At 42.5% G+C, this 144179-nt stretch overlaps 1 protein-coding gene and 1 long non-coding RNA gene across 5 annotated transcripts; both read left to right on the forward strand.

Annotated features, from left to right (window-relative positions):
• The first annotated feature begins 2883 nt into the window (after positions 1-2883).
• LRIG2 (leucine rich repeats and immunoglobulin like domains 2) lies at positions 2884-67228 on the forward strand. Of its 4 annotated transcripts, none has more exons than XM_015066128.3 (18): positions 2885-3696; positions 35399-35464; positions 37035-37109; positions 37274-37408; positions 37908-38051; positions 38169-38312; positions 39052-39195; positions 39401-39544; positions 41875-41955; positions 43099-43170; positions 43308-43376; positions 47852-48015; positions 53185-53505; positions 54802-55083; positions 56567-57016; positions 57845-57994; positions 59638-59928; positions 62130-67228. In XM_015066128.3, the coding sequence occupies exons 1-18, from the start codon at positions 3458-3460 to the stop codon at positions 62354-62356; spliced, it is 3198 nt and encodes a 1065-aa protein (XP_014921614.2). In that variant the 5' UTR covers positions 2885-3457; the 3' UTR covers positions 62357-67228. The 4 variants fall into 4 exon arrangements, with proteins under 4 accessions (XP_026914118.1, XP_014921614.2, XP_026914121.1 ...); XM_027058320.2 differs by having other exon boundaries at positions 3554-7031; XM_053214625.1 differs by having other exon boundaries at positions 3554-6981.
• Positions 67229-68818: 1590 nt separating this feature from the next.
• LOC113599066 (uncharacterized) lies at positions 68819-106785 on the forward strand. Its single transcript, XR_003419789.2, has 8 exons — positions 68819-70819; positions 73693-73773; positions 79277-84423; positions 84552-84672; positions 84831-85002; positions 86231-86323; positions 90863-91003; positions 105046-106785. It is a non-coding gene; the product is annotated as an uncharacterized LOC113599066 (long non-coding RNA).
• Positions 106786-144179: the final 37394 nt, after the last annotated feature.

The raw sequence follows: 144179 nt of genomic DNA on the forward strand, positions 1-144179 counted from the left end.
GTGGAAACCACTAAATGTCTAGAATAGTCAGAGAAATCTTTAAAGAGGGAGAACATAGAAGGAGAGTAAGAAATGTCTAGCCAGAGAAAGTGGGAAAGGACAACCTGTAGAAGGAACAGCATGTACAAGTAAGTATAGATATGCGTGGCCCAATTTATGAAAGGAAAATAATTTCCTGTGGCTGGAATATGGAGAAGATGGTGAGGAGGTAATGGGAAATGTGGGAGGTAGCTAGTCTGGGCCCTAACTGTGGAATCTTCAATGGTAGAAACAAGAATTTGGAATTCGATATTACAGTCAATGGGAAGTCATTAATTAAAAAAATATTTTTTCCTGTTTTCTGAAATAATCCATTTTCATTATAAAACATTGGGGGAAAATATCAAAAACAAAATAAAAACCACTGGGGACATAAAAAAATTTTTTTTAAGATTTTATTTTTAAGTAATCTCTATACCCAATGTGAACTCACAACCCCAAGATCAGGAGTCACATGCTTTACTAACTGAGCCAGCCAGGATCAAATGTTTCTATGTAGGGAGAAGCTAACAACATACCTATATCAGTATTCTTTGGAAAAAATAGTTCTGACAGAGGGGAGAAATGGAGGACAGGAGATGAGTTCAGAAGTGATTGCATTAATACCCATAGAGAGAGGAAAGTCTGAATAGAGACAAGAGTAGTGTGGATGGAGAGGTGGGGAAAGATCTCAGACACTCCTTAGGAGAAATCAATAGAGCCCAGTGACTGACTGGATGTGGGAGGAAAGAAAGAGGGGAAAGTGTGAGTAACTTTGGGATCTCTAGTTTAGGAGAACAGAATTGGCCAGATTAGTTAGCTATGACTTAGCAAAGAGCAAAGTCCTGAGATAAGGGGAGATGGGGCAGCTAAATTTTAAGGGATGCTGTTTATACAAAAGTCTGGTGTTTATAGAAACATCTGCAACAAGGGATCCAAAGTGAGCCATTTTCTTTAGGAGTCTGGAGTTGGGGTATTCTTAGCTTATGGGCACACTGAATTCTAAAAACTCTGCTCAGGTACTTGGCACCCAAGGATTAATTAGACAGTTTTAGGACAATAAATATAAAAACTCTTTACTCCATTGTTAATGGGAAACAGGTCACTAAACTTTATTAAAAACACATATTTAGTAAAGTTGGGCATATGGGCTTATTCTATGATTCTTTTTATTGTTGTAAAGTAAAAATTCATACTAAAAGCTTTTTTTAAGTTTATTTATTTTGAAAGAGAGAGAGAGAGAGAGTGGGGAAGGGGCAGAGAGAGAGGGGGAGAAGGAGAATCCCAAGCAGGCTCCACACCATCAGCACAGAGCCCGATGTGGGACTCAAACTCACCAACCATGAGATCATGACCTGAGCTGAAGTCAAGAGTTGGACGCTCACCCAACTGAGCCACCCTGGCGCCTCCATACTAAAAGTTTAAAACGAAAAAAATTTAGGTCATTTTATCAAATAGGGAGTAAAATAATGTCATCATCTATTCACATATCATACATTTATTGAGTGTCTATTATATGCCAGGTACTGTGCTAGCCTGTATGGGGAATACAGAGGTATATAAGATGCACATATGTGCTATATAAGATTGGTAAAAAATAATGTGCAGGAGGAATTAAGGGCTGGGAGGGACTCCTGGATGGTGTAACCTGTACAATTTATTGGAGAGGACACAGGATAGAGAGCATGATTTTCTATCATGCCCAAAGAGAAGCTCTGAAACTATAATCCAGAGAGGTACTAAGATACTCCTGCCTATGCCCAATTTCTTAGTGGAGGTTGTGAAGCATGTTCAACAGACAGGGAAGGGAAGGGAGACTAAGAGTGAGTTTCACCCTGCAGTCTTGGTTTTAAAAGTTTAGTTTAGATTGGAGCATTGGATATGTCTTTGATTCCAAGAAATATTTCAATTTTAAAAATGGAAAAAGGGTTTTAAAAGCATAGTTGTGACTCCAAACCTGCCATGGGAAGATTGATTTCAGTTACTTTCTAGGGCAACAGTATGACCTAGGCATTCTGACTTTTTTTTTTTAACCTGCTCAGTCTTTTAATTCGTAAAAGTCAGAAAACCTATAATAATGCCAGCCTGCCTCTGTCTCCAGGTAACTGGTGTTGAAATAGAAATAACAAATCCAAAATGGAGTCACTTGTGCTAAGCCCCATATCAGCAAACTAAGATTAAATACCTAGCCTAATTTCAGTTTCAACCTCTCCCAGGACTGTGACTTTTAATCAGTCAGTCTGGAATTACCTAGTCAGCACTAGTGAGGTAATGTGCCTGTTAGATCCCACTTTCCCCCCAAAGGAGGGTGACCTTTTGCTAGAAACTTCTTTTTTCTGCTAACTTCTGCCTACAAAGCCTTCCATTTTGTACAGCTTCTCAGAGCTCTTTTTAACTTGCTAGGTGGGATGCATCCTCGTTCATGAATGTTGTATAAAGCCAACTAGACCTTCAAATTTACTCAGTTGAATTTTTCTTTTTTTTTTAACATTTATTTATTTTTGAGAGAGAAAGAGAGCAAGCACGAGTGGGGGAGAGGCAGGGAGAGAGAGACACACATAGACACACAGACTTGCTTTTCTGAATGTGAGGATATAGGACAGCTTCGCTGAAACAGAAGAGTATCTTCCTTAGAGACATGCCTTGCAGGTGCAGTCCCATCAACATTTCTTAAACTCCAAGCTAAACAGAAGCTGGAGGTACACAGATGAATAAACAGGGCCTCTGCCTTCGGGAGCTTAGGGGTCCAGCAACCAGTAGTGATAACACGCTTCGAGTTAAAAGGAGTTGCCGCCCACTTGCAGGACTGCAGGAGCTGCAGACAAGCAGGAGCGGGCAGCGGTGGCCCCAGCTGGGCTCTGGAGGCCAATGCCAGGTGGAAGTTCCAGGGCCCTTTCAGTGCTCGCAAGTTGGAAGGTAGCCCTTCTATCATTCCCCTTGGAGTCCAGAAAAAAGATCCTTTTCTATTACCATAGTAGATATCCCTCAAATCAGGACTTGGGACTCGCAGAGCTTTAGCCGCTGTTCCTCTTAAGGAGCCACTACGCCCTCCAGTGGAGGACCAGCGGCGGAACCCCAGTGAGGCGCTGCAAAGTGACGGACACCTTAAAGTCCTCCTTAAGAAACTCCCTGTCACTGGCTCCACCTCCTCGTGGAGTCCCGCCCCCGACGCGACCTCTTTGTGTGGCACCGATTGGTTGGCTCTTGTGCGTGAAGACGTTGCGTCGCGGGGCGGGGCGGAGGAGCGTTGTCCGTAGGGTTTCAGCCGTGTGTCCTCGGCCGCCGCCCCCACTGCTGCGCCGTATCCGCCCCTCTTTTCCCTTTAGAGGGTACAGGCGACAGCCGGGCCCTGGGGTGGCAGCGTAGCCACCAAACGTCTCCGCCAAGCTGTCTATTCTAGCTGGCGGTTCTTCTCGGCTGGGTCCAGGTCGGGGGGAAAATGGCGCCGGCGCCCCAAGGCGTCCGGGAGGAGCCGCTGCTGGATTGTCGGTCCGGACCACTTTCCCGGCTCCTCTTCCTTGCCCAGGCTGTCTTCCTCTTGCTGCCGGCCGCTCGGGCAGGTCTCTGCCCCGCGCCCTGCTCCTGCCGCATCCCTCTGCTGGACTGCAGTCGCAGGAAACTACCAGCGCCGAGCTGGAGGGCGCTGTCGAGCCCGCTGCCCCCCGACACTGCCAGCCTGTGAGTAGAGTTGCCGGGCGGGGATCCAAAGGAAAGGGAGCTCCCTCTCCAAGGGGACAGGAGGGAGACACAGTTGAAGGTCGCGGTTGCGAATTGAAGTACTGAAGAAAAATGCCATTATACTGTTGTGAACTTTTTTGAGGTGGAGTGGGAGCCTAAAAACCCTGGAGTTAAGGTTATGAAAATTAGCACGAAAACCAGGGTTAATTAAGATTCTTGGGGCCAGGGAGTTTGTGATTCCTGCAGTGGGGAGGAGTTGGAAAGGGGATATTGTTAAGGGCTCACTGGACCTGGGCACCGACCTTGACTCTGGATGGTTGGGGATCCTCGCCCACTTTGGGCTGCATCATCCAGTGTGTAACTCAACTTGAATGCTCCCCAGGTACGTGATTTGATAACCACGATCGCCAATGACATAAGAACGGTCCTTTTGTCCCTAGTTCGCATTTGCACATTTGGTGCCATAGTTTTGATGCTTAACAGGGTTAAAACATCATGGCTTAGGAGATCCAACACTTTGAGCAAATACCTTTATAAGTAGCGTTTTAAAAATCTAATTCAGGACTCACTGTAAAGAAGGGAAGGAGTATTCTTTCCCAAATCATGTGTTACTTTAATTGTTTTCAGTGCATTTCTTTGTGGCAAAGAACCTAAAAATCAGTTCTCTTTGTTTATGCGTGACAAACAAGTACAGTGATTGGATTAATTCTTCTGGAGACTCCACTGCTGTGTGCTCATCTTGACAGGCCTGTGTTAGACAGTGGCACCTGGAGAGCTCATTAGTCTGAGTCAGCCTGGTGGCATTAGGAGCAACAGTAGGTATTAAATGCTGCAATTATGGGGTTTTTTAACCACTAACATACAGTTATTTCTCTGCTGCTAACTGAGCACCGAATTTATCAATTGACAGACTTCTAATAGAGTCTTCTCTAAAAGAAGTGTCACAAAAAAGTATAGTTTGAGGTGCAATTAAAATATGAGGGACTATTTGGATTTTCCTTGGAAGTAGAATACAAATAGATCTCTCCGCTGTTGTTTAAAGTAATTAGACATTTACAAATAGGTTAAGATAGATAGGAAGGAAAGCTATTTCAGGAATTCTTTGAGAAAACTAAGGTAACTTAAGTAACCAACTGTCGTAGTAGCATAGATCTGTCATAAAATAAGATGTTTCTGTTGTTTTTATGATAGTGGCATCTGTAGCTAATTCTGGTTCTGTTGACCCAGATTAAATTTAAAAATTGATACGGTGAGCAGCATAATCTGAATTGAACCTAGCACAGCATTTTTGTAATGTGGCAAGTGCCTCTTTCTAAGAAATTCTTGGAACAGCTACCTGATTATCTGGTGCAGCTTTAAAACCAACACAAGTTTATTTAGCTGTAATTGAAAAAAATGTGGCTTACTTTTAAGATCCTCCATTGGTAGGTAAACAATAATTGGGAATAGTTTTATGTAAGGTACAATTAGTTTGTGTTTGGGTTTGATTTCTGTGTAATCTAGACAAATTTCCTAAAGCCAAATGACATCCCCAAATTTTAAATGTCCTATAATGAAATTGACATTTTCAGTTGAAGTAAAATGCCTTGGAGAGCAATTCTGTTGTAGAAGTGTAATTGGATGGAAGTCTTACATTAGCAGAACAACTCTTGGAATATTAAAAGATGGCATTGTGCTGTTTTAAACCGAGAAATGTAACATCTTCAGTAATTGCTTTCAGCTATAAAACCACCAGGTACACATGGGGTTTTTTTTAATGTAATTTTGAGTGTTCAAAGTAGACATAATGCTGTAAATACATAAGTGATTCAGACTCAAATGCTGAAACTTGTGGCCATCATCAAAAAGATTATAGATGAAATCCATTAATCTTGGTTTTTGAAATATGCATGTATCTGTCCCTGGTTCCTAGTACAGAGTTCCTGAAACTTGTAATTTCCTAAATGACAAGAGCTCTACAAGCATCTTCTGTTCTAACCCTTAGGTCTTTGACTAATTCCTGACACAGGGCTCCTAAATCCCTTGGTATTTCCTGGGTGATAGGAGTGTCTTTTGGCTTAATGAGGTGATTCTTGGTAAGTTCCTGGATAGATGGGGTCAGTCCCCAGAAAGACCAAGCCATGATTAGAAGCTTGGAACTTTCAGCCCTGTCCCCATTCTCCTGGAAGGGGAGAGGGGCTTAATAATTGCTTGTGTCTGTATGATTAAGCCTTCGTAAAATCCCCAAAGTGTGGACTTTGAAGAGCCAAGGATGGTGAACATGTCTACATGCTGAGAGAGTGGCACACCCCAACTTTACAGGGACAGAAACTCCTGTGCCAGACCCTTCCAGATCTCACCTTATGTATCTCTTCGTCTGGCTGTTCATCTGTGTTCTTTACCATATCCTGTCTTATGTAATAAACCAGTAAACGTAAGTAAGTGTTTTCCGAAGTTCTGTGAACTGTTCTAGCAAGTGATTCAATCAGTGAGGGGGTCTTGGGAACCTCCCAATTGTAACCAAGTCAGACAAGTTGTAGGTAACATGGAGACCCACTTCTTGTGATTGGTTTCTGAAGTGGGGGACAGTCTTATGAGACTGAGCTCTTAGGTCATGAGGTCTGTAACTCCGGTTAGTGTCAGAATTCGATTGAATTGCAGCTGGTGTCTAGAATTGGTTGGTGTGGGAGAAAAAACCCCCACATGTCTGGTGTCAGGAGTATTATGTGTGGAATAAAAGGAAGAAACAGGTGACAAAAGCTCTTCACTTGAGGCTTTAATCAGGCTTCTGAACCTTTCCTAGGCCATATGTACATATCCTTGTAAAGTGCGGTTTTAGCAAGAACCTTGCTAAGTCAGTTTAGCAAGAAGCACTCCCCCTTGATACCTAATTGGGTTCCTCCTTCTACACCATCGTAAAGGTGATGTCTGATTGCCCTGGCCTCTCTTCAGCAAGAATCCTGTTGGAGCCCCCCAGTCCCTCATGTTTCCTCTTAATAGTTTTCCATTCATTGACTCCACCCTTCACCTTAGCTATAAGATCCCTCTTGCCCATGCAGTGTTCAGGGTTGAGTCCAATCTCCTTCCCCTACTACAAAATTTCATAGCCTCACCATCCCCCAAAGTCTTCCTTACCATGCTTCAACAAGTATCATTGAATATTTTTTTCCTTTTAACAGTTTTGGTGCCACAAACTGGATAGGATCAGATTCATCATTGGACCCCCAGACCTCTCACCCAGGACCCTAAGTGTGTACCTTTGAAAGCTTTATCTTCACTCCTGACTGATTGTTCGGGGATCCATTGGTGAGTCCGACTCCTGAACCATTGCTCCGGACAAATGTCCGTGGAAGCTGGTAAGGACAGATTTTGATTGTTAACAGTCTGAGTATACCCTAGAAAATGGGATGGAGTCCCAGATAAACACAGGCTGGAGACTGGGTTAGAGTCCCATGTTTGTCCCCTGTAAGAGGCTCAGTTAGAGTACCAGGCAATCAGCTGTTTGTAAGAAGCTAGGTTAGAGTCCTAGGCTTCTTCGTTTGAAAGCTGCCTATCAGTCTGTAAATCTCTTATTCCTGGCTCTTTTTTCCCTGAATGAGGATTATTCTCTGATTCTCTAGACTGGAAATCTCTTCTTTTTTTTTTCTTTTCCTTAACTCCTTGCACTGGAAGTCTGTCTTCCTGGCTCTCTATAACACCTCATAATTTTCTTTGTTGGATCCTGCCTCTTCTGTGGGAACTTCTCAGTTGACTCAAATACTCTTCTTGAACCCCTACTAACTATGTTTTCTGCCAGTGCTGTCTACTTCCATTCCTGTTGGCATGCTTTTGCTGAGAATAATACAGAACTTCATTGGCCTCTTTTGGGCCCCAGAATGGCTTTTCAAAGAGCTCTCCCTTCCCATTGTTGCTCCTCCTTCTTCCTTTTACCACCTTCAGTCTTCCCTCCAGTTCCGTTGAATCCTTTCTTAGATCTCTTTCCAAATTCCTTCCTCCTCTCTACCCCCGTCAGAACTTTTTCCACTTCAGTCTTTATAGTCACTTGAATTTTGGGCCCCTTGCCCTCCACTGGGGACTCTCAGGGGACTTAGGGGCCCCCAAAAGCAACTACTTGAGCTGAAAAGGAAAAAGACTAATTGGAAATAGACTGGAAATTGGCCAGTTGGATGGGTTTTGGAGATATCCAGACAGCTGCTAGACGTCTTCCTTGGTCACCCACTTGAAATTTGGTCCACAGCCTCCATAAAATTACATATCAGTGCAAGGGAAGGTCTTTTTTTTTTTTTTCTTTTAAAATGTTTATTTATTTATTTTTGAGAGAGAGCATGCACTTGCAGGGGTATGGCATAGAGAGAGAGAGAGAGACAGAAAGTCCAAAGCAGGCTCCGAGCTTCAGCGCAGAGCCTGATGAGGGGCTTAAACTCACAAACATGAGGTCATGACCTGAGCCAAAGTTGGATGTTTAACTCACTGAGCCACCCAGGTGCCTGCAAGGGAATGTTAAAGGTGGTCTTTACACAATTGGTAAACAAGTAACATTAATATGGCCTGACATTTTCCAGAAATACAATTTGTATAAAAATAGAAAGTGGTGGGCACCTGAGTTGCTCAGTTGGTTAAGCATCTGAGCATGGCTTAGGTCATGATCTCACGGTTTATGAGTTCGAGCCCTGCGTCAGGCTCTGTGCTGACAGCTCAGAGCCTAGAGCCTGCTTCGGATCCTGTGTCTCCCTCTCTCTCTGCCCCTCACTCCCGCATGAGTGCACTCTCTCTCCCTCTCTCTCTCAAAAATAAACAAAAAAATTAAAAAAAAATAGTGGAGAAAAGGCAAGAACTAATTATTTTATATAAACCAGTGAATTTGTATTACTATGTTTTACTAATGCATGGCTAAAATTTTAGATTGAAAACAATAGCTCTCTATTTGTGTCTGTATGTATGTGTGTTTACATGTATATATGTATGTATCTTGTAGATGTGTTGTATTTTTTACACCTTTGGATGGTATTACCAAATTACTTTATAAAATCCCTTAAAAAGGAGCTCTATTCAAGCTGCCTTAGAGATAAATAGGCACTTATATAAATTAAGTATTCCTGAATTAAGTTCACATGATTTGGGATAATTTTTTTTTATAAATAAAGCTATTTTGAAAATCGTTGGTAAAATAAAAACAGGCATGTCTTCAGAGTTGTCAGCATTAAATATAATACAGAAAATAATTTGTCTTCTACCTAAGCTTACTAGTCAAGCTTATGTAATCTCTACTAGGTATTTAAGATTATAAAATTATAATCCAAACTAAGAATAAAACATACAATAAAAATGAAGTGCTTGATATATGTTAAGCACTGCAGTTAAAAAAAAAAAAAGGTGGGGGGACAGACTGTATATTTAATCTTTCTCGGTTTTTTACTTTTGTGATGCTTGCCTTCCATGCATATGTTATAAAAATAGTTAATAGGGAAATAGCTTGAGATGATGGCTAGTTTAGTTTGGTGTTACTATCTGCCTAAAATAAATGTAGGTCATTTCTAAGTAAGATAAACTGTTGAGACATTTATTACTGAACCTAAGTTTGGGTTTGTATTTTTGGTATCTTGTTTCTATGTGGTGTAGAAACTAAGATAGTTGGATCTCTTAGTAAACCTGTTGCTTGCCACATTGAAAAATTATATTGTGAGGAATCATGCTTCTAGCAATTGTGAAATTGTATATTCATAAATTTTCTAATCTACAGAATACTGATACATGACCGTACTTGTCTACTTCATAGTTTTCTCTGTAAAAGAAAGATTATTAATAGTTAAAACTTGTGATCAGTACATGTAGGTAGAACTACTAGAAACTGTAAGAATAAAGCAAAACAACTTTGTATGCAGAGTATGCAAGGTATGAAGAATGTGTTTTTGTTTAGGGAAAAAAAGTAATTTTATTCTAAGGCAGACTGGTTGTTCCACAGTAAGAAAGAAGCAAAAATATAGGACAAAAGCTGAATGGATATTAGAAAAATGGTTATAGATTTGCAGAACAGGAATTTTATGTGTGCTCAAGTTGCTAAGGTTAAATAAAATAGATTTATTACTGATGTAAAACTAGAATGTCAAAGTTTTCTTGGATTATTGATCTACTCTTATTAATAAACTATAAAAAGATTTTCCTTCACCTATTATGTAATTTGCCTAGGAAACAAAGATTTTAATTAAAAATCCAATTAAAGTCCAATTAAAATTATTTTCTGTGCTTCTTGTGCTTATCAGGTTTTTGATTACTTTAAAAAATTGAGACTTATCAGTATTACAAAAACTAAAAATTTTTTTCCAACTATGTAGCTTCCTATATTTGCCTTTGAAATCTTTTAATTACCACTTTAAGTGAATAAGTATTATTCACAGTGACCTGTTATCTAAAGTGTTCAAAACATTTGACATTTTTGACAACTTCCCCAAATCAAATTCTAAGTGGAATTTAAAAAAATATTTGTTTATTTTTGAGAGAGAGAGAGAGAGAGAGAGAGAGACAGGGAGAGACAGGGGAGGGGCGGAGAGAAAGGGAGAAAGAGGATCTGAAGCATGGTCCATGCCAACAGCAGAGAGCCTGATGTGGGTCTCGAACTCATGAAACTGTGAGATCATGACCTGAGCCGAAGTCGGACTCTCAACCGACTGAGCCATTCACGAGCCCCCCAAATGGACTTTTCTTTGATCTCAAACTAACTTTGAGATATTCCAGAGGTCTCTGAAAATTTTCAAGGGATTTGTTGCTCACCCTGTAAAAGAGAGATTTAAACTAATTAGGTTTATTTGCAATGTTAGATGATTACATGGGAAGCATTGTCAAATAAGAAATGATGACAAACCTTCTTAGGTTATTTGTGTATGGATCCATGTTACTAATATTGGCATTCCAGGAATGTTTGAAGTTCACAGTTGGTGTCCAATTAGTATGTTAAAATACTGTGTGACAAGTTGTTGTTTTACTCTCCTTCCTCTCTGAGAGCACTTCCAATAGGCGACAGGCAGGAATGCTCCATAATGGTATCGGTTGAATAATTTTAAGATCATGTATTGCACTGAGAGTTTCCAGAACCAGTGAAGAAGCTGATGGAGTCATAAAACTGCTAACCCAAGATCAAGCAGAATAAGAATTACGTGGGACTGAATGACCTGATGAAGATGGATTATTATGACTCTTTGAAACAGTACTACTTCTGTAATGTTTTTCAGATTTAAAGAACTTTTTTTCCTCTTAAGCTGTCTGCAGCTTACAACAATCTGATTATACCTTTGTGAACAAAGATGAAACAATTACTTTTTCTCCTTATTCCTCTGGAATTTGGAAACTTGTAGTGAATACTCTTACTTTCACGATACTGTAGTTACTTGTGTAAGGTGAGTAAGAATTTGTTCTTGTAACAGGATATAATTGGAAACATTGGTTTTATTACCAAGGTTTTGACTGGAATATTATATTTGAGAGTTACATGGATAGAATCTGGTTTAAGGGACTAAGGTTGTCTTCATGGAGCCAGTGTTCTTGGGAAGACTGGCCTGGTACCTGGCTTACAGGGTGCCCAGTCTTACAGGTGAGTAAGAACGGTCACTTCCTTGCAGGCCGAAGAGTCTCAGGATATCTTGGGGACCTCGAGGAAAGAGGAATTTACTCCTGTCTATAGGTATGAGAAGATAAAGTCTGGTGGCTACTTCCTGGATTGGCTTCCTAACCTCGAGAGGCTTTTAAATGTTTAATCTGAGATTTCCTTATGAAAAGTTCCAGCGAAGCAAACTCAGAAAGAGGCTGTGTGGTCAGTCACTATTCTTGGTGCACCTATGTAAAATAATCAGGACAAATCTAATGAGACCAGAATTCTTAGGTAAGGAAGAATTAAAAGGTTGACCATAGAAATTTTTTTTTTCTTTGATTCAGTGCAAAACCCCTTGTTGGTTCTGTCTTGCACATTTTGCAAGTCCTTACCAAATACTCAACTCTGGTTTCCTGCAGTATCTGGCTATAATTTTCCAAACTAATGTTTCCAGTTTTTCTCCCACCCTCCTGACTTGGTATCACTGAGAACTAAAACTGCCCTTTTCCTGAAATCCTGCAAGCTGAAGCTGGGTCCTTGAAATAAACTTAAAAAAAAAAAAAAAGAATTACTACTGCATATCATACGTGGGCAGCTTCTGTGCCTCCTGCTGTATGGACCATTCAAAGGTTCACCAGAACACCAAATGCCATCATCAGAGACATTTAGGCTGCAAACTAGGAAAATTCTTCAGATGGTTATTGCCACCTTCACTCTTCCATTTAAAATTGCTTCGAGCTCAAGTGGGAAAATCTCAACTCGCTAACCTCTGGACTCAGAAACTAGGTTTCTAATCTATTATTTTTTTGTTTTTCTGTGTTTTCGTAGAAAACTCCCCTCATTAAATGCCTGACTACTAGCATCATTGAGCAGATAGATACCCTCTAATTCCAGGTCCCAACAGAAACTTCACTTGTTCCTTAATGAACAAAAGGCTACTGGATAAAAAAATAGACTTCTGTTGTTCAGAGGAAAGAGAGAATGCCTCTTTCCTTGAACAAGAAAGGGGACAGAGATTCTTTGGCCAAATTTTAGACTCCTGAACCACCTTCTGGGCTCATTTGTTTATGTCCTTGTAAAATGCAGTTTTAGCAAGAGCCCTGCTACGTCATTTTAGCAAGAAGCCCTCACCCTTGATACCTGATTATCCTTGATACGTGATAAGGTTCCTTATCTTCTGACATCCTCCAGGTGATGTCTCATCTCCCTGGCTTATCTTCAGCAATAAGCAGTTAGGTCTATTTATCCAGCACCTACCTTATCCCTGTTTTTCCTCTTAGTGACTTTCCATCCACTGATTATGGCCGACTACCCTGCTCCTTAGCTATAAATTCCCACTTGCCCATGCAGTATTTGGAGTTGAGCCCAGTCTCCTGTCACTGTAAAATGTCATTGCAGTAGTCCCTCTACCTGAAGAGATAACCTGCACCACCTTGAATAAAGTCTTCCTCACGAGGTGTTAACAAGTGTCGTTGAATATTTTTGCCTTTTAACACAGTGAGTTCTTCTTAGACATTGGTGTCACAGAAGTGAGATTTACTAGAATGGCCCTGGCTTATGGAAATCTGGTTTGGGAAGAGAAAGGGCAAAAGGATGGGGAATGTAGAACCGTTGATTCCCAGGTGGCTTTGTGTCCACCTGTGGTATGGAGCAGAGGTTGTGCTGCTCCCAGATACTCAAAGTAAAAGTTACAAATGGAATTTAGAGATAGATCCATTTCCCAGCACTTTGGTTCACTGGATGTGTAAGGAAATAGATGCTAATAAGGAAAAAGTGAAATGTTTAGTCCTTTGGTTATGGTTATTTGTAATAGCTAAAATGAAATTAGAATTCTGGGTCAGACCTTGATGCTAAACCGAGGTCAGATTTCAGCGAGTATGAGTTTTGGTTACTAGCCTCAAAGCTGTCCCCCAGGGGAAAAATTATGCAAAGACAACAAAAAGTGCCTCTAAGACCTCTGGTCATCAAGAAGGCTGTTGGTGTAGGGGGAGGGCAAAGCCAGGAAACTATTGAAACCAGGGAATATTGTATGAGGAGTTGTTTTTATTTTGTGGATCAGTAACACTCGCTTCCTGAAGAACCTTTATTAAACTGGATTGTGAGTGTAATTAACTCAGGTGTAGTTTCTGGTTTTAAATGCTGCAGTGTGGAAGACCATGTTTGGGTTCAGGACAGGATCTATAGCTCACTATGGAACAATCACAGATAGGTATTTGTGATCCAGACACAAAGGAGGTTATTCCTGAGGGAACAGCCAGCTTGGTGGACTGGATAAAAGCCAGTGTAATGTCTTATTTATCCTGAGAATGGGGACTGCCCACCTTGCCTTGTAAATGCCAAGTGGAACATCCCCTATGAAGCAGATGGTATGTTTCATATACAAGCTATGTGGGATTATCTTTATAGTAATTGGGATAATTCATCTGCTGAATATGTCTGTCACTCAGTTGATAGTGAATGTTGTGGCTAAGGGAAAGTCTCTCTCTCTCTCTCTCTCTCTCTCTCTCTTTTTTTTTTTGAGAGAGCAAGCACGTGAGTGGGTGAGAGGGGCAGAGGGAGAGAGAATCTTAAGCAGGCTTCATGCTCAGTGTGGAGCCCAGTGCGGGCCTATATCCTACAATCCTGGCATCATGACCTGAGCTGAAGTCAGCAGTCAGAAACTCAACTGATAATCACCTAGGTGCCCTGGAGAACTCTTACATGAACACCCCATATCACCTTAACTGCTGCAAAACCTAGGGACACTTGAGGAAGCCTTGTGTATTTGCTCTTTCAGCTTCCCCTCTCAGGTTTTATAGATGTTAAAAAAGCATTAGGTTAATTAACAAAAGAACGAGGAAAGGCAAAGGAGAGAGCTGAGGGACTGACTGGTCTTAGCAAGGTGGAAAATTTTATCTTATTGTTAAGTAGACCCCACGGTCCTCATGGAGCTCAGTGCAGGGCTTGAACTCATGACCCTGAGATTGAAACCTGAACTGAGATTGAGAGTTGGACGTTTAACTGGCTGAGCCATCCACACACCCCCAAGGTGGAAAATTTTAAATAGTTTTTAAGAAAGAAGGTGAATAAAGCAAATACCATTTGGAGCAAAACAAAGGAAAAAGAAAGGGAAGAATCACAGACTCAATCCATCAGAATGGAAAGCTTTAGATGGTTATTAAGAAATAGGATGGGGGTGCCTGGCTGGCTCAGTAGAAAGAGTGTGCAATTCTTGATCTCAGGATTGTGAGTTTGAGTCCCATGTTGGGTGTAGAAATTAGTTAAATAAATCTTTAAAAAAGTGGGATTAATAAAACAGACAATTGATGGGGTTAAAACAAAGTTTTTGGTACAACACTAGCTAAAGGCACATCTTTCTGGTCCTCCCAACGTTAAAGGGCCCCAAACAAGTCTATTCTGTTTTCCGCAGTTTGGAGAAATTTAAAAATCTGAATGCAGAGATTACAGTGAGTAATGTGACCAGCAATTGCTTGGGGCATTGGTTAGATAGATTAAATTGACAAAGGGTCAGGGTCTTTTGGCTTAACCCCTGGGCAAGACCAACGCCTTTTGCACAAGAGTGAGTAAAATGATCAGGAGGTGGAGAAGAAAAGTTCCCAGGATACCTTGATACGGGAACTTCTTGTACTGTGGTACCAAATACCAAAACCCATTGATAAAGCCTTGATGCTGTTGAGAGAACAAAACCATGCAAGGGTTGATAGGATTATGGAAGTTGGGAAGTTTAAACAAGGCTTTTTGTAAAGAAGTTGTGTCTCCTTTACCTGAATGTTTTATGGGAATGAGTTATGTCTGGCTTGGGAAACACTTTTCCTAGTATTGTAAAACCAAAACCCATTAATAAGGTCTGAATGGAGACTATAGGTAGGAATGTCAGGTAAAAGTTTGTGAGAGAATTGATTGGTGTGTTTGAACAGGCTTTTTCCTGATTGTATTAGGGAGATATGCCTGGCAGATGTTTCTTCTATCTATTACTGTAAAACAAGTCGTGTAAATCCACCCTTCAATATTAATTTGGATATGTTAAATGGGAGCCAGTAAGATTGCCCAAGGCCACACAATGTAGAATAGAAGTTGAAGTGCTGGTATGGGCAAATTCTCTGTGTATAGTGTTTTGTAGTATACCATAGACTGGGGCTTATGGCAAAAGCCTGTGAGTGCCTCCCAGCAGTGGCTTACTGGACTTTGGACTAGAAAATTCCCACTTTAAGGGCAATTATTGGCTTACCATTGGACAGTAATTGAAACAGCCACTGTGAAGGGGCGCCTGGGTGGCGCAGTCGGTTAAGCGTCCGACTTCAGCCAGGTCACGATCTCACTGTCCGTGAGTTCGAGTCCCGCGTCAGGCTCTGGGCTGATGGCTCAGAGCCTGGAGCCTGTTTCCGATTCTGTGTCTCCCTCTCTCTCTGCCCGTCCCCCGTTCATGCTCTGTCTCTCTCTGTCCCAAAAATAAATAAAGGTTGAAAAAAAAATTAAAAAAAAAAAAAAGAAACAGCCACTGTGACTAGAAGTCATAAAAATAATCTTGAAAACTGAAATACTCATGATGTCTTGCATAATGTTGGGTAAACACTTCAGTAGGTAGGGCAGTGCCCAGAAGAGTTCTGTAACAAAATGGAAATGCAAGGAGGAGATACTCAAGAGTAGGGAGCCTCTTTCCCCCTAGGACTGATTGTGGAACTGTGTGAGGAGCTGCTGGATTTTATTGTCACTTGGGCAAGTGTCCTATAAGCTTATAACTGACCAACAAAGAGCTGCTTGGTTTGTGGGTGGCATTTCCAAGGTGAACAGACACCATCCTGTTTGGAAGGCCACCACTCTGATGGAAAAGGTAAAGACAAATTAGCTTGGTGGGCTGAATTGCATCCTGTTTTCTTAGCAGTAATGGAAAAATTGACCAGTGGCAAAAGCCCCTATGTTTAGGTTTTTACTGACAGGCAGTAGCCAAAGGCTTGGTCATATGGCTAGGCAGAAGAACAATAGAAACCTGGCCTCTTAAAGGACTGCCCATATGGGGCACAGCCTTCTGGAAATCGCTGTGGGAATTTGAAGCGTGCATTAAAGTAGGACATGTTGATGCTCATCAGAAGAACCCTCTTTCAGGTTTGTAAGGCGACTGGAATCAACAAGCAAATATCCCTGTGCGCTAGCTTGAGGTGACCACCTGGGGCCATGACATAAGTGGATATGGGGTATGCAGTAATGCAAAGACAAATGAATCTAGACCTAATCCCCTTGTACCTTCTGAGGCACAAAATGCCGGTAAGAACTTTATACCTGCAAGCACAATAGAGACTGTTAGATGGCTAGGTGGCAGATTCCCTGTTGGGAAGGCCTTGAATATAGCCAGAAAATGAGACTGATGCTGTAACCCAGGAGTAGAACAGACTCTGGACTGGGCTTGGCTTCTCTGACAGTAGATGCAAATGCTCACGATACTATAAAAGAACAGGAACAGAAGATAATTGTAACAGTTTGGATGGCTAACCATGATTTCTTCAGACCGAGGAATACACAACCCATAATGTTCAACATATGGGCAGAGAGAGATCCTTTTCAGAGTACTACTTTAATAGAGAATTGAATGGTCAGTTAAAACATTGGTTGTTTAAAATGGGAGATAAAGACCTGAACGTATGGCTTACATAAGTTCCTGAGATTGTGCTTTTGCTCAACATGAGGTAGGGCTGATGGAGCGGCACCACTGGATCGAGTCCTCTTTTTCTGGTAGATCTGAAGGGATGAGAGGGTGGTGAAGGATGCCAGGATGAGTATGCAGTTCTTACCGACAGAGGAGTGTCCTTGTGTAATGTCTCTACTTTTCCTTTCTTCCTCACATCACCTCAGCTTTTTTCTTTTGTGCATGATACACTGGTCATAGGACCAGTGTTAGAAATACAAAGTTCTGAAAATAAGTGATGATTCCTAAGCAAGAAACTGTATTCTTAAACTTGGGTTAGAATTCCTAAGGGCCTGGTAGGGTGGGTTGTGCCTTTGCCTCATCTGGCGAAATTGAGGTTAACGGTGAATGCCACTATATTGCTTGGTGGTAAAAATAGCCCAGTGGTTCTACATCTGTGTAACCTTTCATAACTGAATGCGTGGACTGAGGGGGAGGTACCTGCTAGAATATTATTGCTCTTGGCAATCTAGATCAGCACAGTAGCTGAACCTCGTGTCCCTTCCAAAGGTAGAAGAGTTTGAGTATAAATGGAGAGAAGGGGCAGTAGTATCTGAGGGTAAAGGAATGAATCAGTGGATTGTATAATGAGGAAAATCCAATGTTAACACCTCAGAAGGGGCTCAGAGTGAGAGACAATATCATCTCTTAGCTCAGTTATACCAGATGCCTGAAAGGGTGAAACTAACACCACTGCTGCTTTTGTTACCTGACAAGATTGGAAGCTTGCAAGCCAGAGTGGCCTTGCCTGGAAAGCATTTTCATATGATAATGATATTGGACTAGTGCAATTATTAATGACTAAATGGGATTCTAATGTGTCTCAATCTTTTGAGTTGTATATCTTTTTGCTTGTAAGGTGGTCTGTGGCCAGAGACCAAGGTGGGCTGTGAAATAATAGAAAATATATATATTGGTCTCTCACTCTGGTTGGTGGCACAGAGCTCCTGAAAACCTTTCCTAAGGGATGAGAGCACTGGGAGCATCTTGTGTTCTAATACGTGGTCTTTGACCCTGATTCTGGACACAGAGCTCGTTAATCCCTTGGAATTTCCTGGGTGATATGAGTATCTTTTGATCGAGAGGCAACTCTTGGTGGGCTCTTGGATAACTTCAGTATGGGGGCCAGTCATCAGAAAGACCAAGAAGCCATGATTAGAAGCTTGGAACTTTCAGCCCCACTCCCATTCTCCTAGAAAGGAAGAAGGGCTAGAGGTTGAGTTAATAATTGGTGATACCCATGCGATGAATATGCCATAAAAATTCTAAAAGTATGAGCTTGAAGAGCTTCTAGGGTGGTGAACATATATATCTATGTGCCGGGAGGGTGCCAGACCTCAGCTCCACAGGGACAGAAGCTCCTGCACCAGACCGACCCTTCCGGATCTCACCCTATGGATCTCTTTATCTGGCTGTTAATCTGTGTTCTTTACTACATTCTGTATTGTATAATAAATCAGTAAACCTGCTTCCTTGAGTTCTGTAAGCTGTTCTAGCAGATGGTTGTATCCAAAGATGGGATCATGGGAGCCTTGGATTTGTAGTCAAACTGGATAGAAGTTATGGGGATCTACTACTTGTACTTAGAGTTTGTATCTGTGATATTTTCACCACACTTCTTACAGAGAAGTAAGATTGGCTGTGGGGTTGAAGTGGGGGGCAGTCTTGTGGGACTGAACTTTTGTAGGTTCTTCTCTAACTCCCATGAATGTCAGAACTGAATTGTGGGACATTCAGTTGGTGTTGGAAAATTGGTTGGTGTGGGGAAAAAAAATCCTACATCTGGTGTCAGGAGTATTGTCTGTGTGACAAAGAAAGGAATGGAGTTTTTCTGAGACAGAAACCTATTTAGATACTGTCTTTATGCTTCTCTATATCAGAAACTCTTAAAAAAAAAAAACTCTTTCAAATTTTATTGGTTAATATAAAATTTGACTGGATTGTCCATGGGTGCTCAGCTCTGTATTACATTGTTCCGATTTTACACACACACACACACACACACACACACACACACACACACACTGGAGGACCAGATGTATTACTCAACTTCTGTTTTGCCAAGTGACACCATTAGAACCCCTTTCCTGTGGGTGCCTGGGTGGCTCAGTCAGCTGAGCATCTGACTCTTGATTTCGGCTCAGGTCATGATCTCACAGTTGTGAGATCAAGCTCCACACTGGGCTCTGTACTGGGCGTGAAGCCTGCTTAAAGATTCCCTCTCCCTCTCCCTTGCTCCTCACCCTTCGCCCTTGACCTCCCCCTCTGCCCTTCCCCTGCTTGTGGGTGCACAGTCTCAAAACAAAACAAAACAAAAAAACAACAAAGTACACACAAAAAAATCCTCCTCTCCTCCAGTTATTTGTTGTCATGGTCATTTCATGACAGCCCCCCAAAATTAGGGATCACATAATTTTAGAAATAAGGACAAGTCTGTACATTAAATATATTTAGCTTTATGGAAAACTTGTAACCTTGTCCTTACAGTTTTCATTTCACTGTGGACTGGTAAAAACTTTTATCATGTATTAGGGAATTAGGGAATCACTGCTGTATTAGATTAATGAGTTTTCATACGTATTTAGTTAATTATAGTTTCTTTCTTTTCTGTTCTCATTATAGCAACTTTAAGATTTGTGTGGGGGGTGCCTGGGTGGCTCAGTTGGTTGAGCATCCGACTTCAGCTCAGGTCATGATCTCAGTTCGCGAGTCGAGCTCACTGCTGTCAGTGCAGAGCCAGCTTCGAATCCTCTGTTCCCACCCCACCCCCGACACCCCCCCCCCACCACCAGTTGCACTGGTGTCAGTGCTCTCTCTCTCTCTCTCTCTCTCTCTCTCTCTCTCTCAAAAATAAACATTAAAAAAAAAAAGATTTATTTGCATTTGTTCTTTGAGAATAGTTGTGAGTTGATGAGTTCTTTAGCATACAAAGAGGACATTAACTTATGTAGAATAATTCTAGGAAGTCTAAATTTACACAAAGGTCAGTGTCTTGCTGTTAAGTGACATTGGCAAAATGTTTTCACTGTTAGTTAACAGGTGGAGCCATCCTTTATCCCTTCAAAGGTCCTGAGCTCACTATCAGTAACTTGTGTGATGTCAAGGAAAAACTGCATAGCTTTGTCTGTACTTCATACTTCCTTTCTAAAGGGGCAGGTAATCTGTAATATCCTTCTGTTCTGCATTTATAGTGATACTGGTAAGGATTAAGATACTCTTTGGAAAATATTTTTAGGTTTTAGAAAGTGATATGTTAGGGGAGTTGATTTGAGGGCCTCCTAAGCTCATTTCAGATGTACATATGTTTTCTGAAAATGAACTACCAGCCTTCCATTGTATGTTATGAAGAAAACTATGAGAGGCAGGACCATAACTTTGACATAACTTGATACTCTTTGGTTGTATAATCTAGCTGGAATGTGAAAAGAACTTTAACTGCTTTAAACCACAAGGTGGTGAACTGAAAATGAGTCCTTTTAAAAAGTACAGATGTGATTTCCTTTCTTCTGAGGTCCTTCATTTACCTCATTTATTACAATAAACTGTTATTTTCCACTTCCTCCATCCATTTTGTTGTGTCCATGATACTTTTCACCATACTATTTTTTTTTTTAATTTTTTATGTTTATTTCTGAGAGAGCGAGAGAGAGAGAGAGAGAGAGAGAGAGAGAGAGAGAGAGAGCGAGTGAGCAGGGGAGGGGCAGAGATAGGGAGACACAGAATCTGAAGCAGGCTCCAGGCTCTGAGCTGTCAGCACAGAGACTGATGCGGGGCTCCAACCCCGTACTGTGAGATCATGACCTGAGCCAAAGTTAGATGCTCAACTGACTGAGCCACCCAGGCGCCCCTCACTGTACTTCTTACACAGAGGGCTGAGCCTGAGCCTGCTTACACAGAGGTCATGAAACTGAGCCTGCCGTGGTTTAATTTTTTTTTTTAATGTTTATTTATTTTTGGGAGAGAGACAGAATGTAAATGGGGGAGAATCCAAAGTAGGCTCCAGGCTCTGAGCTGTCAGCACAGAGCCTGACATGGGGCTTGAGATCACAACCTGAGCCGAAATGGGATGCCTGACCGAGGCACCCAGGCGCCCCGCCTGCAGTGGTTTAAGAAGCCTGGTTTACTCTGATCAAACCCAGATAGAACTTCCTTCTCTTGGCCTCTAGGCTTCCATAGGTCAGAAATCAGAGGAAACTCTTTGTGCTGTGGATAATATCACTCTGTTCCAAGTCTACACTTCGGAGTAAAGAACTGGAAAGATTCCCTACCCCATCATTCCCCTTACCTGTCACATTCTCACCACCAACTAGTGTCTGCCAGGAGACCATCACCACCAGTCTCATTATGCCCTTGATTCTTGTTTACACCAGTCTCCACAATCTCAGGACCTTCAGGTCATCTCTCCTCTCCCAGACACAGCCCCAACTCCCTTGGCCCTCTTTTTGCCTTTAGCAGGCATCATCTTCTGACATGCTACATATTTTACTTTGTCTTCTTTTCAGTAGGTTGTAAATATTATGAGGGTGTGGATTTTTGTTCGTTGCTGTAGATGAACAGTGATCAGCAGTAGTAGGTACTCAAAAACATTTGTTGAATGAATGTAGTAAGTAATTGAATTAAAGTGTGTGATTTTGCCTTCTGAGAAGGTAGATCAGTATAAATTCAAAGCAGTCTACTCATTTGCTTCTCTAGTCTTTTATATATCTTATTAGATGATTTCTTTTTAAGGCATCTCATTTTCCATAGGAAACATTGTGAATGAATCAGGGTATTAGCTAATTATTTGTATTTTAACATCATCTTTTTTTTTCTTTTTTCTTTTTTCTTTTTTTTTTTTACCAAAAGAGAAAAATTCTAAATATAGGCACATTAAGTTACTACTAACTGTAGCTCTCATCCTACTCTGTCTGAGGTGTTTTGTGTAAGTGTACTAAAATTCAGAAAAACTTTTTTCCATGCACAAATAATTTTTGTTTTTATAGGACTTTGTAGCATCTATTAGATATTTACTAAATATTAATGAATAATCAGTAGCACATAGAGTGTCATGGTTTACAGCTGTGGTTTGAGGAGTTTTTAATAGCCTGTACAACCTCATTCCTACCTGGGGGTACTTCAAAAGGCATTTTGTCTTTCACATGCCCTGTCTTTCTAGGCGCTAGGAGAAACACCAGTTTTATTCTTCAAAAGAAATAGACGTGCTGGAAAATTCCTAAAGTACGTTTTGGGGGGATGGGAATATACTACTATAGTCTTTCCAGAATCAAATATATATTGTCCTTGGCTTGCATACTACTGTTATAATGAATTGTTTGACTTCCAGAAATCATTTCAAAGCTTATACAATATGCTTTTCTTTCATCGTACTAAAGATTTAACATATTTCATTTTTATCTTGGTCTGTCTGGGGAAGTGGCAAACAGATGTGATCCCATGAAATCTTTTGCGATCTTCAAGGCATTTTTATTAGTTCAGAAGATACCAAGTGAGAAAGCCTACAATGAGAGAACCTTATATCTGAACTAATATATATCTGATACAGATCATTTAGGACTGGTTGTTAACACAGGTCTACCCTGAATTATCTTGATATTTTACATTGAGCCCAGCATAATTTAAACTTGTTTTGGCACTATGAAAGTGCCTGTCTTTTTTTTTTTTTTTTTTTTTTAACATTTATTATTTAGAGACAGACACAGAGCATGAGCATGGGAGGGGCAGAGAGAGGGGGAGACACAGAATCCAAAGCAGGCTCCAGGCTCTGTGCTGACAGCACAGATGCAGGGCTCAAACTCACAAACCACGAGATCATGACCTGAGCCGAAGTCGGACACTTAACCGACTGAGCCACCCAGGTCCCCCTGAAAGTGCTTGTCTTAACACACTTTATCTAGCATTGATTATTAATAAAAGTTTTGTTTTTGATAACTTGGTAGGGGGAAAGTGGTATTGCTTTAATTACTTTTCTTTGTGCAGTCTGTTTCTCTTAATTAACTTTGCTTCCAATGCTTGCCTTGCCCTGAGTGGCACTTAATTTTCGATGTCAGAACCACTTGGAAAGAAGAGTGATAGCGTGCTTAGTAAACCCCTAAGGATTTTTACCTTCAACCTTTGCCCTTTCAGATAAGATCTTGCTGAGCATGGAAACAATAGTTAAGGGATTTACTTCTTTACTGCAAAAAGGAAAGAAACCTAGGGTCATTAGCTTTGCTATGGGCTCTCATACCCAAGCCCAAATCCCAGTCCTCCCCAGTGAAATTATGTAGCCAAGGATTATCCAAGAATTAACTAATATTTCTTGCTGCATGTAACTACAAATTGATCTTGAAAATCCTGGTTTGGGTGGGGGTGGGGCACCTGGATGGCTTAGTCTGTTGAACATCTGGCTCTTGGTTTTGGCTCAGGACATCATCTCATGGTTCATAAGTTTGAGCCCAGCATCGAGTTTGGGCTCTGCCCTGATGGTGCAAAACCTGCTTGGGATTCTCTCTCTTTCTCTCTCTCTCTGTCTCTCCTGCTTGCGCTCATGCGTGTGCGCTCTCTCCAAATAAGTGAATAAATTTAATATCTTATTTGGGGTACCTGGCTGGCTCAGTTGGTGGAGCTTGTGACTCTTGATCTTAGGGTTGTAAATTTGAGCCCCATGTTGGGTGTAGAGATTACCTAAAAGTAAAATCTTGAAAAAAAAAATCTTATTTTAAAAAGCTTACATAGGGGCGTCTGGGTCACTCATTCAGTTGAGTGTCTGACTCTTGATTTCAGCTCAGGTCATGATCTCAGTTCAGGATCATGGGATTGAGCCCCGCATCAGGCTCAGTGCTGAGCATGGAGCTTCTCTTCCTCTGCCCCCTCCCCCTGGCCCTTCTCCCCTGCTCACACACGTTCTCGCTTTCTTTCTCGCTCTCTCAAAATAAAAATGTTTTTAAAAGCATACATAAATTATAAAAGGGCATATATACTCATTTTTTAAAAAGCAAAACAAATGTGCAGTCCCTATCAAAATAATACCAGCATTCTTCACAGAGCTAGAACAAACAATTATAAAATTTGTATGGGACCAGAAAAGACCCTGAATAGCCAAAGCAATCCTGAAAAAGAAAACCTGGAGGCATTACAATTCCAGACTTCAGGCTGTATTACAAAGCTGTAATCATCAAAACAGTGTGGTACTGGCACAAAAACAGACACTTATGTCAATGGAACAGAATAGAGAACCCAGAAATAAACCCACAAATGTATAGCCAACTAATCTTTGACAAAGCAGGAAAGAATATCCAGGAAAAAAAGTCTCTTCAGCAAATGGTGCTGAGAAAACTGGACAGCGACATGCAGAAGAATGAACCTGGACCACTCTCTTACACTATACACAAAAGTAAACTCAATGGATGAAAGACCTAAACGTAAGACAGGAAGCCATCAAAATCCTTAAGGAGAAAGCAGGCAACAACCTCTTTGACCTCAGCTGCAGCAATTTCTTACTTGACATGTCTCTGGAGGCAAGAGAAACAAAAGCAAAAATGAACTATTGGGATTGAGGTAAAATCTTCTGCACAGAGAGGGAAACAGTCAGCAAAACTAAAACGCAACCAATGGGAAAGGAGAAGTTATTTGCAAGTGACATATCAAGAAAAGGGCTAGTAGCCAAAATCTATAAAGACCTTATCAACCTAAACACTCAAAAAACAAATAATCCAGTGAGGAAATGGGTGAAAGACATGAATAGACACTTTTCCAAAGAAGACATCCAGATGGCTAACACACACATGAAAAGAAGCTCCACATCACTCATCATCAGGGAAAAACAAATCAAAACCACAATGAGATACCACCTCACACTTGTCAGAATGGCTAACATTAACAACTCAGGCAACAACAGATAATGGTAAGGATGCAGAGAAAGAGGATCTCTTTTGCACTGCTGATGGGGATGTAAACAGGAAAACACTGCAGCCACTCTGAAGTGGAACTGCAGCCACTTTGGAAAACAGTATGGAGGTTCCTCAAAAAATTAAAAATAGAACTACCCTACAACCCAGCAATTGCACTACTGGGTATTTGTCCAAAGGATACAAAAATGCTGATTTGAAGGGACATATGCACCCCAATGTTTAGAGCAGTGCTGTCGACAATAGCCAAAGTATAAAAAGAGCCCAAATGTCCATCGACTGATGACTGGATGAAGATGATGTGATATGTGTGTGTGTGTGTGTGTGTGTGTGTGTGTGCGCGCGCGCGCACGTGTCTACACACACACATTGGAATATTACTTGGCGATCAAAAAGAATGAATACTTGCGATTTGCAACAATGTGGATGGAACTAGAGGGTATTATGCCAAGCAAAATAAGTCAGAGAAAGACTAATATGACTTCACTCATATGTGGAATTTAAGAAACAAAATAGATGACCATAGGGAAGGGAAGCAAAAATAAGATAAAGACAAGAGGGAGACAAACCATAAGAGACTCTTAAATATGGAGAACAACCTGAGGGTTGCTGGTGGCGTGTTGGGTGGGGGGGATGGGTTAAATGGGCTAGGGGCATTAAGGAGTACACTTGTTGGGATTAGCTCTGGGTGATGTGTTAAGTGATGAATCACTAAGTTCTATTCCTGAAATTGTTATTACACTATATGTTAACTAACTTGGATGTCAAAAAAAAAAAAAAGCAAAACAAATGTATTAAATAGAAATAAAAGCATCCATAACTTCCTTTACCCCTTTTATCCTTCCTTCCTGTGTTACAAATAGGAATTTATTTTATAGGAATTTCATCTTGATAGTAAATATAATTTAGTGGCATCTGGGTGTCAGTGAGACTTCAAGGAGATCCTGTAAACTCCAAGAGGGATCATATAAACTCCCAAAATGTCTGTTTTGTTCATGTTTGCTTAGCGTGTTGCCTGGCAAATGGTAGGTGTCAAATCTTTGTTGACAGGTTTATTATAGGCCCAAGAAAAGGGAAAGAATTGAAAGAATCTCAACAGAGCATCCTCTGGCCACAGACTTTGGTGTATTAGATTTCTGGATGAGTGCAATCGTTCTCAGGGCTGACTGTCACTTGGAGAGCTTTTACAAAATACTGTTACTTGAGCCCCACACCCCAGTGATTCTGATTTGATTGGTCTGGGGTGAGACCCTAGCATCAGTATGTTAGGGTCTTCTCTGATGATGCTGCAGCAGTGGTAGAGAAGTACTGAACCATGGGCAGTTGTTGCTTATTGAATGTTAATTGAGATCTGTGCTTAATTCTTTAGAAGTCCTTTATGCTTTGGAGGACACTTACATTTTTATAGGGAATATTGTCCTTATGTTTTAATATATTAACAATATTTTGCTTTTCTTAATATACAACATATATAGTCTGCACATGGATATTCAAAGAATCCTGATGCTAGAAAATACATTTCCCTCATCTTTGGTCCATGACATTTTATATGGTACATTTTATGTTTTAAAGGTCCTTAAATACTAATGGAAAACTGGCATTTAGCAGAGAAAACACATCCTATTAAAAGTGTAACAAAAATATTTTTTAAAAAATCTGGAATCTTATGCAGCATTCTTATGCACTATTTTCTTTTCCATGCCAAAGTAAGTGACTTACCTGGTTTATTCTGTAATATTCCAGTCATCAAAAATGTTAAGATGTTCAGCTCATGCAAATAAAAAATCAATTTAAGTAACTAGATCCCATCTAAATTTTTAATTTTATGTTTGGGACAAAAACCAGAGGAGCAGAATAGTTAATACAAGTTTTACCTTGCTATAAGCCTTTTTTTTTTTTTTTAAGTGCATGCTTTTTTTTTTTTTTTTACCTTTCTCCTTCCCTTGTCCTTCCCCAGTTTTTCCCCCAGAAAGAAGTTATGTCATTTGTAACAAACCTAACTGTAGGAATAACTATCAGAATAACTAATGGTGATTAGCAGTTTTAAAGTTAAACCATAAATAGTGCAACATCAGTGAAGTGTGGCATAAATAAATGTGTAACAATACTTCTTAGCTTTGGGTTTCTCTTACATTTTTATTTTTCACATATCTGTTTGCAAAATCACTATTATGTCTTGCTTATATAATCAAAATCTTGGCAGGTTGCTGCAAGAAAAGCATAACCAACCCAGAGTGTCGATATGCTTATTTGAGGAGATACTAGACTTTGTGCCAGGTTAAGTTAGGTGGATGTTAAGGAATGATGGATTACATTAATAATGAAAAACCCAGCCAATGCTTGGCTTTGGTTAGACCTTCCTTTTCTATCAATGATGTAAATGATAAGATAACTTGTTTTAATATCCATTCACTCCTAAAAATCTTTTTTTTTTTAATTTTTTTTTTAACGTTTATTTTTGAGACAGAGAGAGACAGAGCATGAATGGGGGAGGGTCAGAGAGAGGGAGACACAGAATCTGAAACAGGCTCCAGGCTCTGAGCTGTCAGCACAGAGCCTGACGCGGGGCTCGAATTCACGGACTGCGAGATCATGACCTGAGCCGAAGTCGGCCGCCTAACCGACTGAGCCACCCAGGCGCCCCCTAAAAATCTTTATAACACCAATAATACATAAATAATCTGATATAAAGGTGTGAACCCAGTTGATATCCAGAAAATGCTTACTAATGATGATGGAAAATGCATAGCTTTCTGTATATTTTCATGTCTAAGCAACAGCATTTGTTCTTCAATTGCTGAATTATTATTTTATTAGTATGCAATGGTTTTGTGCTGCTTGCTTAAATTTTACCTGCTCACTGGGTTCTACAGTGGAGTTTAGTGTTTCATAAATCAGTCCAAAAACTAAGTCTAGTATGTTTGCATTTTCTACTATCTTTCTGAGGTATATTACTGATTAGGAACACAAGAAAACATCTAGTTTTTGTTTTTTTTTTTCCTTTTGTCCAGTTTGTAATTAGCCTAATTTGGTCAATTTAGGGTGTTATTCTGAAAAACATTCTGTGGGAAGAATTCTAATTTCTTAGAAGAGTAACAGAATTAAAATCTTTCCTAGTTACATTCTTGGTTGAAGATAGATTTTCTAAAAAAAAATTATTAATGTTTTTATTTTATTTTTGGGAGAGAGAGAGAACACGTGGGAGAGGGGCAGAGAGAGAGGGAGACACAGAATAAGTGGGCTTAAGGCTCCACACTGTTAGCACAGAGCTTAACTTGGGGCTCAAACTCAACTGTGAGATCATGACCTGAGCCAAAGTCGTACACTTAACTGACTGAGCCACCCAGGCACCCTGGTTGAAGATAGATTTTGTGAGTTTAATTTTAGACAATATTTTCCCATAGTAAACTGTTAAAGCATATAAAGTGGAAAAATAACAGGTCTTTTGTCCCACCTAAGGAAAACCCACTGTCAACTGTTTCTTGGGTATACTTCTCAAAGTTCTACACATATATATATCTTTTTTCTTTTTTCTTTTTAAATGTGTGCACACATGTATGCACACACATGAAGGAAGCCATATAGTGTACCATGCATAAATAAATGTGTTATTGCTGCAGAGATATCTGTTGTATGGAACTTTCATAAGTTATTTTAGTGATCCCATTTTGATAAATTTTTAGGTTTCTTTTTATTTTATGATTTTCCTCTTCTAATAAGTTCCTGGTAGATATCTCTTCATAATTATGTGTCTATATATAGAATAGATCCAAAGATCACTGGGTTATTCTAAAACATCAAATCTTGTGATACAGGTATGTATTTCAATAAGTTGACCAAACCTTTGGTGGACTGCCTTGTTATTGGAATCTTTCTCATCAAATTTGAGTTAGGTGCCTGGGTGGTTCAGTGTCCGACTTTGGTTCAGGTCATGATCTCACTGTTCCTGAGTTCAAGCCTCACGTCAAGCTCTATGCTGACAGCTCAGATCCTGGAGCCTGCTTTGGAATCTGTGTCTCCCTCTCTCTCTGCCCCTCCCCTGCTCATGCTCTCTCTCTCTCTCTCTCTCTCTCTCAAAAATAAACACTTAAAAAAAAGTTTAAAATTGGAGCTCATAAGCAATATTTAGTTTACTACTTTTAAGTTAATGTAGGGGGGTAGTTCCAATTAATTAATTGGCTTGGGAAGTGGATTATATCTGTGTATAAAATAGATAAATACTCAGAAAAAGTGATAATGCTGGGCCATCCAGTAGTAACTTACTATATACATGCTCATTTGTCTTCTAAGCATTTTATATATAGAATTATTTTTTTAAATCTGAGCAGTTGGGTGAGTTTGGTACAGTTAAATGTAGAAGAGACTGAAGATTAGACAGGTTGAATGCCTCGCCCAGGGGCCCAGAACTGGGCACATGGAAACTCTGTTCCTAAGTGTAACTGTAGATTTCATATTTCCTGGTTTTTTGTTGTATTCCTTCCAATGGGTGCTTGCTTCGGTAGCACATATACTAAAATTGTATTCCTTCCAGTGAAGCGACATTTTCAGTCATTAAGAATCCAGCAAAAGATAATGGAAGAAAACAAAACATGCCTCTGATTCTTGAAATGAATGCTGCCATCTTCTTAACCACCTCCAACTTTTTGGATTCATATACATTATATTACGAATAAGTGATGTAAGTGAAGGATAGACTATTTAATTTGGAATTGCATTATGCTTCATGCTATAATAAAATCTCACTTATGCTAGAGATAATTTACCCAACATCTCTAGCCATCTCTGGTTCAACCAAAAAACAAAAATGCTTCCAGGAAGCATTTCTTCATAAACGGAGCTGCTCAGACTCTCACTCAGATCTCATTTACTCCCATTTCAGATATTTCTAACATGCACTGGGGTTTCCTACCTATGACAGTTGATTAGAAAAAATGAATTAGAAAAACCACAGGTAGCACCGTTACAGACAAGAAAGCCGACAGTTCCAAGAAGGAATAGCTTTTGGTGTAATGCTGGTAGTAGTAGAAGAAAAACCTACAAGCAGACAGAATTTTAAGTGTTGTTTTGGAATCCTTGTCTTTCGTATACTCCAGGAGTACTCAAGGCCATCAACTTGTTTAAAACCAGTATGGTGATTGATTGTAATGTTAATCCTGAGTATTATTTTTAAAAATAAATTATGCTAGATACACTTTAATTAACAAGACAGGGATTTCCATTCACAAAAGGGCAAATTTTGCTGGATAAAATCCGTGTAGCATTATCATACCCAAACTAGTGGATATGATGTATCCTTTTAACTTCAGTGAAGGGCCCTTTTCACTTTTAAAGCATTGTTGTTGCTGAAGTTCACAGCATAGCCTATTAGTGCTGCAGATTCTCAAAAACAAAAAAGATTGATGATGACTCAGAAGTGTACACATGTGACCGGGCAGAAGAGAACCTGTGCATCTCTGATGCTGCAGGAATTTTTTGCAATTGCCTTGCAGACCTTAATTTCCTCCTCAGAGCATTGTGATTGCTCTGTACATTCTATAAATTATTTACACCCTGATGGTACTAAACGACTACATTAATGGCACCTCTGGCTCCACATGATATCAAGAACTTTAATAATTCATCACTTATTATAGCTTACATCCCTGTAAATTGGCATGAGTGGGAGCTGAGTTGACAACATTGAGATAAGGCCTTCTGTGAGACCTTTACTCTCCAAACATCGTATCCATAAATATTCAGATATTAGTGGTGTTTAAAAATAAAGGAAAGATAATTGGCTATTACAAAGCTAGACTCTTTAGGTTATATTTATCAAGCATTAGATTACTTCAGGTTCTTAAGTACATCTTAGGGATATTCAAAGTGAAAATTTTTGAAAGATACTTCTTCATTTCAGGACTACCACTTTAAAAAAAAAAAAAAAAGCCTAACACTAGCATTAGCTTATTATCCACACTAAATGGAATTAATGATTGGCCACTGGGAATGATGATGAGAGACTTTAAAAAATCATTCAAATTCTTAATCTAGGAGTTTTATATCTGATAATAGAAGTCTTCCAATTTTAGTCTTCTTCAGCTGTTTTGGAGTACTTTATTATTTTTTTTAATTTTTAAAAAGCATTTATTTTTGAGACAGAGACAGAGCTTGAGTGGGGGAGGGCACAGAGAGAGGGAGACACAGAATTTGAAGCAGGGTCCAGGCTCTGAGCTGTCAGCACAGAGCCCGACCTGGGGCTCGAACCCATGAACCGTGAGATCATGACCTGAGCTGAAGTTGGACACGTAACCAGCTGAACCACCCGAGCGCCCCTGGAGTACTTTACAAAAAGAAATAGGAAAGTCATGGTTATGGAAAGCATATGTCTATGCACTCCCATATTCACATGTCATGATTAAATTCCAGAGTGAAATTTAGGTATAAAAGAATTTGCCCATTTCCAGGGAAGAGGGGGAAGGGTTAAGTTGATGTTGAATCTATCTTTAGTTCTCCAGTGACTGCACCTGAGTACTATCAATGTTGCTTTCGAAAAAGACAAAAAGGTTACTAAAGTTGACAGCTTGTAACCCTAGCATTTAGCACAGTGCCTGGCATATGGTACCTGATGAGCAGATCAATCCATATAATTCTAGTCAGACAGCTGGTATTTTGATAACTTAAAGTTATACTGATTCATACTATAGTAGTCCCCCTCCCCCCTTATTCACAGGAGATACATTCCAAGACCCCCAGTGGTTGCCTGAAACCATGGATAGCACTGAACCCTATATATATTACCATGTTTTTTCTGACACATACACACCTATGGTAAAATTTATAAATTAGGCACAGTAAGGCATTAACAGCAATAATAACAAAACAGTTATAACAATATACTATAATAAGAGTCAAATGAATGCAGTGTCTCTCAAAACACTGTGCTGTACTCACCCTTCTTATGATGCTGTGGGATGGTAAAATGCCTGCATGATGAAATGAAGTGAGATGAACGATGCAGGCATTTGCAGCATAGTGTTAGGATCATCTGCTTCCAGATCCTGGGTGACTGTGAACACTTGAAGTCACAGAAAGCCACACCGTGATAAGGGGGTTGGGGGAACTACTGTAGTTGTTTTCAATGCTAGCACTATTTTAGGAGTGTATTGTAGTTCACTGTTAGTGTTTTTAAACTTCCACCTAATGTGGATTTGTCACAGAAGGGGTCCACAGAGCCTCATTATGGGGTTCTGACCTCTGAGGCATATATTCTTTTTTTTTATCCATAATCAAAACTTTATTGAAAAACTGACACCAAAATAGGATATCACTAGTGTATATCTCACAGAATTAAAACACTGTTTTGGTAGATTAACTGGAAATACTGAACTGATCAGGCTTTTGGCGATATAACACAAGTTCAGGAGGTTTTGTGGATCATTAGTGTTGCTTTCTTCTAAATGAACACCCTTCTGTGAGTCTGGCCTTTCCTCCTGTTGGCTGGCACAACACAGTTGAACAGCCTACACAAAGAACCACGGTCTGAACATGGCTCAGACATCCATAAAATAGGAGTTTGGGTTTTGAATTAGTTGTTTCTTTCTTTTTTCTTTTCCTCCATTGAGGGCCAGTGTTGTAAATCTCTAGCCAAAGAAAGGCATATTAATCCTTTTGCGGGCCCAGGCAATCTGTTCTGTAAGGCGACACCCCTAGTGAGCGCCATGCCAGTGCACTTGCGGCATCTGAGGTATATATTCTTAAGATAGCATTGTCCTCTAGGGAGGCTCCAGAGTATTTCAGGTATCCTTTGGATTCTATCAAAAAGCCTTTAGAGGTTGGGGCACCTGGGTGGCCCAGTTGGTTGACTGATCGACTTTGGCTCAGGTCATGATCTCACGGTTGGTGGGTTTGAGCCCCGCATCAGGCTCTGTGCTGGCAGCTCGGAGCCTAAAGACTGCTTTCAATTCTGTGTCTCCCTTTCTCTCTGCCCCTCCCTGTCTCGTGCTTGCTCGCTCTCTCTCTCAAAAACAAATAAAACATTAAAAAAATTTTTTTAAAGCCTTTAGAAGTTCTTCAAAGAGATAGAGAAAATTAATCTTTCCCCCATTAGAGACACTGGACAGTTTTCACTGATACTTAATACAAAATAGTTTATGCCATGTGTAAGTTGGGTTAACTCGGTTGCTTTAGATTTTTTAAATTATGGTTTCCTTTAAAAGCGATTATCTGCTTGTCATTGACTTCCATGAGAGAACTGCAGGAGATGAATACAGTCAAGAGTTACATTGCCAGAGAGATTAGGGTTTGGGAAGGCCTTGGAAGCACTGGTATGGTTAAAATGAAAGCTCTTGGGGCACTTGGGTGGCTCAGTCGGTTGAGCATCCGACCTCAGCTCAGGTCGTGATCTCGTGGTCTGTGAGTTCAAGCCTCATGTCAGGCTCTGTGCTGACAGCTTGGAGTCTGGAGCCTGCTTTGGATTCTGTGTCTCCCTCTCTCTCTGCCTCTCCCCTGCTCATTCTCTGCCTCTCTCTGTGTCAGAAATGAATAAACATTAAAAAAAAAAATAAAATGAAAGCTCTTAATCTATGAAAGGGAAAAAATTAAATTTCAGCAAGCATGAGATATGGAATTAAATCACACTGTGCTAGCCTGCTACACAGATGGTACTCGCTCTCTACTTGCCAGACCAACCATGTTGAAGCAGAAAGTGGACTATCTAACTTAAATTAGAAGAGCTGAATTTCTTCTTTAGTTGAAATGCCACAGTAAATATCTTTTGTGTAAAATTCAGCGTTTGTTGTTCAGTCGCAAGTGTGAATTGGATGAAAGTATCCAAATACAAGATTTTTATGTGGAGCAAATTTCTATTTTTCTCTCCCACGTTTCCCAGCACACACCTCTAGTCATGAGTGTCCTTGAGCTGATATCTGATGCCAGCCAGATACCTTGGAGTAAAGGTTTTAGAACTGTTGTGGAAAAGTGATGGCTTCATCTAGGCTTAGTTATGTTATGTGTGAATTAAGCTCCTAAGTGGAAGTGGCTGAAATTTTACATATGGACAGACACGGATCTAGCTGTGAACCAATTGTTCTGCTGTGATAGAGACATCATTCAAACCTGCATGCATCTGTCAACTCCCTGTGGTGGCACAGTGAGATAAAGTGATCTGTAATGTTTCTCTAGTGTGTCCCTATTGCTAGCCATATTGTAATGTATAATACATCTCTTGGGCAGACAGCTTGAGTGGGCTGGATTCCACTTCAGCCCTGTAAAGATGCCAGGAAGCATCAAGGTGAATTTTTAAAGCCTATTTAAATATTTAGACTCCTGACTAATTTCAGTGAAATCTCCGCTATATCTAACAAACCACGTGCTAGAAGTGAGATGGAATCTCAAGTTTATGGCTTCCTCACTGATTAGTTGTATGACCTTGGATTGACAAATTATTTATCTGCCTGTTTCTGTCTAGGGCAAGTGAGAATTGTAAAAGGATTTGCCTCATAAGGTTGTTGTGTGGATTTTTAGGCAGTTAACGTGTATAAAATACGTAGGAGAGTGCCTACCACTTAATAAATGTTAGCCACTGCCACCACTAACAGTCATCGTCATCAACATAATTTAGAGATGAATTTTTATTCCCTGAAGTTAGATTGCTTTTTTTAGGAAGACCGTATCTCTATCAAGGATATGACCAACCTCAATTCTCATATAGAGGCTCACTATCTTGTTTGTAAAGTCAATCTTCTTTTATTTACACCTAAAGTATAATGTAGTATATTATTACGTATTATAATATTTATTATGCAAATTATATATTCATATTATGTTACTTTAAAGAAAGTATATTTTTTCTTTCAAAAATATATAAAGTATAGTCCATTATAAGAAAGTAGAAGATAATCACTAAAAGGGATGAAGGGACTCTATAATACTGCTGTGGAATGATCTATCTACAAGATACATTGTTATGAGAAAAAAGTAAGGGCACATTACTGTGTAAATTATTCCACCAGTTTTATAAAATTTTGCTAGTATGTGCATAGAATATTTGACAGGCTGCACAAGAAATGGTATATTTTCATTTGTTGCTGTTGGGGAGGAAAATCGTATGGCTGATGACAGGGTGGGAGACTTACTATATTTCCTTTTATACTTTTTGATTATTGAACCATGTGAATGTATTCCCTAGTTACTTATTAAAAAACTCATAAAAATGACAGTTGGGCATCCAACTTTGGCTCAGGTCATGATCTCACGGTTCATGAGTTCGAGCCCCATGTCAGGCTCTGTGCTGACAGCTCAGAGGCTGGAGCCTGCTTCAGATTCTCTGTGTGTGTGTGTGTGTGTCTCTCTTTCTGCCCCTCTCCCATTCATGCTCTGTCTCTCTAAATAAACTTTAAAAAATAAAATAAATAAAAAGCTCATAAAAATGAAGTGTAAAATAGCTGTTTTGAAATCTAGATATTTATTCATCCCTTAGAAACATTTTTTTTCGTATTAAAATTCACATTTGATAGGGCTTTTAGATTGTTTTAGTCCCCGCCCCTTGAAGTCTGTTTTCCAACACTAAACTAAGAATGATCTTTTGTCCTCCATTAGGGATTTGAGTCATAATCGGTTGTCTAACTGGAACATCAGCTTGGAGTCTCAAACATTACAAGAAGTGTAAGTTATTTTTATTTGTTTAAATATTTATTAAACTCTTAGATTTGATGGTGAATTATGCATTTGAGGATGTTCAATCCAGAAATGCTATCAAAAAATTGAGGGAAAAAATTTAAAAGACATTGTTTAAAAGCCTAAACTGTTGTCTTTGGCTTTGCTACTATTTCTGACTCTGGACTTCGTGCCAGAGGTTGGTGATTAGTTGCAAACTGTAGAAATATTATTCTATCTACTTTCTTGGGACCAAAAATAAGATTTTTTTCCCCTCTTTAGAGTAAATATGTTTTGCTTGTTTTTTTGCCAATTTGAGCCAGTGAATCGCTCTATTGTGTAAACTTTTTTATGTCTTGACTTGTCCAAGATGGAGGCATCATGTCTAAAGTAGATTTACGTGAAATACAGTATTTTTTTTGTTGTCTGTAATGTGGTGGTTAATATAGTTTCATTTTCTTTTTTTAAAATATAATTTATTGACAGATTGGTTTCCATACAATATCCATTGCTCATCCCAACAGGTGCCCTCCTCAATGCCCATCACCCACTTTCCCCTCTCTCCCACCCACATCCACCCTCAGTTTGTTCCTCAGTATCCAAGAGTCTCTTAATGATAGTTTCATTTTCTACTTCATTGAAGTTTTTCCTTTAATATTGAAATGTATTATTATGTATTTTTTGGAGGGAATTTTCTAAAATGATATTAATTATCAGTTTAATTTGTTTCTGACTGGGATAACTTGTTCATGCTGTCATTGTCCTTGCATTCTCTGCTTCCCCGCCCCAGTTGACTGGTTCTGATCTGCTGTGCACTGAATAAACAGTTGACAAGCTTATGAGCTGAAAGAATAGGCCCTGAAGAAAGTCCTGAAAACGCGTCAATGGGAAATGCATGAGCTTTATTACATGGACTTTGTAACTTCACCTTGTTTCTTGGAGGCCTTTTACTTCTGGTTTCTTTGTATTCTAGATTATTGAGGTTGTTCAGTGACTGAAAACCAGATTAATGTAATGTGATTATATTAGATATGTACTAAAACATGGGAGACCATATGTTTAAAGAGCTGCTAGGATCAGATCGTGACCTGTCACGTCATCTGTAAAATTAATGAATGATAGGGTCCATATCTCAGTGGGCAGATTCATCCATGGTCCCAAGCAACCCTCTCTAACTGTGAGTAATATCAAAAAACGTGTGTGTGTATTTAAAAAATTTACTTAATTAAAACTTTTATCTTATAAATAGATGTATAAAAAGATATAGATGGTTTAGTTATTTCTTCTTTAAGGAAGACTGAAATTAGCTGTCAGAAATGTAATTCAAGGACGTTGCTGGGATTAAAAATACTTCATGTGCAAAATATTGGTATCAATCATAGAGCTACACCATGAAAAAGCATTTCTTATTAAAATCTTTAGTTTCTCAGCATAATGCATTTAGTCTATCTCATTCTGAGTCATAGGCCTTTTTAAATTTGGCACCTATCCTAAAGAATAATTATTAGCCAGAAACCAGAACTCAAGAGGCAACATTTCCCTCTCTAAACTTTTAAATCTGTTTTTCCCCCTTGCCTAGGAAAATGAATTATAATGAGCTAACAGAAATCCCATATTTTGGAGAACCAACCTCTAATATTACTCAACTCTCATTGTAAGTAAGATTTCAGATCTTTTAAATTATGAATAGTACAGTTTTAGAATGTTTGTTTTAGGTAGGCTTTTTGTCGATCCTCATTATTTAACATCCTTGTGGTCTGGGGTAGGTCTCTGTCAGTCGCTTCATTACAGTCTTTTTTTTTTTTTTTTTTTTAATAGAATCCATAATTTAATCCCAGAAATAAATGCAGAGGCGTTTCAGTTTTACCCTGCTCTCGAGAATTTAGATCTCAGTTCAAATATAATATCAGAAGTCAAGACATCTTCATTTCCTCGAATGCAGCTTAAATACCTGTAAGTAGATTTATTTTAAAGTGCATGTTTATGTATTGATAGTTATCTTCCCAGAGATGTCTGTTATTTATTGTGATTTTGATATGCTTATGTGAAACAAACCTAGGGGCAGTTTTTTGAGGTTGTTGTTATTTCTCTTATCAGGAAATATTAAGTATGCAGGTTAATTTTTGAGATTTAATTCTGGATTGTGTTTTACTAAACAGTTTTACAAAAGGTAAATAGTGGTTTGTTAAATAGTGGTTTATCCTATACAATGATAATTAACGTGTGCGATAGTGTTTTACACTTTACAAAGCGTATTCATACATACCATTTGAACCTAAATGAAGTTGGTATTCTTATTTTGCACTTGCATAAACAAAGCAGTTAAATGATTTGTAAAGTTGTGTATAGTTGCTAAGTGGTAGAGCTGGTTGTCAGTCATAGACTTCAGGTAGCTGTCAGGTGGTAGAATGTTCCATTGCACTAAATTTTTTTGTTCTCTTGTTTATTTTAGGAATTTGAGTAATAATAGGATAACCATCTTGGAGGCTGGTTGCTTTGATAATTTATCTAGCTCCTTACTATTGGTAAAGTTAAACAGGAACAGAATCAGCATGATTCCACCCAAGATCTTCAAGCTACCTCACCTCCAGTTCTTGTGAGTAACTAAATAGATGGGTTTTAAGAAGGTTGTCTTTTCTTTTAAATTATTTTAACTATTATTAGAGCAAATCAGCAAACCAAAGGTCTGACTTTTACACAATTTTTATTAAAGGGAACTTAAAAGAAACAAGATTAAGGTGATAGAAGGTCTGACATTCCAAGGGCTTGACTCCTTAAGGTCTTTGAAGATGCAGCGGAATGGTATTAGCAAACTTAAGGATGGAGCTTTTTTTGGCTTGGATAACATGGAAGAATTGTAAGTACTGTGAACTGGAATAGAATCTTGTTAGGAAAGGAGTCTGACTGGGACTTGTCAGTGCCCAATGGCTAAGATCGTTGCTTTAATTACACCCAGGTACATTAGTTCTTTCTCGCTTCTCTGATGTGAAGTAAGTATACACAGAGCTCTTTAAGCTTCGTTGTTGTTGTTTTTAGTCTTTATTTATTTTTGGGAGACAGAGAGAGTCCAAGCAGGGGAGGGACAGAGAGAGAGGGAGACACAGAATCTGAAGCAGGCTCCAGGCTCCGAGCTGTCAGCACAGAGCCCGGCGCAGGGCTCGAACCCACGAAGGGTGGGATCATGACCTGAGCCAAAGTCAGATACTTAACTGACTGAGCCACTCAGGCGCCCCCTTTAAGCTTTGTTATATAGAACTGGTATTTTTTTCGTCATTCTTACAAGCATTTTGTCTAACAAGTTTTTATTTTCTTAATGTTGGGGCCAGTGAAAATTACCAGAATTTACCTCAAACAGGTATATCAAACCCCTTAGTGGGTTGATTTTATAAATTTGGTATTTTAGACAGTCTTACTACCTCCTAGTGATAAATCTTAAGTAAAATCTAAATATTTATCAAGTAGAATTGGTTGGCTTACTTGGGTTTAGCAAAGATAGAGGCCTCACGGAGCAGGACCTCTTGAAGAGTTTTGGAATCTTCTCATTGCAGTGTCTTGTTCTGAACCATATTTTCTCCTTTCTTTCTCTAATTCTGCAGAGAACTAGAGCATAATAACCTTACAGAAGTGAACAAGGGGTGGTTGTATGGCTTGCGAATGTTACAACAGCTCTATGTGAGCCAGAATGCTGTTGAAAGAATCAGCCCTGACGCATGGGAGTTCTGCCAAAGACTGTCTGAACTGTGAGTGCTGGATGGCATTTGGCTGGAGGCTGTGAGACTAGAGTAGGTTGGGATAAGTCATTCCCATGGCCAATAATGAGATGGAACATCCTGCTTTATATGAAGTTTGTTGAAAGCTCTAAATTTATCATGTAAATAGAATGAGAATAGGAAAATTGAATTAAAATACAATAAATTCCTTACCTTCCATGTTTCCGGTTTTTAGTGATTTGTCCTATAACCAGTTGACCCGCCTGGATGAATCTGCCTTTGTGGGTCTGAGCTTACTGGAGAAACTGAATTTAGGGGACAACAGAGTCACTCACATTGCTGATGGTGTATTTAGGTTTCTTTCCAATCTTCAGACACTGTAAGTACATCTGTCTTTTCTTTTTTGCTAATTTTTATAAAACAGTAAAGCAAATTAAAATAACTAATCATAAGCTGCACATTTATGTTTATGTTAACATTTTGCAGTTCTTCTATCTTAGACTTAGGGACAAGACAGTCTTATTTGTCTCTGTCCTCACACATAAATCTTACTTGTCTCTAGCCAGTTCAGTTTGTACTTTAATTTCGAATTTAATCAACTGAAAACGGAGCATCTCTTGTTTCAGTTACCATGGAATAAAACACGGTTGCTAGTCAAGAATGCACATTTTCTTGTTCCTCCGACCTTGAACTACTTTCAAAACTGCTACTCGTTCAGAAGGATGCAGGCTGTGTAGTGGGAACAGCTATGGCAGGAGCCCTGTTCAGTGCTGCTAATTTCCTGCATGACTTTGGACAAAAAACCTTAAATTTATCAATGAGCTCATGTGTGCTAGGTGCTTTCAGAATAACAGGATATTATTGGATATTATTGCTCTTTTCCATATTAGGAGGCTGAGGTTCAGAGAGGTTAAAATGATTTGCTTAAAGTTATACAACTTGTATTCCCAAGTGGTCTTTCATCCAAGTACTAAGCAGGCCTGACCCTACTTAGTTTCAGAGACCAGACAGAATCAGGTGCGTTCAGGGGAAAGTCACACAGCTTGTCAATGAGCCAGGTCTGTTTGACACTGGCTTTTTACCATACTGCCTGAAAAACAAAATCACTAAACTTTCTGTGAGTGTCATTTTCTTTTTGTCTTCCTCCAGTGGAGGAGGGGCATAGGAGTAAATGGTTGCTATAGGCAATTTCCACTCTAAAATTCTGGGTTTCTGTAAGTTGGATGTTTTACTCTGTCATGAAATGTAATTGAAAGAAGAGGTATTTTAACGAAATACAGTGATTTCAAACAGAGCAGAATAAGAGAAAAAGGCTAATTAGTAGAATTTGTAGATTGTAACGTTCCTGAATAGGGGACTTTTTGGTCATCTTATTCAGGGTTGATAAATGATCTCAGAAAAGAGGCAGGCTCCCAAATAGGAGACCTAGCCATTAGCGAGAAAGTTAGTGTGATAGTTTTGTGAAGGTGTGTATATACCTGCACAAGTTTATTGGAATTTTTTTTTTTTTTTTTTAGCTTAATGAGGTATTTTTTCCTTCAGATTTGGCCCTGGAAAGTTAAAAGTGATTTTTTTGTTGTTGTTCTTTTTTCTACATTATTAGAGGTGAACCTAGACCAGCTTAAACCCAGGAACTTAGATGCAGCTGCAGCCTTTTGGCATTTCAAAGACTGGCAGTCAGGTTCTTTCAGTACCACAGATTATTACTTTTAATATTAAAGTTGAGGAAAATAATCACAGAAGTAAATGATTGTCTAATGCCACAGAGACGGTTAAGGCAGAATTAGAATAAGATCTGAGAAATTTTGGCTTTAGATCAATACTCCTGCCGGAGTACTTACTCATTTTGTCCAGTGAGTTGTATTTATGCTGTGCTATGGAGGAAAGTCTTGAAGAGTTGAGTCGTCAGTTGTTTCAGTGTTTATCGCTTAGTAAAATAAAATGAACCCGTTAGCTTTTACTTCAAGTAAAGATATAGCTTAATAGGAAGCGTGATGTCCTATCTCCTGTTACTCATACAACTTTAAATGTCTCATTAAGAAAAGAGCTTTGTGTTTATTATGAGATGACTTAAGGAAGCAAAAGCGATTATCTATAACTGGTACTTCTTCCAGCGGGGCATTGTGTAGTACAATTGCATTTCCTCTGAGGACGCAACAGTGGATTTTAAAAGATCCATACTTTTCCTTTTAAAAATAACAGTGATCGCTCTAGCGCATGGGTGTATCAGTGTCACTTCCCAGGGGGCATGTTTAATTGCTGTCAAGCTATGAAGCTCTACTGACATAATTCTTTGTCAGCCATTTTAGGTTTAAGGGCCCGCGGGAAGGATTGGGTCACCCAGAAATCCCATTAGTCTAAAATCACATTTGTAAGGCATATCCCCTGCATCTTGAAATCCTCCTGCTTTTTGCAGGACCCTGACTATAATTTTAAATATGCTAACACAATCAGGGGCTGTTAGCTGGGAAGATTAATACTCTTACCACGTTGCTTAATTTATTTATCAAGGCCAGCTTAATTCTTTGCTTATGAGAATCAGTTCTTGCTTGCTTATTGCAGACATTCTTTAAAAACCGTAGTCAAGTCTTTGTCGTAAATAACTGTTAAAATAAGGATGAAAATTAGCATCGCCATGCCAGGATGATGCCCAGTGCTATAATGGTCATGTTAACTAACCTAATCTGTCTTTCCCTAACATTTTTGTAGAAACTTAAGAAACAATGAAATTTCATGGGCCATAGAAGATGCTAGTGAAGCGTTTGCAGGACTCACAAGTCTCACTAAATTGTATGTATTTATACTATTTATGTATGTTTACAAAGGTGTGTTTTTAAGAAGCAGTTGTATATGTGATTGGATTGTCTTTTTGCTGTGTCTGGAAAGTCAGCCTCTTGACTCATCCACTAAAGGAAGAAACTGTTGTTTATCAAGTTTTTTGTTTATCAGTGGTTTTAAATTTTATTTATTTATTTAGTGGCAAGACACTTTTTTTTTAAGTTTATTTATTTTAGCGAGAGCATGCATGTGCATGCATGAGCTGGAGGAGGGGGCAGAGAGAGAGAGGGAGAGAGGATCCCAGGCAGGCTCCCACACTGTCAGCACAGAGCCCAGTGCAGGGCTCAAACCCATGAACTGTGAGATCTTGACCTGGGCCAAAATCAAGAGTCGAACACTCAACCGATTGAGCCACCCACGTGCTCCTTGGTGGGACACTTTCTACTGAAAGAGCTTTCTTATGGGCACTCAAAGAGAAGTTATTCATGGAACTAGAATTGCTCTTCCAGAGTTGAACCAGTATTTTCTTCTTCCTCTTTTATTTTTTTTTAATATTTATTTATTTTTGAGAGAGGGAGAGAGAGAGAGGAGGAAAAGGCAGAGAGGGGGGAGACAGAGGATCTGAAGTAGGCTCTGCACTGACAGCCGTGAGCCTGATGTGGGGCTTGAACTCCTGAACCGTAAGATCATGACCTGAGCACAAGTCGGATGCTTAACCAACTGAGCCACCCAGGCACCCCTATATTCTTAATCGTAAGAGATTTATGGGTAATTTATCTAGCGAGGGAGGAATTCTCTCAAGTAAGATTTTAGATCTTCTCTCCTGAGAATTTCTCCAAGGCTTTACACTTGTCTGAATTTCTTTGACCTGATCTTTTGCTAAGAAGGGAGAAACTGGGACTATAATCCAGTTTATTACATGAAAACTAGCAGCCCATCAGTGGTCCAGATGGCTGTTCACAGGCACCTCGTTGAGCTTCAACCTATTAATAGACGCCTTCATTCTGTGTTTTGCATTGGTTGGTAATAAAGGTTCACAACTTTCTTAAAAATGTATGTTAAACTTATTTTCACTTTTTATAGGTAAATGTTTGCTTTAATGAATTAAATTTTGCTTAGTGGAGGCTTTATTAGAAAGGTCTGTTTGTATTTCAGGATCTTACAAGGAAATCAAATTAAGTCAATTACAAAGAAAGCATTCATTGGTCTTGAATCCCTTGAGCATCTGTAAGTATTTTGCATCTATTTTGCTCCGTATATAAATAATCTTTGCTATTAGCAGAGGTTCTCATGACCATTTAAAGTGTTTATATAACTTAATTGTAGAAATGTGACCAGTAATGTTTCATTTCTCTTCATTTCAGAGATTTGAACAACAATGCTATAATGTCTATCCAAGAAAATGCTTTCTCTCAGACTCGCTTGAAAGAACTGTACGTAACTTCAGTCTTTTTGTCACCAATCATTAGATCATTATCCATGCTTGTTTCTAAACATGATGAATGTGACCTATATGTTTCCAAAAGCACACGATTCAGGCAGGAAAAAAAAGAGAAAGTGTTAATATTCAGTTACTGTAGTGGCTGGATATAATTTTTAAATAACCCAAGATTGAAAAGCCCAGAGTTTGTGCCACCAAGACCTTCTGTTTTGCCTGTGCTGCTAATGCTTATAGTTGAAGAGACCTTAGCACTGCTCCTTGTGCTTGTTGTATATCTTCCTGTTCCTTATTCCCCCTGACCTCCCATTTATTTTTGGATTATTGGAAAAATGTGTTCCCAGTCCCCTTAGGGTGGATCACAGTTCAGGTATTAGGTAATTTGTTGCATATAATCTAGCACTTTCAGTATAATGATCAGAGGGGATGTTTCTGATATGGGTGTTCAAGCTACTAAAATGGTCAAACACTGTTAAATAGTTGTAGTGGAAAAACACACTTTATACCCTTTTTCATTCATGGTTTTTAAAAAAATTATGTTTAGGGTTTTCCCAGGGGGAGGGGTGGTTAGTTGGGCATTGGTATTCATTTTAACCTTTGGTGATTTGAATATTCAGCCAGTGTTAAGAATCAGTAGACTAAAGCAATTTATCTTCCCTTGCCTGAAAGCTACTCAGAGGAAGGACTGTGGTCCCAAACTGGTACATCATGAGATAAGGCTAGAAGTTCATAGGAAGCATTCAGAAGCTTTTAGAGCAGTTTGACATTACTGTGATACTTTTGTTGAATTTTATGGAAGTATTAATCTACAACAGATTGGAAATTTTAAAAAGTGGTTCTTCATCACAGGTAGTTTGAGATGCACTGGAAGTGTGTGAGTTCAAACTGCCTAGATTTCAAATTCTGCCCCATTCTTTACAGCTATGGGACATTGGGAACATTTAGCCTAAAACTCAATTTCCCTTTTGAGAATGGGCATTGTACCTCTCTTAGAGTTATGTGAGGATAAAATGAGGTAATTTGTTCATTCAAGAAATATGTATTGTCATCTGCTATGTAAGGTACTGTTTTAGGTGGTAAAAACACAGTGGTGAACAAGACAAAGTCTCTGTTCTCATAGCATAGTACGATAAATTCTGGTAAGGAAGTCAAAGAATAAATCAGTAGATACATAATATCTCTCATCAAGTAATAAGAGTTCTGAAGGAAAATAAAGGCGGGTCAGAGGTATGGAGAGTCATGGGGATTGCTATTTTAGTTTTTATTTTTTTTTAAATGTTTGTTTATTTTTGAGAGAGAGTACAAGCGGGGGATGGGCAGAGAGAGCCGGAGACAGAATCCAAAATGGTCTCTGTGCTGACAACAGCAAGCCCAGTGTGGGGCTCAAATTTATGAACCACAAGATTATGACCTGAGCCGAGGTCAGACGCTCAACCAACTGAGCCACCCAGGTGCCCCTGGGATTGTTATTTAGATAAAGTAGTGATGGAAGGCCTTTTTGAAGATAACAGAATTTGAGTTAGTGAGTGGCAAAGCATTGAATACTAGTTGAAGAGCATTCTGCACAGAGAACAGCAAGTGCAAAGGCCCTGAGGTAGAATCTTGTTTCTTATGCTTGAAGAACAGCAGAGACACTAGTGTGGTTGGAAGAGAGCGAGAGGAAGAGTGCTTAGGAGATGAGGTCAGAGAGTTAAGCAGGAACCAGACCAAGTAGGGCTCAATGAGTTATGAGAAGTTGGGATTTTTTTTTCCTCTAAATGTCTCAGGAAACTTTGGAGGGTTTTGAGAAGATGCTCAGTACAGAGCCTGGCATGGCACACAGTAAAAGTTGAATAATATTAATAATAAAAATAAAAATGTTATGGAAATAATCATTAGTTATTTTCTGCCAGACTTTCAGGTAGCTCTTTTTTTTGAGGGGTGGAGTCTGTTGAGATATTTGAGATATTTCTCCTAGGCTTAATTTTTAAGGGTACAACCTAGTGCATATATTAGTATTACCTTTTTTTTTGCCCTTGAGAATCTGAGGGCCACCAATGAAGTTTTAACTCTTGTCATGAGAACTCAGTATAAAATGTAATTTAGACAGTAGGCGAGAGCAAATAGTGTAGTTTCATTCTTTAGTCATTTGGTAGTTTGAGAATTGGTTTGAACAAAATGCTAGTGGAGGAGACGCTAATGTACTTTTTTACTGAGACATTTTGGTTGCTTTTGGTTGATTTAAATCTAAGTCATATTTACAATACTGTTACATCAACATTTATTAAAATATACCTGTATGCTTCTTGGTATCCTTCAGTGCTTTGCATAAATATTAGGTGGAGATGGGAGAGTTGTATGTAAATTAAAAATATTTTGCATTAAACTTCTGTAGTCATGGTAGAAACATTAGAAAGTACAATGGCTCTCCAAGGAGAGCCAAGTCCCCAGATGCCCACTACTTAAAGACAACCACTATTAATATTTTGGTGTGTTATCTTTTTGAGAGGTTTTAACAGGGTACTCTGTTAGGTACTTGGGGGCAGGTTGGTTAGTGTGTGAGGGGGGAAAGATGCAAAAGAAACAGAAGTAAAGGGAAGTAATGTGAATTCAGTGGTATCTGTGTCCAGGCGCTATGCTAAATGCTATATTTAAATTTTTTTTTGAGGTAGGCATTCTCAAACCCATTTTCCAGAAATAGAAATTGAGATTTTGGAGACATTAAGTATTTTGCCTAAGGTAAGTAGCAGAATTAGGATTGAGTCCAGGTGTCATGAGCCCAGCTTATACCTAAGAAAGCATAGATCAGACCATGTGACTTCTCTATTCTTAACCTTCCATTGGCTTCCCATCACATATAGGGAGAAAACACCTTAAGTTCTTTTCTCAGTTTGCAAAGCACTTGCATGGCTTGGTCCTCCTTGCCCTGCTCTCTGACCTTGTTCCTGTCGCTGTCCCCTCCCTCACTGTGCTCTAGGCTCAGTGTCCTTGCTTTGCCTTGAGCACCCTAGGCATGTCTGCCCCAAAGCCTTTGCACACAATTTCCTGTATCTCCGACACTCTTAACCTCAGGTCTTCGTGTGATTTGCGGTCTCGCTCCTTTCAGGTCTTTGCCCAAATGCCCTCTCTTCAAAGAATCTTACCCTGACAACTTTATCTAAACCAGTAGCTACCGTGTCTGTATCTTTGCCTTAGCTTTGTTTTTCTTGCTGGCACTTACTTTCTGACACTGTACCTTGCCTTTATTTGTTTATTGCTTGGCGCTAATGAATAATGTAAGTTCTGTGAGGCCTGTATCCCCACAGCGCAGAACAGTGCCTCACATATAGTAGACTCAAGTATTTCTGTGTCAGTGAATGAATATAACCTAAGAATCCTATTACATTTGAAAGGTAACTTTTGGCCTGATTAAGTAAAATTACCCTTAGTTAAATAAGGCTTTTGAGATACCATTGAAGACTGATTGAAACTTCTTTGGAATCAAATCTTAGATACTTTAAAACTAGATGAGGATCTTGGTGATGCACACAAAGCAAGTTACAGTGTTCTCAAAATCATTTGCTCTCACTGCTGCCAAGTGGATGGGACATTCATGGGTCAGTAAGAGAAAAGCTATCTGATTTTTCAGATGTGTTTTATAGGCCTATTATATACAGACAACAAACAAAATTTCACTGCCTCTTAGTTTGAGTTTGCAGTACACATTGTCACAGGGTGAAGTGTTTTCAGTCTTGATGAATTAATTTGAAAAGAGTTCTGTCCTCTCCACAACAGACATGCTCTGTGCTCCAGTGTATATGGTAAACTTTTCTCCAAACTTTCCTGGGAAAAAGTTTAAACCTCAAAAATTGAAAAGAAGGTACAGTTAACAGCCATATTCCCTTTTTACCACTTGTTAACTTTTTGCTAAATTTGTGATCTGTTTCTCTCTTTCCCTGCTCCCTTCCCTCTCTCCCTCTCCATCTCTTTCTATCTTTGTCTCTCTCTCCTCTTGACACACACTGTTGTTTTACTTAGCCATTTGATAGTAAGTTGCAGATATCGTAATTTACCCCTAAATATCTCAGTATGTATTTCCCAAGAACAAGGGTGTTTTCCTATATATAGCCACAGCACTGTTAGTGAAATTAACATTGATAAAGTAATATTAATTGACCTGCAGTCCATACTCAGATTTCCCCAATGTCAAAAAGTGTTCTTATAGATATTTTTTCCAATCAAGAATCATGTACCATATTTGGTTGTAATGACTTGTTAGTCTCCTTTAATCTAACATAGGTCCTTTACCCTTGTTTTACCTTTTTCTTAATGTCTTTCATGACACCGACGTATTTGAGGAATCGAGGCTGACACTTTGAGTTTTTCTTGTGGTTCAATTCAGGTTAAACATTTTTTGGTGAGAAAAATGCATAGGTGCACAGTAAGCTCTCAGTAGTCAAGAAACTGAGAATGAAAAGTAAAGAGTACTTGTTTTCCGCTTTGTTTCTGCAGGATTCTGAACACAAGCAGCTTACTCTGTGACTGTCATTTGAAGTGGTTGCTTCAGTGGCTGGTTGATAATAACTTCCAACATTCTGTGAATGTAAGCTGTGCACACCCTGAATGGCTAGCAGGGCAGAGCATCCTGAATGTGGATCTGAAAGATTTTGTTTGCGGTTTGTATTTTTGTTTTAAAATTTTGTATACTATACATCTACTGTCTTTTTTATTATTTTATTTTATTATTGTTATATTTTCATCATGATAGGTATACTCTTTAATCCCCATCTGCTATTTCCCCTCTCTCCCCTACCTCTCGAGCCCCACCTCTGGTAACCATCAGTTTGTTCTCTATAGCTAAGAATCTGTTTCTTGGTTTCTCTCTCTCTCTCTCTCTCTCTCTCTCTCTCTCTCTCTTTTATTCTTTAAACTTTGCTCGCTTGTTGTGTTTCTTAAATTCCACATATGAGTGAAATCATATGGTAATCGTCTTTCTCTGACTGACTTATTTCACTTAGCATTATACTCTCTAGCTCCATCCATGTCATTGCAGATGGCAAGATTTCATTGTTTTTCATGGTTGAATAATATCCCATTGTGTATATGTATCACATCTTCTTTATTCATTCATTATAAATGGACACTTGTGCTACTTCCATAATTTGGCTGTGGTAAATAATGCTGCAGTAAACATAGGGGTGCATGTATCCCTTTCAGTTCGTGTTTTTGTATTCTTTGGGTAGATACCTAGTAGTGTGGTTTCTGGATTGTAGAGTAGTTCTGTTTTTAATATTTTGAGGAACCTCCATACTGTCTTCTTCCACAATGGCTGCACCAGTTTGCACTTCCTCAACAGTGTAACAGTGCAATTCCCACATCCTCACCAACATTTGTTATGTCTTGTGTTTTTTGATTTTGGCCATTCTGACATGTGTAGGGGTGATATCTCATTGTGGTTTTGGTTTGCATTTACCTGATGATGACTGCTGTTGAGCATCTTTTCATGTGTCTGTTGGCCATCTGTGTGTCTTTGGAGAAATGTCTTTTCATGTCTTCTGCCCATTTTTTAATTGGATTATTTGTTTTGGGAGTATGCCCTTGTATCAATTCTTCATATATTTTGGATATTAACCCTTTGTCAGATATGTCATTTGCAAATATCTTCTCCCGTTCAGTAGGTTGCCTTTTAGTTTTGTTGATGGTTTCCTTTGCTCTGCAAAAATTTTTTATTTTGATGTAGTTCCAATAGTTTATTTTTGGTTTTGTTTCCCTTGCCTCAGGAGACATATCTAGAAAAAATGTTGCTGTGGCCAATGTCAAAGAGGTTACTCCCTGTGCTCTATTCAAGGATTTTTATGGTTTCAGGTCTCACGTTTTAGGTCTTTAATCCATTTTGAGTTTATGTTTGTGTATGGTATCAGAAAGTGATTCGATTTTCAATTTCATTCTTTTGTATGTAGCTGTCCAGTTTTTCCAACACCATTGGTTGAAGAGACTGTTTCCCATGGTGTATTCATTCCTCCTTTGTCAAAGATTAATTGACCATATAGTTGTGGGGTTGTTTCTAGGTTTTCTGTTCTATTCCATTGATTTATAGGTCTGTTTTTATGTCAGTACCGTATTCATTACTACCACTTTGTAATATAACTTGAAATCTGCAGTGTGATACTCCAGTTTTGTTTCTCTTTGTTAAGATTGCTTTGGCTACTTGAGGTCTTTTGCAGTCCCATTCAAACTTCAGGATTGTTTGTTCTAGTTCTGTGAAAAGTGCTCTTGGTATTTTCATAGGGATTGCATTAAATGTGTAGATTGCTTTGGGTAGTATAGATATTTTAACAATATTTTTCTAACACATGAGCATGGAATGTCTTTCCATTTCTTTGAATATCTTTCACCAGTGTTTTACACTTTTCAAAGTACGGGTCTTTCACCTCTTTGGTTAAGTTTATTCCTAGATGTTTTATTATTTTTGGTACTATAGTAAATGAGATTGTTTTCTTAATTTCACTTTCTGCTGCTTCATTATTAGTGTATAGGAATGGAACAGATATCTGTACATTGGTTTTGTATCCTGCAAACTTACTGTATTCATTTATCAGTTCTAGTAGTTTTTTGGTTGAGTCCTTAGGGTTTTCTATATGTAGTATCATGTCATCCACAAATAGTGAAAGTTTTACTTCTTCCTTACCAATTTGGATGCCTTTTACTTCTCTATATTGTCTGGTTACTGTGGCTAGGACTTCCAGTAGTCTGTTGAATAAAAGTGGTGAGAGTGGACGTCCGTGTCTTGTTTCTGACCTTGGGGGAAAAGCTTCCAGTTTTTCACCATTGAGTATGATGCTGAGTGGGGTTTTTCATATAAGGTTTTTATTATGTTGAGATATATTCCCTCTAAACCTACTTTACAGAGGGTTTTTATCATGAATGGATGTTGTACTTTGTCAAATGGTTTTTCTGCATCTATTGAAATGATCATATGATTGCTTTCCTTTCTCTTATTGATGTGATGCATCACATTGATTGTTTTGTGAATATTTAACCATGCTTGCATCCCAGGAATAAATCCCTCTTGGTTGTGGTATATGATTTTTTAAAATATATTTTTGGATTTGGTTTGCTAATATTTTGTTGAGGATTTCTACGTCTATATTCATGAGAGATAGTGGTCTGTAGTTCTCTTTTTTTATAGTGTCTTTACTTGGTATCAGGGTGATACTGGCCTTGTAGAATGAATTTGGAAGTTTTCCTTCCTCTTGTATTTTTTGGAATAGTTTGAGAAAGATAGGTATTAACCCCTCTTTAAATGTTTGCTGCAATTCATCTCTGAGGCTGTCTAGTCTTGTACTTTTGTTTTTGGGGAGGTTTTTGATTATTGATTCAATTTCACTGCTGACAAATTTTGTATTTCTTCCTGCTTTGGTTTTGGTAGATTATATATTTCTGGAAATTTATCTATTTCTTCTAACTTGTCTAATTTGTTGGCATACAGATTTTCATAATATTCTTTTATAGTTATTTGTATTTCTGTGGTGTTGATTGTTATTTCTATTTAATTAGTAATTTTGTTTATTTGGGTCTTCTTTTTTTTAATGAGTCTTGCCTAGAGGTTTATCAATTTATTGGTTTTCAAAGAACCAGTTCCTGGTTTCATTGATCTGTTCTATTGTTTTTTTAGTTTGTATGTCATTTATTTCTGCTCTAATTGGCACTATTTCCTTCCTTCCTTTTGCTAGGTTTTGGTTTTCTTTTTCTAGTTCCTTTAGATGTAAGGTTAGGTTGTTTATTTGAAATTTTTCTTGCTTCTTGAGGTAGGCTTGTATTGCTATAAACTTCCCTCTTAGAACCACTTTTGCTGCATCCCAAAGATTTTGGACGCTTATGTGTTCATTTTAATTTGTTTTCATGTAATTTTTTATTTCTTCGTTAACTCATTCATTCATTCATTCATTTGCATAAAGATTTTATTTTTAAGTAATCTCTACACCCAGGGTGGGGCTAAAACTTAACGACCCTGAGGACAAGAGTTGCATGCTCTACAACTGAGCCAGCCATGTGGCCTGACACATTCATTGTTTTTGTTTTGTTTTGTTTTGTCTTTGTTTCTTTTAATTTTAGAGAGAGAAAGCACAAGTAGGGGACAGGGGGAGAGGGACAGAGAGAAGGTGGGGAGACAGAGAGAGATTGAGAGAGAGAGAGAGAGAGAGAGAGAGAGAGAGAGATTGATTCCTAAGCAGGCTCCATGCTCAGCGTGGAGCCTGACACGGGGCTCAATCCCATGACCCTGGGATCATGACCTGAGCTGAAATCTGGAGTTGGATGCTCAACCGACTGAGCCACCCAGGTGCCCCCCATTCGTTGTTTTAATGGCATGTTATTTAACCCCCGTGTATTGTGCTCTTTCCAGATTTTTTCTTGTGGTTGATTTCTAATTTCATAGCGTTGTGGTCAGAAAAGATGCATAGTACACACTGTCTTAATAACAAGTAAAAAAAAAGAAATTAAACCAGAATGCTTTCTCACTAGCATATCTATTTCCATTTCTCTGTGTTCTTCTCTGAAATTTTTATCTTGTTGTTAATCGTAGGTTAAATTTTGTGTTCTTTGACTTAGTATATCATAAGTAGTTTTTTTCCTCTGTGTGTTCTTCAGTGATCATTTTTAATGTCAGTATAATAGCATCTTTATGAATGTAGGCCTTTCACTTTTAGGGAGTTGTTAACCTTAAAATAAATTTCCAGTAGTAAGATTCCTGAAACAAAAAAGTAATGATTTTTTTTAAAGTAGATCTTAAAAAGTGCTACCAGGTATTTTACAGAAAGATAGCACTTGTTTATGTTGTCACCAGCAATGTATGAATATACCAGGTTCATGTTGTTTCTGTTTTTCATGCAGTTTCTTAAGACTAAGGTGTTGGAATTTTTGGGAGGGGAATGGCGGACAGTCATGGAAAAGTTGTCATGATTCTGACACTCATAATTTCAAGTATATATCTATATTGTTCTTTTCTCAAGCTTGGGCATTTTTCCTTTACACTTACATTTCGTTTAAAGTGGAATAACTGGTTCTTAGCCTTGGCAGCAGAACTTTTAGATCAGTGTGTTTGTGTTGCATGTCTCTAGTATCTGATCATTTAGATACCCATGTATGGCCAGATCTGTTTTTATAATCTCCTTAAAAATACTGAGGACACTTGGAAGTTCAGGCCCACAAAATGCTTATTTTTTTTTACATATTAATGACATATTATTTATGAATCGTAGTATATTAGCCAGTCCTAAGCCTGTCTTCAGTTGGACATTTAACATGTTTGATATTTCTCACTATTTTAGGTGAGAGTTACCCACATACAAAGTATATTATGTTTGTTACTCCCCATAAAATATAATAGAATCATAATCCCTATTTTCTATATTGGCACGGAAAAGAATGAGTGTTGTTATATACATATTTTCATATGTAAGCTCTGTGTATACACAAGAGCTAATAGGATTAGAACTTGTCTTGAAATTTGAATCTGGGTTTTTCTTTTTTCCCTGTAACTGGTAATACTTAAGGAAGGACATTCTAAGCATACGTGACTGTAAGGGATAGTAAAAAATGGTGCTAAGCCCTAAAGTCTGAAAACCTGGGTTCCGGTTCAGCACATGTCTCTGAATAAGTTGTTTGACCCTCTCTGGGCCTCATTTTCCTCATCCTCAAACCAAAGAATTGGATGCTAGTTCTGTAGTCTCTGTCTTAATATGCCATTTTGTAAACAATGCACAATTTTACATTATTTGTTTCAAAAGCTGTGGAAGCAAAAATAAGTAAGTGACTTGGCTCCTGCCCCATTTTTTTTCTCTTAGATGATTTTCTCAAGCCACAGATAAGAATGCATCCTGAAACTACAGTTGCTCTAAGAGGCACGAACACGACTCTGACATGCACCGCAGTGAGCAGCAGCGATTCACCCACGTCTACTGTGTGGCGCAAAGACAGTGAAATCTTGTATGATGTCGATGTTGAGAATTTTGTTCGTTACCAGCAGCAAGCTGGAGAAGCTCTGGAGTATACGAGTGTCCTACATCTTTTCAATGTGAATTTCACAGATGAAGGAAAATATCAGTGCATTGTTACTAACCACTTTGGTTCTAATTATTCTCTTAAAGCCAAACTGACTGTGAATGGTAAGGAATTCTGCTCCCTGGTAGTTTTATAGTTAGAAGTGTTTTTCATGTTCAGTTTTTGAACCACCTAACCAAGAAAATGAGGCTAAACCTGACATTTAAGGGGGCATTTTACTGTTTTGTCTTTAGGGTTGTGATAATATATAGACTGGATTACCATTTTGCCTACTTACTGTCCCTAACTGCTCTTTGGTTGAGGATAAGGGGCAATTCCATGGCCCCAGGAAATAGGCTACATTTATTGTTATTTATGCTTTTGAAAAAATTCTTTGGAAATTCTCTATTCTTTCTAGAACCATAATTTGGCTCTGAAAACTATGAAATTTATTCCTGACACTGTTCACAGGGCTTTCTAATAATTGGGAGTATTTAGGGCATTTCTAGGTACAGTATCATTATCATTGTCTGAGTGTAGTCACACAGAATCATTTTTTAAATTAATGCCCTTTTTCACTGTGGTTTTAAAAATAAATAAATTAATAAATTAATTAAAGAAAATAAAACTTCTCCAAAATAGTTTAATCTATCCCCTATCAGATTGAATAATTAAAATATTTTGGGTTTTGTACAACCAAAAGATGTATTTGTGTCTTTCTCTTTTTTTTTTTCTAAAGATTTAAAAAAAAATTTTTTTTAAAGTTTGTTTTTGAGAGAAAGAGACAGAATGCGAGCCGGGGAGGTGCAGAGAGAGAGGGAGACACAGAATCCATCTGAAGCAGGTTCCAGGCTCTGAGCTGTTAGCACAGAGCTTGACGTGAGGCTCGAACTCACAAACTGTGAGATCTTGACCTGAGCCAAAGTTGAACACTTAACCACCTGAGGTGCCCCAGGATGTATTTGTGTGTTACTTCTGTGTTGTGTTATGAGATTTTTGAAAGCATAAATTTTTTCTTATCATGCATTTGCCATGCCAGCTTTGTAGATGTTAGTTTGGAAAGCACCATTTAGTATCTTAAGTAAACATAGCAAATAGTGAGTTCTAAAATACGGAGCCCAGAAAGGTTTGTGGCCTTCTGCCTTCCTTGTCCCCATCAGAGACATCAGGTGGATGTGGCATGCATTCTGGAAGAATTTAGTCATCACTGTACTGCAAGTATTCTGAGGTTTTGGGAGAAGAGATGCCCTCTGAACTTGTATTTACTGTTCATCCAGAGAGCATGTCTTCTCAAAGAAATAGAGTATTTACAACAGTTGGTATTGTGCCTAACAGATTGTCTCATTTATGTGTGTATGTAAATATGTGTATGTGTATTTCCCCACCCACCCACTTTTTTCGGTAATCTTTTCTTGGAACAGAGATGCCATCTTTCCTGAAAACTCCAATGGATCTAACCATTCGCACTGGTGCCATGGCCAGATTAGAGTGTGCTGCAGAGGGGCACCCTGCACCTCAGATTTCCTGGCAGAAAGATGGTGGTACTGACTTTCCTGCGGCTCGAGAAAGGCGCATGCATGTCATGCCTGAAGATGACGTCTTCTTCATTGCCAACGTGAAAATAGAAGACATGGGAATCTATAGCTGCATGGCACAAAACAGAGCAGGAGGCCTCTCAGCAAATGCCTCACTCACAGTATTGGGTATGTGTGCTGCCCTGTGGGTCCCTGCTTTGCTTGGAACCTTTTTATAGGGGGCCTGCTCTGATCTTCATGGTGAAAAAAAAGTCTAAGTTTCGGATTTTAATTGTGATCCTTGTATCTCTGTCACTGTATTTTGCCAATACACATGGGGTTATGTCAGCCTAGGATATCTGTGGATCAGATAACTGAAATCTGCGAAAGTAATGAAGGCAGAATTAGAGATCTTCATCACATGAATTGAAAATTCGGATCCCTTTATCCTGTCCCTCTGGAAGGTTTCTACTTCATATATATGTTTTTTTTACCTGTTCAGCAGTGAGTTGGCAGTTGTTTTATACTGCTTCATAGTGAACTCAGGGCAATGTAATTGTTTTTCCCATATTTTATTATTTTTTAATATAATGTCAAGTTAGCTAACATACAGTGCATCCCTTAGTTCATTTTTTTTTTTTTTAATTAAATGCACCAAAAATGACCTGTCTTTTGGTTAGATGTCCTGTTTTCCTTCCATTGTGTCCCTCTTCTTCCTGTGTTCTGGTAAATTGTCTTTTCCCTAAAGAGTTCCCTTGACAAGCCTGTTTTTTTTTTTTTTCCTTATGAGAATACTTTTCTTCATGGGACTCAAATCACGGGCAGAGTCTGCTTTCTAGTTCTCTATTCCCCTAGATGTTAGGTTTTTTTAAGTTTGTTGCTTTGTGTTATTTATTTACTCGCATAATCAGAAAAATAAGTTTGTTGTTTTAAAAATTCAGAATATACAGAAGATTAGAAAAAGGGAAAGTCACCAAAACACTGTTAAAGATTTTGGTGTGTTCTGGACCTTTTTTTTTTTTTTTTTTTAAATACATTTGCACGTAGTTATGTATACCTACTTCTTTCCTCTTAAATATTGTGTCAAAAGGGTTACTCTGTCATTAAGTCTTGAAAGAATACCATGTGGCTGTACTATACTCACTCATTTTCCCGCTAGATTTAAAGATCTTTTTCTTTTGGGGCGCCTGGGTGGCTCAGTCGGTTGAGCGTCCGACCTCGGCTTGGGTCATGATCTCACAGTTTGTGAGTTCAAGCCCCACATCAGGCTCTGCGCTGACAGCTCAGAGCCTGCATGTAGCCTGCTTCAGATTCTGTGTCTCCCTGTTTCTCTGCCCCTCCCCAGCTCACACTCTGTCTCTCTCTCTCTCAAAAATAAACATTAAAAAAAAATTTTTTTTTAAAAAGATCTCTTTCTTTTATGTTTAAAAATTGCACCAATTTCATAATAAACATCTTTGTGTATAAATCTTTGACTTCCTTGCTTAGGATAGCTTGCCCAAGGTAGAATTAGTGATTTTTGAGGCTTTTGCTTTTCTGGAACATGAACTTCAATCCTCCTACGGGCATATGAAAGTGCTTACTTACTTCATTAACACCTCATTTGTCTAATTCAGTAGAAATCAATAAATAAAATTGTTTAACATGATTCTTTTGTACATTTTTCTGTAAGAGACACCCTCATTTATCAGACCCCTGGAGGACAAGACAGTAACCCGAGGTGAAACTGCGGTATTACAGTGCATAGCGGGAGGAAGTCCTGCTCCTCGCCTCAACTGGACCAAAGATGATGGGCCACTGCTGGTGACAGAACGGCACTTCTTTGCTGCAGCCAACCAGCTTCTCATCATTGTAGATGCTGGCCTGGAAGATGCTGGAAAATATACCTGCATCATGTCTAACACCCTTGGAACAGAACGTGGTCACATTTACCTCAATGTCATTTCATCCCCCAATTGTGACTCTTCCCAGAGTAGCATTGGGCATGAAGACGATGGCTGGACCACAGTTGGCATTGTCATCATTGTTGTGGTCTGCTGTGTTGTGGGCACCTCTTTGATCTGGGTCATTGTTATTTACCACATGAGAAGGAAGAATGAAGACTATAGTATCACAAACACAGGTGAGTGGTACCAGTTAACACCAATGGCTTGTACTTGAGTCAGGAACATAATGTAGGATTTGTCGTAAAATATAAAAAGCTATGGAGCTTTGATACTTTACATGTGGTGGAAGGAAGAGTTTCTTTCTTAAAGTATCCACTTCCTCCATATAATAGAACCTTTCTGATTAATAATTTTAAGAATTTGTAGATACTCCCCCAAGACTTTGCTCTCATAAACACATTACGGGTACACCTTCTTTCTTTAATGCCAAGGGCTCATTTCCATCATAGCTTCCCTTTGGGAAAGAGTGGAGCTCTTATGACTGGGATCAGCCTTTCATACCCCTCCCCCGGAAATCCTGAAAGAGAAGAGGCTCAGTCAGATAGATCGTGAAAGTTTGCCTATGGATAAGATTTCAGACTTCAGGTTCTGCTTCTTTTAGTAATACTTTTTTTTTTTTTAATGTTTATTTATTTTGAGAGAGAGAGCGTGTGCACACATGAGCGGGGAAGGGGCAGAGAGAGAGAATCCATGCAGGCTCTGCACTCTCAGTGCATAGCCCAATGTAGGGCTCGATCCCACGAACTGTGATCTCATGACTTGAGCTGAAATCAGGAGTAGGATGCTTAATTGACTGAGCCCCCAAGGCGCCCCTTAAAATGAAGCTTTGAAAAGAACTTTAGTGAGAAATAGTTTAGGGGAAAATTCTAAGAGCTGTCAAGTTCCTAGGTACATAGCATTTTCCTGGCCAAGAGTATCAAAGTGAACACATTTGCACAGTGTCTTCTGAGTGTTGGCTTCAGTCACCTAACTTTATTTGAGAGTTATAGATGTCTCTTTTACAGAGGAGCTTAATCTGCCTGCAGACATTCCCAGCTACTTGTCTTCCCAAGGAACACTGTCGGAGCCACAGGAAGGCTACAGTAACTCTGAGGCAGGCAGTCATCAGCAACTTATGCCTCCCACCAGTGGATATTTACACAAAGGCACTGATGGTAATGACTCTTTGTTGTATATGCTTACAATTTCAGCTTATTCTGTTGAGTTTAGTTTTCAGTGTACCGTTTTCCCCATTAACCTGAGGCAACATTTTAAAAGTAAGATACTCACGGAAAACATTTGGCTGCATGCAAAATAGGATGGAAATTGACTGGAAATTGATTGGATGGAAATCTTAACAGAGAAGAAAACCATCTGACAGAAAGGAGAAACACATCCCAAATCAAGGGATTGGTGTACACAGCAAAGGCTCCCAAACCAAAGTAGGAGATGCTCTAGAAACTTTTCTCGGGTGTCTGATCCTTTAAGGCATGAGCACTCTTCAGACCATATCCAGGGAGGTTTGGGTCTCCTGCTGGCAGGTTGATACTAAAGTTTGAAGGGCAGTGATGATTATCAGCATATGTTGGAGAACAGCAGAGAGATACAACATGTTCCCTAGTTAAATGAATCCCACTTCTCAGTACTACTTCTCTCCCTCGCTCCACCCTTCCTGCAGGGAGTGACAGAGCTCAGGGAGATGAATTAAGGGATAGAGGAATTGGGTTTGATTCCTAGTTTCTCTTTCCAGCTCTGGGACCACGAACAAGTTACTTAAATCTGAGCTTTGTAACTTTCTCATTTTTAAAATAAATAAGCAATATCTTATAAAGCACTTCTCTCAAGATTTTCATAGATCCTTTCAACAAATCTGTGTAGTTCTTCAAGTATTGTTCAAATGAAAGGCCTATTCTATTTGTACAGAGATTGTTTAGGCCGAGGGTTAACAGAATTTCTCGGTTTAATCGATAAATTGGATTTTGTTTTGGCTTTCTATGGAAAGGGGGCTACTGCTAGCATTTAAAAGCATCTTTAAATGTCTCTACTCTTTGAAATTGGTGGGCAATAACACTGCTTTCTGGGCTAAACTAAATTACTTCTAGGTCTCTTCCAGTTCTAACACTGTTGCCTGGTCAAGAACAATTACTTGTTCTTTATTTCTCACTCTCTTTCCTGTCTTTCATCAGTTTTCAAAACACGTAACTGGCCAGGGAGCTCATTATTAAACTTTACTTCTACCAAACACGTGTGTATCAGGCAGGACTCTTGACCATCAGAGGCCTTCTCGAGGGGTACTTTTAGTAATGAGTGTTGCTTAACTCCCTGATGGCACGAAAGGGATGCGGGTTTTTGTGAAGTCATCATAACTCCTTGTTCTCTGCTTTAGTTTGCTTAACTCAGACATGTGACTTATAGCACAGTGCAGCCTTATCTTGGCCCTTGATTTGGGCCTGACCTGTACAGGCTGGACAGAGATGGTTTAACCTAGCATTCAAGAGCATGGGCTCTGGAGCCAGAGTGCCTGAGTTCAGATTTCACCTCCTTACTATAACAAGGTGGAGGCATCTATGAGCAAGTTACTTCATTTCTCTGTGTTACAGTTACCCCATCTGTTAAATGGGGATAACCATAGTACCTACCTCATAGGGAGGTTGTGAGGATTAAATTAGTTAATTCACAGAAAGACCATGAAACGGTGTATTGAATAAGTGCTGAATCAGTGCCAACTATGATGATAATGATGGCGGCTGGTGAAGGAAACTGGTTATTGGCAAAGCTGATTCCTTAACTGAAGGATTCTTTCCTTTGTTGTCGTCAGGTGGCACTGGCACCCGGGTTATTTGCTCCGATTGTTACGACAATGCCAACATCTACTCCAGGACCCGAGAATACTGTCCGTACACCTATATTGCCGAGGAGGATGTTCTAGATCACACGCTGTCCGGCCTCATGGTCCAGATGCCCAAAGAAACATATTTGGCACATGCTCCCCAAGATGCCCCTATCTTGGAGAGCCTGGTGTCATCAGCAGACAGAGAGTTGGCTGCCTTTCCCGCCAACCATGAGAGGATAAATGAGAAGAAACTTCCCTCCACACAGATGAACAGTGGTAAAGGGCACAGCGTTTTTTGTTTATTTTGCTTTGTTTTTACCCTCCCCTACTTGATTTTTCCTTCTGATTTGACAGGAAGCAAGCCAATTGGTATAATGTAGTAATGAGCTACTATTAGCTGGTGTAAACTGGAGCCAGAGATTTTTAGGGATAAGGGTTACAAAGAAGTCTGTATCTGTAGGGTGGAAACAGCTTTTGTGGGAGTATCAAGGTCACACTCCTAAAGCTTCAGAAGCCGTACAGAGAAAGCTTCTAAAAGGGGTCATATGGGTGTTAATTGTTTCTTCCATCTTTATGTAAATAATGGAGATTGGAAATGCTAAGGATATAATCTGGGCATAATTTGGTGGAGGTTTTTATGGAGAAGATTTAAAAATGTTTTGGTCACTGTTCTCTCAGGTAAACATCGAATGCCAGGATCACTTAGCTGGTGCTGTGTGGGGTGTTACGATCCAGGGCCATAAGTGAGGAGGCAGTTTTGGGATAGTGTCTGCTGGCCCACATGGCCTGGGAAAAGAAGTATATGTTACATTGTGCAGATGAGGCATTTGCTGACAACTCTTTCTAGACCATGAAGGGCCCTCCTTAGCATGTCTTCCTGTCCCTCCAGGCTTTTCATCAACTGTCACCCTCTTGTCAACCTGAAATGGAAGAGCACAGGAAATTGGGGAGGGGGAGGGCTATAGGTGCATCCTGGGGTGGGCCTGGTGGGAGTAAATGATCTGACATGGGACTTTTAAGATACATGCTCTGTTCTTTTTTTTTTTTTTTTAATTTAAGTTCTTATTTTTAGCAGTACATTTTTTCTTAAGTGTGTTTATTTATTTTGAGAGGGAAGGGCGTGGCAGAGAGAGGGAGAGAAAGAATCTCAAGCAGGCTCTGCATTGTCAGCACAGAGCCTGAAGCAAGTCTCGATCTCACGAACCAGGAGATCATGACCTGAGCCAAAGTCAAGAGTAGGACGCTTAACCGACTGAGCCACCCAGGAGCCCCTGAATTTTGAATAAATATATGATAATTAATCAAGAAAGCCTCTCCAAAGATTTCTAAAGAGAATACAAGTCAGAGAAGAGTATATTGTCACTGAAGTTCAGTGCCCATGTTAGAAGTGTGCCAACGGTAAATCCATGTTCCTGTGTCTTGAAAGAGGTACACACATACGAAAAAATTTTAGTAAAAGCAAAAATGCAGTGCATCTTTTTCCTAACTTTGGGGACATCTTATTGTTAAGCTGGTCTGTAAGTGAGGAAGTGTGCAAATGAATGCTCTGGTGCCCTGCTCATTCCTAAGTGGGGTGTTCTAGCTCCTTCCCACTCAAAGTGTGGTGTCAGCTTCGGCATCACCTAGGAGCTTTTAGAAATGCAGACCGAGGTTCCCACCCCAGACCCAGTGAACCAGAGTCTTTATTTTAACAAGATCCCCAGGTTATTTGTATGCATATTAAAGCTTAAAAAGCCCTGTGCTGGTCTACTTTTCCCTTGGGTTTTGTTTTTGTTTCTGAGTGTTTGTTTCCAGAATGTTTTGTTAACTTTTTCCAAAATGCATCCCCATGAAGTTAATATAACTTTCAGCAACTGATATTTGGGGAAAGTGTTCACCACTGCAGTAGATAAGGTGAATGAGAAATGCATATTTTTGAAACCACAAAGTACAGATAATCTGATTTAAAATTGCTGCTTTGGGTTATTATTTTGTTGTTAGAATTATTGGCATGCTAGAAGCTGGAGGGAAGTGGTTGTTTATTTTTAAAAGAATTTTTTTTAACATGGGCATTTGTTATTTAAAGATGTAATGGCTGCGTTGAATGAGCGATTTTTGTCTGTGTGTCATGCAACTTTTATGACAATATGGATGCTATTTTAGTCTGTTTCCATGTGTCTAAAGCATTTTATTTTTAAATTTTTGTAGCGGCAGAACCACTAATAATAGATGAAAGGAGAGGACATAGCTCCTGGTTTCAGTAAATAATTGGTGAAGTTTGTTGGGTAGAAGGGCTTGAAAGACCATGGTTCCCGTTTCTATTTTGTTTTCTTTTGTTAATTGTTGCTAAGAAGATGGCAAGTATACATTTGCTCTCAGTGTCCTTATTCAGGAATATTGAGCATCTTTTTTTGGAGGATTTGGGTAGAAGAAAATTAAGTTTTAGACCATTCGTTTTGAACTTCCGTTTGCCACTAATTATTGTCTTTCATTGTCAGAAACATTGCAGCGGCCTCTGTGGAGCGCAAGCAAAGAACGAGGCCTGCCTCATCCTCCCTTTTCCCAGCAGCCGGTAATTGAGTCACTGCAACTCCATCAGAGTGAGGGTCTGGCGGAGAGTGGTCCAGACTGTTCCACATCCTCCATGCCCTGTCACAGGTTGCACAACCACGCTTTTGACTTTAGTAGGACTCGGAACATTCAAGACGGTTGTGAGGGCACATGAAACCCACTCCAGGATGAAATCTGGGCAAAGACTCAAGGTAATTAATTTTGTATTTACTACCTCAGAGTTCAGAAGAAACCCCGAAGTCAGCATTTGCTTTCCCTATCTGCAGTTACATCTGACCACACCAAGGTGGGCCGGGCATTTGTTTGGGCTTATACCTGATGAAGAAGGGGTAATGGCTGACAGAAATGGGTACATCTAATAAAACACATGCAGCACGGGCAGAGGAAAATACAGGACAAATGTGCCTCCTGATGGTTCCACGGGGATGTGCCCAGTTGTGCATTGCCTATTAGGAAGAGTCTCATTGCTGCTTAACATGCTGGATTGTCTCAACCTGCGGAATGATTCTAAGAAAACATCACTGTTCTGTTTTGTCTTCCAAGGAATACAAATAACTTTAGAGCCCTCTGGGAAGTGTGTCTGGGATTCTTCAGTGGTTTTAAGCATATAGTTGAGACTGGGCTTTGATATTCAAGGTCTTTGATAAGAATCCCAGGCATGACCAACTGTTACCATGTCAGTGGGTGTTGTATTCTTGTGAATCTTTTTTTTTTTTTTTTTTTTTTGGTCCCTATCGCCCAGGGATCTTATTGTAAATACATGTGCATTTATAAATAATTTTTGTATTCATTGACTATATGTGTTGGCTGTATTGTAAATATTTTTGATATGCCAAAATTATATATAATATCCAGTTATAATATTGACAGCAGCTTCTCAGACCACAGATTTTGTATAACTCGGTTTAGCGAACCTAAAGACTTTGCTTAAAGTTTTAAAAATGTATTTGTTAAGAAGTATATGTACAGAGGCAGGGTACCTAGTGATTGCGTACACACAAACACGATCTTGGTGTAATTAACCACTTTCTTCATACCTAAAAGTTCATACATCTAGTCATTTGCCATCTGTTTACGAGTGCCGGGTAATACTACCTTTCTAAGCATAAAAAGACTCAAAAGACTAGCAGTCTTGTTATAGCCATGTGCACATAGACAAAGGAAATTTTCTTTTGGGAATATCTTCTTTCAGCAAAGTACGTTGTTGACGAGGAAACCAAAGATTGCTTCTTTTCTATTTGTTTGTTTTTTTAAAATAATATCTCTTCTACCAATGCACAGTATATCTTAAGAAGAGAAGAGTGCTTTTGGGAGTCATTGAATGTGCACAGATTCTTACACTATAAAGCTTTAGAGTGGTCCTTGTTTTGTACAAGTGATTATTTAAGCCAAAAAGTTCTCTTGAATTTCTGTGATAGCAAAAAACTTTCTGTGAACAAAGGTCTTCACACTCTAATGGAATGTAACGGACCAAAGTTCTTTTTTTTGTCTGTGCTTTCAGATTTTCTTACCTAGGCTGTCAGATCCTGTCCTCTAAACCTAGTGAGCACTAGTTACATCCTGGATAACTTCCATCACTGAAATGCAAATCTCTGTTTCTAAGTTACTGTGCATTTCAAGGGTTCTAAACTCACATAATATCTTCGCTTTTTGCCAGAAAGTTGAATTGCACACTGGTTTTCAATCCTCAGGTTTTTTCTCCCATAGACAGCAGCACCTCTTTAGCTGTTTCTCCTGCCAAGCCTTTCTCTCTTTCCTTTTTAAACTGTCAACCTCTGTTCATTTTTACTTTGAACTTCTTAAATATCACCATTTTTCTCTCCTTCCAGTTTGTGACTCCTCTTCTTCCTTACCAGCGTGCACTGTGATCTGTACGGGACTGACTTTGAGTCAGGACCTGGATTTTGTTCCCAGCTCTGCTCCTTACTGGCTGTGCAGTCGGGGGCGAGTCTCTTCACTTCCAGCCTGATTTTCTCGCTTATGAAATGAGGGCATTCTGCTAGCTAGTCCAAAGCCCTTTCCAGCTGTAACGTCCTGTGAATTTGTGATCCCTCCAGGAGCCAAGGAGGATTAGGCTACTCCAATAAAAAGCTGCTTTCATGGGACGTTTGTTAGAGTAACAGGGGTGGTGCTGCTTCCTCTGACTTGAGCCAGACTCCCTTCCTCCATAGCAGGGGTGACAGCGTAAGAAATACTCACAACTAGAAGAAACACTCTGCTTTGAACCAGTCTCAGCAAACAAAGAGTCTTGACTCGATGGAAGCCACCAACTGCTCTCTCGAGCAGCAGCTCTGAAGGCTAGTGCCCCAGCACACCACAGCATCAGAGTCTGTTGAGGCCGCACTGTGGCTGATGTGTGGCTAGTTCGTGACTCCCTCACCTTTCCAGTGTATTCAAGGTTACCCTGTCACTACCCTGAACTCCCACTCAGGATCTGGCAGACTTTCTTGAGTGTAAAGGTGTAGTTATAGCAAGACTGTTAAGGGTGACAGGGCCAACAAACAGGCTGGGAACCAGTGTTCTAGAAAACTTCGAAGGCAAGAGCGCTGCCTCTGCCCTGGCAGTGGTCCTACTACTTCTAGGACTGGTCTGGTCTCCTGAACAGCCAGGTTCACCCTTACATCACCTCAAACAGCTGAGATGTCCTCCTAGATACTCCTAGCTTGCCTAAATAACCAAAAAAAAAAACGAGTCAAGAATTTGTTTAAATGTCAAGAGCCTTTCCCATGGTCTTAAAAAATAATAATTTAATAAATTCTAATCTTAGGAAAAGAAATCCTGAAATTTTTCATTATTGCATATGCTTTTGACCAAGAAGTGATTTAACCCTTACCCGTAGACAGAGTTAGTGGCTCATCAGTGTTTCCTCCCAGCATGTAAGGTCTGCCTAATGCCTCTTGAATCAGGGATGTTGCAAAGCCAAGCAAGTCAAAATGCGGAGAGAAATACTCTCTTGCCCTTCACCCAGTTATCACCCTGTATCGGTAGGGATGCCTAAGTCCTCTTAATTTGTGCCCCTCTTAGACTGATTCTTTAAGTCTATCTGGAAGAAGAAATAGCATCTTTCTTTAACTCCATGCCTTCCTGGCACATGGTCTACACCTAAGCCACTGGCTTTCTGTCATTCAGCAGCTTCTAAAGTGCTTTCCCTAGTGTGCAAGTTACTCTATGGGATACAAAGTATCAGAAACCCTCTAATGTGCCATCTCAGAGTGTTTTATGTGTATTTTTCTGAAAGGTAACTTTAATATTTAAAAAGAGTTGCCTTCACACTGCCTGTTGGTGGGTTGTAAAAGGAACATTAAGATATTGAGCAACTTAGACTCTTACCCATTTTCCTAAGAGATGGGAGATGCGATAAGTCTTTAATTACTTAAAGTTTTGCCATGAAATAGGATTAAATTCACTCTTTTTATTCCTGAGGACCGGGGTCGTGTCTGCCCCCATTCTGTGGGGCAGAAGTGACAGGGAAGTGCAGTATACACTTGCCAGTAATTCTGTATTAACTAATTCTCTAACAAATTCGTCCAGTAATTGGAATAATCAGCGTTTTGTGAGAAAAGTACACTCAGAAGCCAAATAATCATCGGTTCGTAGCATTGAAGAAATTTCTACATTGAGAATGGGAATATGGGCGAGATGACTGTTAGATCTCTCTCAGTTTTATCATTGGAAATTTCCAGAAGCAATCTGACAGTCTTAAAACTTTTTCCTTCAAAGTCTTTTATATACAGTAAGTATAGAGCACTAAAGACATTTTTTTCAACTAAAGAGTTTTGGTTTTGGGTTGACATAAGGAGCCTGTTCTGTGCTAATGGCTGAAACCATGAAACTCTGGGCTTATTCTGCAGAAATCTATAACTAGTTACTAACACAAATGGCATTACCATAATAAAAACTTTAAAAGTCTATATAATATTATAACCGTCCTTTTTACTCTTTAATTTTATTCCTGTTTCTTCTTACCAGCAGGACTCTGATTGGAATGGGGTTGGAATTGTGGTGTTCACACCCAGTATTTTACCCAAGTGTGTTACAGCCTTTTCCAAAATAATTTTAATATCCACAGAAATGCTGGAAGGTAATGGAGCCACAGAGGTAAATTTACTGCCATTTCATGCTACGTGCTCCATTTCTGAGTTTGCTCCTCAGTGCAGATTACAGGGGTAATTGTGAAGCAGTTGGGCCTTACGAGGTTGTGCTGAGATTTTTGGCAACCTGTAGGGAATGTCTCATTCTTCTGTGACATGGCCTCTTTCCAGTCTGGCAGATGTTTTTCCCTCCTGCTTCTAACTTAGAACTTTTTTGTATAGAGTGCAGTCTAAACCACCATCAGTTAGCCTTAATTTTTTTTTTCTTTTTTGGACAACTGCCTGGTTTGTTGACAAAAATAACAGGTTCTGAATTAAGAGATGTATTACAAGCTGCTCTTCACAAAACAACACCCTTGAGCCCATGAATCATCTGGAGATTCTGTGAGTGATAAGAGGTCAGGGTGTGTGTGTGTGTGTGTGTGTGTGTGTGTGTCTGTGTGTGTGTGTAGTAATCTTTGGACCTGCTCCCTCAAGGTTGTGTGTTGAGTGTGTTTTAGCAATCCTAATAATCTCCACCAATGAGTGGGGTGAAGGTGAAAAATCATCTTGATTTGAGCCTTGTTTTTAGATACAAAGAGTAAAGTGATCTTTTATCAACTGTAACTGTCTTGAAAGAGAAATTGATCATCAGGTGGTCAAGTGCTCTTGGAGTATCTCTTGGCTGCTTAAAGTGGCCTCTTGATCCATAGTAAGACTATTTCTACCCTCTCCTTTTCCCCTTTATCCCACCGGAGGACATCAGTCCAAGTAGCCCTGGTACTAGATGTACCTAAAGAGAGTTAAAAGCCAAGTTGGTGTTCAGTGTGATCCTTTCCTAGTATCTATTTATATTTTCTCACACATGAGAATGTATATTTTATAAAGCATGTGTTTGTTTGTCTACCTGTTTGTCTACTGTAATATGTCTTCAATAAAGCTAAAATACATTATCATTTTCTGGTCTTCTCTTGCCTGAAGTATAGGGGGGAAATGGTGCATTTTTCAGTTTGTGGTCCTTTGAGAGGGTCTCCAAATAGTTGTGCAAGTTATTGCCAATCTCTAATTTCTGCTGTGTTTGAGTCACAGACTTTCTTGAGCCTGCCTCTGGAACACTCTGCACCCATGAGCTGCCCAAGGGCCGGGGCTCTCTGCCTCCTTCCTATTGTCCACCCTGGCATCTAGCGATGCCTGGCAGAATGGAAACACACACACTTCATAGTTCATTAAAAAATAAGAATGCTTCCTACACAAGGAAGGATTTGAAGGCAGCATTTTCGAATTCAAAATTAGCAAAATACTTGAAGAAGGTCTGTTTTCTGGTCAGCTTCCTCACTGTACTGTGTTAGGGGCTATTTCTTTTGAGACTGTCAGAAGCCCCTCTTTTATTCCTTGAGGGCTGGACCCATCATGCACTTCTGCTGCACTTTATGGGGCACGCTCCACAGACATCATCTATTCGAATCTCACAAAGCTTCTCTAAAATGTAGATTGGATAGATCATTTTAATCTCCATTTTTTTGTAGTTAAGGAAATTGGCTTGAGATGATCATTTACACACGTCAAAATGCCTTGGGGCAGTAAAGCCAGGACTTGAATCCAGATTTTCTGATACACAACAGCATTTGCCCCACTGATACCTTCTAGCTCGGGACAGATACTGTGTCTGTAGTCTTCACAACTATTTGAATACAAAGCCCTCTGGACATCGATAATTTCCAATATGGTGAAGTTTGGACTGGGATGTATACTGGAAGCTGATTTTTACAATATTCCTGATTAAGAAAACACTCAATTTCTTCTCTGACAAGGTGGAATGAAGGAAAATGCTATAGTTTCTTCAGTATTTTTTGTTTTGGAAGGGGATGTACTGGAGCCCAAGTAGCTGCATCCTGCTGAGTTATGCGAGAGACTTGTTCACACTCGGCTGTTTAGAAGCTTCTAACCCAGTGCTTAAGCTGCCTGTGCTGCTGGGCTAGTGGCCATGGACCAACACTTGTGTAAAGTACAGGAAGAATGAATTTCTAGAAAAACGAAACAAGACAGACAACCATAACATTTTTATTACATTGTTTTATTAATTTTATTAATTTTATTAATAATTTTATTAAATTACAGATTTAACGGACATAAAATCACTCTGTCAAACTGCTGTTAAGGTTTCTAAATGTTACTCGATTTCTGTGCTTTGTCATGGACCAGTAGCAAATAGTTTATGGATAGGCACTGATCTGCAGACCACTTTTACAGGAACAGTGCTGTAACCATGTAATGACATGGTTATGAGTCATGATGGGGATTGGTCTCCCTCATTTCTGGAGATTCCTTTTATTCTTACTAGTTTGAAACTGAGGACTGGGCTTCTGTCCCTTGAGGCCTTCCTGACTGGAAGCAGCTATTTAAAACACCTTTTCAGCTCAGCCAGCAACCCCTGCCCTAAAGCTGCTTGCTTGCATGATGGAGTGTTTTGTTTGTTTTGCTTTTTAATTTTTTTTTTTTTAATGCTTATTTTTGAGAGGCAGCACAAGCAAGGGAGGGGCAGAGAGAGAGAGGGAGACAATGGAATCTGAAGCAGGCTCCAGGCTCTGAGCTGTTAGCACAAAGCCCGACGTGGGGCTCGAACTCAATGAACGGTGAGATCATGACCTGAGCCAAAGTCAGGATGCTTAACCAACTGAGCCACCCAGGCACCCTGCATGGTGGAGTTTTTGGTAGCATCCTGCTTGTTTTCCAGTTCTGCTGTCTTTCTGGCCAACGCACTCCGGCTGGGCTGCTTGTGACTTTTGTTATAAGGGAAACTGTCACAAGATAGGTTAAGGGGAAAAGGAAGTGCATGGGTCATCATAAGGCTAAGGGAAGAGGAAGTGCATCATGCTGGGAGGGACATGGTCCGACACAGGGGATCTGATGTGGACTTGGGTAATCGCGATAGTAAGGCTCCACTGGGGAAGTTTCAGCTGCTATTGGAGGTGTTCAGCCAACCAAGAAATATTTCTTGAAATCCCCAGGACAGAAGGTTCTCACTTTATTTAGTTCACCGACCATCACCAAGACTAGTTGCACTTTGACAAAAAGAGGCAAATAGGAAGCATTGATCACAACTATTGCCAGCAGGAAATAATGCAATAATAGCAAATACATTCTGTCTGCTACCCTTTCCAGATACTGTTAAGTGCTTTGGCCCTTGATCTTCACAACTGTCCCTTTGAGGGAGATATTCTTACTCCCATTTTACAACTTGTCCAACAAGCAGCTTGTCCAAATTTATCTAATTAGCAAGCAACAGAACCAGGAGCTGAAATTAACACTGCATGATTCCAAAGCACACATTTTTTCCTTATGCCAAAGACAGGGAAAATGTGAGCTTTTATCACCTTTGTCATTTAGTCTTTGTTAGAGGCTGAACTGTGTGTCCCCCAAATTCATATGTTGCAGCCCTCAATCTCTAGTACCTCAGAATGTGACTGGACAATCTCTTAAAGAGGTAATGAGGTTAAGATGAGACCTTGAGACCTTTAGGGTCGGTGCCGGTGCTAATCCAGTATGACTGGTGTCCTTCTAAGAAGAAATGTAGGGGCACCTGAGTTGGTTAAGTGTCCGGCTATTGATTTTGGCTCAGATCATGATCTCATGGTTTGTGCTGACAGCATGGAGCCTGCTTGGGATTCTCTCCCTCTCTCTCTGCATCCCCCCATCAAAAATAAGTAAACATTAAAGGAAAATAAAAGGGAAAAAATGTGATCACCAGACATGCATGTTCACCGAGGAAAGACCGTGTGAGGACGTAGCAAGAAGGCAGCCATCCGCAGGCCAACAAGAGAGAACTCAGAAGAAATCAAAGCTGCTGACACACTGATCTTGAACTTCTAGCCCCTAGAACTGTGAAAAAAATCAACTTGTTTCAACCACCAAGTGTGGGGTACCTTGTTATGACAGCCCGAGCAAACTAATAGTCTTCAGTAACCCAAGCAGGTCAGCAGAATTTTGTTGTAACTCAGGCTATGTGATTTGCCTGTGGTCACGTACTCCAGAGCCCAGATTTTTTTTTTTTTTTTTTTTAATGTTTAATTTTGAGAGAGTGAGAGAGAGCAGGCGAGGGGCAGAGAGAGAGGGAGACACAGGATCCGAAGTAGGCTCCAGGCTCTGAGCTGTCAGCACAGAACTCGACGCGGGGCTCAAATCTATGAACTGTGACATCATGACCTGAGCCAAAGTTGGACACTTAACCAAGTGAGCCACTCAGGCTTCCCAAGAGCCCATGTTCTTTATACTGGACCACATTGTCCTCTGACCCCAGTTGGTGCTTTATATACTGAAAAGCCCTGTAGAGAAACTGGAAATGAAACCGAGGAACACTGGTTGGCGTGCTTGTAGTTCTGACGCAATGCAACGTGCACACATCACTAGCCTCACCGAAATTCAAACAAAAGGCGACTGCAGCTCCGAACAGTGCTTGCCAGAATGCTGGAAACGGACGTGTGTTTACAGCGTAAGTGCAAGTAGAGTGCATCTGGGAACAAAGAGGCAGGTATTTGAAGCATTCAAGAGTAAGTGCCTTTAAGCTCCTATTTTATTCTTCTCTCACAAGAAACCAGGTTTTTAAATCAATAAGTAGAATCCCGTGTGTGGGATGACCGGCTGCTCTTGAGTTCTTTGCCAGCTCAAGTAGTTTAATTCCATGTCCCTTCTAAATGCTCCATCAAAACCAGTGCAAATTCCTCCGTCTCAAAAACAATAGGCTTGCGGTTAAGGTCAGCAGTGATCTAGGCTAGCGCGAATTATTTATTCTTTTGGGCAAGCTCCAGAGACAAGTGCACGAGTGTATATTCTATGCCAGAAACCGTGTAGAGAGGCAGTACAATTGTCAAACAGTGAATTACTGTTGCTTCCGGGACCCTGTTCTTTATACATGGAACCTGAGGGTGACTCAGGGACCACACATGTATGCTTTCACTGGAAAGGAACTTCAAGGTTAAGACTCAAGTGTGCGGTGCTGAGAATTTTGGAGAAGCGCAAAATAACAATAAACAGCAGACCTGGAGAAAAAGCAATGCCTCGTGCTGGCAGGACTTTTGCCTACTGGACCCCACTCCTCCTAAGCACCAGTTTTTTCCCACAGCTTGTCTAGACCTTAGTTGCCTGTCTCACCTGCCAAATGTGTGCTATTTCCTAAAGGTCCCTTGAGCTTGAAAGACTAATACCCAGCGAGGTAAGAAGTTTGAAAAGCACCTCTTGATCTTCCCTTGTGGAAAGTGTCAGTGTTCCTTCCTTTGAGCAGCCCTTAATTTAGAGAAGACCCTAGGAGCTGGCTGGGCACATTACTTTCTTCCCTCCGGGGAAGGGATTTTTTATAAAGGGAAATTCCAATTGAAAGAGGACTGATTCATTTTGCCCTGAAGTCCTTTCTTGTGTCCTAAGTTCTAGTGGATGCCAAGACCTGTTGAAATGGTTCCTGAGGGTGGCGGGAGAATTTACGAAAGGCGTAGAATTTCTTGTGTAGCCCTTGAAGGCAGGGTGTGGCTTTAGGATACCTTTGCTTTAGAAAACAAACCTGTCTGTTTTCTTTCTGTCTCTACTAAAACCTCCAGTTCTGAATGTTTCCTCCCTTACTGCTGGTCTTACCCTTCCCCCACTCCCAGTGAGAGAGTCTGGGCAGAAGAAGCTAGGAACTGAAGTCTGGAAGCTGCCACTGTGGTGGAAATCCCCTCTTTTAGCTAGGCAGGGGCTGCAGTTTTCTGCTGGGACAGCTGGCCAGGGCATGAGGATTCCCTGTGGTCAGCCAAAATTTAATTTGAGTTTCCCTGGGCGCTCCTGCATTTACCATATGGTTTTAGAAGTCAGTGGTTAGGAGCACTGGCTTTGACGTAGAACAGAGTTGGACTACAATCTTCCAATCCCTACCACTCTGACCACTTGTGGGAGCTTAAGTGAGTTCCTTAGGCTGTTTGTGAAACCAGTTTCTCCTTATCTGTAAAGTAGAAATAATCACGCCTACCTGATACCGTTGTTGAGAGGATTAGATGAGTTAATACATATAAAGTACTAAGCACAGTGCCCAGCACTGCACTCAGTAAGTTTTGGCGGCTGTTAGCTATTGTTATGGGGACTTGGGATGGAGAGCTCCATTTTCCCTTCCTTCCTTTCCCTATCCAGAACAGCACAACAGTTTCCTCAAAGAGTCATGTCAAGGGTAGCCCTGGAGATGTGGATTGCTAGCTGGATTTTATTTAGAAACCAGACACAGTCTCTTCAAATGATGACCAAGTGAAAAGTGCCCTGAGCCAGGAGTCCATTGGACCGGGATTCTGACTGGCTCTGCCACTCGCTGACCACATGATCTTGGGAAGTCACTTGACCGCTGGGTCTTAATGTTATCCACCAAAACAGAATTTGGACTGTTACCAGGTGCTCTCAAGAGGCCCCTTCCAGCTCTGAGTTTTACTGTAGTTTTTCCAGGTGCATAAACCCACCCTCACCACTGTCCCCATTGTGTATTTGTTTCTTCCAATTGTTAGTGGTTCTTCTTAACTCTTCCAAGAGGGAACTTACTTTATCCGAAGAATAATAACCACAAACACTTGCATGGGACTTTATAGGGGACAAAGTGCCCGTGTGGTTTAAATGAAGGAAGTGGGAAACAAAGGAGAAATCTTATTGTTTAATCGAGAAGTTTTGAGCCTCCCAGAAAGTATATTGTGTGAACTGACCTCCAATGAGCACTATTCCTCAATCAGGGTCTTCCTCGGACCACAGATTCTACCCTGTAACGTTATTCTAATGATTATGTAAGAATTCTCTCCCAGCAATCTGTGGCAAACTGAATTGCTTTTCAGAATATTCTCTTCGCTACTTAATATGTTGGCCTCATGCCAAGGTAGATGATGCCATAGGGAAAACTAGAAGCAGAACCCTTGGTTCAAATCTTGGCTACTTTGCTTACAGGAAAATCACTCAATTTCTTTAGGTCTCCGCTTCCTTCTCTGCAAGACAGCAGTGATAATAATACTCACCTCAAGATCTCACATCAAGACTGTTGTGAGCACCAAGTGGAATCGTTTCTACTGTGGAGAAGCAAACACTTCAGTTTCAGTCATTCTGACTTATTTTGGAGTATGGCTTCTTCTGAGCCCTTTGGCCAGTCAGTGGACTTCACTTGTTCCATGAGGGACAGATGTAGCTTTTTTAATAGATTCAAACACCATTCTAGTTTACCCAAGGTTCCTCAGGGTTGACTCTAAAGGGTGCCCCTTGTTTGAATGGTCTTCGGGCTGAAGAGGGCCCAGCAACAGCTTGTAGGCAAAGACTTCTTGTCCTCTGAGGGCCCTCCCTGGATACTGCACGCAGCTACTGCCCCCAGTAGCATGAACTGTGGCTTTGTCGACAATGAGAGCTTGAAAACTTTATGTATCTTGTTTTCCAGTGATACTCAAGAATTCAACAAACCCAGTTGGTAGGAAGCTAAGTTACTGGTCTGGCAAAGGATTGAGCAGAAAAACCTAAAGTAAGAGGATTTTTTTTTTTTTTTTTTTAAATCTCCTTGCTCAGTTTGGGAGCTTGGCTTACTTTTCCTGATACTCTGCTACCATCTGGCTTGGATTTTCTTCAGGCAAAAATAACTCCATGCTGATTTTGAACTATTGGTTTATTATTGATGTCTTTATAGACTCATCCAGCTACTACTGAATAAGTATTTTTTTTAATGTTTATTTTTGAGAGAGAGAGCATTAGCCAAGGCGGGGGGGGGGGGGGGGGGCGGGGCAGTGCAGAGGGAAAAGAGGACAGAGGATCTGAAGTGGCCTCTGTGCTGATAGCAGAGATCCCGACATAGGGCTCAAACCCATGAACCATGAGATCATGACCTGAGCCAAAGTCAGAGGCTTAACCGACTGAGCCATCCAGGCGCCCCAGCTATGACTGAATAAATGGCTCACAATGAAATGTGTGTCCTTGCTTGGTGTAGGGCAGCTCATTTCAGAAATGTAAGGACAATCAGCAAACTCTCCCCAGAAGGAGGCTTTATCCACCGAAAATCCCCTTTCCCAAGCTAGCCAGAGAGTCTAAGGTTTAGGATAGGAGAAGAGGATCAGATGGGTTTTCACCTGCAGGGTGGGGCTGCAGGGAAAACTGGAGGGGTTTCTTGCATGTTTGCTCTTGAGATCCAGATTTTAGAATATGTCAGGAACAGCAGCGTCACACAGGTCCCTGGCCACAGAGGAAATCCCGTCCCAGTGACAAGCCAAGACATCTCAGCCCTTGACTGTCTCATCAGTAAACCATGGGAGGCTGGTAAAGGGACTGATGGGGTCCTCTTCAGGGTCCGCTGCCATTTCTTGCCTTTTAATCCTCTGAGCATCTTTTTTTTTCCGTTTATCCTGCTGAGGCGGATTGTGAAACACCTACACATTCGTTTGAACCAGAACTGGCCTCCAGGGGGCGCTTCAGTACAGCGAACGGCAGCTGCTGGCAGCACCTCCGGCGATATCCTTATATAAGGGGGATTCACGGAAATCAGGCTTCTCTAGCTGCACGATACAGGGAAGATCTGGCCTTTGTCACTGTTCATGCTAGGACCCTGAAAAGGTCAGGGGGCGCAGGGGCCTGCAAAAGCTCCTGGCTCCAAGTAAAGGAACATACATAGGTTTAGGCTCTGGCCGGGCCGGAGCCCAGAGCAGCTTGGCCAGGGCAGCAAGGTTTGGGCTTGGTCTGCTGGGATAACGAGCCCAGAGCTTCAGGCTGCGTCTTCTTACATCCAGGAGGCCTTGCCCAGGCTCACAGCCCCAGACGAGGCGCTTAGATTGGCCGGCAGCCTGCCCAAGATCTGCAGACATGGTAGATAGCACCTGGGTTTAAATCCTCTCCCTCTGCTCCCCCACACACCTCATTCTCGCCCTCTCCTATTTACAAAGCACTTTTTCTTGTGTGATCTCATTTGCTGCTCACAAATTCCCCGGGAGGAGGGACAGGGTGGGGCCCTCCCTTGCTCTCAGGAGCCCTGGGAGGACACAGTGCATCATGAAGATCCCCTTCCTGGTCTGTCTCTCCCAGCAAATCTCAAGTTCCCTGGGGGCAACTACTGAATTCAATGTGGTGGTTTCAGGGCTTAGTGCTAGGTGCTTGGCACGCTGGAGGTGTTCAAAATTGTTTACTGAATGAATAAATATATATGTTTAATTTTTTTAATGTTTGTTTATTTCTGAGAGAGAGACAGAGTGTGAGCAGGGGGGAGGGCAGAGAGAGAGGGAGACACAGAATCTGAAGCAGGCTCCGGACTCCGAGCTGTCAGCACAGAGATGAATGCGGGGCTTGAACCCACAAACTGTGAGATCGTGACCTGAGCCAAAGTCAGACGCTTAACCGACTGAGTCACTCAGGTGCCCCTGAATGAATAAATATTTACGGATGAAAAAAACCTAGTCCAGGGACAGTACATGGTAGAGTCCAGTGTAGAAGTCAGAGCTTCAGGCTTCTGGGACCAGAGACACGGTTGTACTTGGTGCTAATGACAATGTGTGGTTTTTCAGTCAGCCGTAGAGTTTGCTAGTACATAAAGGGACCCATGCAGACCTGTCTTCATGTCCAGCACTCAAGAACATGAGAGCTGTACTCTGGGTCAGGCGCCAGGGCTCCAGTTTGCTGTCTGTCAGATGGACTTGGGATATGAGTGGGTCTGGGGGCGGGGCCAGCCTTTAAGAAGCCTTCCTCAAAAGTATGGGGGAGGGGTGGTAGGTACCCCGTGCTCCCAGCTATCAAAACCTTGCTGTCTTTAACTGCTAGACAGTCTGGGGGGTAAAAAGCTCATCCAGATGTCCACTCTACCTGACTCCAACCCATGAATTAGCACTCTGTTGTTTATTTAAATGTACATATTTCAGGTAGCTTAGGACTCTGCAAGGAGACTACATAGATTTAAATCCTAGCTCCCCCCACTTTTTAGCTGTTGGCCTTGGGCAAGACAGTAACCTCTTTGTCCCTCAATTTCTCATCTTTTAAGTGATGATAGTAAGAGTATTTTTTTTTAACCTTTTAAAAGATGTTTATTTATTTTTGAGAGAGAGAGAGCAGGTAAGGGGCAGAGAGAGAGGGAGACACAGAATCTGAAGCAGGATCCAGGCTCTGAGCTATCAGCACAGAGCCCGATACGGGGCTCAAACCCACGAACTACAAGATCATGACCTGAGCCTAAGTCGGACATTAAACCGACTCAGCCACTCAGGCGCCCCTAAGAGTATTTGACTCATACAGCTACTTTAGGGATTTAGGGAACTGATATGTATTATAACAATTAAAACAGTACCTGGCAATAATTAAAGGCTCTAGGAAGTGTTCCACTGATCTCTCTATAGCATCCTGGATTTGAGAACTGGCTTGTGTTCACCCTCTGGGAGCTCTTCATGATTTTGTAGCATTCCTTGGAATTCCTGCTTTTTAGCTTCCAGGGTCTCAATTTTCTCCCACACAGTTACAGCTCTTTGGAGGTCTAAAGAAGAGAAGAAACAACTTGAAATGCATTTTTCTGCTGATCGGAGCAGTGGCATTATCTTTGTTTAATGTACAGCCTCTCCTGGTGGCTCCAGTCAGAGTTCAAGTGCTTTCTTTTCTACAGCAGTGCTCACCACATAGCACATAGTAGGTGTTTCATAAATGCTTATGGCAGGAAGGAAGGAAGAAAGGAAGGAAGGAAGATACAGAGAATAATATTCACACAGAGTGCTTTATACAGACAAGGTCCCTATGGAATTCACACTTGTCCCCTAAGACCTACTGACTAAGCATGAAAATCACCAAAGAAATGTGATCAGCTTGGCAGAGAAGGAGGGCGGGGGACGAGAGAGGAGAAACTGGAGCGGCCTGTTATCTGACCGAAGATACCAGTCTTTCCACTGTACATGGTTCCATTGCTGACGGTTGCATCAGCTCAGGCCAAGATGAAACCCTTTCTGCCGCTCTGGGACATGGAGGGCATCTCCAATTGCTGTCTGCCTCAGAGAGTTGTTTTTCTAGGGGTAGTTTGTCCTTTGTCTGGTAGCCTAGCCTCTCTGGTGCCCTTCTTTATGTCTAGAGACCAGCCAGCTCACCAGACACCTCTGTGAGGTTTGGCAAGAGAAAGAGATGGGAGGTGGACAATGCTTCAGGACAATTCTTCAGTGGAAGGCTTTCTGACCTTGGCAATCTTACTCCAATTCTTAGGCCAAATTAGACTCCTAATAGATCCTCACCCACAACACAGATCCTCTAGCCTGAAAGGCTTAGAGTAGATGGAGTGTAACTAGAGACTACTCTAGTTTGAGGTTCCGTGAGGGACTTGAAATTGAAACTCAACAGAGCTTTTCTAGTAAACACCCTCGCTATTTAATCAGCTAGGTCGTTGATGGTAAGTAGGACTGTCTCAACTGGCATGCCAACTCTGATTGATGGATGATATCTGCCTGGGGAATTGCGTTGGAGAGGGATTCTGAATCTACACCATCACACCTGGGGCTTAGGACCAAGTGCTGTGATCAATCAACAATGTCTGTCAGAGATGCAGGAAAGGGAGTGGCCCCAGGAGAGGTAGATACTTACCTGCTTGGGTTGCTAATGAGAAGCGGAGGCTGTTTATTTGGAAGTTGGGAAAACAAAGATGGTTGAATGGTCAAATATGCTCATTTAAGTAAATCAAGACAGACGTCGAGCAATTCAACTTTTGGGGGGAAATGTGGTACCATCTCAGGAAGGAAGGCAAAGAAGGAATAAGGGTGGGGACAGACTAGTGTTCTGGTTTCCCTGCCTCTGTAGAACCCTGACAGTATTCAAAAATGGTCAGGTGGAGAGATAACTGGCATGACAACATTCGATGGTTGTTCGGAGTTGGAGTTCAAGACCTGAGCAGATTCTAGACTAGAGAGTCAAGTCATTGACAAGCAGATGGAAAAGCATAGAGAGTGTCTCTCAAATGGAGGACCATGAATCACTTACTGTCCATGAGCTGTTATGGGTCTTTTGCCTTGAAAAATAAGCAGGGGTACAGAGAGAGAGTTCCACGGTATACAAGTTTGGGAAGCCCCTATCAAGAAAATTTTAAGGAGTTAACTGTAGCCCAAGGTGGCTCTTGGCCAGGGGAGGTTATAGAAGAGAAATGTAATAAGCTATGAAAGCAAAAATGTCTGTTGGTTTCGGCTCTGAAAGGCCTTGAGACAATCTGAGGCGTTAGGTTTTGGTTGGAGATGTGGACGGTTGTGTGCTAGAGACATAGTGCAATCAAAGTTGGGGTTAGGGAAATAACTGCTGATACTGTGAAGAAAAGATTGAAGAGAGGAGAGCTAAGAAACTGTTACATGGTCCAAACAAGAGGTTTTAACACGCTGACCGAGGGCAGTAGCGATGGGAATGGAAAGGGAGGGCCAGAGTCAAGAGCCATCTCACCGGTGGTATTGGCAGGACCAGGCTGGCTTCAAGTAGCCCTCAAGTTCATGAGGCGTTGTGCTCAAGGACACCGACCAGAACTTCCCTGTAATCATGAGAGTGAACCCCACAGAGTGGGAGGTAGAATGCTGAGATGGAGTGTTTGATTAGGCAGAAAGTAAAACTTCTTGCTGCTAGAGCCGGTTAAACCCTGGAAGAGCCCCAAGGGCACTAGCTTGACTCTTGTGGAGCTCTCTCACCGGCCCCATCCTGCTCCCGGAGAGTCTATAATTACTATTAGCACGTGAATGTCTGAGGGGCCTTAGAGCTCAGCTAGTCAGAGGCTTTCAAATCTGACTGAACCTCAAGATCCTCCATAGAGGGGCGCCTCGGGGGCTCATTGAGTTGAGCGTCTGACTCTTGGTTTCGGCTCAGGTCATGATCTCACGGTTTGTGGGTTTGAGACCCATATGGGGCTCTGAGCTGATGGTGCAGAGCCTGTTTGGGATTCTCTCTCTCCCTCTCTCTCTCTCTCAGAATAAGTAAATAAACTTGAAAAGAAAATTAAAAAAAAGATCCTCCAAAGAACTCATTGAAATTCAGATTCTCATCTCCATTTCTAGAGACTTGGATTCAATTGGTAGAGCCTGGGAATCTGCATTTTACGATGTCCTGAAGTGGTTCTGATATCAAATTTAGGAAATATTTAGTCCCGTCCCTGCATTTGACAGGTGAGTGAACTGAGGCCCACATTGGAGCCAGGGTTTGCCCAAGGCCCTTGCACAAGGGCACCAGTTAGTGGCAGGGCTGGGACTAATCCCCAGGCTCAGGCCTCCTCTGGCACATCATGGACCAGTACTTGGTCCCATTGCTTGGCTCTAGGCTGAGAGCTATACAGCGATTAAATGGTTCACACGGTTCTCCTATTGCCCACACTGTGCGGTCCCCCAGGAGACATGTTGCTTAGGTCTAGGACATACACAGAAGCATGTTGAGGGTAATAACAATAATAATGATAATAGCAGCTAACACTTACTGTGTGCCAGGCATTGCTCCAAGCACTTTACATGTCGAACTCTTTTAATCCTCACATTAACCCATGAGGTGCATATTTTCCCTATTTTAGAGAAGAGGAAACCGAGGCACAGGGAAGCTAAGAGGGCAAGGAGCTACTTTGACCATGTCACATTCAGGTGATTGTTTCCCTTCCTTGGGCCACTCTGAGCCTCTACTTCCTTTATTCCACACATTTAGAGCTGGTTCCTTCCCCTCCACACCGCCCTCATCGTCAGCCCAGGGAGCCACTCAGAGCTGAGCTGGGGGAGGTGGGGGGTTTGGCCACAGCATCTCCCCCGGTGCCAAGCTCCACTATAGACCTCCCTTTACTGAGGCCAGTGAGCCTGGAGGGGACTGCAGCTCAGCCAGGCAGGTAGGAGAGAGAGGCCGCTTCTCCTCCCGCCCCCCCCTTGCTGCCACATTCCCTTGTCGGGGAATCCATTCTTCGGTGGGGAGTGGCTGGGTAGGGGCACATTCTTGGCCAGAGCAGAGGGGAGTCGTGTGTGGCGCTTTCGATAAGCTTTATTACAGCTGAGGCACATGTTATATCACTGTTGAGACCTTGTCTAATTCTGTGAGTCATGCCCCTGTGTTAGAACTCACATGTTTCCTTTTGGGCCTAGTGAACACAATTTCTCTCTCCTGGAGGTGCCAGTGGTGAGTTCTCTTAGCTGTGTTCTTATTTTTGCAGTGGCTGCTAGGAAGTTCAGGATTCTCTTTGTTGCTTCGGTGAATGCTCCATCTGATTTTGAGTTGGTGACAAAATTAGCTTCCTCCCTATAGTTTTTCCTCCAGTTTTAATGGTTATTTAACCTCTGAACTAATTTTAATTTGCCATGTTTCTTTTTCTTTCAATTTTACTTATTTATTTTGATGGAGACAAAGCGTGCACACATGCATGCAAGTGGGCTAAGGGCAGAAGGAGAGAGACAGAATCCCAAGCAATCTCTATGATCAGCCCGACACGGGCCCAGTCCCACGACTGTGAGATCATGACCTGAACCGATATCAAGAGTCAGTCACTCAACCGAGTGAGCCACACAAGTCACCCAGATGCCCCTAATTTGCCATGTTTCTAACTATAACATATGAGAGCGTCTGTTTCATTGCCCTCTTATCTGCTAATCTGACATTTTTAATAGGTTGTTTTTGGTGGCTATTTAAATTCTTATGTCTTTGTTGGGCATTTTTCCATGTTAAGCTATTTTCTCCTATAAACTTTTTTGTTTATCTCCTGTCTTTCTAATCTAGGTGAAATTAGTGGTTCACTAATGTGTATGAATTCTTCAAGTGTTAAAATTATTTACCTTTGTGTTGTAAATTTTTTTTTTTTAATTTCCCGTTAGTGTATGTGCTTCTATTTTAAGTTGCCTCAAATAGTTTACCAGAAATAAGCAGGGCAGAAAACAACACAGCAATCTTATGAGGTGATTATTATTATCATCCCCACTTTACAGATAGGAAAACTGAGGCACAGATTAGTTAAATAACTTGCTGTCTCACATAGCTAACAAATGATAGAGCCAGGATGCAAACTCAAAGACAGTACACCAGTGTTCCTTTTTTTTTTTAAGTTTATTTATATATTTTGAGAGAGAGAGTGAGAGTGGGAGGGGCAAAGAGAGAGGGAGAGAGAGAACCCCAAGCAGGCTCCACACTGCAAAGAGCCTGATGTAGAACTTGGACTCAAAACTGTGAGATCATGACCTGAACCGAAATCAAGAGTTGGACACTTAACCGACTGAGCCAGCCAGGTGCCCCACTACTCCAGTGGTTCTTAATGAGGGATAACTTTTACCTCCAGGGAATATAGGAAATGTCTGGAGACATTTAAAAACAATTTTTTTTAATGTTTATTTATTTTTGAGAGAGAGAGAGAGCATGAGAGGAGGAAGGGCAGAGAGAGAGGAAGACACAGAAGCTGAAGCAGGCTCCAGGCTCTGAGCTGTCAGCACAGAGTCCGACGTGGGGCTCAAACTCACAGATGGCGAGATCATGACCTGAGCCAAAGTGGGACGCTTAACCAACTGAGCCACTCAGGTGCCCCTGGAGACATTTTTGATTGTCACAACTGGAGAGTGGCTTCTATTATGTAGTGAGTAGAGCCCAGGGACCCTGCGAAACATCCTCCAGTGCACAGGCCAGCCCCCACAACAAAGAATGGTCTGGCGCAGAAGTTAACAGTGCTGAGGCTGAGGAACCCTGTGTAGAGCAGCCATTAGTGTATATCATCTCCTTGGGCTTCCGCAAAGCGCTTTAGCCTGGTTCTCTGTCCTTGATCTGCCTGTTTAACTGAAAATGCCTCAGGATAGGGTGGGCGATTGTAGCCAGAGCGACACATGCTGACAGGTCAGGGAGTGCAGGCATTCCAGGGGACGCATGCTGGTGTTCACGTAGCCCAAAGAGCGCAGACCTCACAGGAAACGATTTCTGAAGGCAGGAAGCGAAACCCGGAAAGCCTTCATGTCCATTGTTATTGCGGGTCCAAAGAGGGGCAGGGGCTGCAGAAGGAGCTGCTGGGCTTATTACATGGGGAACAGCGCCCCATCCCATGACAAGGGCCGGCCGGAGAACCCCAGGTAACTGATGCCCCACACAGAGTGCTCTGTGTGTCCCTGCACACCTGGTCCTCGCCCCTGCACTCTGCCTGTGGCTTCCTTTCTCCCAGCATCCCAGGCACTGAACCCTACATCTGCCTGGCAGGTCTCCGGGAGCAGATCCCTCTTACCCCCGCATCTCATCTAGATACTGAAGCTCCCTGAAGCAGGAGGAGTCCTGTTTCTTTTGTGCAAATACAGAAATCTCCCTTGCAGCCTCCTGGAACACACTGCTAGAAGAAAGCTCCTGATTCTGGCAGCTAGGGCATCTCTTTTGGAAGGCGGTGCTCTTGTGGAAAGAACACTGCACAAGGAATTGGCAGGCCGAGGCTGCTGGTTTGTGTACTCAGAAGCCCTGCGTGGGGCTCACTGCAGGCCTGAGTTACATTTGTCTCCTCTGTGGTGCCTGGCACGGGGCTTTGCACGGGGCTGGTTGTCAATAGTTACTTGTTGGATGGAATAAATGCATCACTGCTCTCCGCTCTGCTCCCCTGTCTGGACAGATCGAAGCCATCTCCACAGATGGACTCAGGTGGTGGCAGCAGTCTGCTCCAGGCCAGAGGATGCGGGATACATGTCGATTGTATGGGATACATGGCTGACGGCTTACCAGTGTCTTCCTGCCTGCTGTGCGGGCACCTGGACACAGTGCTGAGTCCTGCCCCTTGTCTGCGGGCTTGAGTCCGCCTACCCCATTCCACCTCCCTGGGCTAGAGGATCTTGGAGGCCAGGGGCTATTAGTGAATTACACTCAGAGTTATTAGGGAGCTGCTCTGTGCCAAATACTGGGCTGAGTGTTGCAGACACAGCAATTAATGAGAAAGCCATGGTCCCTGACTAGCGGGAGTAGAGATTTTGCACTAGCAACTACAAGGGGGATGCGTGTAATGAAAGAAGAAGTACAGGGGAGATTGTCACTGTTTGCTGCTGATACATAGAAATACTAGAAATTCAATGGATACAATTTTTTTTAATGCTTATTTATTTTATTTTTGAGAAAGAGAGAGAGAGAGGCAGAGAGGGAAAGAGAAAGAGAATCCCAAGCAGGCTCCACACCATGATGTGGGGCTTGAACTCACACGCTGTGAGATCATGACCTGAGGTGAAATCAAGAGTCAGACGCTTAATCTGCTGAGACCCAGTTGCTCCCAATGGATACAATTTTTATCTTAGAAGCCACACTTGTGTCCCATTCCTCAATGCTGAGGTCGCCCATAGGCAAAGGTGGGAGTCATGTGCATGGCCTGATTTCACGGAGACTACAAATGCATCCACCCCAAAAACGTCCAGGTCCAGGGCCTAGTAGGATACAGTTACAAAACTATGGGAATTTAGAAAAGATCTGGTTTTGAATTCTGCCTCTTCCTCTTCCTCTTCCGGTATGTTAATGTCTCTGAGAGAAACTTCCCCGTCTGTAAAATTTGAATAACAATAACCATCCCCAGCAAGGTTGACTCTGTTTAGTGACTCAGCGGGTACCTCTTGGGACTGGAAGTTGAGTTACGAAACAGAGTCAGCCTTGGGACAGCCCTCCTCTTCTATGAGACCAGAAAGCCCCACAGCCAGAGCAAGGTTAGGCCACAGACAAGGCTGTGTCCTAAGAAGCAATGATTAAATGTCCATGTTGGTTGAGGGACAGGCAAAGGCAGAAGCTTGTCCTCTCCCTGATGGGCTAGTTTGTAGACAAGCCTTAGCGACCCTAGGTCAGGGTTCCCATATGGTAGTGGTAACACTGGTGACATGGGGAGTGGATGAACATTTCTGATTTTGCAATCTATCAGTGATTTTGATGTGTTTTGGGAAAATACAAGTAGCATAGCAAACTCAAGATTGTATGAACATTTTTGTTTAGAATGACGTTAGGTTTTTAAAAAGAATTTTGTTTTTTTTTAATTTTTATTTTAAAAATTTTGCTACTGTTTATTTTTGAGAGAGAGAGGGAGAGCATGAGTGGGGGAGAGGTGGGGAGAGAGGGAGACACAGAATCCGAAGCAGGCTCCAGGCTCTGAGCCATCAGCACAGAGCCCGACGCGGGGCTCGAACCCACAAACCGTGACATCATGACCTGAACCAAAATCGGATGCTCAACCGACTGAGCCACCCAGGTGCCCCAAAAGGTGAGTTAATTTTAAAAAATAGGTAAATGCTTGTTCATCTGGCACAGTGATAGAAGAAAAATCGTAAAGGGGGTTCACAAATGACTAAAATTTGAGGAACATTGACCTAATAAGCCTCTTTATATTAGTAGCGAAGAAACTGAGGTCAAGAAACAGACCTGGGACTTGAACCAGATCGTCGGAGCTCCAGGTGGTGCTCCTCTGAGCAGCCAGGGCTCTCTCACTTCGTTGGGCAACCTACACTAGAAGGTACTTTGCTTAGGGTTCTTTTTTTTTGTTGTTATTATTAAAAGTTTTATTGAGATGGAACTCACATACCATAAAATGCAACCTTTTAAAAGTGTCTAATTTAGTGGGTTTTAGGAAGTTCATAGAGTTGTGTAACCAACAGCGCAATCCAATTTTAGAACTTTCCATTGTCACCTTGAGAATCTGGGTAGCCGCTGAGTAGCCACCAGTCCAAGAAAAATGAGGAGGTTCATGGAGTCAACCCAAACCCAACCTGTACCTGGAGCCCAACCCGAAAGAGCCACAGATGATCCACAGAACTGTGAGGCAGAAACATCAGTGTATAAACGTGTAAGTGACTTTGGAGTCAAACATGTCTCGTTTGAATTCCAGCTTTTTAATTCTATCATCTTGTTACTTAATGTCTCGGGTCTGTTTCCACGTCTTTAAGGTGGGATAGAGTTGCTTGAGGGTGAACGTGGTTAGGCGCAGAGCCTCTCACACAGCAGGGCTTGGTAACGTTGTTGGCTGCCCACAAAGCATCGATTCCCCCGTTTCTTACACCAGTTTTTATTTAGGTTTCCCATATGTCCTCCTGTGCTCCCTGGGAAGCTGACCGCACCCTGAACTTCAGAGCCAGTCGTGACTGGCATAAGGGAAATCCCAAGTCTCTTGCTACCCATTGGCTCAGGAACTCAGGTGTAACCCGGTCAGCAGAGGGCACTGGGCTGGCCCCAGCCATGTGCTCAGGAACGGGTATATGCATCAATCAGGTTCTTAGCTGCAATAGCAGAAGCCCATCTGGGTGATTCAGCACTTGGAAAGTTTATAGAAAGGACAGTGGGTGGCTCACAAGATCATAGGGAGAGCTGGAAAGCCAGGCTGCTGGGAAAACTGGCCCAAACCATTCCGCAGGTCACAGCTGACAGGTGCCACCAACACCAAGCTCTGGATGAAGGCGCTACAGACTATTCTAGATGCATCTGTGCCAGGAGCTTGACTTTACTCTGCAGCCACAAATGCCTCTGCTGTGTGTATGTGTGTGTGTGTGTGTGTGTGTGTGTGTGTGTGTGTGTGTGTGGCAGGCTGTAGCGGGAGAGCAGAATCATCTAGTTTCTACTTTGGGGAGGTGGGACTTATAATTTCAAACTTGTCCTAACAAAGGGAGAACAAAATCTGGCTTCTACCTTGGAGAGGTGGAACTTATAATTTTGAACTTGTCGTAACAAAGGATGAGTGTTCAAAAGAGCCAGGGTGACCGCAAGCATGACAGATGCCTACCACAAGATTTGTTCCAGTTTGAGAAAATGAGGCACAAGGGGGTTGTTTGTTGGGACTTCTTATAAAGGATCCTCTTTATTCATAAAAGGGACACAAGAGGAGACTCTTTTCTCCGGACATTGTGATGTGTTGATGTGGAGTCTGGAGAGCAATAAATCACTTTGGCATGAGGGAAGCCAGCCTGAAAATGAAGCCAATACACAGAGGACGGGGGGGAAAAGCAAGAGGGGAGCAGAGAAAGAGTGCCAAGCCACTGTCCTAAGCTGATTCTGAAGCTATCCATGTGCCTGATTTCCAGGTACATGAGCGAGAGTTACTTGGATGGTCTGTTGCTGGCAGCCAAAGGCACCCTAACTGAGGCAGAAACAATTACATATGGAGACAGTGAAAGGTGAGGAAATCAGAGGGAAGACCTGGGTTCTAGCCCCGTTTCTGCCTTGTGCCTCCTACCAAAGCATTAACCTCTGAACCACAGTTTGGCTTTTTCTCACAAGAACTGTTGTGGAGTGAAACGAAGGGTGTACGAGTACCGCGTAGAGGAAAGTGCAAAGGATTCTTCTTCCCCACAGGCCCTTGTAATCAAACAAGACAGGGCCAAAAACAGGGCAATAAATGAACAAACAAACAGCTGTTTTCTCAAAGGCTTTAACATTCCAGGTTCCCATTTGGCCTAAGTTTTCATGTGTTCTCTATACTTGGCAGCTGGGTGGGAGGTAGTGGGAGGTAGGAAGGAGACGGAAACGCTTTGAAGTAGAATTAGGTCAAAGCTGATCATTAAACAGTGTGTAGATTTGGGGAGTTTGCTTTTTCCTTGTCTCTGTGTTCTTAAAGAAGCCCAGGGAAATGGTAGGCTCTCCTTCAGGGGGAGAAGGAAGGAGGGCGCCAGATGCGTTTTACTTTCTTCTCTTCGATTGTCCTCACAGCAGGTAGGTAGGGAGGTTTGCCTCCATTTCTCAGATGCAGAAATGGTTCCAAGAGGTGAAGTCACCTCTGGGTATGAACTTGAACTTAGTGCCATGAGATTCCGGACCCCATGCTCTTTTCAGTACACCCCCAACCCCCGCCAGCTCCCAGAAAAACATAAAAAGGTACTTACTCCAGGGGCGCTGGGTGGCTCAGTCGGTTAAGCGTCCGACTTCAGCTCAGGTCACGATCTCACAGTCTGTGAGTTCGAGCCCCGCGTCGGGCTCTGTGCTGACAGCTCAGAGCCTGGAGCCTGCTTCAGACTGTGACTCCTTCTCTCTCTGCCCCTCCGCCTCTCACACTCTGTCTCTCTCAAAAATAAATAAACATTAAAAAAAGAGGATATTTACTCCTTCGGTACTTCAGCTCTAAAAGTTTAAACAGAAGCTTACCAGGAAGGCTGAGGGAAGGCACAGTCTCCTCAGGTTAACTTCAAATGTTCTTTTTCCCCGAGGGAGGCAACTGTGGTATCAGAAGAACATGGTCATATTTGTAAATACCAAGTATATCTTTGAAGGACACTGGTCATAGACGGTGATCTGAGGGTGCCAGGGAAGGGAGGCTGGCCACTGAGGAGGAGGAAGAAACAGACACTTTTCACTGCTGGCCCTTTCCTTGCTAAACATCGTAGTATGTGTGTGTCTTACCTACTCAGAAAGTAAATAAACTAAATGATTGTTGGCATTTAGGTCACACGTCTGCTGCTTCCCAACAGTGACCTGGGCTAGCCACTCTTTAATGTTTCCTCATTTGTAAAATGAGGATAAAAGTGTCTGCCTCTCAGTCCTACTCAGAAGATTAGATCACATCATGCACATGAAAAGAGCTTGGCATTTATTAAATGCTCAGTAAACAGAAGGCAGTTTTCCAGACTGCAAAGCTCTAGCCATATGAAAACTACAATCAGTAAGTTATTATTGCTTTTTGGCCACGGCATTTATACAAATAATTTTGGAATATTTTTCTTTTCAATCTGGACTACCTCCTAGGCCTGAAATAGTTTGGTAAGTCCACCATGAGAATAACCCATATGTTAGAGGGAGGAACATAGGTGTGGAGTCAGACAGATCTGACTTCAGAACCTAAGGCTGTGTAACCCTGAGCAGGGCACTCGATGTTTCTGAGCTTCAGCTCCTAATCAGCCTTGGGATGATTGGATCCTTGTGAGTGGTCTTTGTTTCTTATCTGATGCCCATCTCCCAAACCGGATCCAATTCCATAATGTATTAACCAGAAGTCTTTTTGGGCAGATACGGGGGAGAAGATACAGATCATACCACACAATAAAAATTAAGTCAAATTCTCCATCAGATTTCCCAAATTCCTCTTTCTTACCAGTGGTTTTCTCTTTCCTTCCCTTCACCTCTATGACTTCTTTAAACCCCTTCTGTCATCCAGAGCAGTTCATCTCTACCCTCAGCTGGTGTGGCCCACTCAGCAAAACAAAGACCGAGCAGAAGTTCCTGTCCTTGACTGTGTCTCTCCACAGGTGGGATGAGGTGACCTCTGTTCAACCTGCCACACGTAAATGGGGGATGATAATACTTATTGTGCAAATGCATTGTGAGGATGGGTAGAGCTGGAATTCAGGTCCAAGCTTTCTGACCTCAAGTGCAACATGCCTGCCCACAGGTATTTCAAGACAACAGAATATTGTAGAATCTTGATTCCTAGTTCTGTTGTTGTTACATTCAATTTTCAGAAGAGACAAAGACAGTCTTCAGAGTATATGCTGGGGTCAGTACAAATTCACGCCAAAGTCTTGCTCTCTGTGTATCTGTGATGCCAGCCAGGGAGACCTGAACTTAGAGTGATGACCCCTGAGGCAGAGTGACATCCTCCATCATCAAAGAGCCATCTTATTATGTACGTTGACTTCTGCTCAGGCAAGAACGTAGACTGAGATGTTTCAAAACTCATCTGCAAGATGTGGGACGTGATAAGGTTTTCTTCTTGGCCTGATGTCCCACTTCCTAAGCCTCCCAGCAAGTTGGGACTTCATTGTAGATAAAGGGAAGGGAAGGGAATCAGAATGAGCAAGCCTATCCATGGCGTTGGCAGAGAGGCAAGCCAGGGAAGACGGTCAGCAGTAGGACCCGGAGGAGAGTGTATATTAGTTTCCTAGATCTGCTGCAGCAAAGTACCACGGACGTGGTGCCTTAAAGTAACACACGTTCCTCTTCGCATTTCTAGAGGCTGGAAGTAAAAAAAACCAAGGCACTGCCAGGGCCATGCTCTCTCTGAAGGTGCTGGGGGAGGATCCTTCCTTGCCTCTTCCTACTTTCCGGTGGTGATAGGAATCCTTGGTGTCCCTCATCTGGTAGACACATCGCTTCAACCTCTGCCTCTAATGTCACATTGTGGTCTCCCTGTGCGTCTCTGTATCTCTGTTATCTCTTTTTATAAGGACACCGATCATTGGATCAGGCCCACCCAAGCTAGGATGACCTCACCTTAAGTAATCACACCTGCAAAGATTCTATTTTCTTTTCTTCTTCTTCTTCTTCTTCTTCTTCTTCTTCTTCTTCTTCCTTTTAATGTTTATTTATTTTTGAGAGAGAAAGAAAGCGCATGTGTGCACGTGCATGTGAGCAGGAGAGGAGCAGAGAGAGAGGGAGGCAGAGGATCTGAAGCAGGCTCTACGCTGTCAGCTTAGAGTCTGACTCAGGGCTCGAACTCATGAAACTTGAGATCATGACCCGAGCCAAAGTCAGACTCTTGACTGACTGAGCCCCCCAAAGGTCACATTCACAGGTCTTGGGGATTAGGACTTCAACTTACTGTTTCGAGAGACACAATTGAACCCACAACAGAGTGCTCTTCCTTATTTAATTTTTTTTAATGCTTATTTATTTTTGAGAGAGAGAAAGACAGAGAGTGAGTGGGGGAAAGGTAGAGAGAGGGAGACACAGAATCTGAAGCAGGCTCCAGGCTCCGAGCTGTCGGCACAGAGCCCAATGCGGGGCTCGAACCCACGAACCGTGAGATTGTGACCCGAGCTGAAGTCAGACACTTAGCGTACTGAGCTACCCAGGCGCCCCAACAGGGTGCTGTTCCAAGTTTCCTGGCAAAGGTGTTTGCTGAAGTGATTCAGTAGGTAGTACCTAGCTAACAGTGATGGAAGGAAGGGATGGGGGTGGGAAGGTGAACTTGTGGGGAGCAGCTTCTGCATTTTCAAAAATAGGGCAATGGAAGGCTGAGTGCCAGCTCAGTCTTTCCTATCCTCCCCTCTTCCTGGCAAAGGCAGATTTTCAAAACTAACATCTGAAGTGCTAGTCTTAACCTGACCCGTAACTTCAAAATTCATCTGGCAAATTGACCTGTTCATCATTTATAAGGCACAGTTTCGCAGGATGGCTAACATTCCCTTCAAAGGTGGATGTGCGTGTAATTCATTCCAGTTTTTAAGAGAGATCTCCCAGAATTCTGCTCAGATTTATTGTCGAATAACAGTTCTGAAAAATTGCATCTGATGCTGACTCAGGCCTGGCAGGGAGAGTTGTCACAGGCACTGGGTTTTGGCATCGATCTGTGCCTTCCCAGTGAGAGAACCTCGGGGGTGGAAGCCCACAGGCCCGATTGCCCTTTCAGATTAATATTTAATAGGATGACCTCCCCCCTCCCAGCCTGCCAGCCCAGATCGGTGCCACAAGCCAAGGCTCAGCCTTGCTGTGCACAGGGGCTGCGAGGAAGACTTGGCAAAATTTTAATTAACTGAAGATAAACATACAGAGGGAGCGTGAGTCCATTAGCCGGCACCACCACCCAGCGAGAAAAGGCCTCGCTAATCACACGCCACAGCAGGTGAAATGACCTGCAGACCAGCAGCGTCCATTTGCTTTCAAATTAAAAAACGTATTTTCAAAATAAATACGTGTGGGGTCTCCGTTTGTCATGTGGTTTCTCCCGAAAAGCGGGAAAGCTGGGATGTTAATGAACAACCGTTTTCAATATTTTTCTTGCCCAGGAAAGCCGAACCCCCGAGTGCCAGTGCAGCAAAATAAGGCTGGAGTTGCCCTTCCCCTGGAGGAGAGGGACGCTTTTGGGAAGCCAACCAAAGGCAGTGAGAGACTGAGGACCGTCCCGGAGGAGAAGTACAAATAACACGGTTAGCCTGGGCCGGATCCGCTGAAACCAGAAGTGGGGGAAAAGGCAGGTGTGGCATATGCTGTTTGCTCACCACCACGGAGACAATTGACCGACCTTGGTTTGGATTACGAAATGGCCAAGTGACAGGTCTGGAGCTTAAGCTTTCGATATCCTAAAGAGAGGATTTTATACGGTTTTAGAACATGGTCCGAAAGGGGGTACTTCATTCACTCACTGTAGTATATATTCGTCACTTATTATGGAACGAGTGCCGGCCAGGTCTGTCTGGAGACACAGCAGTGAGGGAGGTTTCACAGTCTCTGTTCTCATGCATTCTAGTTGGGGGAAGTGGAGGACAAGATCAGGTGGCAACTAAACGCAGAGACCTGGGTGGTGAGAAAGAGCTGGTTGTGCAAAGACCTGGAGGACAGTCGGGGTTGGTGGGGGGGGGGGGGGGGGGGGGAGGGGGAGGGGGACAGCAAGTGCAAAGTCCCGAGGGAGGGAGGAGCTTAATCTGTTGGAGGAATGGAGAACAGGTTAAGTGGTTGGAGCTCAGTGAAAAAGGAGATGAGTAGTAGAAGAAAAGAATGGAGAAAGGTAAGGTTAAGGCGATAGGGTTTTATTCCAAGTGCAATTCTGCATGTGAAACCTGTCATTCCCAGTAGATTCCAAGCGTCCAGAGGGCAGAGTCTGTATCGATCTTGCTCACTCAATACCTAGGTTGCATTCCAGGACGTGTGCTGTCTGCCTTGTCATTATTACTCTTCTTTTCTTCTTCTTTTCTTTAATCCCTTTAGTATTATAGGTATAAGTATGTAAGTTTTCTCCCCGCAAATAAGTTGCAAACTACTTAATGGCTCAAACAGGGATCCCTCTTCTTCTGACACTTCTGTCGTGTGGTGGGACAGCCTCCAAAGACCCTTGCCTTCTTGTGTCACCTCCTTTCACATCGAGTCAGGGCTTGCCCTGTGTGACCAGTAAAATGAAGTAGAAGGCGTAATGTATGAGCCTCAAGATAGGCCCTGAAGTCATCACAGCACCTGGCTTGGCCTCTTGGCTTCCCAGAGAAGCCAGCTGCCATGCCACGGGGACTCTCAAGCAGCGATGTGGCGAGGCCCACGTGGACAGGATCTCAGGCCCCCCAACAAGAGCCAGCGACAATTTGCCAGTCCTGTCAGTGAGCCACCTTGGAAGTAGATCCTCCTGTCCCTGCTAACACATGACTGCAAACTGACCCTGGGCCGGAATTACCCAGCTGAATCCTTCCCAGATTCCTAACTAACAGGAACCATGCGAGATAATAGAGGCTGGTTTTTTTGAGCCATTGAGTGTTGGGTGATCTGTTAGGCGGTGACAGATAACCAGAACGCCTCGCAGAAGGTCAGGCACGCGGTAGCTACTGCGGGTGGGAGCACAGCCATGAGGAAGTGCTCAACTGTGGCCCTGCCATGTGGAACGGAGGGCGAGGGACACCTGAGGTAAGGGGAGGGCAAATGCTCTGCCCTGTGGGCATCTAGGAGCAGGTCGGTAAGAAGAGACCGTTAATGAGATTATTTAAGAATAAATGTGGAGGGCAGAATTTATCAATTATTGTCTCCTGTGAAGGAGCCAGGAGCCAGGGGATTCAACCAAAATATATCTGTAAGAATCTAGAACCTGTGTAACTTCTCCAAGTTGGCGGCTTTTGTTTTCTCCTGGTTCAGTTTTATGGGGTGAGATGCTGTTGAATATCTGTTTAGGACGACAAACAACAAAGATTCGGGGAGAGATTCTGTCCCACCCAATGGTGGGGCCCACCAGGAGGGGAACCAAGTGGGGTGGGGGTGGGGAGACCCTGCTGAGGGAATTAAGTCAGGACTACCGAGAGGCAGGCCTGCAGGGCCTCACAGCTGAAAGCCCATTGCATCTGGGTGATGCCCAGAATGAGACCATTTCAGTAACTTCCTGGGGCCCGGGCACAGCCGTCCTCCGAATCTGCCTTCTTCCTGAGACTCCCCGCCTTTGTCAGAGCTGGCATCTCACTGGTGAAAATGTGCAATCATCTCAAGTAGCAGTGCGAGGCGCATGCCCAGCAAATTCTCCTCAAACAGCCCCCACGTTTGTTTGGCTACTTATTTCTGTAGTGAGTTGATACGGTTCAGTTGAGGTCTGTTGAATTCTTGTTTGAAAATAAATTTGATCTGGAGCTTCCAGGTATCAATCCAATCCAAGTTGTGCTGGTGAGGTCAAGGCCAGGATGAGAGAGGGTGCTGGGCCCGGCCTTCCCTCTGCTTGCCCTCGCCCCTCCCCCCCCCCCCCCTTACTGTCCCTAAGGCCCTTCCCAGGAAACCTAACGTTCCGAAGATCATAGCTGGGGAACCACAGATTGAGGATGTTCCAGAGTCTGCCACACTGTTTTAATAATCTGTCATTTGTGAACGTTTGCACTGCCGTTTTCCTCCATGACTGCAAAGAACTAGATGGATCTTCCTCAGACACCATCTCGTCTACAGTTCCCGTGCTTAATGTTCCTCACGGGAGGCTGCCTCTCTCTCAGAAGCTAAAGTCAAAGTGTCTTTCTCAGTGTCATCTCCGCTGCCTGAACACGGAGCCCCCTCTCCAGTCACTTTCTCCTTACTGTCCCCATGTGTCCCCCTGCCTCGAGGCCCTGTGTTTGCATTTCTTCCACCTGGAACCCCATCTCCTCCCCCCATCCACCAGGCACGCTTAGACCCCACTTCCTATGAGGCGACACCCTGTCCAAGGCGACTTCTCCTCCTCAGTGTTCCTTTAGCACACACTCCCTGGACCAGCCATTGACCCTCAAAATTCTGACGGATCAAAAGTCACAGAAACATGAGGGGTGCCAGGAACCTGAGAGATGGTCTAGTTCAAGCCCTGATTTCATAGATGAGGAGGTGGAAGCTTGAGGGCTGGTGTAACTTGCTCATGGTCCCACGGATAATTAATGCCCAAGTCACATGTAGGGGCCAGATCTCCAGGCTGGGTTTAATACTCTGGTTGTTTCTTGAAGGCAGAGACTGTGTTTTACAGCTCTTGGAATCCCCTCCACATAGTAGGTGTTCAATTAATAGTTGTGGAGTCATTGATTAGCTGGTGGTTGAAACTGGCTCTTCGCTTGTGAAGTTAATCAGAAGCCAGCGCTGAGAGGAAGGCTGAGGGGGAGCAGCCGTGGACGAGACTGTCTGCTACCCAAAGTACAAGTGCCAGATCCCACCTCTGGAGGGCGCTTGTGAAAGAAGAAACATCCCTCCATCCTGAGGCTGTGTTTCTCTGAATGTCAACCTGTTGGTCTGCAAAATCAAGCCCATATGGGGATTGGGGAAATGTACCTACGGCACTTGGTACACCTAGGTACTCATAGATGTTTGTTTTCTTTTCTTGTCTTTTATTGCAACATCCTTATTTCTTCCATTTCGTTGTGAGAAATTTCAAACACACAACCAAGTAGAAAGAACTGTACAACGAACAGCTGTCTACTAACCACATAGATCCCACCGTTGACATCTAAAACTGCTTCTTCACATATCAGTCCATCTCTCTATCCCTCTATCCAGCCATGAATCTATTTTATTTTAGTGATGCATTTCACAGGAAATTGCAGACATCAGGACACTTCCCCCTAAATACTTCAGCATGCATATCATTAAGTAGGGTTCGAGATTTGTTTAGTTTTTCATTTGCTGTAGAATTTAATTGTAATGAAATGCATGAATCTTAATTGTACACTTACTGAGTTTTTACAAATGCAAACACCTGTGTAATCCAGCCCGCTCCCCCCCACCCCCACCCCCGTCGACATATACAGAACTTTTCCATCCCTACAAAAGTTCCCTCAAACCCTTTTCCAGTTCATCCCTCACCCACTGATAGAAGGAACCATTGTTTGGATTTTTTTTTTTCTCGGCCCTGATCACCCATTACAGAAAGTCATATACATGGAATCATATAGTCTGTACTCTATGTAAGCTCATCCATGCTGTTGTGTGATTAGTGGTTCATCTTTTTTATTGCTGGATGGGATTCCATTGGATGAATACACCCCCATTTGTTTATCCATTATGCTCCTATTAATTTTTAATAAATGCTAGTTATCTCCCTTCTTTCCTTACGATCAGCTTGTCATCAGCAACATTAACCACCACAAAAGGGGTTTGGCACCTCTGGGACAGGAAGGCCCTGGGCCGGCAGGAGAAGGCACCCCTCACAACAGCCGGTTCTTTCCTGGCTGAAGTCAGTGCACATAGAGAGCATCATGTTGATGGAAGAATCGATTTTAGTTTCCTCCTGGGAGATCTCTCACCCTGTCTTATTCTTATTCAGTGCATTCTTCCTAGCTTCCTCCACCATGAAATGAGTTGAAGCCAATTAAGAGCCTTCTGCTTCCTCGTCAGCGATATTTATGACTATGGAAATATTTATGATGCATGGAGAGGGCCTGGGTCAGAGAGGAGACTGGGCTTTTGCTGTCCTTGTAAATGGGATTTGTTTCCTGCTTGTTTTTTGCCAAGGTCGTAAAAAGGCAGAGTGCATGTCATATAGTTTAGGGTTGCTTCGCACCACCCCCCCCCCCCCGCTGCTCCCCCAACAAACCTTTGCATTCAGGCTGTGGATTAATCTACGATAAGCGCTTTTTTATTACTGACCTCCGTGCTTGGAATGAAGGAAGCATTTTCGTTTTCTGGACACTTTGGTAATGTTACCTCCTTTTTCTGAGCTTGCCCTCACATGACCTATCCAAGCTAGAGCTATGATGTACTAAGAAAAAGCATTTTAAATCCAATGACAGAAATTCTGCATTCTGTAAGGTTTAGAGGCTGCTGCGATTCACCAAAATGTCTCTGCATAAATAAGAAAGGGTCAGTTACTTCATGTTTTTGGTAAAATTACCAGGAAAACAACCCATTCACTTCAAAATACCCATTAAAAATGTTTATTTGTTTTTGAGAAAGAGAGAGATGGGGAGAGAGAGATCGGGGGAGGGGCAGAGAGAGAGATGGGGGGGACAGAGGATCCGAAACAGGCTCCAGGCTCTGAGCTGTCAGCACAGAGCCTGACACGGGGCTCGAACTCACAAACTGTGAGATCATGACCTGAGCCGAAGTCGGAAGCTCAACCGACTGAGCCACCCAGGCGCCCCTAAAGTACCCACTTTTAAAATAAACTTCCCTGCGTGTCGTCATCCCTGTTTCCCAGGAATGTCCTTTTCCTTCCCAAGGCTGAGGCCCCCATGCTGTCTGGACCCCATGCTCTCCCTCCCAGAGCTGGCTCAATCTGCATAGCCTCCGCTGCAAATGGTTCTTCCAACTCTGCTCACAAACACTGTTTCTATCTTTCCTATAATATTCAGACCCAGTTACAAAAATAAACACACAGATCGATTACACATTTATATAAATGGACACGTTTATGGAATGTCCACATGTGCCAAGTTGTCCTTTCGTGTGGTTGCCCTCCCTTCCCTTCCCTTCCAGAAGCCTGCCATCTCTGCCTTAGTTTCCTCACTTGCTGGGCCCTTACAGCATGGCCCACCCTCCCCACTGCACTTTGAGGGGCCAGAAGGCCACCGTGAACTTCGTAGCTTTCCTCCTGCCTCCTCTGGTACTGATGACCAGTCCCTTCTCTGGTGACTTTTGTGACTCCACAACATTCCTGTCACCTCCCACAACGCTTTTCCTTTTATGGGCTTTATTTTTCCTCCCACACCTTGAAGGTGGTCATTCCTCCAAGCGGTGTCTTTGGGCCAATGACATGCCTTCTTCTACCACATTGTCAGCTATCCCTGTGGGCAGCTCCAAGCTCCCTGTTGTCCTCAGCCTGCAGTCCTGCAGTCCAAGTAGCTTGCCAGATGCTTCCGCCTGGGTCACCTTCCGCCTAAACCCTCGTCTCGCAAGGAAAGAGGCATGAAACGTGGGCTCTGCCCTCTGGGAGCTTATAATTTGGTCAGAGAGATACATGTGCCAGTTCCGAAATATTCTTTTTTTTTTTTAATTCTTTTTAAGTTTATTCATTTTTGAGGGAGAGAGAGACAGAGGGAAAGAGGGAGAATGTGAGCAGGGCAGGGGCAGAGAGAGAGAGGGAGACACAGAATCCGAAGAAGGCTCCAGGCTCTGAGCTACCAGCACAAAGCCCGACGCAGGGCTCGAACTCACAAATCCGTGAGATCATGACCTGAGCTGAAGTTGGACGCTTAACCGACTGAGCCACCCAGGCGCCCCTGAAATGTTCTGTAACAAACCTGAGACTTAATTAAAATTAAAGGTGCTGATATAACAAGAGTCACACCACACGACAGAATGGTAAATGAATGGTATTGGCAATACCATTGCTAATGGGGAGGGGACTGGGGGGAGAAGCGGGGGGGGGGGGGGAAGCTGGGCACGCTCTTGCCCAGGAAGGTCCTGCAGAACGTGGGTCAGCAAGTTCAGTAGGGAGGGGCAGAAAAGGGTGTTCATTTCAGACAAGAATAGGGGAAGACAAGACCATTCAGAGAACATTCTTTCCACCTGTATTCAACCACATAGGTCACAACACTTCTTCACGTTTTTTTACCTTGCTCCCCTAGGGAGATTGTGGAGGGTTTTTTTGGTGAGCTGTCACAATGACTGAGGAGTGCTATTAGCATTTAGTGCCTGGAAATCAGAAATGATAAATATCTTGCAGTGACGAGGTTAGTCTCATGCAAAGAATCGTCCTGACAGTAGCACCAAGGTTGAAAAACACATGTGATAATTGACTCCTCCTTGCCACCTCCATCCTCCCAAGAAATTGAAAAACGGGATCCTCCTCCCCCCAACCCCACCTTGGCTTGACTTTGCCAAGTCACACTAGTAAAACCCACACAGAGTGAATGGAATCACCCTTGTATCATGGTAACTAGGGCCCAATGGACAGACTCAAACACATGGCATGGGGCCCCAGCCAGAAAGAAGGGTCAGTTCAGCTGCATTGAGCTTACTCACAATTTTGCAGGCATGATTTTGCAAATTCTAGAAAGTTGTTGTTTTTTAAATTTTAACACAAATTAATGTTTATTGTTAGATCAAAAAGATAAAATTTTATTTTGAATTTCATGTGACAGGAGTCCCTGTGAACTTATCAGGGATTAGGGCTGATAAAGCCATTAATTGGGCCCTGGGAGTGTCCCAGAAAAATCCTATACATGTATGACTGAGCAGTTGCTAGAAATAGTTCCCATTGCCAAAGAGGTTGGTCTTAGGAGGCAAGACTGGAAAAAACTAGTTAGGAAACCTAAAGCCTAATTAATGGTGCTCTATCTTGTTCGGGGGAAGACTGTAACAGACGATGGGAAGCCAGTTGGTCAGTCTGTTAGTTGACAAGTAGTTAATTACTATGTTCCAGGCACTGGGCTGGGCGCTGGGATACAGCATGAACAAGGTGGTGTCCCTGCTCTCAGGGTGGGGAGGAGGAAACAGGAAAAAATGCTACAGTCATAGGTCACACACCTGTGTATCCAGACAGGCATCAAGAAGATGGTTACAGGTCAGCGAGGGAGCCTAGAGAGACCGTGAGTCTGAGAACAGTTCAGCAGGTTTATCCAGCCCTCTGAGGAGGGACAGGCAGGATCTTGATCACTGGTCACTTGATGACTGGCTTCCCAGGTCTCACCAGGGCTGGAGGAAAGCCCCGAGGGGCTGACCAAGGGTGAAGCTAAACACTAGGGAAAACCCAAGGGTCAGAGCCAGGGAAGTAGAGCCAAACTCCAGTCTAGGGGTGGAGTGGGGCGGGACCCGAGAGGAGGGGCACAGAAAATCCTGGTTGGCTACTAGGAGAGGGCTGATGGGCGTGGTCTTTGCCTCATTGGCTGCCAGGCGTGTGGGGGCGTGGCCTGGTTTAAAAGAACAAGGCGGTGTTATGGAGAAGGGCGGGGACATGCGTGACTGGGTTAGGGCCCCAAAAGAAAACAGATGACATCTTCATTGGAATAACTGAAGAAGGGGAATTGACAGAGGCGTGGGTAAGTCGTGGGGGAACCACAGGGATGTTGGGATGATCCCACTCCTGTGTCAGCCCAGAGTGAAGGGTGGGGAAGTAGATAGGAAACCAGGAAGAAGAATCAGACAGAGAAAGGTAGAGGTGAGAAGGTTGTCTTGAGAGATACTGGGGCATCCTCACAGGGATGCAATGGAGAATACTGTGACCTTACTTCTTTGCTCTCCAGTCTTCTGTCAGCTCCCCCTTGGTCAAACCCAGTGAAAAGGGAGAGGACAGATAACAAATAATCCAGAAATGAGCAAAAGACATGAATAGACACTTCTCCAAAGAAGACATCCAGATGGCCAACCGACACATGAAAAAATGCTCAACATCACTCATCATCAGGGAAATACAAATCATGAGATACCACTTTACACCTGTCAGAATGGCTACCATTAACAACTCAGGCAACAACAGATGTTGGCGAGGATGTGGAGAAAGAGGATCTCTTTTGCATTGTTGGTGGGAATGTAAGCTGGTGCAGCCACTCTGGAAAACAGTACAGAGGTTCCTCAAAAAACTAAAAATAGAACTACGCTACAACCCAAAAATTGCACTACTAGGTATTTATCCAAGGGATACAGGTGTGCTGTTTCAAAGGGACACATACACCCCAAGGTTTATAGCAGTGCTATCAACAATAGCCAAAGTATGGAAAGAGCCCAGATGTCCATTGATGGATGAATGGATAAAAAAGATGTGGTATATATATATATATATATATATATATATATATATATATATATATACAATGGAGTATTACTCGGCAATCAAAAAGAATGAAATCTTGCCATTTGCAACTACGTGGATGGAACTGGAGGGTATTATGCTAAGTGAAATTAGTCAGAGAAAGAAAAATATCATATGACTTCACTCCTATGAGGACTTTAAGAGACAAAACAGAGGAATATAAGGGAAGGGAAACAAAAGCTATATAAAAACAGGGAGGGGGACAAAACAGAAGAGACTCATAAATATGGAGAACAAACAGAGGGTTACTGGAGGGGGGATGGGCTAAATGGATAAGGGGCATTAAGGAATTTACTCCTGAAATCATCGTTGCACTATATGCTAACTAACTTGGATATAAATTAAAAAATAAAATAAAATTAAGAAGAGAACAACAAAAAAAAGGGTGCTAGGCAGCTAATCCTATCTGTGTCCATTATAGTGGAGTTTGGGACTCTGAGTTTGTTTCTAAGATGATATGCTGTTACTAAAATTTATGTCTGCTGTGAATGTTCCTTTTATTGCAATATAAAATATGCAAGTTATAAATTAAAAAAAAAGCAAGAAAAGGGAGAGGACAGAGCAGGGTCAAGGGGTCCAGAAGGTAAACAGCACACGGTGACCCATGGCCAAAGGCGCAGGCAGTCCTATTCCTGGAAAGAAACCGTCCGTTGTAAACAAGAACGCTGCCTCCCTTGAGACCAGCTGGGTTCATGACGGAAGAGGAACTACAAATCAGCCTGGTACCAGCCCCTGAGTGATTCTTTTATCTTGCCTGGCTAATGGTACCACAGTTTTCTTCTCTGGATCTGTTTCTTCCCATCCCCACTGCCTCTGCCCCTGGCCACCACCTTCTCATGACTGCATTTCTCTTAACAGCTTCCTGACTGGTCTTCCTGCCTTGACCCCTCATCCAGTCCGTTCTCTATCCTGCAAACCAGATCCTTTCAACATGCTGATCTGAGCCTGTCATTTCCTGTCCTAAGACTATGTCACCATAGCAGCCAATATGAAGTCCAAGCATCTTACCATGGCTTATTCAGATTTTCATGGTCTGGCCTCATTTCTTGCCAATTCTACCCAGTTCTCCTCCCTGTCTATTTTCAACCTCCCCCCAGCCAAACCTTTCTCCCCAAATCCAGCCCACTGTGATACAGAGCTACTCTTTGATCTCTCTCTGACTCCCAGGCCGTTGCACCTGCTGTTTCGTCTCCTGAAAGTCAGGAAGTCAATTCTAACCTTTTTCTTCTTCCTCATTCCTTCATTCCTGGTTACCCTTGGCAAGGCTTCAGTGCCTCTCCTATATGTTCCCATAACACCCTGGCCTTGCCCAAACCATAATATTTACTTTTAAAATCCAACAGATATTTATTGAATACCTGTAATGCCTCACGCTCTTACCACCTCAGGGCCTTCACTTATGCTGTTCTTTCTGCTTGATGTATTTTTTAATTCTTCATCTGACTGACTCTTAGCCTTTGGGTCTCAGCTGAAATGTTATTTCCTACAAGGAGTTCTCCCCTCTTATTCTGCCAAACAGCATCCTGTCTGATTTGTTTTATCTGATATCTGTGTCCCCCTCTTCACGTGGGAAGGTGCCAGATCTGCTTCATCCACCACAGTGTGCCCATCTCTAGCTTACAGCCCGGCAGGCAGTGGGCACTGATCACATATGTGGCGAGGGGAGAGGAGCAATAGGGTTCTCCCATTAGACCATGACAAGGAATAAGGACTGGAAAGTAAATTTTACTAGTTAAGTAAAATACGAAAAAAAATTAGGCCTGAAAGTGGACCTTTATTGGATGGGGAAAAGAAAGGACAATTAAATCATAAGGCTTTCAAAGCTGAAAATACTGAAAAGATCACAAAATACAGAAAAATAACACAATGCTTTTATTTTTCTTGTTATTTTTAAAGATTTTACGTTTTTAGGTATTCTCTGTACCCAGCATGGGGCTCGAACTCACAACCCCAAGATCAAGAGTTGCACCCTCCACCAACTGAGCCAGCCGGGCACTCCAACAATGTTTTTATTAATTAACTGCCTAGCACACTGCTATAAGACTTTCTTCCTTGCTGGCTACCCTTTTATCTGGGTTCTCTTTATATGACAACAATTTTGTAATGATTTGTACACAGAGATAGGAAAGAAAATGAAGTCTTTCCCTTGAAATAGCCAAAAATGGTATTTATTATTAATAGTTGGGATGCATAAAACATGTGATTTCACAACCAGACCTACTTGCTGCTTGTAGGACTGCGATCGTTTGTACTCTACAAACGAGAAATCTTATTTGACATAATTCCCACGGAGAAAGAAAAAGGTATAGCATGGAGTTGTATCACTGTATTACTGAATATTCCTAGTATATATGACTAGGTAGCTGTGAGAACGAAATCTTGCACATCTGATGATTGGAAGAAATTCCCCTAGACTAGCGTTTGGTGCTATACAATGCAAACTGTGTTTCTCCCCACTACCCACATGCTTCCCGGTGGCCAGGTTCCATAGGACACTCTTCAATCTGCTACGATCTTTGGCCCTGCTCCTTGTGCCACAGCACCCAGTGAGTCGGCACCATGAGCAGTAGGAAGATTCCTGGCAGCTGTTACCACCCCGAGAGGGCCAGCATAAATGATTATACGCAAAAGTGACTGCCCACCACCTAAATACAGCCCGCGAAACACAAACCCACATACATGCCGACTTCACTTCCCCTGTGCCAAATCCCACAAGAGCCCCTGGTCACTTCAGGGCCACCCTACACCAAGGGAAACATGACAGAGGGAAAAGCGGAGTGGGAGGAGACAGCATTCTTAACCAAGTGGGCGGAAATAGCTTGCTTTTTTTTTTAATTTTATTTTTTTAATATGAAATTTATTGTCAGATTGGTTTCCATACAACACCCAGTGCTCATCCCAACAGGTGCCCTCCTCAATGCCCATCACCCACCCCCCCATCAACCCTCAGTTTATTCTCAGTTTTTAAGAGTCTCTTATGGTTTGGCTCCCTCCCTCTCTAACTTTTTTTTTTCCTTCCCCTCCCCCATGGTCTTCTGGTAAGTTTCTCAGGATCCCCATAAGAGTGAAAACATATGGTATCTGTCTTTCTCTGTATGACTTATTTCACTTAGCATAACACTCTCCAGTTCCATCCACGTTGCTACAAAAGGCCATGTTTCATTCTTTCTCATTGCCAAGTAGTATTCCATTGTATATATAAACCACATCTTCTTTATCCATTCGTCAGTTGATGGACATTTAGGCTCTTTCCATAATTTGGCTATTATTGAAAGTGCTGCTATAAACATTGGGGAGCAAGTGCCCCTATGCATCAACACTCCTGTGTCCCTTGGGTAAATTCCTAGCAGCGCTATTGCTGGGTCATAGGGTACATCTATTTTTAATTTTTTGAGGAACCTCCACACTGTTTTCCAGAGTGGCTGCATCAGTTTGCATTCCCACCAACAGTGCAAGAGGGTTTCTGTTTCTCTACATCCTCTCCAGCATCTATAGTCTCCTGATTTGTTCATTTTAGCCATTCTGACTGGCGTGAGGTGGTATCTGATTGTGGTTTTGATTTGTATTTCCCTGATGAGGAGTGACATTGAGCATCTTTTCATGTGCCTGTTGGCCATCTGGATGTCTTCTTTAAAGAAGTGTCTATTCATGTTTTCTGCCCATTTCTTCACTGAATTATTTGTTTTTCGGGTGTGGACTTTGGTGAGTTCTTTGTAGATTTTGGATACTAGCCCTTTGTCTGATATGTCATTTGCAAATATCTTTTCCCATTCCGTTAGTTGCCTTTTAGTTTTGTTAATTGTTTCCTTTGCAGTGCATAAGCTTTTTATCTTCATGAGGTTCCAATAGTTCATTTTTGCTTTTAATTCCCTTGCCTTTGGAGATGTGTCGAGTAATAAATTGCTGCGGCTGAGGTCAGAGAGGTTTTTTCCTGCTTTCTCCTCTAGGGTTTTGATGGTTTCCTGTCACACATTCAGGTCCTCCATCCATTTTGAGTTTATTTTTGTGAATGGTGTAAGAAAGTGGTCTAGTTTCGTTCTTCTGCATGTTGCTGTCCAGTTCTCCCAGCACCATTTGTTAGACTGTCTTTTTCCATTGGCTATTCTTTCCTGCTTTGTCAAAGATTAGTTGGCCATACTTTTGTGGGTCCAATTCTGGAGTCTATTCTATTCCACTGGTCTATGTGTCTGTTTTTGTGTCAATGCCATGCTGTCTTGATGATTACAGCTTTGTAGATGACGCTAAAGTCTGGGATTGTGATGCCTCCCGCTTTGGTCTTCTTCTTCAATATTACTTTGGCTCTTCGGGGTCTTTTGTGGTTCCATACAAATTTTAGGATTGCTTATTCTAGCTTCAAGAAGAATGTCAGTGCAATTTTGATTGGGATTGTATTGAAGGTGTAGATTTCTTTGGGTAGTATTGACATTTTAACAATATTTATTCTTCTAATCCAATAGCTTGCTTTTGCAAAGTTTACAAAAACATGTTGCCATGAGAACACACCGCTAAGGCCCCTCTCAGAACTTGTGCCAATGGGAGGCCCTAAAATCTGAGCATCTTTAACTTCGTGGTGAGTTTGTCTCTGTCTGTATCTTATTCACTGTTATGTGCTCCCCCTGGCACCACCCCTGGCACATAGTAGTTGCTTTACTAAATACATGCTGAGTGAGGGAAAAGTGTTGCTTGGCCTTATTATTCAGGAGATATTCTTCTCCCCCAGTAGATCTCATTGCCTTAATTTTTTAAATTTGTTTTTATATTTATTTTTGAGAGAGAGAGAGAGAGAGAGAGAGAGAGTGCGAATGGGGGAGGAGCAGAGAGAGAGGGAGACACAGAATTCAAAGCAGGCTCCAGGCTCAGAGCTGTCAGCACAGAGCCTGATGTGGGGATCGAACTCACGAACCGTGAGATCATGACCTGAGCCGAAGTCGGATGTTTAACCAGCTGAGCCACCCAGGCGCCCCTCATTGCTTTAATTTAAAGCTGGTGCTCATGGAATGTTGAGGAGAATTATTGGATGTGGGGGGGCAGGGGGAGGGAGAAGAGGACCATTTGGTGGGGTAAGCTTTCCATCCCCTCGTCGCCGGGCAAATAAACCAACGCCAGCACCTCAGCTGCCCTCATTAGCCATCAGCTGCCCTGACTGCCCTCTCCAGGTAATTCTAATTGGCTCCAATCAGGGAGAGCCAGGCCTGGGCTTTATTAACAGTGACAGCAGCCCCACCGTTAGAATTGCAGGTAGAAAGGTCACGTTGGAAACACTGTTTTCAAGCACGGGGTAATTACAGACAGAACTCATTCTGGCTTCTGCAGCTCTGCTGAAGGATCTGTATTTATCCAGCCCTGCCACTGGGGCCTTCCAGTTTCCCGCTTCCATTTTCTTCCACGTTGTGAGGCTGCTGGCCTTAAGGATCCACATTCTTTTTTCTTCATGACCTTGGGCGCGGGAGCAGAAGCAGTCTGGATTCCCAAAGCGCTGGAGGGGTGTTCGGTGCTGAAGAACTCGTTGAAAATTCCAGGTAAGGAGGGTTGGGCTGCGTTTCTAGACTGAAGGTGGTCACCACAGGCCAGTGGTTTCAGCGATACTGGTGTATGAGAACCAAGTACGCTTCATACTTTCTTGCAGCCACTTGTCATGCCCAGCTCCTCTGCTGCGCTCTGCTGAAGCCTTCTTGACCTTCAGGCAGTGAGTTACACCCTGTGTGCTCCACGGCTCTTGGCGCATGCCCCTATTACAGGACTCACTGCACTGTGTTTTATTTATTTGCCTAGCCATCTGTCTTTCGAGATGGACCGCCAACTCCTTGAGGGCACTGACCAAATCTTATTCTTATTTATATTATTGGCTTATTCACTAGCACAGAGCCTGGCACTTGGCAATTATCTATCGAGTGACTCTCCAGATGAAGGGGATGGAAGATGGGAATAATAAGATGAACCAATGTGGGCATAAAGTCTTACAGTAGAAATAGCATGCCAAGTGGTGAAGTGTGTGGCCTTTGGAGTCCAACTGGTTTAAATTCCAGCTCTACTACGATGTCAATTAAGATTAGGTTTCGCTGTAAAGGACGGAAAACCCAAAGCAGTGGTGGCTCAAACTGGTTAGGTGTTCATTTCTCTCATTTCTCTTTCATGTCAAAAGTCTCTGGGTGGTCACCTCAAGATGGCTGAATTGACTCAGTTCTGCGGAGTCTCTGGGGACCCAGGCTCCTTCTACCTTGTGGCTCTGCTGTGTACCCTTTGTCATGTCATGGCTCAAGCTGGCACCCCTCCAGCTCTGGCTCTCATAACTACATTCCACCAGCAGGAAGGAGGAAAGGGGAGAAGGCTCACGAGGCCAGGAAGTCGCCTTTGTTTAGACCCTGTTACCCACGAGTTAGTCACATGGACACGCTTCGTTTCAACAGAGTCTGGAAAATGTCTTAATTCCAGAAGGCCATGTGCTCAGCTTGTAATGGGAATCTGTGATTCTGGAAGAAGGAGAAACTAGATTTTAGAGAAAAACAGTCTCTGCTATACTCACTTACTGTGTGACTTTGGGGAAGTGAATTAACCTCTCTGATTCTGTTTCCTCCTTCAAGAGTTAAGGGGATGCAAGCAAATACCTTAGCAAAGTGCCCGGCATTTACTAAGTGTTCAGCTAGGACGTGGTGTGGCTAGGCTGGCTGGAGGAGTTGTTCCCAGCAGGGAGCCTGTGCACTCAAGTCAGCCTGCCTGAACCTGAGTCGTAATCAATACTGTTCACCTGCTCTGTGACCTGGGGTTACTTCACCTTTCTGAGCCTTGGTCTTCTCATCTATAGGATGGGGGTAATAATAACTCTTTCTTCATAGGGTCGTTGTGAGGATTGACATATTTTATGTAAAGTAGTTAGCATAGCACCTAGCAATAAATATTCTGTCAGTGTTGGGGCGCCTAGGTAGCTCAGTTGGTTGAGTGTCCGACTTCGGCTCAGGTCACGATCTCATGGTTCGTGAGTTCGAGCCCTGCGCCGGGCTCTGTGCTGACAGCTCGAAGCCTGGAGCCTACTTAGGATTCTGTGTTTCCCTCTCTCTCTCTCTCTCTCTCTCTCTGCCCTTCCCTGCGCGCGCGCACTCTCTCTCTCTCTCTTTCTGTCTCTCATAAATAAACATTAAAAAAATATTCTGTCAGTGTTGTCTTCTATTATTACTAGTCACAGCAAGCCCTGAGATTGGCCATGAGGAGGATAATGAAGATTTTTAGGATTCTGCCCAAAATGCGACTCATCCCAAGGGGGTGGGACCAATTTTGTAACCAGGAGGCAATAATTAATTTGGCCTACAGTAACTGCATTAGTACGTTTGCATTTGGAATCATCTCCAAATGGAGCTGACTTTAAATGCAACGGGAAGGTTCTCTGCCTTCCTGCTTATTTTCATCTTCCAGAGCGGTCAGCAATTCTCTCATTTACGGGGGGGGGGGTGGGGGGGCGGTCCCAAAGGGGTCAGACAAGAAGCTCCAGGATGAGGAATCCCAAGAAAAAATTTCTGGCTCCAGCAGGACTGGGGGGCTGTGCTCAGGCTGCATTTGGGCTGGGATTCCTGTCCCCTCAGGCAGAAGTTGCAGGGGAGCAGAAAATATGCCAGGATCAGGTCAGACAGACTGCAGCTTGATAAAATGAGCAAAACATGCCATTTTTCTTCTGCTTGGGCTCCTAGGATTAACGGTTAGGTCCCTCAAGGCTCCTGTGTGTTTAGTCTCAGAAGACCCAGCACTCGGAGGAGTGGGAAGAATCAAAGGCACAGAGACTCCCAGGAAGCTTGTTGACGGCCCTGTTTCTTGCAAGAGCTGAATTGGGACCCTCTGTGTTCACAGGCTGCTTCCTACCTCAGTGCTAGCTGAAGTAGCTGCCAGGGGTCCCTGCGAGGCCAGAAAGACTGGAGGTGGGGGTGAGGAAATGGATGATCACGGCCCTGCTCTCACCCGGCAGCTCCCAGGGTGCCCTTCGCACTCAGCCTTCGCTCCAGGGTGACCCCTCCAATGGTTACCGCGGCTGCGGGGCTCCTCCTGTGTCCCCACCTGTAAATGAAGCTACTGCTTGATACCAGAAAACTCCCAGCTAGGTGAAGATCTGCTGTTTTTCTGCAGTCTATAAGGGAGTATATCGCTTGAAACAAAAAATTGGAAACCACCTAAATGGCTAAGGGAAGAATGTGCAGATGATGGTTCTGTCCCTTTGAGTAGTGATAACAGGCAGCCTTTTTTTTTTTTTTTAACAGCGAGCCATTTAATATAATCATGAAAATTACGTGGCGACTTGGAAAATTCCTTACGTTGTAAGGTTAAATGAAAATATGAATTCTTGTCTTTGCCATGAGTGTGATGTAAAAATTATCTGTGCATCTGGGCAAGGGCAGGTGGGAACACCAAAAGAGGAAAAAAAATGGGGTGATAAGATCGTGGGTACAATTTCCCCTTTTTAAAATGTATTCTGATAATGATTCCTGCTGTTTGTGCACTATTAAATACAAAAATAGTTTTAAAATCTTGCTTACTGCCCTCATCATATACTCTCATCCCACCCCAAAAAAGGAAAAAGAACCTGAACCACTGGAATTTGTTAGTCTGTCTCCTTTGCTTATTTTGATATCAACTTTTCAATCAATATTCTCAGGAAAAGACAGGACTATTTTAGGTTGAAAGCAAACCGCAGATGAACCGGGTTGCCTATTCAATTCTCCTCTCAGTGGGTGGTGACTGATGAAAGCAGCTTCTTAAGGGCCAAATCAATCCCACCCTTTGCAATGCAGCTGGAAACACAGGAACTTCTGAAGTCCAGGATCACCCACAGCACGCTCACCTGATGCAGGCATGAGAGGTGGGGCCCATTACTGTCCCGCACTGGAACAGAGCTGCTGGCTGGAAAGCTCTTGACACTTTGGATTTGATGAGTAAACAGGAGAAATAAGAAATCATCACTTAACAGTGACCCAGAATTTCAGGAGCCACTTTAATACCATTTCTGCCACCAACCCATTGTGTAAAGCAGAGGGAATCGCTCAGCCACTCTTCAGATTAAGGGGAACCATTGTATCTGGCCTCTAAATACCGATGGGCAGAGAAATGAATGACAACAAGGGCACTGAGTGCTTTGCAAATAGGAAGCAAGTCTGTTGGAAAGAACATGGGACCTGGAGAAAGGAAGTTTGGGTTCAGGCCAAGGCTCTGCCACTCATTAACACTTCAGGCTAAAAGGATTTTTTAGTTTCCTCATCAATAAAATGAGAATACTCTCTGCTCAACCAGATTGTTGTGAAAACTAAGTGAGCTCAGGTATGAAAAATAGCTTTGTAAATTGCAAAGCATAGGCATCACTTTACTAGGGCTGCCAAAACACGATACAAGAGACTGGGTGGTTTAAACAACAGAAATTTATTTTCTCATAATTCTGGAAGCTGAAAATCTGAGGTTAAGGGGTCAGATTAAGCACCGATTTCTTCCGAGACCCCTTCTTGGTTTATAGACGGCCACCTTCTGTGTCTTCAAGTGGTTTTTCCATTGTCTGTGTCCTAATCTCCTCCTCTTGTAGGGACAGCAGTCCTATTTGGATTAGGACCCATCTTAATGACCTCATTTTAAACCCCATCTTCAAATAGTCGTATTCTGACGTCCTGGGTTTAGGACTTCACCATATGAATTTTGGGTAGATTCAGCCCATAGCAGCACATATATTTTTCTGGACTTACTCAGCATTTGGTGCCTTGCTGACTGTTTTCCATTATAGCATCAAGATACAGACAAGATACCTGCCAGAAACTCTGAGCTTATTCCCTGCTGCTGAAGGGCTGGAATCTTCCAAGGCTATTCTGCCTCCAGTCTTGTTAGCAAATAAATGACCCGTCTTCCTTTTGGCTTGGAATGCTTTTGTACACCAAAAGAACTGTCAACAGTTAACAGCTACTAACTTGGGAAACAGGTGTGGATGTTTGTATTTGTTTACATGTGTGAGTGTCTTCTGGAACACCCCATCCACATCCTATAAGAAGCTCTCATTAGCCGAAGGATAAACTACCAATAGGGAGGCCCGGTCACCTTTCCTCCAAATTCTTCCCAAAGTATTTACTTTAACTGCTAGGAAAGGGCCTCAACAAACCTCTATCAAGGACATCCTTGGTGCCTGGGCCTGTGCTGGGGAGTGGAATGAATCCAAGTCCTATTTAGTAAACACACACATTGCCTGACCCACAGGGAGGGCACAGAGCCTACAGCATCAGGAGCTGGGAATTCAGGCACTGCAAGCAAAATGGAGAAGGGCCGTTGTCAGTAAGTCAGGCTGTCTGGGCCTGCTACGCTGTTTTGGTTCTTTCGGGATGTGGATGTGCCCAGGCTACCTGCAAGCCAACTCCGGGCGGGGGGAGCGAAAGCCATCCCAACAGTGCAATCACAGCACTCCGGGTCCTAGTGCTTCCAAGGTGCGGGGGAAGTGGCGTGGGGGTGGAGAGAGGGTTCAGTACTCTTCCTGGAAACCTGGATTCCAAACGGAGCCCTCCTATTGACCTGAAGTGGAGAACTTTTGTTGTCTTTGCCTGCCCAGCTTACCTCTCGCTTCTCCAGGAAATAAAACCACACTTTCTCTTCGAGGAACCTATTCCACGTGGTCAGGTGGCCCCTTCCTGTACCTGCCTTCAGCCTGGCCAATGAGAATAGCCCTCTTGTGTTTGACACGGTGATTGGTACAGAGTTAGGCTCGTGACTCAAGCACAGCCAATCAGAGTCTGCTTCAGGCATTGATACAGAAGCCAGGGGAGAGTTGCTCCGCCTTCCTTCTGGCTACCCAACGGGGTGGATAATTTTGGAGTTGGGTGTAGTCCTCTCCTCCAGGATACAGAGTCATGGAGGAAGTCGTATCTCTGGAGTAAATGAAGCCAATGTGCAAGGAGAAACAGAGCTGAGAGATGGAATGCTAAAGCAGACCTTAAAGACAAATGTTTGTATCCAATGTTTGTATCTCCTATTCTCACACTTTTTAGAGCTGGGTTTCTGTTACTTGCGAAGGGGAGACTCCTGACTGGTGGGGCAGGGTTTGTACCAAGCCTCCTCGGAGACATCAGCCTTTCTCATGCTCAGCCCATTGTGTTTCCCCTTGGCTGGAGCCCCGATTTTTATAAAACTTAACTAGGGGCCGAATATGGAGACCAGGTTCACTCCAGGATTATCTCCCCCAGTGACAGTAACAGTTTACATTTGGGTTTGGTTTGTGACTGGGGCTCGAGATCCACTGAGGGGAATGGCTTCTCCTCCAATTTTCACTTTCATTTAGGTTTGCAAAATGAGAGCCGGTTCTGACTCCAAGGCCTTAATGAAGCTTTTCTAACTCAATTTTCAGAGGTAATAAGCAGAGGCACCCTTGAACATTTGATCTGCAGGATCCTCTGTTTCCTTTTGCACAAGGTACTTGAATTGTTTCCCCTCTGCTATGTAAGCCCGACAGCTTGGGTTTCTCTCCCTGCTGTGAGACGCATCTTGAGGGTTTGGACAAGAGCCTGACGGTTATTCTTCCCTTAATGTTTTTGTTTGTGTTATTGTCAGATTGCACTTCCTTAAAGGTTGCTTCTTGTCCTTTCTTTGGAGCAGATAAAAAAAAAAAAAAAACGTGGTTATGTATCTTTTGCCCTATCTGTATAAAAAGCCTTTTATTATTGATGAAGATATACTATTCCAGGAGACTCACCTGCTTCTGCAGGTCAAGAGCTGGCACCTTTCTCCAGGCTGTGTTCAGCCTCCAGTCCCACAATGCTGTGAATACAAAGGAATCTTCATTGCAAGTGTTCAGTACACAGGCCTTTACCCACATGCAGCCTCTGGTATGCAGCAAGAAGAGGCCCCCTTTCTGCTTTAGCTTCTGGGATTCTAGCAAGTGCAGAGGAGGAACACCAATGAAAGTGTGTTACTAGATTTCGACTAGTAACCTGTACATCCCACCCTTCTGTTTCTCTTAGATTATGATTTATTGAGGATCTGCTAATGTGCCAGGTACTTTAAGTGCTTGGTATATGTTATCTCAAAAAAAAAAAAACCTCAAAAGAATTGTATGGGGTGGGGAGTATTATTCTTATTTTATAAATTAACGGACTCAGATGCTGAGGGAATACCTAAAAGAGAGTAAAAGGCTCTTGGGAAAGGGCACCTGGGTGGCTCAGTTGGTTAGGTGTCTGACTCGTGGTTTCAGCTCAGGTCATGATCTCACGGTTTGAGAGTTCGAGCCCTGTGTCGGGCTCTGTGCTGGCAGTGTGGAGCCTGCTTGGGATTCTCTCTCTCCCTCTCTCTCTCTGCCCCTCCTGGGTGCTCTCTCTCTCTCTCTCTCTCTCTCAAATAAATTTAAAAAAGAAAGGATCTGGTGAAGCCAGAGGTGGCTCTGGGCTTTTGAGAGTTGGCAGGTGGCCAGCAGGTAGGTGGGAGCTGCTGGGTGACCTGCATACCCATAGAAGGGAGAGATCCAGGAAGGTGGCCTGTGTGAGAACCTCCCTGATCCCCAGCTTTCCCTGGAGTGGCAGCTCACCCACAAAGCCAGATGCACTCCCCAGTGGGGTGGCAGTTGAGGGGCTATATCACCTTCCTGAAACACCTGCTTAGTTAATGTTAGATTTTGTAGTTTTTGTTGATTGCATTTGTTAATATAATTTTGTGCCCATGTGTCTTATGAGATGTGGGCCTGAGGTACAAAGCTATCATCCAGTCTATTGTAGTAGTTATTCTCAGGCATGACATCACACGAACCAAAATACTTATAAAATTCTTAATCGGAGCTCCTTGGGCCAGTAAACAGAGGTTACCCTCCTTTCTCAGTCCCATCTATGAGTTAAATTCCTGAGTAGCTCGGAGTTATCAGCATAGCAGTAAAATGTCAGTCAGCTAGAGTGAGATATTATTGCAGTCCTGACTCTTAGATCCTCAAGCAAAAGCCCTTTTTAATTGTTTTGCCAAGTAGAGGGAAGCCAGTATATAGGGCCCAGGCATGGGAGGGCTAGGGAGCGCCACTGATTCTAATTTCTCACCTTTGAGAGTCTTGTAGCCTTACAGAATCTATTGCCTGTTCTCTGCACCTACAGAATTCGTATCAGAGTTAGAAGCAGGAACGGGCAAAGGGAAATATCCAGGATAACACCGTAATCCTGAGCTCACCGGGGAGGTATGCTGGAGGGTGTGGCCACGGCCCAGGCACAAGCATTTGCCAGTGTAAATATATTTGAGTCAACTCGCCATGATGACTTTTACACGTGGGAGGAAGAGGCACTGCCTTTGCATCCATAAGGATTTGCTTTACCTGGTTTAGACTCTCCAGTTACACTGTGGCAGGAAGAAGGCCAAAGGCAGGCAGAATGCAAAGCAGTGTGGCATGCATTCTTGAAAATCCTGCTTGTCTTTTCCCATAGAGTGACAATGTTAGCCTTTCTTTTTGCTTAAGCCCATGGATGTGTCTTGGGAGTCCCTTATGGCTCTCTTTTTCCTACATGACACACTTGGGCAGGGATTTGGACACATATCTACCCTGGGGCGTTTTCTCATCTTGAGCACCTGGCTGCTGTTTGTCCTCAGTCTTATTTCTTTCTTCTTTTGTTCTACTTTTAGTTCTCGCCCCGGGGGCCCATGGAAGATGGCGGGCAGGCTAGGAAAAGAAGCCCCCTCTGGGCCAGTGTCACCTGTGCTGGGCTGCATGATTTGGTGAACGGATGAGGCCTGTATCTGGGCTCCCATTTTCCCTCTCAGCGGGTGTTCTTGTGCAGTGAACACCCTGCACAGCTGAAAGTGGTGGCCTGTTAAGGCTTTCCATTTTCTTCCATCTCCTTAAGCTGCAGAAACCCTTTGCAGAGCAAGGAGAGGTGCAGAATGAATGCATGCATGCAGGTAGCATATCTGAATAGGCTGCTGAGTTGAGGGGAGCAGGTAGCCCTGGAGTGAGAGTGTCCTGTACGCCTGGTGGGGGAGGGGAGCAGTCATGGAAGAGGCTGCTTGAGAAGTAAGGGTATGTTTGGCAGGGTGGGCTCCTGGAGCGAGGGTGAGCCCGGGCCTTGGCAGGAATTCAGCACGGGTTTTGAGAGGTCTGGGTGTGATGATTTGGGAATACGGAGGGTGAAGTGATCGGAGGCTACCAATCTGGTCATGAACTGACCAGAGCCAGCGCCTTCAGAGCGGCAGGAGGGAGAGGACGGAAGGGAGAGGAGGGGAGCAGGACCATAACCGGGCATTTCCCAAGGTCTGGGGGATGGATTTTGTCTGTGCCAACTTTATTACAAGTCCTTCCTTCCTGTATTGGGTAAGCCTTTACTGAGCTGCTTCTAAATGCCAGGTGCCACGATACAGGGATCATGGAGGAGAACACAACAGTTAGCATTTGTCTCACAAATGGGGTTGTGGCAGCACAGAGTAGGCTAGGGAGTTCATAGGAGAAGTGAGGGATGGCTCCATGTTCGTGTTTTAAGCGCCCGCACATAGAAGAAGATTCTTTGCTGAAACATGGAACGCAGGTGCCCCAAACCAAGGTGGAAAATACCAAAGAAGCCAGTTTGGTGGCGGTAAGGATGGGAGTTGGATGTTGGACACATTGCATTTGAGGTGGGACCCCAAGGGGATGACCAGTGGATAGAAATGCCACGAGAAGGGATGCTTTATTCTTCCCAAAGGACTTTCTGCCTACCATGTCCAGTTGTGCCTTCCCGGCACCTACAAGAGCGCCTAGCACACACGAACTGCTTGATGACTATTTGGGCAATGGGTGCGTCACTCAGTTGTGGGGTGGCCCCACGGAAGGCCTCGACTGTGGCCCCACTCCCACCTCCGACCAGAGCCAGCTCCACCGCACGTTAATAAACCGCACCTGTCACATGGTAGGTGCTCAATAGATATTTATATATTTATTATATGTTACATTATTTATATTTTTAACAATTATTATTTATATTTTAATAAATTAATGATTTATATTAAATATATAAATATATAATTTATTATATTAATGATAAACAGTAAACGTCTTGTTACTAACATTAATATACACTAGATATTATATTAATAATAAGTATCCTATATAAATAGATGATATGCCAAAGATTTCCAGGGGAATCAGGGAATAATCATGACATTGCCAACCAGAGAGTGGAAACAAATGTCTCTTCACTCCTGCCTCCTCTTTCCTTTTCCCTGCGAGAACCCTGACCTCTCCCATGAACTGGGCTTCTCATCGTTGGCCCTGAGCCTGGGTGTCCCAGGGAGCAGGACAGAAGCCCAACGGCGTGCCCAGCAGGGGGTCCTCCAGGTTTTTCTCTGCGGCACTCAGTTCATCCGGAGACCAGAGGTGCACTCAAGCCCAGGCAGCGTCCGGGCCAGAAATAAAGGTCTGGAAACCAAGGGAGTGAGTGAGGAGGCCGAGTGAGATGAGGGGCAGAGGTGCACAGTCTGTGAAGCCGAAGGAGAAGGGAAAAGAGAGGAGGCTGTGAAGACGGAGAGCTTGCGTGGCCAGCCTCCCAGGCCATGTGCGTCTGCTCATCACTGCCGTCTCAGCTAGTACCGTAGTATCAGGAACAAAATTGGCAATAAATAGTTTCCGAATGCAGAAAGTTCCTGCAGTCCCCCGTCAAAATAGACCCCCTGCTCTAGTAAATTCAAAATAATTTCAGTTCCTAGAACATGCCATGTTCTTTTTGTACCTGTTTTCATCCATCCATCCATGTGCGCATTTATTTCCTCACCGGGCCCGGTTCCAAAGCCATTCTCACGTTTTTGTTGGGGCAGCGTACCACCTCCACGAACCCAAGGTATGTGGATGTGTTTTCAAGTCCCCGCGTGCCCCAGCCAGACTGAAAGCTCCTTGAGGTGGGGACTGAGTTTTGGCCTCTGTCTTGCCCTGAAGTCGCCAGCCTGACTCGAAGCTGATCCTGCCGGAGACATAACGGTTACAGGCCTGCACCAGCTCCTCAGACGTTCCCTTTCGTCCTAGGATCCTGATACGTTTGCAGACCACTTGCCAGCCAGGTGGGCGGCTACAGAAGAGACACCAGGGCACAGAGGCAAAGATCAGGAACAAAGGGCAAAGTAATGGCTCCATGCAAACCCTACAGGGAATTTAAAAGGATACAAGAAAAGGGTTCAGGGAAGACTGGTCTAATGGTTATGCAACCAAGCCCAGGATTCCCATTTGGATGCTGCCTTTTAAAGGACTAACTTTACTATGGGCAACTTCCCAACAAATACAATTTCAGGGGCTTCACAGAGAAGAAGTTCCTTCCCTCCCCTGTCCCTATCCCTTCTCTCAGGTTTTGTAACCCATTGCCTCCAAAGACTTCACAGTTATAAATTCATTTCTTATGCATTAGGCTTTTTGGCTCCTGGAAAATATGACTATCTCTAGGAGGGATACAGTCTAGGCCTTATCTTCTGCTAGCTAGGGCAGCTTTACAAGAAGAAAAAAAGAGCAAGCCACTGGCAGGATGTTGAGAGAAGAGAAAAGACGGGGGCTGGAAGGGACAGAAGTCCCAAAGAGCAAAGATGGCCAGGAATTTGGGGATTTCAGAAAAGCCAATGTTCTGTCCATGATTCTGGGGGAGGCTGGCTGAGAGCTGCTGCCACGTGCTCTGGGGGCTTTTTGGCATTTACTTTGCCTGTTGATCAGTCTACCATCCGTAAAGCCATGGATGTTTTACCCAGTCAGGAAGGACTGGGTCAGACAGCCCCAGGGGCCGTGGACAATTAGATGGGCCCAGATGAAAGATGATCTTCTCAGAATGATGTTTTCAAGTGTATAAAATGAAATAAGATAACCAAGGGAACCAATTAGATCAAAACCAAACACCTGTCACTCCAGGGATGTAGGTCAAGCTCAAAGCTGCGTTCACCCTAGGCCATTGGGCAGATAGGAAAGTGCACAGGCTTTAGGATAAGGTGAAGTCAGACCTGGCCCTGCTCCTCACTCCTGTGTGGCCTCGGACGTTTATTGCACTCTCTGAACCATAGCTTGCCCACTTGTAAAGTGAGGATCATCATACTGAGCCCAGAGGGTGGCTAAGAGAATGTAACAAGCCTAATGCAGGCTCTGGGGTGCAATAAATGTGCAAAGACAGCTGTCCCCTCCGCCTTCCCTCTTGGCTCCAACTTCTTGTATTTCATTAGTCAGATTTTCCTAGAACATTTCTGAATCTGAACCATTCAGTACTGAAAATCCTCAAGGAGGGGTAAAATGTGTAATGAGGAATTTCTAGGGACATAGAAGTTATATCAGTTTTGTATGTTCATGTAACTATCAATCAGTTTTAGTGAAAAGCAGGCTTGCCTGACGGAGCAGATACCCAGCTTTCTTCTGCTTCTCCAGATTGAATTTGATTAAGAGCAGAACAATGAGTCTGATTTTCCTCCTTGGACACTAAAGAAGACAAACTAGCCAAAAGGAAATTCTGCTGAAACTGTATTTAGTACTTGGGCTCCTGAGGCCTAAGATGGAGTCTTCTGTGTGACCTTGAGAAGCCACGTCCATGCTCACAGCTGGATCCCTGCCCGATGTGGTCATAGCTGGGTCAGCAGCGCAGGAGCCCCAAAGGCCATTCTGGGGCCTGGTCACCAGAGTGGCCGAGTGGCACATGTAAAATTAGACTGACCCCGGACTTTGATACCAGACACGTGCATGATGCTTGGGGACTCACTGGCACAACTGTTTGTTGTGTGCTGTCGCTGACATTGACCCGGTTCAAGTCAACAAATAGGCACTGAGAGCTCACTGTGTGCTGGGTAGTATTAGACACAGAGGGCAAAGAGGACTACCACATAGTCTCCACCCTACTGAGTCATTAAACGCGATCTAGATCAGGGATTCTTTTTTTTTTTTTAAGTTTATTTATTTATTTTGAGAGAGAATGCATGCACATGTGCTCATGCACAAATGCAGGGAAGGGGTGGAGAGAGAGGGAGAGAGAGAGAATCCCAAGCAGCCTCCACACTGTTAGCATGGAGCCTGACATGGCTCAATCTCACAAACTCATGAGATCGTGACCTGAGCCGAAATCAAGAGTTGGATGCTTAACTGACTGAGCCTCCCAGACACCCACCCCTAGATCAAGGATTTTTAACCTTTTTGGTGTCTTTGGAAATCAGAGAAAGTATGGACCTCTTCTCAGAATGATGTTTTCAAGTGTATAAAATGAAATAAGATAACCAAGGGAACCGATTAGGTCAAAATATATGGGGTCTCATGCACACATCGAGGAATGTATTGCTAATGTAGGGGGGCAAGAAGGTCATAATGGTGGTGGGTATCTGGAAACTTTGTGGAGATGTTGAGGGCTTCCAAGGACAGAGGTAGGAGGAGAGCATTCCATGCAGAGGGAACGGCATGAGCAAACACTTGGAAACAAAGGAATGCAGATAGGTTAAGGAAACAATCAAGTGAAACAACACTGAGCAACTTACGACTGGCTCCTCTCTCTGCCTCTTAGAGTCCTGGCCCATAGTGGACCACATTCGCAGTGAATTACCTGTCCTTCTCTCAGTCAGTCCACTGGTAATGGGAAAGTGAGCCTTTAGCGACTATCACTCATCAGTTATCTGCTAAGGAAGTTCAGAAAAGTGAATGGCGCTAAGGACGGCAAGAAAGGCCTGGGAGGAGGGTATCTCACAGCAGCTCCGTTTTGCTCCGGGACAGCCACGCTGGGAGCTCTGATGTGCAGAGATAGTGGCAGCTCACCATCGGTAGCTGACTGCTCCCCCAGATGAAGCTCATTCACCAGCTAGCCATCATTAACTCTGGTTGAAACAAGTTTCAGGAGGAACTGTCAGAAGGGAACGATTTAATTCATTGTTGATTCCATGATACATCAGCCCTGTGTTAGTTATCTTATGTTCTAGGGGAGACCAGAGTCTATCCCCAGATTAGGCTTGTGCCTGGATTGGGGCCATCCCAGAAGCCAGGTGAGCCTGGAATGGCCACAGCCTGGGTGAGAGGGCGGGCCTGCCTGGGCTTATGGAGCTCCCTGGCACAAGTTAGGTCCTAAAGGCAGAAGTCAAATTTGGTTCAGGCACAATGGCCTGAACAGCAGGAAAGAATGAATTTTTTTTAAGTTTTTTATGTGTGTTTATTTCTGAGAGAGAGAGAGATGGAGCATGAGCAGAGGAGGAGCTGAGAGAGAGGGAGACACAGAATCCAAAGCAGGCTCCAGGTTCTGAGCTGTCAGCATGGAGCCCAACGCGGGGCTCAGAGTCGTGAACCAAGAGATCATGACCTGAGCCGAAGTCGGACGCTTAACCGACTGAGCCGCCCAGGTGCCCCAGGAAAGGGTGATTTTGAGGTCTGCCAACCGCCGGGTCTTAGACATCAGGCTGATGGGCTGCAACACATCATGTTTATGAAGCACGTAGGTGGCACCAGGCACTGTGATAAATACTTTCCTTGCGTTCTGTCATTAAGGCCACAATAGCATCAGGCATGTACAGGTGATACCCCCCTTTTCCAGGTAAGGAAACAGCCTTAGAGAGCTTATGTCAGTGCTCAGGGGCACACAGCTAGTAACTGGTAGAGCCAGCCCGGTGACTGGGCCTCTCTGCCAGTCTTCTGTGGACATTAGACATAAGCACTGACAAATAATGACATAAGGAACCAAAACACAAAATCTGAGTGTCATTGAAGTTAGCAGCTGCTGGTGGTCAGATTCTGTGGTGAGGAAAGCCAGGGCTCCAGTGGCCTTGGCTGAGACAAAAGATGCACCCCCCCCCACCCCCCGCCGACTCCAAGCCTGGACATGCCCCACAGTGAGCTGAGCATAGGAAGGGGATGTGGATCCTCAGAGCAGCTGGAAGAATGCGTCTGTAGTCTGCAAACATTCGAGACACCTCCAGGACCACACAGGGAACTTAGATTGTATAAGTTCTCTTTTATAATAGAAGACATATATGCTGGAGAAAGTTCAGGGGCATAGGGAAAAGGTCATGCGTGGGTGCTTGTGTCACATGGGTGTGATTTCCAGCAAATCTTTTAATTTCTCAGAGCCTGTTGTCTAACCTATAGAATGAGGATGATAATGCTGATTTCACCTCTTGGCTCTAAGGATTAGATCAGGTGACATGAATAAAGCAGTCCAAGAGAGGGCTTGACAAACTGTAGGTGCTCAATAAATACACATTTTTCTCTCTTTTCTCCTTCCGAAGAATTTCTAGAGGCGGTGTAGATTTTTGCAGCTTTATGTAAATTTATGTGAAGTGACATTCAATGAAATCGCTCATCTGTATGATCGCTTTAATGCTACCTGCAGCTTCAGTAGAATTGAAATTTAAATCATACATTTCATTTAATGGTACAACTTAGATGGTCGGGAGGGAAAAAAGGGGAAAAAAAACACCCTGCATTAAGAAGAGAAGATCTTAGCGCTAAAAATAACTATTTGAGGGGTAAAAGAGCTTTTGTTCAATGGACTCTTGTCCTTACAAAAAGAAAGGCCAAATTTTAATCCAAAGATTTAAATTCAAATCAGGTTTTGAAAGAACACCTAACTTCAATGTGGGGTGTGCCCTTTCATTTTAAAATTCTTTCGTCTTATGAGTTTTTCTTACTATTTCTCATGTATCTTATTTTTTTTAGTTGGTCTTATTATGTGAGAACATTGAAGGTTAAGTGTAATGACTAATATTATAAAGCAGAACCATGGGACAATTCTGGAAAAGTTATTTTGGTCTTTAGATTCAAGTATTTTTTGAAAAGATGCCAATTCGCATGTTTTTAGGTATTTTTTTTCAAACTGATAATGAATTTGATGTATTAAAAATACTAACTTAAAAAAAAAATCAAAAGTATAGCTATAGAACAATAAAGAAGAAAGTAAAAATTATCCCAAGTCCTACTACTGTGATGGAAGGATAGATGACTAAATTTTATTGATTTATAAAAGCATTTTTCATATTGATATTAACCTTATGCGGGTCGCATATATTTTCCTAGTTTGTCCTCTTATCATTCAACTTTTTAAGAGTACATTTCTTTTTGGTGAAGAGATTTAATTTTTATATTGCAAAATCTACCAGTACTTTCTAATCTTAATTTTTTAATGTCATAAAGTTCTTTCCACTCCCGAATTTAAAAGTGCTCACTTATTTTGTACTATTTTCATGGTTTCACTTGTTACGTGAACTTTTAAAATGATATTTCTGGATTTTATTTTGATATAAAAAATGAGGTCTGGAACTGGGCTTACTTTTTCCAAATGGCTAGCCAGTGTTTTTGGTCACCATTTATTGAATAATCCATCTTTTCTCTATTGATTCAAAAAAGTGTGAATATTAGAAATGTACTTTATTTCCATATATACTTGCAACCATGTATGATTTTTATGCTCTTGATCTGTCCGTGATCAGACCCATCTAATCTCATTGCTTTAATGACTGGGACCTTTTAAATATCTGGTTAAGTCAGTCTTGTGTACTATTTTTGAAAAAATATATAAAACCAATGTCTTCTATGAACAAGGCACTTTATAAAACAATGTCTTTTAAAATGTTCTATATAGAAAGGAAGAGCATGAAGGAAGGGATGGGAGACGGAGAATGGAAAGGGAGTTAAGAAAAAGGTAGGGAGAAGAGAGAAGAAAAAGAACAGAGAGGGGGGAAAAAGATTTGTTTTTCTGTGATTAAAGCCATGAGTGTTGAAAGGGCTGCCTTTATCGATTCTGTACCAGAATTACCAACTGAAACTGGCTTAATGTAAAATCAAAACAAGGGAAGAAAGACAAATATCCTTTGAGTTGCAACATTATTGTGGAAGAATTGGCACCGTTTCTCCCTGAAAAAAATTGTCCCCTCTGAAAATAAAGGAGGTAGGTTCTATGCAAGAGTGGCAGGGGGGTGGAAAAAAAAGGATTATACCACAAGAGAGAGTCATTTGGGAGGTCAGTCTCTTCCCAGGAGCCGCATGCCTGAGAATTTCTGGACCAATTCCAGTTTCAATTACTCCTTGGCCAGCCTTGAGGGTTTGGACAGAAAAATCATTCTGCAGTCAACTGGCATGTGGAGCCTCACTGCACCGCAGGGCACACGTGTAGAGCCTCACCCGCAGCAGGACACCACGGAGACCCAAGCTTGCCTAAGTCCTGGAGCTAATTGTGTGTGGCTGGGAGCCCAGGGGTATGGGAACGTCAGCTAAGAGATGCCCATAGTTCTGTCAGCGTGGCCAAACGGAACCGAACCCCGTGTCAGGTCACTCCCTGAACACTGGTTTATCTTCCAGAGTGATGAAGGCTGATCTTTCCTTTCTAACTTATCTCCTTCTAGCTCAAAACTGTGAAAACTGGATGCATTTCCCCACTCTGTGAAATGGAGACTTTGGGGGATAGGTTGGAAACAGTTCAGCCTCTGGTTGGGGACATGGTCACGATTTTCTGGCAGTTATTAGGGGAAGCTGTACTTTGATGGGAAGAACTCTGTGATTCGGACTCAGAAGACCCGGGTTTGAGGCTCAGGTCCACCATTGGATAGCTGTGACAGTGGACAAGTCATGAATCATTTCTGTTTCTTTACCAGAGAAAAGGCATTATAGAACCTGTTCTGGGGCGCCTGGGTGGCTCAGTCGGTTAAGCATCTGACTCTTGATTTTGGCTCAGGTCATGATCTCACAGTAGTGAGATTGAGCCCCGCATCTGGCTCCATGCTGAGTGTGGAGCCTGCTGGAGATTCTTTCTCTCCCCACTCTGCTCCTCTACCACTCGCACACGCATGTGCACATGCTTGCTCTTTCTCTCAAAAATTAAAAAAAAAAATTTAAAAAGAACCTGTTCCACCTACTTCACATGCCAGAGAGAGAACCATTCATTCAACTAGTTTATACTGAGTGCTAATTGTGTGCCAAGCACAGTGGTAGACCCTGGGGGCGGGGGGGGGGGGGGGTGCAACCACTAAATGAGATAGGCAGGGTCTCCATCCTGTTGGAGATTATAGTGAAACAGGAAAGATATGTTAAATGAGTGAGCAGAGGTGAATGGGAGAGTAATGACTATGGAAGGTACATTCCACAATGTACTAAGAAAGTGCTAGAAACTATAGAGCTTTGCATAAATGAAAAGTGTACTGGAGCGCCTGGGTGGCTCAGTCAGTTGAACATCCAACTTCAGCTCAGGTCATAATCTCGCGGTCTGTGAGTTCGAGCTCCATGTCCGGCTCTGTGCTGACAGCTTGGAGCCTGGAGCCTGCTTCAGATTCTGTGTCTCCCTGTCTCTCTGCCCTTCCCCTGCTTGCACTCTGTCTCTCAAAAATAAACATTAAAACAAATTTTTTTTAAAAGAAACGTGTGCGGGTGGTAAAAAAAAGTCTGGAAAAATACATAGCACACTGTTAATTAACAATGATCTATGAAGTGGGATAACAAAGGTCCTCCACTTTCTAAGTTACACATTTATATATTATTTAACTATTTTACAACCAGCCTATATTTGTGCTCATGAAAAATAGAGGCATTAAAAGTTGGGGAAAAATGAATAGTGTTCAAATGTGCTCAAGAATGTGGAAATAATGATTTTGGACTTGAGCTTTCATGCTGCAATTTATTTTTTGTTGTGGTGAGTCAAGGAAGATAGAGAAGGAAGTATGTTAGCAGCCACCAGGAGCGGACGGCCCCGTAGCTTCAGATCTGCTGGTCTGGAGCAGCACACGAGTGTTCCCCTGGGCAGCGAGGGTGGTCCCATGGATCAGATGACGTGTCCTCTGAGGGCCTCATGGCATTTTCCTGTGGTAGTCCTGAGCCAAGACCAGCCAGGTGTGACACCACAGGACTAACAGTGAGCTAATTACAACCAGTAGAGGGGCTGGAAAGGATTGTAGGGGCAAAACACAAATCCAACGGCCATTTCCCCTGGAGAACTGGCATGAACTCAGAGGGCTGGACACAGAGCCTTCTTCCTATTCATTAAGCGTCTTTTCTTCACGGGTAGCAAAGTTCTGCAAGGTCACCGTGAACAATGCAGGACTCCTTACACCCTGTATTCCCAGTCAGTGCACGCTGTCCCGTGGTCAGCCTCTGTCAAAGGCATGGAGTTCACAAGCCACAGCTCTTTGTTGCAAAACGAGCGAGCCTGGGCTTACCCCTCCTTCGTTTTCTTTTTCTGGCTCTGAATAGGTCTGTGCGTACATAGCAGATGGCTTTCTGACGAGGCTCGAATTCATCCCGTCTTTGGGGAAAAAACTACAGCAAGAAGGACTGTTATTCCAATCTGATAAGGCTTTCTATTTCCAGCTAGAAAAATGAGTGTCTGTAAGTAGAAGGGGGAAAAAAAATAATGGGAAAGTGTAAGGAACAAAAGCAGTCCATACTTTACTTGAGAGATGGATTTGGGGAGTTTTCAATTATGTAAATCCTCTGCCTCCACACCCCTGATCTCCTCGTGGCTCAGAAGCCACTGGGAAGGCAGTTCCAAACAGTCAGATATACACCTAAAATATACAACTTCAGGACTGTGTTTACCTCTGAGGAAGGCTGCAGGGGGTCAGAACTGGGAAGGCTTCAACAGTTTCTATAACTTTTTTCCCTTAAATTTTTTTTTCTTTAAAAAATTGCATATAGGGCGCCTGGGTGGCTCAGTGTGGTTAAGTGTTAGATTTCGGCTCAGGTCATGATCTCACCGTTCCCTAGTTCAAGCCCCGCGTTGGGCTCTGTATGACAGCTCAGAGCCTGAAGCCTGCTTCGGATTCTGTGTCTCCCTGTCTCTCTTACCCTCCCTAGCTCACTCTCTGTCTCTCTGTCTCTCTCTCTCTCAAAAATAAATAAACATTAAAAAGAAAAAGGGTGCCTGGGTGGCTCAGTCAGTTAAGTGACCAACTTCAGCTCAGGTCATGATCTCCCAGTTCATGAGTTCGAGCCCTGTATCAGGCTCTGTGCTGACAGCTCAGAGCTCAGAACTTGGAGCCTGCTTTGGATTCTGTGTCTCCCTCTCTCTTTGCCCCTCCTCCACTCATGCTCAGTCTCTTTTTGTCTCTCAAAAATAAGTGTTAAAAAAAGTTAAAAAAAATTTTTTTAATAATTAAAAAAAAAAAAAAGGAGGACTATGGAACCAGTCTGCTGGGGTTAGGATACCAGCTCTTTCCTTTACAAGTTAGTAACCTTAGCAAGTTACTTAACTATTCTGTGCCTCGGTTTTCCATCTTCAAAATGGGGATAATAATAGCAGATATCTTATGAGGTGGTAGTGAAGATTAAATGAGTTCATTCATTCATTCATTCATTCATTCAACAAGTATTTATTGAGAGCCCACCATGTGCCAGGTACTGTTCTAGGTGCTGGAGTATCTAATAATGATCAGAGCACTTGAAAATCTATGTCCTCAGGGGCCATATATTCCAGAGAATAATAGGAAACAAATAATGAAAAATATAGTATGTGAGGAATGAACACTAAGGAGAAAAAAAGCAAAATAGATCGTAATGGTCAGCATTGACATTTTTAGATACAGTAGCTGAAGAGGGTCTCACTGAGAAGGGAGCATCTGAGTAAAGCTCAAAGTTGGAGATTACCACCAAGTCTCAGAAGAACACCTGGCACTTGATAAACGTTAGCTGTTGTTTTTATTATCTGTATTTGAAATATATCTCACTTGTTATGTTAATAATAAAACTCTCTAAATCACCAAGAGGAAGGATATATGGACATATAAAAATGACTGGAGTAAATACCAGAACCTTCACAGCATTTTGGAAATGCTTTGTCATATTAAGAAACCTTACTACCAGGTGATACTGACCCACAAAGGGGGGAAAAAAAATCAGCCCCAAACCAAATGACTCAAAGGTAATTTATATTTTAAAGAGAGACATAAAAAGAATTCAGTCATCTTCCTTCAAAACTTGGAACAGAAAACTATTGAATATTTAGGACTAGAAATGGACCGCCATTCAATATACAGAACAAAATTGTAAATGGGAGAAGAATTCCATATTATAACCTGGTAGAGAAGAGGGAAAGAATGGTAGAAAAGCTAATGAGGGGGAAAAATGAAAAGGACAATGAAATAGGTATAGAGAGTGAGCAGCAGATATGGACAAGCTGACACATATCCAAAAACAGGCAGAGAAAGAAGATACAAAATGACAGACTCACAAAAAGAGCAAGGAAAAGGCATAGAGCGAATTTCGTGGAGTCTAATCTCTATCTTTTTGTTTTTGGTGATGTTACCATTAAAAATTAAAATTAGTGCTGTGTTTCTGTGACTTCACATATTAATGGGCACAGTATTGGTGGTGCCTTTTTTTAAGGGAAGGATAAATGGAATTAAGGGCACAGGAGCCCCTGTCCCTGAGGAAGACTCTCAAGCTTGTTTACTGTTGGGCTTTAAATTATGCTAGAATGTCCTTGGGGACTCCATGTGTGTCTGAAATTAGGAGACGGTGAGCCCAACAGGGACTGCGCTCCACCCATGGGCCTCCTCCCCCGAACCCAAAATATGCTCAGGTCAACAGACAATAAAAAGTGGAGAAGCTCGAGCGGATCACCCTGCAAAGTTTTAGCAAGAGAGGTTTTATCTATACACAGCACTCGCCCCATTTTTTTTTCAACGTTTATTTATTTTTGGGACAGAGAGAGACAGAGCATGAACGGGGAAGGGGCAGAGAGAGAGGGAGACACAGAATCGGAAACAGGCTCCAGGCTCTGAGCCATCAGCCCAGAGCCTGACGCGGGGCTCGAACTCACGGACCGCGAGATCGTGACCTGGCTGAAGTCGGACGCTTAACCGACTGCGCCACTCAGGCGCCCCTCGCCCCATTTTTTAAGCAAGCTCTCTCTTTTTCCTGAGAGGAGACCACCAAAATCGCAGGCACATTTAGTCATGCGATCGCCTTAGAGATAGTAAAAATACGGACTGTCACCACCAAGGCCCAGATATCCATCCCACCAACAAGTAGAAGAGCAGCGAGAATGTCACGACAGAAACCGGAAAGCAAAAGATCTGCATTCTGATGAAGCGTCTTATACAGCAGAGCCAAAATGGAAATTCAGGCTAGATGAAAAATGCAAAACATTGTTGGAAGAGAGCCCTGTGGAGTGTTTCAGGAGGACATTCTGACCCTGGTTAGGTGAGCTCAGAGCAAGAAGCCAGTTCCCTGAGGCCCAGAGAAACTGTGTGGAGGGATTAGCAGCCAAACAAGAGTAAAGTCAAACAGAATTGAGGCCCACTCTTCAAGGAGAGACGATGCAGGAGACAGTGGAGCACCAAGAGAGGTGGCAGGCTCTGGGGGGCAGAGAAGGGAACAGCTCCAGAAAGTTCTAGTGGAATAGAAAATGGACAACCGTCCCAGGCACCTGGGTGGCTCAGTCGGTTGAGCGTCTGACTTCGGCTCAGGTCATGGTCTTGCAGTTCGTGAGTTTGGGCCCCACATCGGGCTCCCTGCTCTCAGCCTGTCAGCGTGGAGCCCGCTTCGGATCCTCTTTCCCCCTCTCTCTGCCCCTCCCCGACTTGCACTCTCTCAAAAATAAATAAATACTTTTTTTTTTTTTTTAAAAAAGGACAACCATCCACTATGAGGCATTCTTAGGGCCAACAGGTCCACATTTTGCATTTTATCTTAATAAATAACATAGGCCAAAAGGTACCTGTAAGATAAGGTTAAGCAAATTCTAGCACATCCATATGCAAGACTTATTATGTGATCATTAAAAATATAAAATATTTCAGGGGCGCCTGGGTGGCTCAGTCGGTTAAGCGACCGACCGGCTCAGGTCATGATCTCACAGTCCCTGAGTTCGAACCCCGCGTCGGGCTCTGTGCTGATAGCTCAGAGCCTGGAGCCTGCTTCAGATTCTGTGTCTCCCTCTCTCTCTGACCCTCCCTCGTTCATGCTCTCTCTCTGTCTCAAAAATAAATAAACATTAAAAAAATATATATATATAAAATATTTCAAACATTATATGGGCACTCGTAGTTAAAGATACAAGTTGAATGTATACATTTACATCTACTCCCTTGGGAAACTCTGTAAGATTACATTAAAGGATCAAAAAGGCAAAAGCCGGGAAAGGAGAGGAGATCACAGCACATAAGAGATGTCATGCCATTTTAGAAGCTTGAAGACGAACAGATGAGCATTCCTGACTGGACATACCAAAAACATGACCACTAAGGGCCTGGGGGCAGGAGCCAGAGGGGAGCTAGAAGCAAGCCAATTGGGTCCTCAGAACCCCAGAAAGGCTCGGGAAGGTGGAGCTTGGTATGGGTGAAGCTGAAAAAAGTAGAGTGGTTGAGAGATTATAAAAATGATCTCGGGGCACCTGGGTGGCTCAGTAGGTTGAGTGTCCGACTCTTGATTTCAGCTCAGGTCATGATCCCAGGGTCATAGGTTTGAGCTCCGAGTCAGGCTCTGCATTGAGTGTGGAGCCTGCTTAAGATGTTCTCTCTCTCTCTCTCTCTCTCTCTCTCTGTCCTTCTCCCCTGCTTGTGTGTGCTCTGTCTCTAAAATAAATCTAAAAATTAAAAATTATCTAGATAACTTATCTAGATAATTTAATTATTAACTAATTAATTAAATAGATAATCATCTAATTAATTTAATTATCTAGATAATTAAAAAATTATCAAGATAACCTTTTCCCAGCCATGGGTCTGTTCGTTTCCTCTCCTCCCGCCCCACGGAAGCCCAGAGGGTCCCTGCTGGGAGGGGCTAAGTGGCATCCACACTAAGAACAAGACTCACCAGGCACAGCCAAAGGCAGGGATAGTTTTTGAGTTTTCCCTTTTCCACTATTCTACAAATTATCTATAATGAACTACTTGTAATCACTACACTACTTATAATCAGGAAAAAATATTTTAAAATGGTAGAAGCAGCACAGTAAAACGAAATTTTAACAGTGCTGAAGGGACCAAAGTTAAATGTCCCCTCTTGCCCACCCTACCTCCACAGGGACAACCCTGATTTATAGTTGTTTTGTATATCCTTACAGAAGAAAAACTTTTAAAAAATAAAATGAAAGCAAAACAGAAAAAAACAAGGCGGGGTGAAGATCGGGAGATTTCAGTTTTGTTAAAACTCAGGGAAAGGAGCAGAGATTAAGGCTTCCCTCCGCGATTCCAAGAGATTCTAGAGCATGAAGGAAAAGAAGTGGTGGGGGGAGGAGAGAGGAAATGAATCTGTCTTATCTTTAGAGTTGTTGGCCAAGGTATGGGGGCCTAAGGTCTCTTAATTTGACAGTGTTATTCTATCATTAAAAAATTTTTTTTTAACATTTATTCATTTTTGAGAGACAGAGAGCACAAGTGGGGAAGGGCAGAGAGAGAGACACAGAATCCAAAGCAGGCCCCAGGCTCTGAGTTGTCAGCACAGAGCCAGATGCAGGGCTCAAACTCATCACGAGATCACGACCTGAGCTGAAGTCTGACACTTAACTGAGCCACCCAAGGCATCCCAGGGTTGTTCCATCATTAAAGAAACAACCTGTGGCACAAGAATAAATAAGGAATAAGCTCATCTCTTCCCTGTGATTCCTACATTTGCCCATAAGGCTCTGACTTTCTGGGATTTTTAATAAAAACTCTGAATGTTTCAGCAGAACCATTTTTGGTTGTTAACAAATTGTCTGCACAAGTGGTGAAATACCATAGCAGAGAGGTAGACAGAGAAGATCCTAATACAGAGATGTTTTGCAAATTTTAAATTTATTGTGGGAAAGATTTGCTCTGTGTCTCTCCTTCTAATGATTAGATTTGGGGGTTGTACCCTGCCCGTATTCTGCCTCCACAGTAAAATCACAGATCTTCCTGGGGCACCCGGGTGGCTCAGTCGGTTAAACATCTGACTCAAGTGAAAATCTCAGGGTCGTGAGTTCAAGCCCCTCACTGGGCTCCACACACACACAAATCATGGCTCTTTTTGCCTTATGCAAATACACAGATTTGCTTTTCTGTGCCCCTGCTGGCTGTCTGCACAGGGGTATCTTGCCAAGGTGAAGAATCTTGATTACATTAAGGATTTCCAAGGTCTTTTATGCACTTAAGGAAATATACCACATATGAAGTGAAGGTTTGATAGGTCTTCTAAGTAGGTTAGCCAGGCTCTTTCTTAAATCAAATTAGCAAATTCAAAATGCCTTAATGTGCCAAGGGATTCCCTAGCCCTTCTGTACTTGAATCATGACATTTTGTTAAAAGGAACTATGGAACGGACGTAGAAAAAAAACCCTATTATATGGTGAGCTGCACTTTAGAAGATCGTTTTTCTTATAATGTTCCTGGGAAGTGTTTCTAATATACTCAAGAACCTTGAGAGATTATAGAAGAGAGAGAATTTGAGACTTACCTGAAATATTGTTAATGACTTTGCTCTTGAACGTAAAACAAATGCAGCGGGGGGATGTGGGGGCCTGTTAAACATATTTTCGTCTTACCAGAAGCCAGCAGATCCACTCACAGAAAATCTGTGGCAGACAGTCACTGAGGTTGCTCCCTGGCATGTTTGGTGGGTTTTGCCTCAGAATTTCTGAGTTGGTAAGGCTTATTTCCACCTGACACGCTGTATTTAAAGCTCTTTTCTTTACAATGTGTTGCACTTACACATGCTTCGGCAGTTCCACACGCCCCCACGTGAGCTTGTTAAGGAGTGAGCGAGAATCTTCGATATGAGAGCATGGTGGCAGTGAGCACAGCAAACCCCCCTCCCCCGCCCCCGGCTCCTCTGGGCCCCAGAAGGGCACCTGCAGAGCCACACTTCATTTTGAGAGAAAGGGTGCCCTGCACAGCTCGCCCCTCCGCATACATGAGAGGCCTCCTTCCTTCCACTCCAAACATTTCTTTTTTTACTTCCTTTTCCCCCAGTTTAATGGAATGCCCACCCCACCTCTTTTTGTGGTCCTTAAGAGAAGGTCACTTTTTGTAAAATAATCCAAGTGTAGAAAGGAGAGAAGAAACTCTTTGGTCTAATAAAGTGTGAGAGAATCAGAACGAGGTTAAATTTAGCAGGAGAAAAGTCTGCTGGTCTCTTCAGTACTCCGTTCTGAGGCCAGACCTCTGCACGGGCTTCTATCCTGCCTTCCTCCAGCTTCAGGATCTGAAGCTCCTTTTCGTGCCTCCTCCCCATCCAGCGGCGGGAGTAAGATTTGCTGCAGTGACTAATCACTGGGGCTGGAGCCTGGGTCAGGGTGGGAGGCAGAGACTAAATATGTATAAGGGATTCGGTGGAGAGAAATGAGAGCAGGTAGGAATTGGGGGTGTTGTCACGGGGATCGCTATGAGCGAGGGGTGACCTGTGGGACCTGCCCAGCATCTAGCTGATTAAATATTCCCCAGGATTCTCTGCCTATGCTCATGTGGCTGAAAGTTAGACCTTTTATTACTTTTGTCTGGACTGTATGCCCTCCTCCCTCTTTCCATGATAAGGGGTATAGTGATGGTATAACATAAGTAATACAAATTATAGCAAAATCAGAAAATGTAAGTAAGCAAATAATAATAATTACATATTTTGAAAACCCAGCACCCTGTAAAATCTAGAATTTAAGATTTTGGTGTGCAGACTACCAGATACGTTCCTAAGCAAATGGTACAGAATCAGCCTAGAGCTCAACGAATGCATATTGGACCTGGGTGGGAGCTGGCAGAGAGTTCCAGGGGGGCAGCTCACCAAGAAAAAAAATGGAACTAATGGTGTCCTGATATATGTGAGCGCCTTGAGGGGGATTTCACAGCCCTGACAGAGTTTGGGAGGCATTGGTACCAAGTAAATAACAAATCGAAGCAAATGAGATATGAGGCAATCTTTAAATCTAGAGGGAAAAAATGTCGCACAAGAAAGGAAATGCAAACGGAAAAGGAAAGGACATGTACACTATGTGGCTCAGCTGTGAACTGTATTTAGGCTTTATAATATAAACACTACGTACTGGTTTCAAAAAATGTTTCTTTTACAATAATTATAGATGCACAAGAAGTTGCAAAGATCATGCAGAGAGGTCCCACCAGTAACCTTCACCCAGTTTTCTGCACCCAGTTTCACGCAGTGGTTATGTTTACACCACCATGCTACAGTATCAGTCAGGAAACTGACACTGATATAATGTGTGTGTATTTCTTTGCCATTTAATCACATGTGCAGATTCATGTGACCACCACTGCCGCCCAGGTACACAAAACCATCACCCCACAGAGCTAGAACAAACAACCCTAAAATTTGTAGGAACCACAAAAGACCCCAAATATCCAAAAAAATCCTGAAAAAGAAAAACAAAACTGGAGGCATTCTGATTCTGGATTTCAAGCTATTATTACAAAGCTGTAATCATCAAGGCTATATGGTCCTGGCACAAAAACAGACACATGGTTCAATGGAACAGAATAGAGAACCCAAAAGTGGACCCACAACTATATGGTTAACTAATCTTCAACAAAGCAGGAAAGAGTCTCCATGGAAAAAAGACACTCTCTTCAACAAATGGTGTTGGGAAAACTGGACCCCTTTCTTACACCACACGCAAAAATAAATTCAAAATGGATGAGAGACCTAACTGTGAGACAGGAAACCAACAAAATCCTAAAGCAGAACACAGCAGCAACCTCTTTGACATCAGCCAGAGCAACTTCTTACTAGACACTTCACAAAGGCAAGGGAAACAAAAGCAAACATGAACTACTGGAACTTCATCAAAATAAAAAGCTTCTACCCAGTGAAGGAAACAATCAACAACTAAAAGGCAGCCTATGGAATGGGAGGATATATATGATGAAGGATTAGCATCCAAAATCTGTAAAGAGCTTATAAAACTCAATACCCAAAAAACAATAACCCAATTAAGAAATGGACAGACGACGTGAATAGACACTTTTCCAAAGAAAGCATCCAGAGGGCCAACAGACACATGAAAGGATGCTCAACATCACTCATTAGGGAAATACGAATCAAAACCACAATGAGATACCACCTCACATCTGTCAGAATGGCTAAAGTTAACAACACAAGAAACAACAGGTGTTGGTGAGGATGTAGAGAAAGGGGAACCCTCTTGAACTCTTGGTGGGAATACAAACTGTGCAGCTACTCTGGAAAAGAGTATGGAGGTTCTTCAAGAAACTAAAAATAAAACTACCCTACCATCCAGCAACTGCACTATTAGGTATTTACCCAAAGGATACAAAAATACAGATCTGAAGGGGTGTATGCAACCCAGTGTTTATAGCAGCATTATCAATGGTAACAAAACTACGGAGAGAGCCCAAATGTCCACCGACTGATGAATGGATAAAGAAGATGTGGTTATATACACAGCAGACTATTACTCATCCATCAAAAAGAATGGAATCTTGCCCTTTGCAACTATGTGGATGGAGCTAGAATATATCGTACTAAGCAGAATTAGCCAGAGAAAGACAAATATCATATTATTTCACTCACTCACGTGGAATTTCATTCAGATGAACATATGAGAAAAGTGGGGGAGAGAAGAGAGGGAAACAAACCACAAGAGACTCTTAACAATAGAGAACAAATGGAGGGAGGTAGGTGGGAGATGTGCTAGACGGGTGATGGGTACTAAGGAGGGCATTTGTTGTGATGAGCACTGGGTGTTGTATGTAAGTGATGAATCACTGCTTTCTGCTCCTGAAACCAATATTGCACTATGTTAACCAACTAAAATTTGAAAATTTTTAAATGTTTTTATTTATTTTTGAGAGAGAGACAGAGAGACAAAGTGCAAACTGGGGAAGACAGAGAGAGAGAGGGAGACACAGAATCCGAAGCAGGCTCCAGGCTCTGAGATGTCAGCACAGAGCCCAACGCAGGGCTTGAACTCACGAACTATAAAATCATGACCTGAGACAAAGTTGGCCCCTTAACCAACTGAGCCACCCAGGTGCCCCCAACTAAAATTTAAATTTAAAAAAAAATAGGAAAAAAAAAGAAAACCGTCACCCTAAATTGTCCTTCGTGTTGCTCCTTTATAGCTGTGCACCTGCCTACTGCCACTCTAATGTTACCCTGGCAATTCCGAATCTGTTCTCTCTATATATAATTTTATGATTTCAAGAATATTACAGAAACAGAATCCCACAGTATGTGGCCCTTTCAGATGGGCTTTTTTTTCCCACACTCAGCATAACGCCCCCAACTGAGATCCATTTAAGTTGTGTGTATCATTAGTTTTTTCCTTTTTATTGTTGACTAATATTTCAACTATTGTTGTAAACAAAAGTTGTGATTGTAAGCAAAAGTGCCTGGCCAGCCAGGACCAGAGTCTGGTAGTAACTATAATAATGATAAATAGCTGAGAATTATTATTTTCCAGACATGTCAGATAAAGTGTTATAGTATCCAAAATCTATGAAGAACTTACCAAACTCAACACCTGAAAAACAAATAATCCAGTGAAGAAACGGGCAGAAGACATGAATAGACACTTCTACAAAGAAGACATCCAGATGGCCAACAGGCACACGAAAAGATGCTCAACGTCACTCATCGTCAGGGAAATTCAAATCAAAACCACACTGAGATACCACCTCACACCAGTCAGAGTGGATAACATTAACAACTCAGGAAACAACAGACGCTGGTGAGGATGTGGAGAAACAGGAACCCTCTTGCACTGTTGGTGGGAATGCAAACTGGTGCAGCTTCTCTGGAAAACAGTGTGGAGGTTCCTCAAAAAATAAAAACAGAACTACGCTATGACCCAACAATAGCACTACTAGGAATTTATCCAAAGGATACAGGAGTGCTGATTCATAGGGGCACATGTACCCTAATGTTTATAGCACCGCTTTCAACAATAGCCAAATTATGGAAAGAGCCTAAATGCCCATCAGCTGGCGAATGGATAAAGATGTGGTTTATATATACAATGGAATACTACTTGGCAATGAGAAAGAATGAAATCCTGCCATTTGCAGTAAGGTGGATGGAACTGGAGGGTATTATGCTAAGTGAAATAAGTCAATCAGAGAAAGACAGATATCACATGTTTTCATGCGTATGTGGAACTTGAGAAACTTAACAGAGGACCATGGGGGAAGGAAGGGGGAAAAACAGTTTCAAGCAAAGAGGGAGGCGAACCATAAGAGACTCTTAAATACAGAGGACAGACTGAGGGTTGATGGTGGGGGGACAGGGGAGAGGGGAAAATGGGAGATGGGCATTGAGGAGGGCACGTGTTGGGATGAGCACTGGGTGTTGTCTGTAAGTGATGAACCACGGGAATCTACGCCCAAAACCAAGAGCACACTGTATACACTGTATGTTAGCTAACTTGACAATAAATTATATTAAAACAAAGTTATTATATGCCAGATACCACGCTCAGTGCTTCACCTGCGTTATCTCATGTAGTCTGTCATGACAACAACACTTTGATTCTCTCATTTTACAGACAAGGAAATGGAGGCTGAGGGAGGTTAAGTAGCTTTCTCAGGGCCAAGCAGCTAATCATTTGGCTTGGACCCCAAGTGCAAGCTCTTGACACAAGCATATACTGAGGAAACAGCATTTTATTCCTAGGCCTCAAAAGGAGCCGAGCCACGGGCTGTGCCCCTCGCGAATGCGATCACCCTGCAGGCCCAGCAGCTACCCCAGCTCTCTCCTGAATGCACAGATGCTTTCTAAAAACCCAGAAATTCAACTTCTGGCTTAAGTCCCTAAAATTAGATTTACCTTTACAACAGAAGTAGATTGACTTACAAATGGCTTCTTAGTTTTATAACTTCGACCAAAGACTCCAGGATCCTCCACTAAGTGGAGACCATTAAGCGGATGTAAGTGGCAGCAGAAAGATTTAATATGTGCAGAAATACAGAAATCAAACCCGGAGCCAGTTTCGAGACGAATGCCTTTAGGTCCTAAATGTGCCTGAGTGGTTTTTACAAAGCCTATAAAATTCTTCTTGTTATAAATGAGCAGCCAACTGTTCTGACAATAGGGCTAAATTAATTCACGGACTTGCCAAAGCCAGAGGAAGAGTAAGTATGTTCCTAATAGGAGTTTCCAAAGAAAGGGCATCTAAGCCTGGGGATCTTGCTGAAAGGGTACTATTTAATACTTTCTGCCTTCTAGGGCTTTTCCCTGGAAGAGGCGGGGCTGCCCAGGACTGAGGATGACCCCAGCACTTGCCTTCTCTGATTCTGCCACCGGTTCTTGGGGTCTCCGGCCAGCCCTGTCTAAAGAGCAGATTGCTGGTGACTGTCGTAGCCTCAGGAAGAAGTGCCAGGCAGAGGGATGGCTGTCTTTCTTGTGAACAACTGACTCTATTAGTGGCTGCGATAAGCCTATGGCAATGACCTGGGATAAAAAGCCAAACCTGCTCAGCCTCCTTGTGCTGTGTTCTCTGGGTGCTGGTTGGGCAATCTGCATCCTAACCATGAAAATAAGGACAGCAGGTCACATCCATGAAATGCTTGCCAATCAGGAACTTTATGTGTATTATTCCTTTCACCTTTACAACAATTCCATGAGTTGGTCAAGGTGATCATTCTCATTTTGTAAGTGGAAAACCAGTTCAGAGAGATGAGATGGCCCGTGGTCACTCAGCTAGCCGCAGTGGTGCTGGGTGAACCAAGGGGGCTGAATTTCTTATATGAGCTGTGCGTAAGAGTCACCTCATAGCTGATGCGGGAGGTTGCAGCTGAGTGAAACTTCTGAGTGTTACAGCTAGTAAAGGAAGGAAGAATGAGAGAGAAATGGTACCACCACTATGCAGCTCCTTACTGAATTAATGGAACCAACATTAGGCAATGAAAACCAGTGGTTTCTGACATCATAAAAAGAATCAGGTGTGGCCGGGTGGCTCAGGTGGTTAAGCATCTGACTTTTTTTTTTTTAATGTTTATTTATTTTTGAGACAAAGAGAGACAGAGCATGAACAGGGGAGGGGCAGAGAGAGAGAGGGAGACACAGAATCTGAAACAGGCTCCAGGTTCTGAGCTGTCAGCACAGAGCCCGACGCGGGGCTTGAACTCACGAACGGTGAGATCATGACCTGAGCCGAAGTCGGACGCTTAACTGACTGAGCCACCCAGGCGCCCCACCATCTGACTTTTGATATCGGCTCAGGTCATGATCTCATGGTTTGTGGGATCAAACCCCACATTGGGCTCTGCACTGACAGTGTGGAACCTGCTTGGGATTCTCGCTCTCTCCCTCTCTTTGCTCCTCCCCTGCTTGTTCATGTGCATACTCATTCTCTCTCTCTCAAAATAAATACACTTTAAAGAAAAATAAATTAAAAAAAAAAAATCAAAAGACTCAGCCATATACTATGTACCTCCAACACCACCTATGAAATGTTGCCAACATGTAGAACTTGAATCTGATTAACCCTCTACATCTAATTGCCAATTTATAGGAAATACAAGGGGCAGCAATATGTTGAAGACTCTATGGGATGTAATCAGCCAAATCCAGATTGTGGAAAATTCTATTGGATAAACTAGCTTCTTTAACAGAAAATTTTTAAGAAAAGAAGGGAAAGACTCGGAGGGAGACTATAAATTAAAAGACACTTCAGACACAAGCAATAGCAATGCTCGAACCTCATTTGGATGTCCATTCAAACAAACAGTAGGGGAAAGAAAACGACTAATGGACGATTGGGTAAATGTGAACACTAGGTATTTGGAGCTATTGAGGAGTGATTGTTGATTTTGGGACAGTGCGTCTGATAGAATTGAGGTTATGATTTTCAAAAGATGCACTCAGAAACACTTGATGTGATGACTTGGGTTTACTTCAAAATAATCTGCAGGAAAGGAAAGTGGGTGGGGTCTAGGAAAAATGGGAAAGACCGCAAGCCAATCGTGGTTGAGAACATGATCATGAAGGCATGAGGCTTCACTGCACTCTTTTTTTTTTTATACATGTTTAAAGTTTTCTATAATAAGAGTTAAAAAAAAATAGGTGAAGAGATACAAACTTCTAGTTAAAAAATAAATAAGTAGGGCACCTGTGTGTCTCAGCCGGTTGAGCATTGGTCTCAGATGAGGTCATGATCTCCTGGTTCACGAGTTCGAGCTCCAGGTTAGGCTCTGCGCTGACAGCTCAGAGCCTGGAGCCTGCTCCTGTCTCTCCCTCTCTGTCTCTGTCAAAAATAAATAAAACATTAAAAAAATAAGTTATGGAGATGAAAAGTCACCTGAGACTAATATAACATTGTATATTAGAATAATAAATACAATAAAATAAATAATATTTATTATACTAACCACAGTCAATCATAGTATCAATAATCAATAATTAATAAAATAAATAATAATACATTTTTTAAAAATTAAAAAAAATTGCCCAAAAAGGGTAACCATGAATGAAAGAAGATGAGATAGCATGAGGGGAAGTGTAACGTCCCAGGATTCAAGGAAAGATTTGCTTAGGAAGCGGTCAGGAAGAGGGAGTGGTCACGGGGGTCAGATGCCGCTGCTGGTCAGGTAGCTGAGTCCTGAGGATGATGCCAGGTGTCCCGGGGAAGGAGTCCACACGCTGCCCTCACTTGGGGGTGAGTTTCCTCCCACCCAGGACAGTGTCCCGGGGTGTGGGTTGCCCTAGCCTCCTCATTTCCTGGCCTCATCCTTGTTTATCCCAGAATACTTAGCGCTGTTAAGGCCAGAGTCCCTGAAGTATGTGGGTTACACAGCCCCTCTCTCCAACTGATGCCCTGCCAGAGTTCAAATTTAAAAGATCTATTGACACGGCGTTCAAGGGGAAATTAGTGAAGTCACCATGAACAATGCAACTTTAGTTTCCAGAATCTAGCCCAAAGATTATTGACTTGTTCATTATGATCTTGTGAAGCCCTCTTATCTGTTTCAGGAGGACTACCTCAATCGTTTCTTAGGTTTGGGTCATGATTTTGTTTTGTTATCTGAAGGAAGGACATTTCCTGGTGAAAACGTTAACCGCTTGGGCTGCATTTTTGCCAACTCAAGTTGTCTTTTCTTAAATAGTCTCCCACCGCCCCCATTCTCTGCCCCTCTCTGCGTCATCTTTGTGTCCCTCACTCCGCACCCCCTTCTCTTTCTCCTTCCCCTTTTATCCCTCTCCCTCAATTTTCTGCTGTGGGCAGAGAATATGGTGTCTGGAAGTTTCTGGTTTTCAGATGCAGACCTGAGTAACTGGGCCCCAGATACCTAGCACTGTGGTGTGCTGTTGTTCTTACCTTTCCTGACTGTCCATCTGGTTGCCCCTTTTTGCTTATCATATTCTCCAGCCCTTCTGATCCGATCCATTCTCTTGCATTCCCAGTGACAAGCCTGGCTTCCTGGCCTCTGACTCTGTTCCAGCAAGACATCCTTGAAACACTGGCCATCATGTGGGTGGACAGCGGCCCCCCCTGCCTCTCCCCGGCCTGTGAAGCCAGGACAACTGCAGAGAAATCCCTGGAGGTCAGTGTTTTTCAGTAATGTGTGATGTGCAAGGAGGATGTGTGTCCGCTGTTTTCTGATTTTAGATCAACTGCCTTATGGTGTAAGAACAGAGTTCAGAGAACCTCCAGTGGGCCTCGCTAACCTCTGTGGAGGTAACAAGGCATCATTGAGCCACATGCTCCAGAGTCGCTAATAATGGATTAGAGAATGAGCAGGGGCCTCTCTGGTTTGGCTATTTCTGTAACTGTCTGCCTCTGGTTTGCTTTTCTTCCCCAGGGGGCTCTCGTGGGAGCACCCATCTGGCTGTGCCTCCTGACACGGGCTGTTGTAGGGCCTCACGGGGATGCTCACCTCCCTCCCCAGCCCCCGTGTGGAACTCACGCATACTCACGTGCTACACGCGTGTAACCAGGAGTCGTATGCAGGTTATAGTCACTTAATTAAAAAAAGAACCTTCGCAGGACTCAAGGGCCTTGTGATTGTTCTACATTTCATCTTTGCTTCTGTGTTGATGGGTTGACTATTCAAGCTGCAATAGGGTGCTGGTCGTGTCTTTTAGCATAATTATTAGCTTTAGCACCTATTTTCTTTTTCTTCATACATATTTGTCTTTTGTGTTAATTCTGACCTTAAGTGTCTCCATTTCAAATTCTGTACGTTTTCCTCTATAGTTAAGTTGTTTGTGTTTTTCCACTAGCACAGAGTCCAGAGAATACAGTAAGGTATACTAACAGCTCAGCTCTCAGAAATTGATATTTTTAATGTTTATTTATTTATTTGAGAGAGAGAGAGAGAGAGAGAGAGAGAGAGAGAGAGAGAGAGAGAGAATCCCAAGCAAGCTCCTAGCTGTCAGCGCAGAGCTGGATGCAGGGCTTGACCTCACAAACCATGGGATCACGACTTGAGCCAAAATCAAGTCGGGACACTTAACCAACTGAGCCACCGAGGTACCCCAGAGAGTGATTTTTATACTTAGCTTCTTTTGGGTGGGAGACAAAGAGACTCAGTCATGTTACCTCAAGAAAACTTGTGTTTGGAGCAAAGAGGCACATAGAACAAATCTCACCATTCTCTCTCTCTCTCTCTCTCTCTCTGCCTGCAGTGTATCTCTGTCTCTCTCCTTCCATTTGCTTCCTTCTCTTTCTCTTAACCAGCTTTCTTAGAGCTCTACATGTTATCACTTCAGATGGCTTATGATATAGTGTGGCCTCATGGGCCACAACTCTACTTCATGAACTTTCTGGTTCAAATACCACCTCTAACCAATTTGCTTTAATGTCTTCCCCAATTAAAATGCCCCAGAGTTGGGATGGGCTAAGTGCAGCTTATCTTTTTCTCATGGTCATTGGCCAGTCTGTGGTCTGGTTGCCCTTGGGTCAGGCACTCCCATCCAATTCATGTAGTGTGTGTAATGGGGGTGGGGAAGTCATGATTAAAAAGGGCAAAGTATGGTCACCCAAGAAGCTGGGACTCTGGTAAATAGACAAATTCCCTTAAAGGGGGGTTGTGGACAGGCCAGTACCAGTGGATGTTGCTATATATTGGTTAACTGACAATCTCATCAATTACTGACCCAGAGAACCAGGAAGCTAAAATTGGTGTTATAAGTTCCACTCACTAAAATTCACATTCCCTACTTATAAGAAATCCCCTCGGCCATTCAATAGGTACTTACTTTTTTTTTTTTTTAAGACAAAATATGCCCAAATATATTGGTTTCACATCCACCAGAGATTGTAAGTAGCAAATCTAAGAGGGCAAAGAAGGACTAATATAGGCAGATACTAATAGCATCGAGAGTCAATACCCAAGAGGCTGACAGCATGACAGAAAATCTATGAAAAGCAGACACAAGAACTCACGTAGCACAGTAGACTGGGACCACTTAAAATGTAGGTTAAAAACAGCCCTATGTACTTCAACAGTCCCGAGGGCATTGCTGTCTTGGAGCCTCGTTAACTGTAGCTAATGCTCACGTTGCTGAACCTCGAGTATATAAGGAAAGGCTAAGGGCTAAATTATGTTTAGAATATCCAACTTAAGAAGGCGAGAAATTACATAATATACTTAAGAAAAATTTCCATGCACATTTAAAAATTGGTGTTTAAATTAGTAAGCTCTTGGCTATCCAAAGCAAGTCATTTGCTAAGTGTCCCAGCATATAGCTGCAGCCATAGACGTGTGCTGTTTTTAATGTTGGCTGTGAGGAAGGAACCAGGATGGTAAAATGCCCTTGCTCATTCAAGCTGCCTGGAAAAGATTATCCCACTAAATCTCTCAAAGCCAAGATATATCACAGGAGGCAGTGAGGCATGGTCATCAAGAGCAAGTGCTTCACAGTGCGATCAGTCTGGGTTTGAATCCTGGGACCTTGGATACTCTCTTGATATGCCTAAGCCTCCATTTCCATATCAGAAAAATGGGCACAATGGTATCTATCTCAACGGAGTGTGAATGTCTAATGTCTGTGGGCATTTTTGCCTTGTTTAGAATTTTGACTTTTTATGCGGTCTTCCAAGTAAACAAAACAATGAAATTCATTTTTTAAATTTAGATGGTTCTCTATAGTTTTCCTATAGGGCAGTGACTCTTAATAGAAAAAAAGCCTACGGTAACACCTCAGTTTGAATCAGTCCATCAGATTAACCAAAGGGTCATACTGTTTTTTTCTAGAGGAGGAGGACAGAACTACAGAACTGGGAATCCCTCAAGGGGGCGGGGGAGGACAGGAGTAACTCCAGTGTCCCAGTGGAAACCTTGAAGGCACAGGGCTTGTTGGTGGTTTGAAAAAGGGTGGAGGGAGAGTGGGTGTGTTTGAAAGTGAGAAAGGGACCCAGGAGAGCCGACAGAGAGACACAAAAGGCAAGGCTTAAATATTCCTAGGATCATTGCCTTGGTTAAGTTATGATTTTTAAAACATATTCCAGGGGCGCCTGGGTGGCTTAATTGGTTAAGTGTCCAACTTTGGCTCAGGCCATGATCCCATGGTTTGTGGGTTCGAGCCCTGCGTCGGGCTCTGTGCTGACAGCTTGGAGCCTGGAGCCTGCTTCGGATTCTGTGTCTCCCTCTCTCTCTGCCCAGCCCCCATTCATGCTCTGTCTCTTTCCTTCTCTCAAAAATAAACAAATATTTCAAAAAGAAATTTAAGATTAAAACATACTCCAAGGGACAATTAGAGAATTTTAGTCAGTATGACTTTTCCTTCCGGCCCTGATGCCTACCCCCTTTTACAAGTGACTTTATTTATACCCCAACAAGCCACCATGTGAGAAGAGGACTGTGAGGTCTCCAGAATCCTTGAAATCTTGGGTTAAAATGTCCTTCTGACATGTGGTTTGTCTGCCTACCCAGGAATTCAATCACCTGAGTCATTTTCTTCAGATAACCATTATTATATTCCTTTTAAAAATAAACGACTTTGGCTTCCCAGAATCCCTGATAGACGAGAGAGAGAAATTTCGTTGTCAGTCATAAGGTGAAGACATCAAATTCGCAAACAGAAAATTGAAAAAGAGAGGGCCTAGTCACTTCATGTTCTCCCCTGAACCTGGTGTAATAATGTTCATTGAACAAAGCTCAAAATAATACAGGTACCAATGTCCCCTTTCACCATGTGCTTATCTCTTCAAACTAAAATTAAAGGTTCTACGTCTGAACTATTGCATAAAGTTGACAACCTTCATTCACAGACTAGATATATGGGCCCATCTCATTATGTTAGGTTTTTTTTTTTTTTTTCTTTTTTCAGGGATTCTGCCACTTTTTTAAAAGGCGGTTTAAACATTTTTCTGGTGTACTAGGGATTTGAGTTTGTTTGTTTTTAATAAAAGTGGCTCTTGACATAAATAGGTTGCTATCGTTGTTTGATAGTCAAATTCTCAGAAAGTATGATAAAAAGACTCCCCTCATATTCATCTACCAAGCTAATATGACAGCATTTTTGCAAACAGGTGCTGCAAAGCCACACATCCTTTTCTGGGCACCTGACTAAACAACAGATAAATCCTTCTGTCTGGGAGTAAGCCAGGGGAAACCAGCCTCAACTCTTATAAAAAACATCGGGCATAGCAAAGAGGTTTCAAACCGTTATGTCAATTCCAATAACTTGGTTGCTAATGTGTTTTGCTGAGAGAGTTTTAAGGCTGGATCCCTGCTCATCAAGAAAAAGTTCTGCAATTAATTAGTGATGTCTGATTTAGGTGCAGGATAGGACGACAATAGTATGTTTGCCATTTACTCACCATTTTGGCAGAAGATCAATGTATAGCAATTTGGCAATTTTATTACAGGAAATAGTTTATATATACTTGGGGGAGAATTACTGTTCCATTTACATCTTACTATGTAACAATTACTCTGAAACTCTGTGGCTTCCATCAATACTTTTATTATACTTATGGATTCTGTGGGTCAGAAACTTGGAAAGGACACAACGGGGACAGCTTGTCTCTGTTATACAAAGTCTGAGGCCTTACTTGAGAACACTCAAAGACTGAGGGTGGTTCAACGGCTGAGGGCAGAAAGCATCTAAAGGCTCACTCACTCTCACATCGGTGACGAATGCTGGCCGTCAGCTGGGACCTCCACTCCTCGCCTGGGGCTGTTGGCCAGAACTTACATATGTGGCCACTTTGGTTTCCTCCGCATGGTGGCTGGGTTCCAACAGGATTAAGAGGAAGCTGTTTTCCTTTTATGACCTGGCCTCAGAAGTCACATCTTGGAACTTACACCATCGACTTAAACCCTCCCAGATTCAGCTGCAGGGAACGTAGGCCCTACTGCGCCATGGGATGAATGCCAAGTTACATACTAAGGAGAGTGTATAAGAGAGTGTATGCGAGATACTTATGCGTCCATCTTCAGACAATGCAATCTGCCATAATCCCTGAGTTGGAGAATGTGCTAGCTACTGTGTCTCAATATATTTTGTAGTTTGTCTTCTGTTCTCTTGAAAATTACTTGCTCTGAGTAGTAACAACTTGATTGATTTGCGAAAAATGGTTAGCAGGGAGTGACGAAACTTTAGGGAAACTTAAAAAATTCTTTAAAAAATTTTTTTAATATATTAAAAAAAATTTTTTTTAGTGTTTATTTTTCATAGAGAGAGAGTGTGTGTGTGAGAGTGGGGGAGGAGCAGAGAGAGAGGGAGACAC

Source organism: Acinonyx jubatus, chromosome C1 (genome assembly GCF_027475565.1).
Source record: "Acinonyx jubatus isolate Ajub_Pintada_27869175 chromosome C1, VMU_Ajub_asm_v1.0, whole genome shotgun sequence".
Classification (NCBI taxonomy): Eukaryota; Metazoa; Chordata; class Mammalia; order Carnivora; family Felidae; genus Acinonyx; species Acinonyx jubatus.

Bases quoted from the DNA above. Each gene is read 5' to 3' on its own strand.
- LRIG2 (XM_015066128.3), top strand. From the start codon at position 3,458: ATGGCGCCGGCGCCCCAAGGCGTCCGGGAGGAGCCGCTGCTGGATTGT. The intron at 35,465-37,034 runs GTAAGTTATTTT...CCCCTTGCCTAG, and splicing joins TCTCAAACATTACAAGAAGT to GAAAATGAATTATAATGAGC. The intron at 43,377-47,851 runs GTACGTAACTTC...TTGTTTCTGCAG, and splicing joins CAGACTCGCTTGAAAGAACT to GATTCTGAACACAAGCAGCT.